At 39.2% G+C, this 144179-nt stretch overlaps 1 protein-coding gene across 17 annotated transcripts; it reads left to right on the top strand.

Annotated features, from left to right (window-relative positions):
• Nucleotides 1-33719: 33719 nt before the first annotated feature.
• Nucleotides 33720-137757, top strand: chl1b (cell adhesion molecule L1-like b). 17 transcript variants are annotated; one of them, XM_077198056.1, is made up of 30 exons: nt 85062-85290; nt 103915-104109; nt 105618-105635; nt 106486-106594; nt 108689-108879; nt 109417-109539; nt 110749-110919; nt 111206-111250; nt 111674-111785; nt 112484-112668; nt 113343-113474; nt 113796-113939; nt 114867-114978; nt 116659-116825; nt 116912-117071; nt 117154-117278; nt 117668-117769; nt 118197-118394; nt 118604-118674; nt 120264-120486; nt 122723-122838; nt 123028-123232; nt 124229-124351; nt 128588-128764; nt 129994-130023; nt 132735-132842; nt 133582-133743; nt 134109-134240; nt 135338-135410; nt 136492-137757. In XM_077198056.1, the coding sequence occupies exons 2-30, from the start codon at nt 104016-104018 to the stop codon at nt 136691-136693; spliced, it is 3810 nt and encodes a 1269-aa protein (XP_077054171.1). In that variant the 5' UTR covers nt 85062-85290; nt 103915-104015; the 3' UTR covers nt 136694-137757. The 17 variants fall into 17 exon arrangements, with proteins under 17 accessions (XP_077054186.1, XP_077054182.1, XP_077054188.1 ...); XM_077198063.1 differs by lacking the exons at nt 85062-85290; nt 111206-111250; nt 129994-130023 and adding exons at nt 33797-34001; nt 135524-135580; XM_077198062.1 differs by lacking the exons at nt 105618-105635; nt 129994-130023 and adding an exon at nt 135524-135580 and having other exon boundaries at nt 85050-85290.
• Nucleotides 137758-144179: the final 6422 nt, after the last annotated feature.

The raw sequence follows: 144179 nt of genomic DNA, 5'->3' as shown, positions 1-144179 counted from the left end.
CTGGCTCATGTTTATAATATCCTGTTTACATCCTAGAATATAGATATTCAGAATAAGACTTCTGACATAGGCTTTGGTCTATAAATCTCTGTGACTCAGACATCTAAAGTTGATCGTATCACAAGTAGACAATGCTAAATACAAGTGTAAATGGGGTCAAAAATGTTTTGAGATTGTCAACTTTCAACTACTTCCAGAGGTAGTCAAATTACATTTGACCGGATTGCTTTCTTAGTGCTTTCATGTGGTCAAAAGCATTCAAACAGCCACAAAAGACCACCTACTCTCTGCCTACTGACTTAATGCATAAACATTATGGGGAAGTGCGCTATCCAGTTGTGATTTAAACTTTGTCAGCTGAAGACCCAAGCTTGGTTTGAAGATGAAAAACGTACCAAGCACAATGTTTTCTCATCATTCCTGATTTCTAAAACACACTCACAGCGTTCAGCGTGGTCTACAAAAGCTAATGAATCTTAATAACCAGTCTGACTCTCTAACCATTAGGCCATGACTGCCCCAGTATTATATATTATAGACTTTTATTATTATATTTATACTTATAATATACAAGACTTCACAAAGAATGAGTGAAAACACAGGGATACAGGTGGAAGTATTCAAACATAATAAGTCCAGGCAATGGGTTATGGGCAAATGCTTTATGCAGTCGGATGTTATACAATAGTTACAACATCCTCCAGCAGCTAACTCAGCCAATGCTAACCAGCCAAACCTTGACCCCCTCCTAATTCAAAGAAATTCGCACTTGTTGGATCACATGATCAGTATGCATCATCAGGACCTGACACATCTTCCATTACCAGTAAAAGATTGGATGCAAATATGCTGAGCAGATAACCGCACATCAAAATCCTCAAAGGAGATGTGACATCGTGCTCCTTAAACCTATAACCATTGTGACATCAAAAGCAAGCTGCTTAGGAAGATCAGAGAGGGTATACGATTCGGGAAGTTGAAGTGGAATTGCAATCCATATCCACAGAAATACTTCTATATGAAAAATCCAGCACTTGACAAGCAGCTACAGTATGTATGTGTATATGACTGTGAGTGTGGATAGGTGGGTGTACTGATACTACAATGAAAGACAGGATTTTGATACAATCCTTGTTCTTATGAATCTTCTCCACATTTGGTTAAAACATTATGGTGCCCTGTGGTATGCTATCAGTCACTTATTTATTTTTTTAACTTAAGTCTCACTCTCAGTTAGTTTGATTAGAGTCTGGTTTGGTTAGGAAGTTGTGAATGTGTGCAGTCTTAAATTAAAATCAAGGTTTGAGTTCTTGATGATACTGTATTTCAGAGAACAAGGACACACTGGGGCAGAGGCACAGCAGCCGTTTTACTTCTTTCTGATTTAATTGTTGTGCACATACTGAAAGACATTTGTGAAGTCTTAGGTGACAGGCGTTTGATGGAAAGGCCATAACATCAGCAGCGTTCGCATTTCATTAATCATTCCATGTAGTTTCTTGCAATCAGGGAACATCGTGTGTAGAACACTGTGAAGAATTTCTATTAGGACACAGAAAAGTGCAAGGAAATATTTGCAGTATATTGGAGTAGATTTAAACATTTAGAATTTTTTATTTTGTATTTATCATTTGTCAAAAAAAGAAGCTTGCTGAATAAGATTTCATGCTCTAGATGTTAAGACCGATTCCAGGCAGTGTGCAGGTCACAATTTAACCTCCTAAAAAAATTACATATTTTTATATTTTATTTTATATAACTTTTGCATAATGAAAAAGTCCTATTATTTGATTTTTTTTCATTGTGACATCATTTTAGGACATTTTCCCCTCAATTATCTTTACTGTAATTCAAAATATGGAATCTTATTCTTACTATAGTAGAATAAAATGATTAATATATACATTTGAAATAATTCTGCATCATAAACACATTTGGTGTACTGCATTTTTATATTATAATTTAATTGATTAAAAAATGATGTAAAATAACTATTACATTAATGAAAATCATCATTGAAAACAAATATTGAGAAATGATGGCATACATGTTGGCAACTATTTGTCCTTAAAATAACACAAAATGGCAAAAAAAGTGTCTGTCCTAATAGTAGATTACCTATCTATTTTGTTTGTTTTTGTATATATATATATATATATATATATATATATATATATATATATATATAAAACTAATTATAAATAACTGATTTTGAAACTTATTGTAGTGTGACATATTTTGTTAAAGCAAAATATGATGATCTTCACCTTCTCCTCCTTCTCCTTCTTCATCATCTTCATTCCTTGACAGGTTTGGCGATATTCACTCTACATTGACAGATTTCCACAGACATACATCATGTATTCCAGACATCATGGCTAAAACCAGACTACAAGTTTAGCAACTTTTCTGACAATAATGTTCAGCATTATAGAGGTGGTGGCCCTCAATATCCAGAGAAGATGAACAATGAAAAGCCCGTCTCTGGGTTCAAACGAGAGGGAAGCGTGATTCATTATGCAGTTGAGAGTGGAGTTGTACAGCTGTTGAACATCACCCAGGACAGACAGAAGTGCCACCAAATTAATTTGAAATCCGCCCTCTATTATGAATGAGGGCCAGGTGTTTCTCATTAAAAGTTGGCGCACTGTCAGGAACACTTCACACTCACATGTGTGGTCACACACACACATAAAGTACACTCTTTGGTGGGTGTTAAATTATACACTATATAAACTGGTAGCAGATTTTAAAACTGCCAGACGATTGTGTGTGATTTTGCTATTCTTAGGGTATAAAATGTCTGAAAATCTATAACCCTGCTGCTCAGAAAAAATGCTGAAAACGTGTATTTTAGGGTTGTGACTGGTCTAGTAAATAACCTATAACTAGATTTTACTTTTCTTTTGTTTCTTTTTTTAAGGAAATGTGAGTGTTGAAGAAATATGTCTATATTCACTGCCATGATGCTAGGGTTTTGCTATGTAGTTTCTTAGGTGTTTTGGTAGTTGGTTACTGACTCAAAAGAGACCCTATAGGCAGGTCCACAACTTGTGTACACTCTGCTTATTACACACACAGGGATGCGCAGCAGCACACACACATGGCAAATATTAAAAATAAAAGGATTACAATGTAAAACATTGGGAGATGAGACTCTGGTTGGTTTATTTCACGTTACGCCTAAAACACTCAATACTAGTTACGGGCCCATTACTCATTAAAGGTGCCTTGTGTAATATCCGCAAAAAAAAAATCAATTCATACTCCACATTCCATACCAGATGGGGTAGTCTACCTCCAGAAAGTGAATTTATCTTCTCTAGAGTAACAAACGAGAAACAGCATAGTCTCTATGCTCCGCCATTACCTTCACAACGACCCTAGAGCCATAGCAGAAGCCGAGCTAACTAACTCCAGAGGAACGTTGGTTGATGTCAAGTGATTTTTAAATGACATCTTCAAGATACTCCCCTTCACCAGTGAATGTTCATATTCGTTTTGTTCATATTACATTTTTATTGTTAGTTTGAATTACATTAATTTGACAGACAGCATTCGCTGCTGTTGACCAAGCTAGCGCCATTCAGAGCTGCCAACTCTCACGAATTCACAGTCACCGATTCTGTCAATGTTATTACGCAATTCAAACAAAAAATACCATTTTGGCGCTTGTAAATGTTAACGTTACACGACAGATCCCTAGCGCATGTGAACCGATCATCTCTACTAGCTAATAGTAAAAACACACGAACACTGTTGAAAGGTACAGTATGCAACAACTTAACAAAATGTATTCCTCATACATAATACCGACCAATCATTTTTTTAATCAGCGTGCAGAGCTTGTCAATAACATAGCTTGAGAACAAATATGTCAGATTTAGTTACCTCAGGAAAGCAATTTAGTAAACATAATATAGCTCACGTAGTTCTCATTACACCTTGCAATGTAGCCATCGCTAACTTTAGAACTTATATCGAACAGCCTTCGATACATTTCTATGTTATAACTTCCCGAAAAAAACTAAACAAACTTATAAAACAAACTTCTAGCGAAATACTAACAGCATCTTACTTACCAATCCAAAAGAAATGTTGCAAGTTCGGAGTCGAACCTCATTTCTTTCATTTCCATTAGTTGTTTCCAACGATGGAAAGCAGTGCCAATGTTAACTCTGGTTCTACTCCTTTTTCGATCTGATTTTATTTGAGATCCCGAGCGTGTTTTTTTCCCTGCAGCGGGTGGTTGTGTTAAGGGTCTCTTGCCAAGGGCTTCAGCCATTCTTCCGCTCTCTTCCCTGAACTGAACTGTAGTAGTGGGGTGTACTTTCCACATGATTGACATCAGGTTCAAGTACGCCCACAAGCCGTGCGACTTATTCGTGTATTGCAGTTTGGCTGGTGGTTATGTTGCCCGCATACCACCTCCCATGGGCGAAACTGGTATTATGACATCTGTCGGGCCAGGGCTAGTAATTTAGCATGCAAATTCAGGTTGATATCTCTGCAACACTATAACTTTTCATTTTTTTAATGACATCATCGCCCTTATTTCTTCTCATTCTTTTGATCCGTGTAACTCATTTTTTGTATAATTTTAACTCAATTCTGACACATGGCACCTTTAAGAGAATAGGGATAACCCTTTTAGACCATGCGCTGGGTGCGCCGACTATTTTTCCCGTCGTTAAACTAGCAAAAGTGGATTAGGACCACTTGGATTCGGACTAAGTGCAATTGCGCCCTGCGCTTTAGACCATGCTCAGATCATTAAAATAAGGCCCAAAGAGTTGAGAAATATGTGGCAGGCCTTGTGACATCAGACTAATAAATCTGCTGCTGTCTGTCATTTAAAGATAATCAAAGAACAAAAGAAAAAGAGAAAATCTTTCTCTTGACTGAATAACATTTGTAGGTTTAATAAGGATTAATCTATATTTCATTTATTTATGCAGTGAAGACTCTGAAGTGTTTGATAACTTAATTAAATGTCCGTGTCCTACCTGTTAGACCTAAAATCTTAAAGCACTGTTTACAAGGTTACATGGGTGATGAACAACGAAAACAATAACGTTGTGTGCATTTTGACAGGGCAAGTAGAAATATGAACTGTTCTGACTGGGCCAATAGAAAAAAAAAATAGTCCTGAAATATTGAAAGGCAGGTAAATGTGACATTATTATAAAGGGTTTATGTGAAGATTGTTTTAAGTTCACTTAAATTAAAAGTTGTTCATTTTTTAAAAGCCTAATAAATGTTAAATTTGTATAGCTTTCAATTATACTGTAATGCTGTTCAGCTATACTGTAAGGGCTATAATTAATGTCAAAAATTTTGTATATAGAGATATATACTATTTATATACTATTTTATATAGAGACCTCATCAGCAGTATTGGTATCGGTGATATTGGCCTTTTTTCATTAAAAGATGCCATTAAACAAATATTTATAATATAGGCTTCTGTCTTTGTTGCTTTTACATTCATTTGGATATTAAATGTGAAATTATTACTATATAAAAATATATAAAAACTATTAAGTGTGCGATTAATTAGTTGATTTCAATCGACAGTACTATTTAAATATATTTAAAAAGTATATTTTTTATAATCTGATATCATATTTCTCAATATTGCTGTTTTTTAAATACATTTTTTTAAGTTATCAAATAAATGTATAGCCTTGGTGATGGTAAGAGCTTTTGTGTATGTATATAATGTTAAAATTATATAATAAAAAACTTTCACTCAAAAAAACACTTTCACATCAGTGATCAGTTGAGCCATTTGTTTCCAAACAGTCACTTGTGCTAGAAATGTGCTGATCTCTCCATCTGGTGTCCTAGACAAGCACCCTTAGCGGCCTGCCCAGTGCCAAAGCACCCGGTCTCACCCGGACTCCTGCTTCATGAGTTGATCTTGGGTGCCAATGTGACCTGATCCTTAATCAGTGCCAGGTGTTTCTGCCAAGAGAAAGGGTTGAAAATAACCCTACAATTCATCATGGGATATAGCCAGCTGGCTGAGTGCATATATGTGTGAGTAGAGAATGCATGTGGTATGCAATGGATTATTCAAAAGGACCAAGGGGCTTCCAGCTTCAGATGAAAGTAACCATCACATACAGTATAATTTATTATATTAATTTTGTTACTTTTTTTTACATGCTGAAAAAAAGTAACTACTTTTTAGTGACCATTCAGCAGTATTAAATCTGCACCTCCATGCCTGTGATTATCACATCGAGGATTTGTTGACTAATAATCTGATCAGAAGGTGAGGTACTATTAAAGGTGCAATGTGTAAAAAATTTGAGTATCTATTAACAGAAATGCAATATGACATCCATAACTATGTGTTCAGTGGTGTATAAAGAACGTACTTAATAAACCGTAATGTTTTTATTACCTTAGAATGAGGCATTTATATCTACATAGGCGCGGGAATCCCCTTCTATGAAGGTCGACATATTGTGACGTCATGTTTCTACCGTAGCCGACAGCGAACAAACAGCGCTACAGAGCGCGTTTCGTCAATACCTTGAAAGAGAAGCCGCAGAAAGCTAGAAGCTAGCCATAAACACCGTGAGTAATGACTTTTCCCTTGTCAGTGGTGTAAAATATGTAGTTGGATGGATTCATGTAACTTAATTCTTCTCCCTCGCTGTGTTATGGCTTTGCTATGTGGGGATAAATATGCTGGTTACGTTCGTGAGACAGCTGATTAACACTCTTGTCATTGACCGTAAAACAGTTAAGTTACAGGAATCACCAACCCGTCGATCTTGGAAGCATTTTAAGTCGATCGAGTTTCCAAAATCAGAGAAAAAAAGCCTATTGTGTGTAGTAAATGGTGTCTAGGGGATGCGGAGGCACGCGCGCTGTTACAATCACGTTATTTTTGCCGCAGGCAGCTTTGGGCTCATGCGGACGCGTCGAGTTTAAACAAGGCTTAACGCTTTAACCAGCTCAGCCACAGTAACAGCTCATATTAGCCAGCTAAACTTTTACTACCCTGTTAGAAAAAATATATAGTTGCATATAGTTTCATGTGGTTCTTCTCCCTCGCTGTATTATGGGTTTTCTATGTGGGGAGAAATGTGCTGGTTACGTTCGTGAGACAATCAACTAATTACTATTATTATATTACGTATTAAGACCCTTGATCCTCACCTGACTATGGCTTTGTAAACTTTATCCATGATGTGGTTTATAATGGACTGTGGTACAGAAACTTGATATTTCAGTATGTTCATATACATATTAACATACTATTATTACACCTTCTTTATTGTATAATATTATTTAATATTTATATAGATAGTCAGAATAGCACGATTGTGAGTGTGATATTGCTTTTAAACAAAAGTAACTTGCACAATATTGCCAGTCACCTTGTCTATTTTTGCTGCACCAACATAATTATTTCCAGATAAAAATCAAATCAGGGTCACATTGGAGTATACGGTGTATATATACTCACATTTATTGGGTAAATGGCAACAGAGTACACATCGAATTAAATTGGAAAATTAATTTTCATTGGACTAAAAATACCCAAAGATGAGAATTTCCTACTTATTTCAGAAGTCCATCACAAGCAACTTCTATTCAAATAGCATTATATAAAGTTTTCCCTTTTTGTAGACGTCTTGAATGACACATTTTGTTGTTGTACCGGTAAATATCTTGACAGTGTTGGATTCAGTTGAAAAAAAAATTGTCCTGGTGGCAATTATTGCCACTCAAGTTCATTAATAGTGCTCCGAAAATGTCCACATCTCTGAAAAGTGATGGCAGACCAATTATTATACAAAAGCATTATACATAAGCAATCCATCTATTCAGGTGACACACATTTCATTTTTTTTTAAATCACAACAATGTTTTTCTTCTCACACAGGTCTAGGCTTGTTTAAGTGAAATAAGTCTTTGGTGGTTGGTGGCAAACTGTTATTATTCTCTACTGAAGTGGTGAAACAGCTGCTAAATCATTTCCACAGCACTGTGGGTGGATAGAAGCCAGATTTGATTGAGTGAGGCTGCAACCTACACCGGTCTCCAAACATTGTCATAAGATAACATGAGGTGACGGTAAACCCTTAATAAAAGAATATTAAGGGATGTGACTCCCTCCTACATTTCAGATTAGATTGATACACACACTGCAATTTTACTTCACAGATTTAATTTTCTGCATGTGGCATCACAAACCCATTGGTGTAGGAAAATTCCTCTTTCCATCTTTAGCAAAGAATATCGCTCAGAAGTTATTTCTTTGTAGCTCAGGAATGTTAATGAAATTTTGTTTCATTAAAGGTGCAGTAAGCAATTTCTGAGAAACCCTGTTGATATTTGAAATTGATACTTAAAATGTTACTTTTGTTATTAGGATAAATGTTTTTTTTAGAGATTATAGAGATCTCACTGCTTTCATGTGGGTTTTAACCATAGACAAACGTGAGACTATGTGTATTATGATGCATTATTATTCTGCCTAAAAATTATTATCATGCAGTAACTTACAACATTTGCTCTGACCGCGTGTATGAGACAATGATTCATGCGCATACATGTCAGTCAGTGCGGCATCGCACATCAAGTCCGTAGAGAGCTTTATTCAGTCCATTTTAAATTCTGATAGATATTACCTAAGAAGTTCAAGTAATGCGCTAGAAATCCACGCTCATTTAAGGTACGGAGAGAAAGAAAACAATGGCTACGCCCTTGATTATGCAGCACTAATATAATTTAAACAGATGAGTTATAAAAAAATTCACCCCCCTCACAGTTGTCATGAAGGGCAAAATGAGCTATATAGAGCAAAAAAACTTTAGACACCAGGCTGTAGACATATTTTTTTCTGCTGTAAAGTTGGGCTTTTTAACATGGGGGAGATACAGATTTGATTCACTTTTGCTACCAGCCTCAAGCGGCCAGTCGATGAATTGCAGTTTAATTCACTTCCGTGTTGGTTTCAAGAGAGAGACAGGGAGGTTGCCGCTTGGTTTCAACACTCAGCACTGTTTTGTTCATAGTTGTCATGGCTACGGTGTTAGTGATGACTTTAATGTCTGCAGGTTTTCAGCTCTGGCAAAGTTTAAATCCCTATTTTCCCGATGTTTTCTTGAATAGTTCAAAGCCCCACTGATGATCTGCGGAGCATGTCATGTATGTCACTTGTCTTTCTTATGACTCGCGTTAATTATGTTACATGAGTCATTTCTCAATTACACCAGGTTCAGAAAATTACTTGTTTAACAGTCAACCTCAGTGTACCTTGCCTGAGTCTAGGAAAATCTTCAAACAATCCGCAGCATCAGTAAGCAATACTGCTCACATGTAAGACCTTGCTTCTGCTTCCTATATTCTCTTTGTGTTTTTAGACTGCAGCTGCAGTAGCTTGAGACTGAACTCTGGAAATGAACATCAGTGGGTTCACCTGAGATTTTTTGCGATTAAAGTGCAGTTAAAGGAATAGTTTGGCAAAAACTAAAAAGTATGTCATTTATTCACCCCTCATGCCATTCCAAACCCGTATGACTTTTTATTTTAGTTTTTTTTTTAAATTTTTTACTTATTCACTATCCCCTATATGTCACAATATACACTTACTGACCAATGCAAACATCTAATCAGCAAATCACATGGCAGCAACTCATTTTATTTAGGCATGCAGACATGATCAAGATTATCTGCTGAAGTACAAACTGAGCATCATAATATGGAAGAAAGGTGATTTAAGTGACTTTGAACGTGGCATGGTTGTTGGTGCCAGCCGGGCTTGTCTGAGTATTTCAGAAACCATTGATCTACTGGGATTTTCATGCATAACCATCACTAGGGTTTTCAGAGAATGGTCCGAAAAAGGAAAAAAATATTCAGTGAGCGGCAGTTCTGTGGGTAAAAATTTCCTTGTTCATGCCATAGGTCAGAGGTGAATGGTTCAAGCTGATGTAAATGCAACAGCAACTCTAAGCACTTGTTACAACCGAGGTCTGCAGAAGAGCATCTCTGAATGCACGACATGTCGAAGAATCTTGAAGCAGAAGGGCTACAGCAGCAGAAGATCATGTCGGGTGCCACTCCTGTCAGATAAGAACAGGAAACAGAGGCAACAGTTTGCACAGGCTCATTAAAATTAAACAACAGAATATTGGAAAACATAGCCTCGTCTGAGGAGTCTCGATTTCTGCTGCGACATTTAGATGATAGGGTCAGAATTTGGCGTAAACAACAAAGCATGATCCATGCTGCCTTGTATCAACGGTTTAGGCTGGTGGTGGTGGTGGTGTAATGGTGTGGGGGATGTTTTCTTGGTACACTTTGGGCCCCTTAGTACCAATTGAGCATCATTTAAACGCCACAGCCTACCTGAGTATTGTTGCTCACCATGTCCATCCATTTATGACCACAGTGTACCCATCTTCTGATGGCTACTTCCAGCATGAGAACGCATCATGTAACAGACCGCCAAAATGAATCAATCACCTTTGCAAATTAAGAAAGAAAAAGTCTTAGTTCACCATTAATCATATACAGGAAGCTTTGAACCTTTCAATGAAAAAGTCTTTAAACACTAATACTCAAATGTAATATGTCTGCATTATGATTGATGACTACTTGAGGAACATCTGCTATCAAAGCAGCTTGTATAGAACCGTGTGAGTGACTCTTGTGTGGCTGTTTTCCTTTTCAATAATGGCTGATACTGCAGCATAGCACCCTAGATCTGTGAGCCGGCACCGGTCTCTTCACTCAGCTCTAAGAAGGAACATCAGACTATTTAAAGCTCTCAACCAGCCAGTGAAGCACCCTTCAAACCAGCAGTGCTCCCTAACAGGACGCAGGTGCAGTATGACTGTACTGGAAAAGCCAATTAACAGGGTAGTCTGCTTCAAGAGACGTTCGAATGATAAAATTACTGGATGATCACAACAAACCATGGCCATATTTGATTCTGAGGCCCTTGACCTCTGCCAAAACTCAATATAGAAAATTAAAGGACCTTATTGTGGTGCATATATAGAGTATTGTTGCACAGAAGCACTTTGCAAAGAAGCCTAAATGCTCTTAATATGAGACTACAGTTAGCTAACTTTTTTTTCTTGCTGTTTTTGTTCTATATTAAGGGCCTTATGTGAGGAAACAATGTAAACCCTTCTATATTGTTCTCTTGGCATCTAAGCATCTAAATGAAAAAGGCTGAAAAACGCCAGTTAAGTGGAATGATGTGTTATTCATTGCAGTCTCTGATGTACTATATGTCTCTCAAATTTCCATTTGTATTGCTTGATATTAAATGCTATAAAGCATAAGCAGGATGCAGTATAGCGATACATTTTCAAGTTCTAATAACATTTTGTTAAAATTCCCATTAAGCTATGAAAACAATAGTACTAGTTCTGTGAATGTTCAAAATGTCCAGTTTTTTAAATGCTTTGAAAACTTTATTCCTGGTTATAAAGGTACTACGTATGTTAAGGAAACATTAAATTTTATCATTTAACAAACATTATGGGAACATTACATGTTCTCCAAACATTCTCTAACTAACATTTAAAAAATGAAACAATCCATGAACAACGAACAAATAATGTTTTTTTGCTAACGTTTTGAGTAGATTATAACTTTGCATGAATGTTCTATTAACGTTACTAGAATAATGTGTGTTCATAACTTTGAGAGAACCCTGCCAGAGCATTAAAGTTCTCTGTTAGCTAGAAACCAAGTGCCTTTCCTCCAAACGTGCATTCTCTCATAACTTCTTGTTATTAATCTATGATTCTATCCCGTGTTTTCTTTTTTTTTTCTTTTCTTTTTTGTGTGTGTGTTTTTTTGCAGGGCTGCATGTGAATAAAGCAGTCTTAAAGGGATAGTTCACCCACAAATGAAAATTAGTACATGATTTACTCACCCTGAAGCCATCCTAGGTGTATATGACATTCTTCTTTTAGACAAATACAATCAGAGTCCATCATAGCGCATCCATCCATTTTCATTTTTGGGTGAACTATCCCTTTAAGGCTACTCCCAGGAACCAGAAGGCTCCAGGTGAGAGAATGGAGGCGGCACAGAAAGTGGCACCACTTGACAAGCTTGTGGTATGTATTTATTTAGCTGATTACAGGCCCTATAAATGTACCTAATGGGTCTTAATAAACCAGCCTTAAACTTGCGGTCAATATTGGTTTTATTTTGATCAATAATCAGTCGATGCATATCAGTGGCCATTGGCAGCAAATGTTTTTATTACCTAGTTTCATGTCAGGTCATTTTGATCACAAATAAGATCTGAGCTGCATCTTGATCGACAGTATATTGATCTATAAATCAAATGTAATGTCTCGCACAAAATTGAGACAAATTGTTGTTTATTCTGTGTGTTTTATTTTTTATTTTTGTATAAGCTTTCATTCAAACAGTCTGCTAAATTAGTGACAGTTAGTGGGATATTTGTAGTTTTATGTTAATTTATATTTATTTTATAGAAATGTAACCTTACTGATGGAGTGTAAAATTTCAGCATGTTCTTTTTTTTCATACGTCGCACAGTATACATATTGTATACAGTAGCAAATATAAGAGTATGGTAATATGCTGTTCTGAGTAGCCATTGTCTTGAGGTCAAACTCTTCTGCTCTCCGTTCCAGAGATTTAAAATAAATTGCAACCAAAACGCCCCCCAGATTCTGATATGTATTTATTGATATGCAGTAGCCTTATATGCTGTATATTATTTATCTATTTTTGCTACTTCTCTCATACATGCCCTCATCCTACTTCTACACATCTATATATCCTATCCTTTCTCTCTCCGTTTTCCATTCAGTCAGCGTCGGCCTGGTCTTAATTGCATCAGCGTCGTCACAAACAAACCAGGTTCCTTACATACACAATGTCCTCAAGATCTAGATCCAGGGATAGTTCATCCAAAAATGAAACTCACCCTCATGGAATTCCAAACCTCTATGACTTTCTTTCATCTGTGAAAAAAAAATAATAACAACAACAAAAAGAAAACATTGGAACCTATTGACATTTTTTGTATAAACAGAAAAGACATTTCTCAAAATATCTTATTTTGAAGTCAGATATACAGATTTGTCAGTATACAGATTTGAAATGACATTAGGGTGACTAATGATAGCATATTATTTTTTGGCTGAAGTTGGCTAGTTGTGCTTAATTTAATGTGTTATTTAATTTAATTTTCATCGCAAAGAAACATTGCATTTTTGCACTAATTGCATAAATTATAACTTTCAATACATGGCCATGAAAGTCATCATATGCAGTTATAGTGCAAAAATGCAATGTTTCTTTGAAATGAAATGAGGCATTTATATAGCGCTTTACTATGTACTACTTTACAGCCAAAGCGTTTTACAATCATATCAGGCATCTCTCCTCAACCACCACCATGCTTTAGCATGCTCAAAGCAACAGATTCTGAAATGCTTATGACTGACAAGGTCGCTTATGGTGACCTTGGCTTGCATTCACCTCATAGCGATTGGCTGCCCTCTGGCATTTTTCGCCTCTCATTTGCATTAGGTTCAGCGTTTCTCAACTTTTGCGTTTGCTCTACTCCATCAATCCTACGCTTCCCTGCACAAGCCCGCCGCTGATCTCCTATGGAGAGTGAATCGGAAAAACCCTCGCCTTGTAGGATCACAAAATAACTGCATCCTCTTTTGTTAGACCCCCCTGGACATTCGCAACCTCTTGGACACTTTTTGATTTTTTCCACTCGTTTTGGTTCGTTTTTTTGTGACTTTTGATGCATCTCCCTTAATCCCACAGTTTCTGTCTTCAACTCCCGACACTCGCTTCTACTTTTATCTTTATGTCCTCGCTGCAGCCAATAAACTAAAACTCTAGGGGGGTCGTAGCAAGAGAAGGATTGAGTGTCATACAGTATAAAAATGGAAATAACAAAGTTTTACTCAAACTTTTGTCAGTGTTGATAATTAATGTCAAAACAGTGCAGTGGTATGGGGCACCAGTGGCTTCATTTTGAGCCTGACATGGTCGCAGTGCGCCAGAAGGCTTCAGAGCTTCAAGGGCTGCAGAAGAGACATATTCCAGCAGAATGCACCGCCAGGCCCTGCCACTGCCCCTCTAATGAGGAGAGGGACTGTCAACAGTCGCTTCTCTTGCTCCCTAGCCAAGCCTCACTCCCTGATTCGTTCTGTTTCCTTCTCGCTCCCCATGGGATCCCAATTCCCCGTAGGCCTTGCCTGCCATTCACACTGACTTCACAGATTAATCAAATGCCCTCTGAACTACCCTCAAATGCACTCTCATTTTCACCCTGTTCAAAACAAGACCAATTTTGAACCCATTACTGTTGTAACTGGCATCATGGATGGTCTTTTTAGGACTGTTAAAGTGGGCCAAGATGCATTCTCAGCATGGCCATTTTCCATGAGGAGGCAAATGAATATTACAACATAAGAAATCAAAAAGCATTTAAACCATTTCTTTTTCCAAAGTAAAACTGTCTAACAGCAACAGATACCGTTTTAGAGGGAGTTATAGCATCTCTTTTCACACCATGTTTATTCATTGTCTGTTTTCTCCCGAGGTTTTTTTTCTTCATTTTGTCACCTGATGGAGTTTGGGTCCCTTGCCACTGTCGCCTTTTGCTTACTTAGTTGGGGACACTTAATATTCAATAATATTATTGATTTAATGGCACTGACACTATTGGATGAGAACTGAACTGAGTGGATGATGACTCTGTTTTCTGCTGAACTGCTTTATAAATGATATTAACACATTTAATAATTGATGATCTTCAGAATGGAACTCAACAAAATCAACAATGAATCAACTTCAGCTGAACAATGGCACTATTTCTCTTAGAGCTGCTGAAACATCCGAAATGAACTGTTTGCATCATTGAAACATTTTCCTGTTATCACTGTAAAGCTGCTTTGAAACAACCTGTATTGTCTTGTATAACGCATTATATAAATTAAGGTTAAATTGACTATTTTCTTTATTTTAGCTCATTACGTTTATAGAGGTCCTGAATCGTGACATAGACTGCAAAATACAGTCATGTGAGAGGAGGCAGATCCTGCATGTCACTTTTATTGGCTATTTACTGTGTCCGTGTGATATTGCCCAACTATGATGGTTAAAATTCACTCCACAAATCAGCCTGAATGAACATTTTCTTGGTTAATCTGTATAAAAATCAAATGGAGTATGAATTCACATTGGGCTTATTTTGATATTTCCTGTATAAAATGTCAATGGGGTCCAAAACAACATTTAGTGGGCAAATGACAGGGGGCAAAGTGGGCCAAAATTATTAGTGGGCAAATTACATCTTTTAACTCTGTTTTTCATAGAGGAAAGAAATATGAGTCAAAATCTGAAGTAAATGTAAGGGGTAAAAAAAAATCCTTCATCGGAAAATTAAACAACATTTTTTCAAACTTGATAATTGCCTTAATCTTTTAACCAACTGAGAAGATAGTGATCAAACTATATTTTATAACAATCGCCTGTAAAGTGTTATTGAAGTTTATTTCGTGGCTTAAAATGTTATTCGGAGACTGACATGATTAGTTTGTAAAAAATGTAACACTCAGCTGTCGCCCAAAAAAAATCAAGTTCATTTCTTTACCAGAAAAGGAGTGGTTTTGATGCACAAAGTTTTTATTAGTTTTTATTATTGTCTCTTATAATAACAAACATATTGTATTTAAACCCATGAAAATGTAGATCCTGTTGTAAATAATAGTAAAAAAAAAAAAAAATCACTTTGTAAAGCTGTTCCATTATTCCCCCTTAGCAGATTTTGACTCATACAGATAAACAACTTTAAACAACTTGACGGGCAGTAGATGATGGCAGAATTGTCATTTTGTCATTTTTTGGCGAACTGTCCCTTTAAAAGTTTGTGACATTGCAAAGCTGTTGAAACAACATTGGTTCCACTAAAACAACATAGTGTGGTGTTTTATGTGCAAAAATCCAATAAAAAGCTAATAGAAATTTTCAAAAACATGGAACAATCGTAGTTTGAAAAAAAAAAAAATAATACATATTTAATTAGTCTTGACAAGTAAATTTTTTTTAAGTAAAATTGATTTTTAAAATTAGATACTCATTAAGAGTAGGATTTTATGCAGTGTAGATGAGGACAATACCATTCTGTATGTGCTTAATGAACTAATGAAATATTTTCCCTCAAGAACAATGGCTTCTAAATTTGGCAAATTGCTAGCAGATGGTGCTTGGCATGAGACTACCCAAACGTTGACAGGTGGTATCATTGGTATTTGATAGGGAGATGGCCTCTTCCATATTTCCTACTTTTTCTAAATTACCAGTGACATCAAATGTGTTACTAGATCTAACAGCATGCTTGCCATAAATGTTCAAAAAAGGGGGTTGTGGAGGTTGTCTAACTATGAAGGGCGAAAATTAGGCCACATGCTGTGTAAAAGTGCTTCAGTGGTCAGTGCACCAAATGGCTACTTTTATGTATGAGTGTGACCTGCAGCATGTTTTTGCATATTTTGAGGTCCAAAGTTGATTTTATAGATAAATAAACAGCGCAAGTCATTCCAAGATAGAAGATTAACAACAAGGTTTCTTTAACAACATTTTCTTGTTAAAGATCTGCCTCTATGAGCAACAGCTACATTAAGAGATTGCCTGTAATGTAATTAATAAGCAATTACATATTCAATTAATTATTTGAAATGTGAAAAGGCTCATATGTATCTAAGAGCCCATGATAATGCTAAAGAGCTGTGGCTAGAGTCCACAAGTAATGACCTTTTATTTATTTTATTTTTTTGCTGGTGAGGAGCTCTAGTTAAAATCAACTGCAGCCAAAGCAATGCATTGCAGTGTAAACCCATGCTGGGTCTCATTGGTGTGACAGAACCCATGCTGAAGTAATTAAGGACAGGGTCTTTGCTGAAGGGCACAATAAACAGTCCTCTAGAGACCAAATGCAGCACGATTAAGGCAGTAGGCCATTGCTTCTCCTGAGAACCCCTTGCTGACACACACACAAATGGGTCTTAATTATAAATTTAAGAACAAAAAGGGGTAGTGAGTATGGTGAGGTACCCTATTAGCAAGGGGACATTGAAAGTCAATGGATGTATAATGTGTGATTTAAGTAATCCATGGTTGATCATTGGCATGTTTAATTATTTATTTGATCGATTGTTTCTAAATGTACTTTTTAAGTATATCATATATTTGTATAAGTTTAAAGCTTTGAATTGGTCAAACGTGCACTTTAACTATAGTCCTTGAGCATGAAAGTGTTAATAGTGTACTGGTGTGTGATAAAATACTAATGTATTTGGGCTAGTGATTCTCCATGCATATAATTAGCCCATATGGCCTCTATGATGTGTGTTAAAAAAAAATACAAATATTCAGGAAGCTCATGGCACTTTACTTTTTCCAACAATAGGGGGCGTCATATATTTAAAAATGCTTTCAAGTTTGTGAAAATGCAATTCGGACCAGCTTTATTAGTACTAGACAGAGGAGGGCAGCACATGCCTACTTTTAACACAGAGGCTGAATTCAGAATGGCATATATAAATGTATTTATTCTAAATGCTGGTTTCAGACAAGCTTCTAATGATCTAGAACAAATACAAATCAGCTTTACAGATAACCTGGAAAATATTTAATGAATACTACGCTTATTTTTCACTAAAAGATCATTATAATTTGAATATAACAATGTAATTAGTACATCTATTTATTAATTTATTCCTTTAAACCACTTCATTAGACAATTTATATTCTTTCAACCAACTGCCGAACCACAGACACGGGATTGAGGAAAATCATCACAAAAGGAAGGATTTATTAATAATAATAATAATAATATGAATTTTTATTATAATCAATATTGTTATTAAGCGAGGAAATGTCATATATCCTGTTTTGCTGGCATGCTAATATAATAATAATAATAATAATAATAATAATAATAATAATAATAATAATAATAATAATAACTACAATAATAATAATATTGTAGGCTAGAATTAATACATCTATTTTACTGCAAATATTAATAATAATACATTATTGTTATTATTATTATTATTATCCATACTAAAGTATTGCTGTATTACGAAACAAAACTCATTACTATTAGGCTACTTGCCGCCATGCAGACGTTCCAGTAACATCTGTTCAATTGCAAACATCTGTTCAGTTGAGCTTCCATCTCATTACTGACTTGTTGCTGTTGCAATGAACTATGAGCAATGAACAATGCAGAGACTGAAACAAAACAAGCATGAACTTCGGCAGTTGGTTGAAAGCATGAACTTACATAACAGTTCTGCATGGTCCACAGTATTCGGAATATGCAGAAAAGCAGTCAAAAACACTCTTTTTTTGTTTGAAAGAGGATCCTCTCTAGGGCATAGTTTATTCATCAGTTAGCTTAGACCTCCATGTCCGTCACATACAGACATGCGTTCACACAAACACAAACGCACACACACTACACAGGCAGAAACCTGATTAGAGGGAAATGTGATTCCACTGTTTGGTGTGACTGACAGTGTCAGAGAGCGAGGGTCTCGTCTCAGGATGATATCATCACAGTGCTGCTTTATTTGTCTTGATGAGGAGGAAATGCCACGTCTCCTCTGCTCTCGGGGGCAAGCTGATGTCATCAGACGTCTGCCTATCTCTGCAGCTGCCACAACACAAGCCACACTTAGCTCAAATCTCATCATGATGTAGTTTGTCAGTCAGACCAACATATTATATAGAGGTAGAATTTGCTCCATGCTCGTTTACTTTCCTGTCCATGATTTAAACCTACGATAAAGTGTTTGCTTATAGCTGCATACATGAAATGTTATACAAATACAGTCCTAGCAAAACGGACAGCATTTATCAGTGTGCTAGCATCCATATAGCGCATACTTATATCGAAAATAAACTGTATTGTGAAGCTCATCCTGCACCAATTGTAAATATAAATTGACAATTATTCTTGTAAGCCTAATGGCAAAGCTAAATTCTCAGCAGCTCCACTTACTCCACTGTTTAGTGTCACATAATCCATCAGAAATCATTCTACTATGCTGAAGAAACATTTTTTATATGTAAATAATTTTTTAATATATATTATAGATTTGTTAAATAACAATGTAAAATCCATGGCAACCATTCACAACACTTCGTGATATCGACTTATGCTCTTCACATTTTCTTCAGAACTTTTCTTGCGATAATGCATTCAACATTACTAGAATGTGAACATTTATCTTCAGTTTCTTTACTAAGTGTTTGCGGATAATGGATCCACGATTAGGATGTTGTTTAATGTTGTGCTGTAATGCACATGCTGTGCTGTTTTGATGTGAAAGTAGTTGTGAGACGAAGTGTCTGGCTTCCGTGCCGCTGCCAGGCTTTTTGCGAAGAGGCACATGCAAATTTCACGCAACACTGCCTGGCTTTGTGTGCGCGAGCAGACATCTTTGAGCTCAAGGGGCAGGGCACTTTCTCCACCCTGACAGATTTATCAGTCGCCCTTTTGTGTGCTTGTTGTACTCCGGTGTGGATCCTTACGCTGAAACCTGAAATAAACACATAAAGTAATATATAAGAGCTTTGAAAGGCCCCCCGAATCTAAAGACCCCTCCAGAGTGGCATGGTGCAGATGCATATGGTTTGCATGTGATTATAAAGGGAATGCACTATAAAAACAAAGCAGTTGATGAATGTTTTAAAAGCAAGGGCTTTGCTGAAAAATAAATCCTATATTCATCACCCTCTCAACCGAATAGTACGCAGGCTCTAATGATATGCGCTTGGATAGCTAATGAACTTCCTGCGTGCCACCTAGATTGCATTTCTATAGCAACCGCTGTGCAGTCCTTGGCAGTAGCTGGGGGAAGAGGATACAAAAAAGAGGAAGTGGAAGAAGATGAAGAACTTCACATCCCCTCTTCAAGACCTCTAAACGAAGATTAAGTTTTTCTTTTAGCCCAACTTTGAATTTAATTTACTTTGATGTAGTCTTGTGTACTAATCTCCCATTTATCCACAGGCATCAGGCTACTGCTAAGCGTTAGCCATGAGAGCCGGCAAAAGTGGAACAGTAATGCTTATTATTCGTGGTCGTTGCTAATGCAAGGATCACTATTACTTTTGATCATCAGGGTTTTCAAAGACCCCTAACCCTAACGTATTAAACTTTGGTGCATAACTCATTCTGCAAAGTTGGATACCTCCAATTGTGTAAATGTTTGAGGACAGATCTACTATTACTTCTGCTATAGCTAAATGGTTGGATTTATATTTTTCTCCTGGTGGATGGGTGAATAGAATGGGTGAAACATCACTTGAAGGAAGGACCCAAATATACCAAAGTTCCCTTTCAAGGGAACTCGAGCTGCGTTGAGACGCGGTGGGAACGCTCTGCGTGATTGCGTCGTGAAGCACGTGTATAATCAGTCCAATGGAAGAGCGAGACGTCATAGGCGGTGACGTCATAGACTAGGAAGCTATAAAGCACACCAGAAAACAGACCGCGACAGCTTCTGTTGCCTTCAGCAAGCGATTTGTGTATTCTGTCCTTGTCATATTTATTGTTGTCTGTCAAGTTGCAATATATATATATATTATGGCAAAAGAGAGCAAGCAGCTTTTGTGTTGTTCCCTGCCCACGTTATATCACGGGTGGGGACACACACATCAGCTTTTTGATACTATTTGGGAGTGGAGCATGCCACAGTCAGTTCTCGAGGGGGCTGACTGTGAGCATTGCGAGAAACTGTCCGTGAGGACGCTCCGCTCCCGCCGGGCGTTCTTCGTGGAGGACGGTTCGGTTCGCGCTCCCCGCGCGGGTCCCGCTGTTGCCGATGCACGGCGGCGACTCGCATTTTGGGGTTCGCAAACGGATCTGACAGCGGGGGTTGGGACGGGCTCCGCCCTATCTCAGCTTTCACCTGCCAGATCCAGTGCTGGCGATTTCCAGTTCCGAGGAATTGGTATCGTTGGTGTTTTGTTTAGAAAAAGAGAACAAAACAAATAAAGATATTAAGAAAAGGCAGATGTTTGAGTTTTCAATAAATGAATAAATAAGTCAGCTCATAACTCTGTTGAATAAAGAGGAGCTTTAAAAGGAGGTTTATCTAGTGCTGTTGCTAGTTAAATATTTTCTGGCCAGCTGAACTTTATGAGAGTGAAAATAAGGAGTTTATTAGATTAAATAAATCTAAAAACAGAAAAACTCTGTATCTCAGCCTCCTCGTCGGGGACTGCCGTTTTTCCCTATCTCGACACCACACTGAGGTGTCAAGATCGTGGAATAAGTCGGTTTCTATTTTATGTGTTTAATGCCCTACGTCTAACTATAGTAATGCTATGGGTATTAAGTATCATGGTATGACAGTGCCTCGGGTTAAAGAGACGCTTGCTAGCTTTCTCTCTCCCGAGTCGGCGTCATAATTTTTAACCCCGACGTTACCCACCAGCCATCTAAATAAAAATTTTTATTAGGCAACGCTGGTGGGTAAATTATAAAGACATGGATGAATGTGAGGTTGTCAGCACTGACGCTATTCGAGAATTGCGTCGTGCAAAAACAGATAAACTATACTGGGGAGGGACGGTTTCGAGAAATCGTTTCTCCTCTGCGTCCTCTGGGTGGCGACTCTCTGAGGAGGGTCGCACACGGCCAGTTCGGTTGTTTTCCTGCTGGTGGCCACGGACTGATATATATATATATATATATATATATATATATATATATATATATATATATATATATATACGTTTTTCTGATTTAAAAGTAAAGAAAAATAAGATAAAATTATATCTGTTCTTCTGGATGCTCCGCTTTCAAAAAACTAAGAATAAACCGTTCAGCGGCGTTCCATAGGTTTCTTCCTCACCAATCTATGTTCCTGAGACTGCTGGGCGGAGCAGTCTCAGTCTACTAAGCTCCTCGCAGCACAGCGAGCATCGCCATTTGGGCTCCTCCACAATCAAAGGGGACTTAGGTGGCGGTAGCAGTCTAGCCAGTTAGAGATATGCAAGATCTGAGGACTATTTTATCTCTAAAAAAGCTTGGACAATAGGAAGCCCTGATGCCGAGGCTATCAGGCTTCTAAAGGGTGGTCCCCTCCGGGGTAGGGATGGTTTTTGAGAAAATCGTTTCTCCTCGGCGCCCTCTGGGGTGCGACTCTCTGAGGAGGGTCGCAGCGCTGCAAGTTCGGTTTTCCTGCCGGTTTGCCGTTCAGGACACCAAGGTGTCAGTGTCCCCAAACGATCCTCCGAGGGGGGTCGTAGAGCAGTCAGTTCGGTTTCCCTGCCGGTTCGCCGTTTCAGGGTGCCGAGGTGCCTGCTTTTTCCAATGATCCTCCGAGGAGGGTCATTGGAACTAACTTATTTAAAGGGAGGCAAGATCTGAGGACTGTCATCTCTAATAAAGCTTCTGAGGGCTCCTCCGGGGCAGGGATGGTTTTGAGAAATCGTTTCTCCTCGGCGCCCTCTGGGGTGCGACTCTCTGAGGAGGGTCGCAGCGCTGCCAGTTCGGTTGTTCCCTGCCGGTTCGCCGTTCAGGGCACCGAGGTGTCAGCGTCCCCATACGATCCTCCGAGGAGGATCGTAGAACGGTCAGTTCGGTTGTTCCCTGCCAGTTCGCCGCTTCAGGGCACCGTACTGACTGTTCAACCAAATCCAGAGGCCAGTCTTGAGAGACTGGTTCCCCTAGTAGAATTTCTGGCAGCGTGGAAACTACTGCCACATATTTCTCGGTGGGTCCTGCACACTATAGAAAAGGGTTCAGAATTCGGTTCTTGTCCGCCCAGATTTCTAGGGGTCCTCCCCACTGTGGTGGACCCCGAGCAGGCTTTGGTTATGGAGCAGGAAGTACTGACACTTCTGCAAAAGGAGCTGTAGAAGGGGTTCCTCCTCCCGGCAGACAGTCAGGGTTTTACTGCCATTACTTCATTGTTCCGAAAGAGGATGAGGGGTTGCGTCCTACTCTAGACCTGCGTCAATTAAACAGCATATTATGCTTACGCTAAATATGATTGTGTCACAGATTCAGTCCGAGGACTGGTTTGTCACAATAGACTTAAAGGACGCTTACTTATCTATCCATCCTCATCACAGGAGGTTCCTGAGGTTTGCTTTCAGGGGCGAAGCATACCAGTATCGGGTTCTTCCATTCGGCCTAGGTTATCACCCCACACCTTTTACAATATGCGGGGATGCAGCTCTGGCTCCTCTGAGATTCCAGGGCATTCGCGTATTAAATTATATCGACGATTGGTTGATTTTTAGCTCAGTCCGAGCTTTTGGCAGTTCAACATCGAGATGTCGTTCTGTCCCACATAAGGAGGTTGGGGTTGCGGCTCAACACCAAAAAGAGTGTACTCCTCCCAGCTCAGAGGACCACTTTCTAGGTGTATTATGGGATTCGACAACAATGCAAGCACGTCTGTCTCCTGCACGTATTTCTGCGATTCTCACAGCCGTAAAGAATGTAAAACTAGGTCAGTCACTCACTGGAAACAGTCTCTGAGACTGTTGGGGCTCATGGTAGTTGCGTCTAACGTAGTTACTTTTGGCCTTCTGTACATGAGACCCCTGCAGTGGTGGCTCGGGACCAAGGGGTTTTCTCCGAGGGGAAATCCGTTTTCGCATGATCAAGGTCACGCGGCTATGCCTTCGTGCCTCGGTCATGTGGAAGAAGCCTTGGTTTCTCGCCCAGGGCCCAGTGCTGGGTGCTTCGTGTCGACGCGTCACGCTATCGACGGATGCTTCCCTCACAGGATGGGGGGCGGTCATGAGTGGCCGCTCGGTGAACGGTCTTTGGCTGGGGCTCATGGCAGTTGCGTCCAACGTAGTTACTTTTGGCCTTCTGTACATGAGACCCCTGCAGTGGTGGCTCGGGACCAAGGGGTTTTCTCCGAGGGGAAATCCGTTTTCGCATGATCAAGGTCACGCGGCTATGCCTTCGTGCCTCGGTCATGTGGAAGAACCTTGGTTCCTCGCCCAGGCCCAGTGTTGGGGGCTTCTTGTCGACGCATAATGCTATCGACGGATGTTTCCCTCACAAGTCGGGGGAAATCATGAGTGGTTGGTCGGCGAAGGGTCCGGACAACACACTGATGGTCTCGTATATCAGAGCAGATATCCTGTTGAGGCAGGGGCTGTGGCCCGGGGAATGGAGACTTCACCCCGAGGTGGTGGAGCTTCTTAGGGAGAACTTCGGTCAAACTACAAGTCGACCTTTCGCATCGCTTGTACAATGCATTGCCCTTGTGTTTCTCCCTCACGCATCCAGCTCCGCTTGGACTGGATGTAATGTAATAGGTGTGGTTGCCACTACACCTATACGCTTTTCCCGATATCTTTGCTCCTGGGAGCTCTGGAGTTGTGGATACTGTGGGCTCGGCCTCTGAGGGGGCCCAGCTCATAGATTCAGGTTTCTCGACCGAGGTCGTGGAGACCATACTCCAGTCTAGAGCTCCCTCCACGAGAAGACTAATATGCTGTTCTCTGCCTGGTGCAGAGAACGCCTTCTGAATCTCGTTTCTGCCCTTTTGGTACAGTACTTGATTTCTGTAATGAATGTTTCTTTGCTGGGCTATCTCTGAGGAGAGATCCTTAATTTCGTCTTCTCCGTGCTACATGAGGCTGAGGCCTGCACGTACTTGGATTTGCACCTGGTTGGTGGTAGTATTTCTTCACCCCAGATCGGGTTGTATTTCTAGGTCCCTACTAAATGTGCGGGTCATTTGTGCTCCAGGCCTTCTGTCCTCCACCTTTAATACCCCAGATCAGGAAAATCTTAAATCTGTTATGCCCTGTCCGGGCTTTGGATGCTTAGGTCCACAGAGCTGCTCAGTGGCGTTTATCAGAACAATTATTTGTCTGCTTCGGGTAACCTAAGATAGGTTGCCCTGCATCTAAACAGATAATGAGCAAGTGGGTAGTTGAGGCTATCTCACTTGCTTATGAAGCGGCCGGACAGCGTTCACCTGTGGCTGTTCAGGCCCATTCTACTAGGAGTATGGCTGCTTCTAGACTTTAATTTCGGGTGTTTCCCTTCAGGATATTTGTAATGCGGCAGGCTGGTCCTCACCTCATACATTTGTCAGATTTTATGACCTACACCTCTCCACTCCCGGGGCTAGGTTGCTTGCTTCTAGTGTGCGCAAGGACTTCACACAGAACGGGCATTTGTCTTATGGCGTAGTGGGTATGGGGTTCCCACCGCGTCTCAACGCAGCTCGAGTTCCCTTGAAAGGGAACGTCTCAGGTTACGTATGTAACCCTGGTTCCCTGAGAGGGAAACGAGACGCTGCGTTCTCCCGCCATACTTCCTGCATGCCCTGATCGAATTGCTTCAGGCTTTTTCAGAAGCTGTCGCGGTCTGTTTTCTGGTGTGCTTTATAGCTTCCTGGTCTATGACGTCACCGCCTATGACGTCTCGCTCTTCCATTGGACTGATTATACACGTGCTTCACAACGCAATCACGCAGAGCGTTCCCACCGCGTCTCAACGCAGCGTCTCGTTCCCTCTCAGGGAACCAGGGTTACATACGTAACCTGAGACGTTCTATGTCAAGTAAACACAGTTTGAACTGTGGTGATAAAAAAAAAAATGCTGATTTGGTGCTCAAATCAGCATTTAGAATGATTTCTTGAGGATTATGTGACACTGAAGACTGGAGTTATGGCTGCTGAAAATTCAGCTTTGTTACCATAGGAATAAATTACATTTTAAAATATATGTAATCAGGAAACAGGTATATTAAATTGTTCAGAAAGGAAATTACACATTCTATACAGAGCCCTTAAAGGGACATGGGACATGTAATTTGAGGTTATCAGTGAGCCGCTATCAATAAGCAGGGAATTAAGAATCGTTTTTGAATGTGTGCTCGCTTTTGACTTTCGCTATAGAATTCGCGATCATGTATACTCTGTGTTTAGGGAGCTGCGGTATGACTACACATTTTTCAAGATAAGATATTTGTCGAAGCTCAGGATCTGTTGCACACAAAAAATCCATATTCCTGTCTGTCATCTCTCCATCTTCACGTGAGAAGTTACTGTATTTTTTAACTGTAAGTAAAGTACTGTATCAAATAAATTAATTGGTGAGCATAAGAGACTTCTTTCGAAACTTAAAATCTTAACAACCCCACACTTTTGAATGGTATAGTGTGCATCATGTAGTTTTTTTTTTTTTTTTTGCTTTGTGGTTTCCATAGACACTCACAAAGAGAGAGAGACCTATCAGATCTTCTGTCTGGGTGCAGAAACAGTGGCGGCCATTGTGTAAAGAAAAAAACAGGAAGGGAGAGAGAGAAAAGTGTGGGGGTGGGGGGATGCGTGAGTCCATTGACTCTGACATGTGGGTGTCATATGTTCTCGTCGGAAACAAATGTCATTATATCACCATCTGACCAATCCCATTTCCCATAAGGATGACCGTTCCCTGATTCACACACTGATCTGTGGGTTCTATTCTTCACATATACCAGTGTCTTGTCTTTATATGAACCAGTCATTTTGTAGATGTAGAAATGTAGAGTAGTATTTCATGATATTTTACGCCTCACCAATCCGCTTGAGTTGCAAAGCATACTGGGACTGCATGTCCAAGCACTTGCTGATAAGACCTGCCATATCACTTAAAACCCATTAAAATATAACTAGTTGCATGTCACTTTATAAATGTCAGGAAATTCTTATGAGACGCTACAGCGTACGCCACAGGCTATATCTGATGGCTGTCTGTCACCGAGTGTAAATGACTCAGGTGCAAAATACAGAGAGAGAGATGACTGGTGACTGCAGGCGACAGAAAATTGGGTGAAAACACCAGGTCAGACTTCAGTGCTTGTCACTCAATTGAGACGCTGAATTCTCTTGTTATTTTCTGTGTACTATAAAAGACAGAACATAATAGGAGAGAATAACCTTCTCTGTTTTTCCATCTGTATTTCACTGTCACTACTACTTGGTTTTGTTTGTGACTAACAGTGTTATTTTAGTATTTATATACTATCATAGTGCATTTTAATTTTAATTTTTGTATTTTTTTAGATCTTAATTTTAGTCATTTTGTTATGTGCTTTTTGTTATGTGGGTGTTAAGATGTTCTGGGTGGTTGCTTACTGTAAAAGAAAAAGCCTACTCCAAGTCTTTATAATATTCTGGTGCGCTGATATGTCACAAGCCACTCCTTTAGTGTTAATTTAGGGGATTTTTCTGTCCCATGTTTTTTTATTGTGAAACAAGTTTCTACATTAGCAATCAGATAGAGAATAAATTAGAGCGAAAATCTTAAATCTCCTTAGACTTAACGGGGGATCTGAGTCGAAATATATCAGAGACTTACGCTCAGTTACATCAAAGCAACCACATAACAACATACTAAAAACATTTAGAACACCACAGGAATTGCATGGTAACAACCTAGCAACCATTCTTAACACCCTAACGTTATGGTGCTGTGTTTTACATGGGCAAGTACTAACATTTTCTTAAGAAATCAGCCTTTTTTGTGATTTCCTCCCTTTCGCATCATCAGCGATCACCACCCCCAAACTAAACCCGTAAACCATCGGTCTCACCTTTAATATCCAATTACAAATCACTGCGTGGGCATAACATGTAGAGACAATATACTGGGGACCATTCTTATTGATTTTTGTCTCTTTTCTTTAATTAGCTGTGCAGATTAAACTGTGATTCCATCTGCCCCGTGGTCTAACCGTATTGATTGCATGTACTTTCCCCTAAAACAATGCCCTCCATATATTCATACATTTTCCCCTCTCCCAAGCCCTCAGCTTACTAAATGCTATGATTCTGTCTGATAGGTTGAGCGAGCTCTCGACTGAGATGTGGCAAAATCTCATCCCTCGGGAAAAAAAAATCTATTACCATGTTTTGAGTCACCAGTGGGATTTAGGGGCCAAACAGCAAAATTGTTGTGTTTTCTCATCTCTGAATTTCATCAGGGGAATTGAGCAAACATGTCAATGAAATGCCTGAGGGGCCGTGTTGAATTTTTGATGAAGCGAGACCTCTTTTGAAGAATAGCAACAGCATCCCAGTGTTCATTTGCTGTGGTTACATTCACCCAACAATAAGTTCAGATGTACAAGATCAATCTGGGAGGTTTTCCTTTTTCGAAGCATGTAGCCTCTTTTCTGTTCCGCCAACATCAGATATGGAGATGCAAGCCTCTCTTCGGCGCATCAGGGTAAGAAATGAAAGTCATTATTTGCATGAACACACTGTCATTGTGCAGCAATCATCCACTGAGAAATGTAATTATGCCACGTTTAATTCTCGCAGAGCGGCGGTGGAGAGCACAGGAGACAACTTCAAATGTTATGCTTGCATGAGCTGTAAAGAAAAATTCTTTGCATTATATTATACAGCAGGAGTACTTTTATACAACTTATCAAAGTCATATTTTCTGAGACATTTTCCATCTCTCAAGATGCCCGCCTTATCCTCTTCATTGCTTTATTACCATTTAATGATTCTTTGAAAGCATATAATTAAGTTCTTCATCAACACCATGGATCTCTCCAGGGTCTGCACATTCTTTGTCCACTATGGAATTGGAAAATGCCTTTCCACGTTGCTATCCGCACATTTTAATTACATGCTCGCCACCATTTATGGCCTCTGCTTCAGCTCAATGATGAGCTCGCCCAATAGGAATCGGGCTGACAAAATCCACACCTTCATTGACATTTGCTTGGGTTTCGGAGGGGCGAGGATAACAGGAAGCAGCATATGAAATCGTGATAAAGGTATTATGTGGTTATTAAGAAAACCTCTAGTCAATGGCTCGCCACATGAGAATCCCATAATCTGGTTGTAATCAGATGAGTATGCTGGAGCAAAAGGACATTACATGCTGTTTCAACAGGAAGATAATGTGAGATTATTATGTGTAATAAAAATGGTCTTATTGGTGTGTAAACTTTTATTTTCATTAAACATGGACATATACTTTGAGGTAGAATGTTTGACAGTATGTGTATTTCTTAAAGATAAAAATAGAAAATGGTTTAATTTTTTTGTCTCTACAGGTAATGGAAGATTTAAAATCAGCCCAGGAAACCAACATGCTTTAAGCCTAACGAATCAAAAATCCACTGTTGATGTACCACATACTCAGAGGGAATGAGAGAAAGAGACCTAGGTCTACTTAAAACCCTTCAGAGGTTCCTGCAGTAATAGCGGATGAAGACAACAGACTAATCCCTTTAGGAAATAAGTGCTGCCGATTAAGAGGCAAAGATAATATGTTAATTATATTTGGAAAAAACATAACATTCAATCCTGTGTTTTTGGATTATTGGATTTATAGAGACTGGAGATCTATCTGTCTGTCTGTCTGTCTGTGTGTATGTATTTATATGTGTGCATGTTAAAGGTAATAAGTACCAAACAGTAATGACATTAACTCTGTACTGTATCTCGAAAAAGAGCACACTTGAAATTAATAATAATTAATTGCAAAACTTCAATCACTCAATCACAATTAAAACTACTTAAATCATTGCTTTAGTATTTAATAAGATTAATGAATTTAGCTTTTATTTAGAATAAATCATTCTAAAATATGTTTAGCCAAGGTTAAATCTGAATCTCTAGTTTGTTTGTTTGCTGGATTTAGGGATTTACTCCCTTGTTAAAAGTAAATGGTTTTGGTTCCCATACACACAAAAAAAAAAAAAAAAAATATATATATATATATCTATATATATATATATATATAAATATAATTGCCTTCTACCTCCAGGGGCAAAAATATATAACCATCTTTAAAGTCCAGCATTTTCTTTACCTCACAAGGAAATTCATATACGCTCAGCAGACCGCAAACAGGCTGCATATTTATTTCCACATCATTTATTCTCATTACACAGTCCTCGGGATGTCAATGGAGTCATTTCTGCTCCATTGATACACCAGTGCGTGAGAGAGTGAGGGAGAAAGAGAGAGAGTCAAGATAAAAGGTATTATTGTATTCAGGTTGAACTGGTGAACTCTGACACTTTTGAAAGAGGTTGTAACTAGTTGCTAACCAAATTATGCTATTCATTCCTCCATTTGTCACTGGTAAACTGAAGAAGTGTCACTGTCTCTGGAGAAAAACAATTAATGTTTTAATATATTTTTTTTAACTATATTTTATATTTTTGATCAAAAAAAAATGTATGTTTCAGGACTAGGTGAAACAATCCCCTCTTTAAGACCTGAGGTATGAATGGTGACGATGCATCCATCGGAGTGGTTTCCTCTCTGTGGTGATGACAGGTCTGAGGTATGAGTGGTGACGATGCATCCATCGGAGTGGTTTCCTCTCTGTGGTGGTGACAGGTCTGAGGTTTTAGTGGTGACAATGCATCCATTGGAGTGATATCCTCACTGTGGTGGTGGCTGAGTGGGATGAGAATGTTTTTTTTAAGCTTCATTGGGGTCATCAGGTGGGCACCCTCCTTCTCTGGTGTTTCAATGATAGGCCCACGACACCTCCAGAGGGCTCATCGGCAGCACCTGGCGTAAGTGGGTACTAATTCCTTAAGCAGCATGATGGTGGCCTTGCCCACGAAGCCTCTGCAGCCGACTTCCACTGGACAAACCTTGGATTTCCATCCGCGTTGCTCAGCATCAGCTGCCAACTCTGTGTGCTTAAAGGGGAAATGAAACGTCCATATTTTGGCACTGGTAGTAGCTACATATATTATAAAAATCACCTTGCCTAAAGTTTTATTTTTAAAAATTGTTAAAACCACAGATATGACAACATTATTTTTGTAATTTCTAGCTAGATATCTATCTAGTGAGTCGCCATTTTGGAGTGACGTCACATCCTACATAACGTGGTTGGTTGGTTCCGTTGTTGAGTGAAGAGAGTGAAGTGCTCCTGGACCATACTGAATACGCACTTGATTTGAAATGGAGAAAGAAGAACTTGAAAGACCTGTTGTGTCAAGTGTGAGTGTGTCCCATTGTTTATGCATTTGAGCCAATACGGCGTGGGAACCGAGGTGTGTGTGAGTGTGTGTGTGTGTATACATATGTATGTATATATATGATATTAAGTATTTTAATATGAAAAAAATGCAGGTTATCTCCTCTACACACCCAGTGATATTCACACAGCAATCAAGCTTAGCTAAAAAAATCCTACTGAGATACTGTTACCAATCTGTATCCAGCTGAGCAACATGTTCTGCTACACTACCCATAACTCAGTGCAACTCCCCTAACCTTTTAGTCATCACATGTCTGATACTCATCACTATAGATTGGTGTAGTGCAAGCACTTTCCTGCCCCTGCAGTAGACACTTAGATGTGACAGGTGTCCGCCGGCTGACGATAAATCAATTTGGATTTAAGAGAGCACCTACTGAGAAGCAGTGGGCCTCATAAAAAGATCCAATTACATTTCGTGCTGGGTGAATCTATGATTTTGTAAGCCTCTCAATTAGATTAGATCGGCCCAAATTAGATTAGTTTGGATTTTCGCTGGTCATTTGCTGTCTTTGAGGGGATCCACTAGAATGAGTTTACCAGTTTAGCAGGTATGAATGTCCTCTGTTAATTCTGATGTGTTGGCTATAATAAATAAACTCAACTAAATGGGTTCAAAATGATAACTAGGAGTCTAACTGACAAAATCTGTCCACACTAGCGACGGCAAGGTAAACTTTAAGGGTATGGGCTGTGGCTTACATATATATATATATATATATATGTATGTATATACACTCACCTAAAGGATTATTAGGAACACCATATTAATACTGTGTTTGACCCCCTTTCGCCTTCAGAACTGCTTTAAGTCTACGTGGCATTGATTCAACAAGGTGCTGAAAGCATTCTTTAGAAATTTTGGCCCATATTGATAGGATAGCATCTTGCAGTTGATGGAGATTTGTGGGATGCACACCCAGGGCACGAAGCTCCCTTTTCACCACATCCCAAAGATGCTCTATTGGGTTGAGATCTGGTGACTGTGGGGGCAATTTTAGTACAGTGAACTCATTGTCATGTTCAATAAACCAATTGGAAATTATTTGAGCTTTGTGACATGGTACATTATCCTGCTGGAAGTAGCCATCAGAGGATGGGTACATGGTGGTCATAAAGGGATGGACATGGTCAGAAACAATGCTCAGGTAGGCCGTGGCATTTAAGCGATGCCCAATTGGCACTAAGGGACCTAAGGTGTGCCAAGGTATTGTGCCAAGAAAACATCCCCCACACCATTACACCATCACCACCAGCAGTGGTAACAAGGCATGATGGATCCATGTTCTCACTCTGTTTATGCCAAATTCTTATCAGACCAGGCAACATTTTTCCAGTCTTCAACTGTCCAATTTTGGTGAGCTCTTGCAAATTGTAGCCACTTTTTCCTATTTGTAGTGGAGATGAGTGGGGTCTTCTGCTGTTGTAGCCCATCCGCCTCAAGGTTGTGAATGTTGTGGCTTCACAAATGCTTTGCTGCATACCTCGGTTGTAACGAGTTGTTATTTCCAGTCAAAGTTGCTCTTCTATCAGCTTGAATCAGTCGGCCCATTCTCCTCTGACCTCTAGCATCAACAAGGTATTTTCGCCCACAGGACTGCCGCATACTGGATGTTTTTCCCTTTTCACACCATTCTTTGTAAACCCTAGAAATGGTTGTGCTTAGAAAATCCCAGTAACTGAGCTGATTGTGAAATACTCAGACCGGCCCGTCTGGCACAAATAACCATGCCATGCTCAAAATTGCCACCAGGACCACACCCCTAAATGCATTGAAGCAACTGCCATGTGATTGGTTGATTAGATAATTGCATTCACGAAATTGAACAGGTGTTCCTAATAATCCTTTAGGTGAGTGTATATACAGTATATATACAGTATATATACACCATTTATTTCCATTTATTTCCAAACCAAGTGTGATCTCTAAATTCATATATAACATAAGTATATAATATATAGTTATACTATATTAAAATGTAATTGGCTACATTATACTTATTATTTATTATGCAAAACTGTAAGTGTGCTTGTGCTATCTTTCTAAATAAGTGCATTTGATTTGATATTTTATGTAATGCAAATTTAATTTAGCTTTTTAATTGTCCTTTTTTTGGGGCTTCCTTCACTGTAAACGAGCTCAAATCTATGGTCACTATTTACCATATTAGCACACTGGCCTATATTTCCATGACAATGTATTGCCTGTAAATGTTAGAACACACTATACATAAGCCAGAAGCCACCAATTGTGCTGCTGTCTAAGGTGCTGAAAACACAGCAGGGGCCAGATATTTTACCCAAGTCCTCAGCATTAACATAACACTATTTTGACTCAGCTGGTTTAAGCTGGTCTCCCAGCTGGGTCAAGCTGGTCTAGCTGGTTTCCCACTCTGAAAAGTGCTCCAAACGCCTCTAAACCAGCCACCCAGCTCAGACCACAAAACCAGCTTGGTTTGAACATCCTGTTTGTTTGACTTTTTTAAGGGAACATACAACATTTGAAGTCATGTTTTATGGCCATTTGATTTAATAAAAATATATATTTATAATATATTCGAACTATAACAAATTAAACACAAAAATGATGAAAGGGGTACATTATACAGCGATTCAGTACCCTACAAATACCCCTAAGACCTCTGAGAAATTCATAGTCACCGATTGGCATATTGTTAGTGAGTAGAGTCCGTAGAGTCACTGTCATTGAGGAAGGGGGTGTGTTAACCCAGTCACGATGTAGCGAAGTTGTGGAGGGTTTTCTCGGTTGCCATGGATTTCTAAAAGCTATTGACTGCGTTCAGCCTTTCACTGAATGTATTTGTTAGAGAAACGCACCACTGAAGGAAAATCATCATCACTCGAGACATTCTGGTGTAGCGCGCTGACTATCAGCTCGAGCTCTGCAATCTTCGCCCATAAACTACAGCTAAAGGTAGGCAATTTTTTTTTTTTTGGAAAGTAGAGGTTTTGTTCTCGCTATATCATTAGATACTCGTGTTTTAAGACTTTGAAAGCCTCGTATCAGATGTATGAGAGTTATTCTAAAGCGTTCTCTGCTTTTGCGCATCCGACAGGTGAAATCAAAGCCGGTTATTTCAAATGACTATGTAGCGTGCTTGTAGACTCCAGCTGTAATAGGAAACCCTGCAGTTCGTTTATTACTGTTGGTTTGCTACGGCTATTGAGGATGTTTAGATTATTGAAATATTAATTGAGACTGTCAACCTTTCAGTTTAGGCATTAGCCTATTGTCAAAAGTGCATCATATTTCGAGATGGATTTAAGTGGTTGCATGTATTGTGCTATTGTCTTTTTGCTTAAGCCATATAGATGTATACTAATGAGTAAGCTGTTAGATTTGCAACTTTCTTCTCTTGGTTTGTAGCATAATTGTGTATCAGTAGCACACTGGGGTGCAGATGCTTACAGTACAGATAGCCTATGTGGTACTTTCATGGCACTTGTGGTGCTTGAAGAATATTGTGCCTATGAAAAGCATGCCCTTGGTAGCCCTTGACATCCTTACCACCAACATTAGACTTGAAGATATGCTAATTTTCCTCTACAGGATTGATCTCTTGTGTTTTTTTGGAGTGCTTGCTCTTGGGTTCTCATTGAACCCCAGGCTGTATGGTCTTAAAAATAAAGGTTTCAGTTTGAAGAAAAAAAGGTTGTAGAGCAAGCCAGTGTGGTGCAGGTAAATAACACAGCATACTTTCTATTTTCTGTAGTTGTTTAGAACACATATATGCACTGCAGTGGCATGTGGTCTTTCGAAACAAGGAGGAAAGTCCCTTTTGTAAATTCATGTTTCACTTCCATTTGATGGTGAAATGATTTCCAGGTTAATTGCATATGGAACCATATTTATATTAGTATGTTATATTATAAATAATGACCTTACATAGAAGTGGATGTAATTTTAGGGTCATTTTGATTTGAACGTGGCCAAAATTAAAGATGCCGGTAAGTTGTTAACTTTGTAGTTAGTTTGTTCATTTTTACCAGTTTGACACATTCTTGCACACATTTTTTGAACATCTTGTTGACAGAGTGATTAATAACCAAGCTAATCATAGTCTCACGTGACGTTTCACTTGTATCTTTAAACTATAACTAGTGCTGACACTATTGTACAGTGTTAATTCATTAAAAAATACATTTTCACATTGATCCCATATTTACTAATATTTTGTTTTGTATTTGTTGTCAATTATTTTCTCATCTGATTCTTTTTGAGAAGGCAGTCACGTTTAAGAAATAAATCCTAAAATACTGGTATTTTCAAGAACCTAGGAACTAGTACGCTGATCGAAAGAACCTAAACCTGATATAACATCAAAAACCATTGTAGAACCTTGATTTTTGAAGTTTAGTTGTACAAATCCCTTTGACATAAGATGTAAGCTCTGTGAACTCTTTAAGCAGGCTCTTCAATGTAAAACATATTGAATGCAGCTCTCACAGTCAAATTTTGATGTGATTATCAAGCATTGCCGTCTATTATGAAAATCAGATTCTTTCTAAATCTGTATCATGACAGCAAGATAAGTTACTCTACTCTACTGTAAGGAAAACAATTAAAGTCGCATTAGAGACAGAAGGCAGCCTTGTGTGCTTTGAGATTTCACGAGTGAATTCAGTACCATGAATTAGGACAATGATTGGTTTCTTCTCCGGTCCACAATAAAGAGTGTGGAAAAGCCAGATAAGAAATGAGTTGGATGTTCCTCCACTGAGACAGTGGGTGTGATTTGCTTCTAATGAGCGGTGGCAGAGGAGTGAATATTGTGTTCATCTGAGCTTGTGAGAACACTGTAGTTAGCTGGTTTTCTATTAGATATTTTTTAAATCCCACTACCAGAAACAAAAGGGCTCATTTGTTTCATATTCAAATCTTGTTTATGTAAGATATCCAGTAGGGCTAGCTATCATCATCATTATTATGCAACAGATAATCTGATAAGGTTGGGTAGGTCACACATTTGTGTGTTTGTTTCCTGGACAATTTAACTGCAACAGTGTTTGTACCTAGTTATTACCCAGTTACAATAAGTACATAGTTGTCACGGTTTGTAGTAGGAATGAACACGATGACGATGATGAAGGGTCAGACGTATTTTAATATAACTCTCAGGTAAACAGGAACAGGATATTTTCTACAAAACGTTAAATGAGGCAAGTCAAACCGAACAGAAACAGAGAGAACTTAAATACTAGTGATAACGTGTGAACACAGCTTAACTTAATGACTAATCGATAAATAACCATGACAATAAACTAAGGGAAAGGGTGCAAACTGAAATCAAAGTCCAAACGGTGTATTTGTGTGAGAATAGAATGTTCATGCAAAACAGTACTGTAAAATAATGTGCTACCTACTGTACATTTCAATTAACTTTTTATTAACACAGTTCAATGTTTCAGAGCTCATAAGAAGTTCTAATTGACATTGTCAACCTCTTAAAATTATGGGTTTTAGATGTTTCTCTTTGAGTTTGATGAACAAGTACTAAAATACCCATTTACGTCAAATTTGAATGGAAAATGGATTAAATGATCAACTGTTGTTCATGTTTATGTTGATGTTTGTGTCTTGTCTGAGTTCAAATTAGGACTCCTTCATGGAATGAAGGCTATGTATTTGCCAAATTTGGCAAATTGAGGCCACTGTGAGGAAATCTAGGGCAAATTCCTCTCACCACACAGAAATAGAACACTGCAAGTGGACAATGCAGCCCGGCACCATTACAATGAGAGGTATTCTGTGCCTATCAGATGCCTGCCACCCAATAAAACTATTTTCTTTATGTAAGGATCAAATACTGCCGCTTGTTGAAAAGAGGAGTGCTGTTCTATAAGCATTCAGATTTGAGTTTAACTGGAGGGTGATTAAATGTGAAAGAGGACCTGAGGCATATCTATAAGGACTGGAATAATATAATAATAATATAATATAACACCTTAGCAACCACCCACAACTCCCTAGATTTGTGTTAGCAGGTTTTGCGGTCAAGCACCAAATATCTGTTTTTTTTTATACTCTTTGAAGACCACTTAAAATTGATGTGTGTTAAGACCTTTTTCTTATTCATACTATACTTAATTCAAAGGTTGCAAAAACAATTCAGATTTCATTTTGTGTGCGAGATAACCTCTGTGGCGAGCGCAGTGCTAACTGATTTTCACTGTGGATACGAACCATCACTGGCAGAGATGAAACCTACAGTGAGGCCTCTCATCTCCAAGTGTGATGCCATATTCACTCAGACATACAAATTCAATTGAGGAACACCTGCGCCCTAAGCTAAAAAAATGTGCTGCATCTCGCTTTTCATTTTCATGCGAGCTTAATGTAAGCGCAAAGTTTTCTAAAGCAGAACGACACTAAATAAATAAATAAATGAATGAATGAGGGTGGCATGTCTGAAAAGAAGCACAGATACAGTATGATGTGAATTCGAGTGAATAGGAATTTGATTGTGTGTATAGGAGGAAAAGTTATTCAGACTGAGCTTTTTAGTCTGGTTTGCAAATGCAACATTACTGGAAATGTCACAAAGTTGACATTTGCAAACGTTGCAAACTTATTTGGTTTGGTAACAAACACTATCAGTTGTAAACCATTTTTTCTCAAGAATTAAGTTGCAAAGGGTCAATTGTTTAATCCAAAAATGAACATTCTGTCATTACTTACCCTCATGTTGCTCCAATAAACCTGCATGACTGACTTTCTTCTGTAAAACATAAAATCATAAATTCCAGAATTTTCACATTGCTCTTTTCTATACTTTAAGTGGACATATAGTTGACTCCGAAAAAAGTACAACTGTTTGTTTTCATTGCCTTGAAATCAGCTGCAATGCATCCTCTTGACACACAAAGTTTGAATATGTGTATTCATGAATGAGATTTAAGAGAAGTTAAGCTTTATTTATACAGCGCTTTTTAAAACCATGTTTACAAAGTGATTTACAGAAAGCAGTCATACAATAATATAAACAGTAACAATTTTTTTTTTTTTTTTTTGTGCCTTTTTATGATTGACAGCCCCTGAACACTGCTTTCATATTGCTTTCAAATTTTGCTTTTCACAAAGTGCAACAATTTTTTGTGAACTCCTTAAATATTTGTAACACCTTGGACCTATGCTATAATTAAGCCGTTGAATAAATGTATCTCATTCTAGAAGTTACGATGTAAGCTTCTGTTGTCAGTGTGATGCATACATTGCTCACAGTGAGACTTGAAACCACTTGAAGTGAGGCTTGAAGCCACTATCTCTGAGATCCACTTATTTTATTTTTTATTAAACTATTTTCTCTGAAGGAAAGGGCAGCGACTGTGTTTGTGTGTTGCCTATTCTGTGGTTTTGAATGTGGGTGTGAATGAGATCAATTTTGTCTGTTGAGCATTGGGGGAGGGGAGTATCGGGTAGCCGTAGTAAAGATGCTGTGATTATTGTGATGGAGGATCTCCCACATACCTTATTTAACAGGCTGGTTGTCATTGGAGTTGCTCAGTCACCATCACTTGCTCCAAAAGGAGAATTAATATAATGAGGTAATACTAAAGGACAAACCAGAGGAGGTCAATCTTATCAGACATGTTCAGGGTTCCCTTTATCCATTCTTTTTCCAAGAGGCAAACAGAATGCATCAAAAACACCAGGATGGTACATTTTGCAAATGCCTAAGGCAGTAGGAAAGCACAGTTTCTGTACGATTCATCCAGCATTAGATGCTGTTTGATCATTCAATGTGTCTTTTTTGGATCCTGAAGCACTGGATCGTTAGTTAATAATCTTTTATCATTCAGAAAAAGTAGCCTTTGGCTGTTTGTTTGTGGTAATATAATCTCTGGCATGCACAAACTGTATTTCAGAGAGGTAGAGAAACACTGTTCCTTTTTAGTTTGGTAGGTCCTTTTTAGTAAAATAGATGCTGTTTAAAAAAAAAACTACTTTCATTTTAAACATAAATGGCAACCAAATATTTATTTATTTACTTACATGTCTGTCTGTCTGTCTGTCTATCTATCTTCTTTCTGGTTATTGAGTGCCCATTATTCACTAGTATCCACACAATTCTGGATAAATTCTCCCTGAATATATATTTTTCTCTTAAGATCCTATTTCATTCAGACATTTGACTTTATATCAGACTTAATATCTCACAATGCAACTTTATTTATTGTAATTGCAATCATTTCTATCTCCCAATGACCTTTTAGCCCATAGTGTAATTAACATGACTTTCTTATTTTAAACTTTTAATATTTTATATATTTTACTCTGAGGCAGAAACTGACCATACTGTGCCTGGCAACAATATAAAAAACATCCAATTTGACGAGGGGGAGACAAAACCTTGATGGTAACTTTAATAACGTCATACCTTTGTATCATTATTCATGTGTAGCCTAACATAATCAAATTTGTTTATATATAGGAAATTAAGATATCAGCATCTTTTTAGTATTACATCACAGGCTTTGAGGCAAAATAACGCCAGAAGTAACATTCCCTGCAGGTTGCCCATCCCCCAGCATGCCTGTGGTCATAGTCTGATTAATGGTCCTATCTCTTTCACAAATCTCCACTTCCATCGTTGCACTTTAAATCTTATTCATGAGAATGGACGTATCAGTTAAACAACAGGAGATACGCTTTTGAAATTTTCAAGACGTATATCCTACTGCACTGCAGGGTGCCGCATTAAAAAATCATGCTCGTATATGTCCCATAACATGGTGTGAAATATAGCATGCTCATGATATCTATGATATAATGTTTCCTGTGATAGTGATATAAAATACGAAGCATGTGACACTGATGGAATTTATACGAGCCATTATTCAAATCAGCAATAACCAAGCTGTGAAGGCAGTGGATCAGGATTATACAAATAAAGACAAAAAAAAAATGATGAATGGGCTTGGACTGCTTATGGAATAGCGACATCTTTGTCTCTGGGGTTCTCATAAGGGAGGTTGTGTTTCAGGGTATGTGCAAGCTTGGAAAGGCACCGCAAAGATGGAGTGGAGGGAAAGAAAGGATGCTAGAAAGAAAGGATGAAGGAGGATAGATGTGACAGCCATGGGGACCTAAAAGTTCGTGGCAGTGAAAAGGCTTATTGTGTCCAGGGACGTGATATGAAACATGTAGTGGTTTGCTTTTAGGCCAATCTGTCCCTCTCGCTATGTAAACAAGGATGTACCAGTCACAGAACCTGCAAGAAGACCTATATAGAAGAAAAATTTAGCTGTTACGTTAACAAGGTCCTTTATTAATTTTAACAGGATTGTTCGCTCAAATATTTACATTCTGTCAAGTCCTTCATAACCTGTGTAATTTTTTTCTTCTGTGGAACACAAATGGAGATGTACTGTTGCACTACTAATTATTTGAGCATTTAACATAACTTCACCTTGAACTATGTATTTATGGGAGCTAAACTAAATGACACTGCCATGCATGTCAGGTTTCAATCAGTTTCATTCAAAATAATTTTGTCAATTGTTAAAGTTTGTTGTAAGTATTTGTATTGCCCCTTATACATTTTCGGTAACACTTTACTTGAAGCCTTTATATGATGTATTATACAAGTATTTTTCAGTGCACAACTTATGCCTGGTAATGCTCCCTATAATGTACTGTATTGATTGCATTAGTCTCATTAATAAGTGTGACCACAGTTAAAATAAATGCAAATCTATTCACTGTTACATCACTGTTCAGAAATTATATTACATTAAAACACATGACAAACAACCAATTTCAGAAGTAACAAGGAATCTGCTAGGAATCTTTTAAACAGGCATAATGAATACCTTTATGAAACATTATACAGGCTTCAAGTAAAAGTCTTTTGCTTAATGCCTACATTTTTGCATTTGGCAGACGTTTTATTGCATCCAAGGTACACATTTGATCAGTTATTGCTTTACCTGGGAATCGAACCCTTGAATTCGTTGGTGCCATGCTGTTTGAGCTACAAGAAGGAATATACTAATCATTGTATTATTTAGGTACTGTATTTCAGTAGAAATGTAATTCATTAGTTACATGAGATAAAATAACAACAAGCAACCTATTTTAAGAAAGCCCTTATGAATGGCTGGTGCAAAATGGACAAAAAAAGCACCATAAAAGCAGTTAATACAACTCAGAATCTATATTATTTTCTAAAGCCAAATGATAGCCTTTAAGTATATAAAAAAGCAATTATTGACTGAATCGTGTACTATTCACTATAACTGCTCATGCTGCTCTTTTCATATTCTGTTTTACTCCTTTTGTATCCTACTGAAAAAAGAAAGTCATACAGGTTTGGAACGACATCAGGGTGAGTAAATAATGATCACATTTTCATATTTTAAACAAATTATCCCTTTAGCATGAGTTTTAACATCAACAGAAGGGTCAAAACGTTAAATAATTTAAGCAACTTCTTTTGAGTCATTAACTTGCTTTATTGTCTGAGTTCAACCTTCATGCCAAAGCTAAGGACTTCAGCTTGTCTTGCATCACGTTGTAAATCAGTCCTAATGGGTATGAACTCCATATGTGCACACATAAACAAAAACAAAACCAGCAGGTGCAGTCCCCATGTGAATGAGGCCATTTCTGCCTTCTCTAATGCCCACTTCCATTTGTTTAGCATGCATACGCACAACGGTCTTAACAGCCTCTCTATACAGTATATCCAACACGGAAACCATGTCTATCAGAATGACAGAGTGTGAGACCCATATATAACAGGCCCATCGGGACCCATTACATTGTAGGTGCTATAAGGATACACACAAGTGGGAGAAAAAACCCCCACTTCACATACTGCAAATATATGTGCATGCCCTGCATAGAGAGAAGATGTTTACTGGCTGAGAGCGGTAAAACGCCATTAGCCGGGCATCAGAGGGTTGATGAGCATTGATTAGAAAAGAAGCATAGAGGGCATAATAAATGGCTTGCAAAATGAACTTCACTCTCTGTCAGTCTCTCTATGTGCACTTAAACCTTTAAGACACAGTTGCAAAGAAAAGCATCTTTAGGTAATTACATTCAGCCTTTTATACTTGAAGTGTTGCACAAATCTCAACATATGGCCAAAGTTTGTGCGGAAATGTAATTGGATTTATCCCAACTCAAATCGAATTAGCTGGTTCAATTATCTAAATAATTACATTTGAGTCATTCACTCATTGTAGATGTGAAAAGAACTTGCATCAGTCTTCAAAACAATGTGTAACTAACTACTGCTTCCTTACATTCAAATATGTAAAACAATTCTGCATTCTGTTTTTTTATCTCAATTCAAATTCATTTCATCATTTAGGAATTCAAAAGGCATTCTTAATGTGATCGATTTCTCTGGACATTTACTGTGTTACTCCTGGTTTGCGGAAGAATAAGGCCATCTTTGTGTCTGTCTTTGGCACTGCGTGTGCACCTAATCATGCTTAGGGCCAGAAGCACAGCGATATTCAAGATCTCAATGTTCACATCCTGCAGGAAAAGCAACTGTTGTACCAGAACGCTGCCAAACCTATAATTCAACACTTCAAAATCCATGTCCCTTCCTGACCCCGCTGAGAGCCCATAGCCCTGTGACCTCATTAGATTTTCTTCTGCAGGTCCCAGGGAAATCTGTTCAATTCAAGCCAGATTCTAATTTGTTCAATTTATCTTTGTATTTAGAGAGAATACAGATGTGCTGTTAGTTCCCATAAGGGTGATTGGTCACTGATTTGGGAAGCGTTGGGAAATGAGGAAACTAGGAAACTGTATTCTTGGATAACAAGCTTTTGCATTCAGTTAATTGTAATGAAAATGCTATTATTACTTTAGTTCTACACCCCATTCCTGAATAGCTCTACTGGAACATGCTGCTAGCTTGATTTCAACACACAAACTGATATACTTGTATATTTTGAATGCTCTTGGGCAAAAGCATCTGCAAAGTGCATAAATGTAAATCTCAGAAGTTTAAACCTGTTGCATTAACGTTATTGCAAATTCAGACCTCTGGTGTTGCATTTGATTTGACTTTATTTGAAAGATCTATTTACTGCGGTTAGTGACAATTGCTGCATGGCAGATTTAGAAACATAAACTACCAGAAAATAGCATAAGTGATGGAAATTTCAATTTCATTGTTTTAACTAATTACAGACAGGCAGGTTGCATTAGCGGAGTGTTTGCGTAGCTCAAACAAAGTCTACTGATGCAAGATGTTCACATTTTACATAACTGTGCAGTTGCTAACGTTGCAGTAGTGCTTACAAACGATACAAATAGAGACAATGATTTGTAAGCAGAACAATTATATACCTCTGCTTTTTTACTTCGAAATTCAATTTTGTTTGCAAAGCCTCATAAGAAAAAAAACATGCTTTGGTAAATTAATTATGAGATAAAAATGAATAATTATGATAAAAACAAAGATAAAAAGTTGTATGTGGCAAAAAAATAGTATGACATAATTGACACAATTAGTAATTATGAATTTTTCCCCTTATAATTATCACTTATTATGTCATCATTTTGCCTTTTTATGTCACAATTACAACTTAGTATGTCATAATAATGATTTACCAAAGCAGTTTTTCCCCCTTATGTGGTGGAAACAGGCATAATAATGTTGTGCTTGGCTCATATCTTGAATATTTACAGTACATGCACCATTTTACTTTTATGTAGTTCTTTTGTAAACATGACTTTGAAGTACATTTGCTCCAAATGTGAAAACTTTGAAGGTTTAAAAAAAAAACTGATTTCATTTAGTTTACACATTCTATGTAAGTTGTAAATCTCAAGACACTTAAATCTGTTTATGCTCAAGACATGTTAAAACATATAAAAACAGTTCACGGTTACATTTTATGTTACATCTCCTGGGAAATAATTAACCTGCTTTGTAATTAATAAAATAGACACAATGGTAATGAAATCAAAAGGAAATTAGATGTTTCAGAATAGTTACTTAAAAACAGAAACTAAGCTCTTCACATGCTGATTGCCAAGTCTTGTTTGTTGTTGTGTTGTTTGCTAGTAGGCTAGCAGTTTCTACTTGTATTCAAGCTCATTAGTAAAGTTGTTATACTGTATACTGTATGTGTGAACAGCCCTTAATAGTCAGATTTACATGTGAATGAGCATCTTTGTATGGTTGTTTTAAGAAACATACAGTATATGAGACTAATTTGGTCATCACTTTCAGACCAAGAGAAGCACGGAATGACGAAAATAAGAGTTCTTATTTGGATTCACTGGTTGGCTGTCCTTGACAAAAGAATTTCAAGCAAAGCATCTCATAATTAGCCCTAATTAGTACATACTGATCATTTATTGCCATTCTGCAATTTATCTTTTTTTATAATTCAGCTCTGAAGTCTACCTATTACCTGTGTCTCGAGCAGGTTTCTGCGCTCTGCTAATTATCTAGCTGGGAAAACAAGCGTGAATGCGTCACTGTCAGCGCCGAAGCTCCACAGAGACCTGCTGTTATATGACTCACCTCAAATATGGCTGCCAAAGTGGTTTCACTTCTTTGTCAATCATTGTACCGGCTGACATGGATGAAAAGAGACACGAACAAAGCAGTTTTGCACACTCCTTTTTTGCTAATGATGTTTGAGGAGAATGGCTATGTTAGCTTTCAGCACAGTCTTTTTCTATATGTCCGTGTGTCTACATGCACAGAGAGGTTTTGTGTAAATGCTAAATGCCTATGACAGCATAACAATAACCGTTAGGCGTTTCGTCAACATCATTTGCATAGATTGTTCAGATCAAAAAAAGGGCTTTTGTGTCACTGACAAGCATTATTATAACCGTCTATTTATATATTTAAAACATAGTTGTTTGTTTTATTTATTTTTTTCCATAATTACAAACTGACTCCTGCATTGCTTAGCCTGTTGTAAAGTGTACATTTCAAATGGTTGGCAAAGGTTATCTGAACCCGCCCTCATTTAGAAATGTCACAGATCCAGAACTGTCAACAAACCCAGTGGTAAATTGCACGATGCAGGTGTTTCTCCTACACCCGAGGTCTGTTAAATGCGACCCTTGTGGTGATCTGGCAGCATGTGGTGGTAATTGGACGGCGGGGCTGTCCATCATACAAATGGGGTCGAGAATCAAAAAAGCCCTGCCTACATTTTCACAGGCCATCAGCTATGATTGACACGTTGAGCTCTGCTGTGCTAGAACAGCCCTGAGCCGTTTGTATCTGATTCATTACATCCACTAACTAAATCTTTCAAGACTGCTGTGTTTGTAGTTGTTTTCGCTACTCTTTAATGTATTATTTTCCATTGACTGCAGCTAAGCCGGTTACTATGGGCAACCTGTGTCACATGGGACCCTTGATAGAACTACTAGCGTGTGAGGTGCCTGTGGCGTAAATACGCCGTTTCTCCACTCGTGCACACAACAGAAGGAGAGGAACACCATTTCATCTGGCTAGTACCATGAGACAGAATTCATGCAGTGTATTGTTTTAATAAGCAATTATTTATCCTTTCAACACTAGTGATAAAAGCTGCATCCAATTTGCTGAGATTTTTTAAACAAAAATGAAAATTCTTTCATCTTATATTTACCCTCATGTTGTTCCTAACCTGATGACTTTCATGTACGCTAATAGGGAAAATTATGCACTGTAAAAAACTATTTTTTCGAAGTTGTAGATAAAACAAAGATTATTGAAGTACATTTTACTTAAATACTATTTTTTAGTCTTTCTACAATTTCAAGTTTTTTTTTTTTTAACAGTGTGGAAACTGTGCTGGTCACTCATTTCCAAGTATATAAAATAAGGACCGGAGCCTTTCAGCTTAAAAAAAAGATGCAAAATCTCCATGAAAGTAGTTAATATGACATGTGCGCTATTTTCCAAGTCTTCTGAAGTCATAGATCTGTGATAGACTGACGGAAATTTGCATCGTTATTCACTGAAAATCTTCCCTTCTACTGTAGCTGTTAACCTATGCGATCGGATCATCAAGTCATTAAGAACTAGTAACAAGATCAGACAGGTTCCTGAATGAATCATGCAAACTGAATCATTTTATGAATTGGATCAGTGATTCGACATTGCTACTTTTCTCATGAACAATCCAAGAAGAGAAATTTTAATCTTTAACCTTTTAATCTCACGGATACAGCAGATTAAGACTATATGGATTAATTTTATGAAACATTTGCATCACAGTGACGTGATATTATGTGATACACAGTGATGTTTGCATTTATATTAAGCCTTTAGCACCCATAGTGAAAAGAAAGAAAGGACTGGAAGTTGAAGGAGTAAGGAGAATAAGGGCACATACTCATATTCATCTCCCACTGATCTATATCTAATCTCATTATCATTGTACAACGGCACCCTAGATAATGTCACTTTTGTTTGACAACGATAGAAAAACAATCCCACTCCCATGTCCCTTTCCCGCCACCTGTGGCATGGGAGGGTTTGAGCTCTGGTGTGCCAGCTCATCCATTAAAACTCACATTCCACTTAGTCTTTTATGCCATCTTATAAAGGGCACTCGGGGAAGCTCTTCTCCATTCAATCCCAAGTGCTCAGCATTCCTCTCACTTGACATGAACATCCTTTGCTGGACCCAAATGGCCTTTTATTTGAATTGTGTCTTCAAACAGAAGCTACACTGTTTCGATCTTGTTAGTAACTTTCTCAACCAGCCTAATTTGGAATAGATGTACTTCTACTTGCTTTCCATCAGAGGCGATATTTTCCACAAAAAAAAAAAAAAAAATTATCATTGAAAACCCATTTTCCTGCAGCAATCCGACATATTTCCAGGTAGAAATGTTATATTATTATATTAAAAAAGAAAGAAAGAAAGATAAATAGCCAGAAAAGACTATTGTTTTGTTTTAGAGCTACATTGTTACTTTTTTTTTTTAAGATAGAGCAATAACTAATTTTCCATTCACATGATGTTATATGTATAAGTTTAGGCATTTAGCATACAAATGCTGGATGGAAAAAATATGTATACAATATTGCAAAATTTACATGAAATTATTTTATAACAATTTTATTCTGTCATAATAATAATAATAATAATAATAATAACTTTATTCTTATAGCGCCTTTAAAGCAGCTTCTCAAGGCGCTTTACATAATAAAACAAGCAAATTTAAAATACAACACTCAGAGGAAAAATAAAATAAAATAAAAGTCAAGTAAAAGCTAACCTAAAAAAATGCGTTTTCAATAAAGATTTGAAATTACTTAAAGACTGTGTATCTCTAATATTTGGAGGGAAGACGTGCATATGCTACGATAGAAACACATTTACAGAATAAATTCCCAGATGTGTATCAGAAAGGTCATTTGATTGAAAAATTCTGGATGTATTAGAAAGATATTGATTTTGTAATATCAGTTTTTTTTTATTATTCAATTTGCAGCTTGGATATTTATTATTTAATAAAACGTACAGAGTAAGTCTAGTAATGTGTATTTAGAAAGACAATTCTGAGTTCGTGTTGAGCTATGAATATCAACTTGTTTGCAAGGTGTGAAATCATATAGTATATGATTTATGAGCTTATGATATTCTATTCATAACTACCGTACCAATCTATTAATAATGTAGAATGATACATTATGCATTATCTTAACATAGTTATTGTATTGGCTATAACTGCAGTGTAAATAATAAAATAGCCTTGGCGTTGGACATTGCTGTGAGTAATTTAGCATTAGCAGTGGAGTCACGTCACCAAATTGCTTTTGTGCTGTGAAGTGTGGATGACATACAGTGAGCTTAACCACACCTAGCAGTGAATGCTAACGACAGACTTCACCTTCACTAGACCGATGAACACAAATATCATCCGTTCGCAGTGCGAAACCACAGTTTTTAGGATACAACAGCTTAAGCAGATTAGCATAGCGGCACCTTGCACATCGGTGTAAAGACCTTATTTTTTAGGTTATCGTTCAATCCTTAATGCATTACCACCATGCTTGTCGACATATTAACCCCACTTCACATATTATCACATACACAGTTTCATCTCAGTTGGTTCAGTTTTAAAACTGCAGGAGATGTGGCATTGCAAATGGATTTGTCTCATCTACTACTGTTCAGAACAAAGTAAATAGGAGTGTGTCAAAAGTGGTAAGATATGATTTTATTTCATGTATTGGTGAACATACGTATTTGTCCACTTGGTCTTGTCCACCCTAAACAGACCGTAAAGGGGGGGGGGGGGGGGGGGATAACGGTTTGAAAGAGCGGTGACTACCTGGCGTTATCAATGGAAAACAGCTGGTGTGAGGAGATACGCTGGGAATTCATAAAGGTTCCGAGCTTGGCAAGATGATTGCTCTCCACACTGCCAGAAATGAAACCCCTCCTCCCTTGTATTTTTTATTTATTTATATATAGACATGTAATAATAAAGGGCCTGTAAAGGAAATGGAATTTGAGAATGCTGCTGGCAAGATCTGAATGATTTTGGAAAACAATCTTATCTTTAGGGAAAATAATGAAAATAACACATTCTGAGAACAGATGTTCTCAAGAACTGCTCCTTATTAATTACCTGCTTCATACAATGCCCCACCTTGATTTTTAGGTTGAAAGTTTTTCTGCACATTGTCATTAATTAAAAGGCCATATTCAGGAGATCTTTATGCATCAGCTAATAAACACTGAGTGAGTGAAAAATTAACTGGTCTGATCGATTATCTATTTGAAAATGGGAAGAATACTTAATCATGAAAAGTGCACCAGTGACCACAGGGATGAAATCTGTCTCATATGGCACAAATACTAGATCACAATCAATACTAGCTGAACACGTAGTCAAAGACGAACAGAGACAGCGAATAATGCATCCGATGGATGCTGCATCATATGCAGGGACAGTTTCCTGTTTCCTTGGATGTTTGAGTCTTGAATTAAGACAGGCAGCACAATCAGCAACCTTCCTCGCCAAAGTGGGGGTATGCAATCCCAGGGCTACCACGAAGTAGAAACTCTGCAGCCATCATCATTAAAACGCCACCAAGGCCCAGAAACCCTATTGCGTCCTTTCTGCAAGCACTGCAGTTTTATCTGGCTCATTTGAGACCGAGAAGACCATAGCACTATGAATTATCAGCCATGGGATGCTCCTTCGCTAGCTCTTTGTGGTATCCAGAAACAACCACATGAAGGAAGCATGCAGCAGTTTTTGCCCATTCTCCTCAACCCTACCACCTGTCAGCCATCTAATAGGGGTTTTAGTCTTCATTTGTCTTCATTTGTGGGGAGAGTGGATGGTTTTGTTTACCGTTCAAAATATTACGCGTTTGGACCAGGGAGGAGGGGTGGCCAATGTAGGCTGTGTTTGAGCGGGGGGAAGGGCGCTTTCGCAAGACTCCTACACTCTTTTTTTCCCCCAGACTCCTAATTACTCAGAAACATTCTTCCATCGTCTCATAGTCAGTGATGACAACGGTTCAGAATTGAAGATCCTGCATGCCCACAAATGGCATTAACATGTAGATACAAAAATGCTATGTGCATTTATCATGCTGTCGGCAACACTATTGAAAATGGAGTGAGTCAATACGCAAGATGACAATACGCATTAATCAACTCCATTTACCATAGTAAAAATACAAAGTTTATATTATATCAAAATATTAGTAATATGACTCCCATTGGAGTTGCTCATTTGCAGAGTGTATTCCCACCAAAGATCCCACTAAAGTTTTGCATTGGTTTTATTTGACTGCAATCCAGTAGTTCATTAGTCACCAGTTCTTCCCTCCCCCATTCAATTGAAACCCACACAATCAATGAGAGGTTGATTTAACACTTGCAGCTCCAGAAACCATGAGAGAGCTTTGGCCTGTCCCGCACTTAGTAATGCGATTGATTGTTACTCTTAGTTTAGCCACTGCTGTCTGGTACGGTTGATCGATTCAAGCAGCCATAGTGCTGTATAGTGAGTGGGTCAGATATTGAGAGGGAAAAGGCAACCTATTAAACAAATTAAAAGTGCTCATATGGATCTCTTCCTTAGCATCTGAAGTATTGAATAAACTCTTTATTTTGGCCCATTTCGATCAGCACAAGTATTCTTCATCAAATGCTTTGATAAGGTACATTGGAGAGTTAAAGTTAACATTTCCACTTGCACACATTCCTTTGGTACATTTCCTGTCTTAGGTCATAATAGATTTTTTTTATTGAATAGATGTTCCTTTAAAACCCTTAAAACCCAGGTGCAGTAGTCACTATGAAAAACTATAGGAAACTGTCAATTTTAGGAACATTTTTATTTTCCAAATAAAGTGACGGTATACTCTGCAAAATATATATTCTTGTTTGAAGTTGTAGTATATATGTGTGTGTCGTAAAATAGTTATACTTTCCCTTACTGTACTTTTTAAATTGTATAAACCAGTTAAAACATAAGTTAAAAAATCTGGCATTGCAGAGCAGTACTGTCACAGATCACAGATGAAGGAAGATACTAAGACTGAATATAGTTCACAAAGAGTTTACTGTTGCCAAACATGCAGACAAGCATGACATTCAACAATAACCGACAAAGGATAGAACAGAATGGAGTATAAATACACAAGGTGAATGAGGGAAATAAACAGGCACAGGTGGAGGAAGATTAAACTAATTAGGACCAACAAGAACAGGTGGAGACAGAACGAACATAATCGTTACAAGTACAAAATACAAAGTTTAATACTAAATATTAAATATAAAGTATATTATACTGTAGATACAATCTCATCTAGTTTATTTTATTAAAAACTAGATTTTTCTTAGAATTTTCACATTTCATGTAAGTGTTTGAGAATTTGTAAAAAAATAAATAAATAAGGAAATACTATAAAATATTAAATATTATAAAATATTAATTTAAAAGTGTTTGGTACATATATTGGTAAAATGTGAAGGTTATGTATAAGAAATACCAAATTTACGTATCAAAAGTGGTGGCAAGCATTCTATGAGTTTTGTGGTACAAAATGCTGATACATACAGTATTATAATGACAAACGAGATTTCCATCTACCCTGATCTGTATACCACACAGTTCTAAAGACTCTTAAGTAGTTAGTTTCCCACTACTTAAGAAATTAAAGTTTTATGCTAATCAATGCACAAAATAAATGCACACTAAGTGCACTGTGAGAATTTGCATTCTACCAAACCAAGTACTTTCTGAGCCACTTAAAAAGCAGTGGTCAAAACCCACTTCAAAATGAGCCTGAATCCCTTATACATTTTAGTTGGATACCCATTTGTTACCAGTTCATGTGATACAATATAAATAAGTCTGTGTCTGTGCCTGAAACAGTTAACTGAAGCAATGAGGCATCAATTATGATTAGCCTGTGGCTGCTGATTGTCACTAATCAATATTTTTTTTTTCTAATCAATAAGCAGCTTTGCCATGCAGAACAAGGCCTGACACTGTGCCAGTAATGGCATTCTCTCCTTTGATACGTGACCCCTCAGTGTGTGATCGTATCAGAGACATAATGCCTTTCTGTGGTTTCGCTTCATTGGTGCTTCTGTCTTCTATCAACAAAGGGTCATTGCTCATTTGTCTCTGTCCTTTCTCTGTGTTGTCTCTCATTTCTCATATCATTCTCCTTCAGGACATAAGTTTGCTTGGAAAATGTATAACCCGGTGGTGGATACTTGAATAGGATACTTGCATTTGCATCTGTTCATTGTAAGTGGACAGATCAGATATTCCCTGTCAATGTGAGTCATACGTCATTGAAAAATTGATGGAATAATCGAATGACGTCACCTGACATCACTACTCTTTTCGATGGCGCAATCAAGGACAAAGACTCAACCTGATGTTTTGCTGACCTTTAAAGATAGTGTGGAAAGCAAAAGCTTGCATTATCATTTTATCTATGTCCATTGCAAATCACGCCATTTTTTATTCCTTTTCAAACTAAGCTTTTCCATGTCAGTAAGCCTACCTTGGGTTGTTTCGGCAAGTGTATAGTGTAAATGCAGATATGAGTCCCTTTTAGAAGATGTAAGCTAGTCGTCAAAAAATGGGATATAGTCAACAAATCAGAATTGGGCATCAAGACCTGCACTTTAAATGCAGTATAGAGAATGGAATATTTACTCACATTCATGCCGTTCCAAACCCATATGAAATTAAGTTGGGCTTGATGGATAGATGGATATATTTTTGACTGAAATATATCTTTAAAATGCAACAAGAATTTGCTCACGTTTTACTTAACCAACATGCTGATTAAAACAGAGCCAACTGTGCTTAAAAAAAGATGTCACCTTAAGGTTAAATCTCTATTTTCCTTTTTCAATACACCTGTCAGATTTGATTGGTTAACAGCTGGGTTTGGGAGATATTAAAACCTGAATGCAGCATCCTCCAAAGAGAGAGTTTCCATCTATCCTTTAAAAGGCTCAGCTCTGGCACAATAAATCTGCTAGACCTCTGAATCACTCTGTAATCTTCTTATCTAAAGGGCAGGGTCCCTACCCTGTCAGCAGTTAAAGATGGACCATTTCCAGAATCACATGGGTCCTCTCTCAGGTTTTTTGATGATTGAATAACTAGTCTGCAGTCATTCCAATCAATTGTATCTATCCCACTAACCTCATGTTAAATCTGAGATCATGATGAGAATCAAAGCATCCTCACAAATGTAAATTCAGGTGGATCTTCAAACTTCCATGCCATTATCACTTTGGTTACTAAGGTGCGGCATAAATTATGCATGTTTTGTGGGTGAAACAACAAAGCAGATTTGCTGACTTGAACTTTTGGATGTTGTCGGATGAAAGCTGTGGGCGATATAGGGTGTGACGCTGCCCTCAACTGAACAAACTGTCCTGCTGTGTTACACAGCGTGGGTTTGCATCCCGGGTCAATAGCAACCACCATTAGTGCAAAAAGCAGTCGAACGGGATGTCTGCCTTGTCTCTTACAGAGCTCTTAACAGATATTGGGATCAAATCCATTCAAAACTACACTGTGGTGGTGGGGCACGTTTTATTCCGTGTGAAAGTGGAATATAATGGGGAAGTGTACCGTGTCATCTGAGTGGATGGGTTTATTCATCAGCATGGAAATGACATCATGTGTGACTTTCTAAAAAGAGCTGTGCCTTTTCAAGCCTGACATACTGGAAATAATGTATATTGTAGATTGTTTTTTTGTAGAATGTTAAGTTCACTGACTGCAACTGACTTCAATTTAAATTGCTGATAAAGTATACAAGCAGCAACGATTTTGATAGATTTTGCCTGTGTAACTAAAACGGCTTGTGTGTTATGGGTTATGCCAGGGTGTTGCTATGTGGATGGATACTAAGGTGTATTCTCAGCCTGATCTCACAGCAATTCGTACGAATTTTACGAGGTGGCTAATTCGTACGAATTCATACAACCTCACTCGTACAAATTAGTAAGATTTTTGCTAAATCGTACATATTTTACGAGTTGCCCAATTCGTATGAATTTGTACAAATGACCTACCCCTGACCCCACCCCTAAACCTACCCATCACGTGGGTTCAGACAAATCGTAAAAATTCGTACGAGTGTGGTTGTATTCATACGAATTAGCCACTTTTTAATGACTCATATTCTTAACATGTTGCAAATGGTTGTTCGATGGTTTGTTACTGGTTCCTATTAAGTATCATTGTGTGTTGTGAAATACTTGTGTTGTGAAGTCAGTACAGTTGTAGATTTTTATTATAAAATTATTCTATTCTTGTGTATCATGTTCTGTTGATTGATTCTTGATACAGTATGGTAATGTTAGGTATAAGCATTAAAGGAGTCATAACCTGTAATTTTCACTTTTCCACGAGAATCAATGTATATTATGATTGCCTAACGATTATACATAGGCCGGGAAGCCAATATTCAAAAGTGAAGCGTTTGTTTACCCAAGGGTTCGTAAACCAGCCCACGTGCACGCGCACTCAAATACGAGATTTTAATTTCTCCCCCGACTTGACGTCAAGACGGGGCAGGATATACCATTTATGGACACCGCAGACATATGCTGCAGGAAGCCCGCACTGCCCCTCTCCCCCTCATATTCAGTCAAGAAAAATGCAGAAATGTAGTGCACACGTGAGTTGCTCTGTGGTTGACTGCCAGAATCAACATTCAAATGTGTTTTCTCTACCAAAAACGGACCAAACTACCAGGGACCAGTGGATGAAATTCATTTTTAATGACGCTGTTCCAACAACCCTATCAACTGGCTCAACGTTAGGTGTCTGCGCTAAACATTTTACACAGGAATCCTTTACAAATTTGGGGCAATATCAGGCAAAGTTGGCCACGAAGCTACGTTTGGAAAAAGGTGCCATTCCAACAATCAGGGACTTGAAATTGAAACGGTAAGACTGTGTTTTTATTACTCTACTGTGTGTAACAAACAGCAGCTAACTACTAATGCGGCTATTGTATGTAACGTTAGCTTCGAGGTAAACACGGGGAACGGACTCTACGAATGCTAGCCACATCTTTCCACTTTGTTTTACACTACAGTAGGTGTTTTAGCAAATGAGCCACTTCACTGGACATTAGTAATTAGTAATTTAGTAATTAGTAATTTAAAATCTGATACATTGTAATTATGAAGAAAATGATACAGCTATTATTTCATATAATTGTATATTATATAACAATGACAACATATCATTGTATTGATTTTTTATATAATATATAAGGATAGATACATAAAACAAACAGTCAAGTAATAATAAACATAAAGAAAAACATCACGTTACATGTCTGAAGATGAAAAATATTGAATGTCTAAAAAACCACAACGTGAAACAAGGCAAAAACAACACATGATAGCAAACGTTGATCTCTTTAACCACTGTAAGCTGATAAAAAAAAGTAGACTACATCTCCGTTAATGTAATCTACATTAAATAAAAGGTAAACTTACGTGGGAGAAAATAGCAACAAACGTTTTAGCTCGTTACTTATGTTAATGTACTCTATGTCTCAGTCAAAATGATTGTCTTTACCATTCAGAGACATTTGATGTAGACGTCCTTCCATTGACTCTATATCTTCCGTATCCAGCTCTGGTTCAGAGTCTGGCTCAAACATATATGGTTGAATTCCGTAGGTCGCGGCCAGGTCGGGTTCATTCACAACTTCGCCATGATGTCATTTTGGAATGATATGCTGAAGTTACCTGCGGTGTCAAGCCCCCTCCTTCCTGCCACCAATCAACGCGCCCCTCATTTGCATTATTAAAATGACTGTCCACAACAGCCAAAATATCGCATCAGATCTCGCGAGACAATAATGCATTCAGAAATAAGGGTCAAAGGAGCTGTGTGTTTATTTTTTCCCACTTTTCTTTTTTAGAAGGGCCTGAAAGACTATAATAGAGCGTGGGTATCCAAGGTAATATTAGGTTATGACTCCTTTAAAAATTCCTATGAGCCTTTTTCCTAAACTCACCAGGGACAATGCATATCCTTAGCTTTCTGTTCTAACAAGCACTTTAACTACCATTAAAGTGGAATTTAAAATACTGTCACCTTATGAACCCCAAAGCTATTTCTATGAAGAGCGAGATGAAAAGGCCTGACATTTGCATTCACATAAACAGCCAGGAAGTGTTTGTCCTTTTCGCTTGCGATTTTCCCCATATAATTTTAAGATAAAGCCGCCGTTTCTAGGACACGTCAAGCGACCTGCCAGAGAACTTAATTGACTGATGAACTAATGGGGAAAGTAGAAAAAACGCGGTCCCTAATTTACTACCTGACTTTAATAGTATCAACGAGGCAAACATTCATCAATTGTCAGACTTATCATCCTCATAATCCTGACTTCTGATTATGAGCAAGAATCTATAAACCATTTTAGGCTTAACAGAGTCTTTCACTGAGGAACAGGAGGAACAAATACTTTCATTCAGCGCCTTCCAAAATGCAAATTCCCCTGGCTCTTAACATCTTTTCTTTCTTTTTTTTTATTGGGGTTCCCATGTCACAATATGGCCTCAGTGGGTCTTGCATGTGGTGCCTCAGTCCTGTGGTAAACATGAATGTGTTTTCAGGGTGAAAACAAGACGGTTGGTTTCCTGTGGGGGTGAGAGGTCTGGTGACATTATTCACTTTGACAAAGCTGAAACTTTATTCATGCTACAGCAGATATAGGCACTTTTTTAGTTATTGTAGTGATACATTTATTATAATTTTTAGGATGTGACTTTTTGTGGTAAATAGCTCAGACAGCAAGCCATGTTTTTTTTTAACAAATCATACTTGAAAAGGGTGCTTTTTTAGGATGTAGGTGACTATTTTTCCTAAATCATTCCACAAATTTATAACCAGAATAATTTAACTCCTGATGAAACAGTGGAACAAGTGAAACAGAAACTTCAGTGTGGACGTGAACAATATCTGGTGGCTCAGTCATATTCAGGTAGCCCCGTACCTCATTTTCTCTGACTTTTGAAAACCATGCAATCAGAACAAGTGCACTTGACGAGAGCTTAACATTCAGTCACGAAATGGAAAGTCAAAGTAATTATGTCCTTATCTGGGCCTCTTCAAACCAAAACTTCCTCTTCCTTGAAAGGCAGATGTGACTTTAGGATCACAGCCTGACTCTGCTCATTTCTGCTGCCCCAGATTAACTTTTGCCCCTTCCAGCACTTCGTTGAAATGAGCTTAGCAAGTTTCTACATAACTTGATATTCTAAGTGCTAAATGCAAGAGCAAAATCTAATTTCCTAAAATATAAAAGGTTGGAACTCTGATACTAGACTTCAAAGCTCTCTGTCTGACAGTCCTGTGCGCTGCGGTTGCCCTCCAGAGAACATGACTACATAATTTTAATATATGAGTGTGCAGTCCCACACTCTAGATCAGGGCTTCTGAACCTTCGATATCAGCTGAACTCCTGTGATCGCAATGATTTACTTGAAGTTAGTCCTGAGATTTTAAGTCATGTTAACTTTCTCAATACATTTTGCAACCATCTTTGCATGTCCGCTTATGAAATACAGTACAGTAATCTATTTTGATAGGTTTAATATTGTTAACAATTGTAATATTATTAATGCATTTTTATTAAATTAGAAAATAATATATTTTTATTTCATTAAACTTAATTTTAAAGCCTCACAGGGACTTCTACCATGATATTGCTATGCATTTGTGTGCATATGCCATTTTTTGTTCATTTTTACCAATGCATTTTTTTTTTCTTTTCATTGTGCCATTAGGTTCCATTTAAGTGAAACAGTTCTTCTGAAACAACAACAATGAAAATCTGACATCATTGGCAAACACTCATGGGGAGCTGTCTTCTGCGCTTACATGTTGTGTGCATTTCATCTGTCATACACTGGGAAAAAAAGCATGCCAGTCAATTGTAGAATACTAATGTGAAATATTCCAAGCAGGATATTTCCTTCTTCCAAATGTCTTTTATTCAATGAACTGAAGTACTCAAAGCTTTCTTTTAGCATAAATTTTAATGTGTCAACGAGGGACCTAACCTATTTTTTTCCTTTTCAATTCACTCAAGAGGGCAAACATATTTTGTGAGGTATTTTGCATTGTTTGATGATGCTGTTTTAACTTGGAAGCAACTGGGTGTGTCTACTCAAGCATAAGAGCGTCTGGTGGTTTCAAAGAGCCTTAAATCAAGTAAACAATTCTCCACACACTTTTCTGCTGACTTTATCATCAGGCTACAACAATACACGTTTTTCTGTTTTCCTCCATAGACCAACACGTTACTCATGTCTTGCAACATCTGTTCAGTTCTTGCCGCTCTTATATTTATTTTGTGTATGGCTTTCATCTTTGAAGTCTTTTGTCGGAGGGTACACAATGAGTACTTTAGAGAATGCTGGGTAGATGATTGCTCAGCTGTACAGTCCTAATACATGTCCTTAAAGTCACAGAGAGACATGTTACAAAGCAATGTTCATCCCTCTTTTTTATTTTTTGATACAACTTTGAATCCTGAACATTTTAACTTTGAATCCTGAACATTCCTTTTATGCTTATAAGTTGATTTGATTGTTTTTGTTTTGTATAATATTGACACAGGAAGCCATTTATACAAATTACATTTCTGTGTTAATGACATGTAGGTGTAACATCCTATGATAACGTTCATTTCCTAATCAAGTAAAATAGAGTACATAGTATTCGGATCAGATTTCAAATAAGATTAATCAACCCAGTGTATTGTTCGTCTAGAAACAGACTTATTGCAAGGACACAATGTCCTTCAAACCAATTACACAAAGACTCTCTAAAATGCCATTCATTAGCTTCCATTCAAAGCACATGCTAATTGCAACTGAGATAACCCTTCTTCGCACTTTAACCTTCTGACCAGCATTCATCGAATTCGTTCAGCACTCCTTAATTCAATCCACACTTCGGCTGAGGCTGCTGACGTCATCAAGAAGGGTAATATATTTAGGCTACACTATCAGTGTTTTAACATCTGCTCTCCAAATGACATTGTATCCAAGAGCTGGAGGTCTCATGTTAGTGAAGATAGGATATGGCTTAAACTCAATGTGTTGGCACCAAGCTATAGCCTTAGGCTGAACAATGACAGAACATTCTGAATGGATTCCAGTGAATGCACCCCTATTTGATATTGTCCTCATTTTGGCCGGTAATATCCATGAATTATACAGTGGGTAATGTGTTGCCACTATGAGACAGGTTAGAGAGAGAGCTTGTTATTTGAAGGTTTAGAAATAAGATTTATTGTCAGACTGGTATTGAATTATTAATAAAATGAAAAGTAGATTTAATAATAATTGCATGCATATTAATGCATTCAAAAAGGATATAAAATGATCAGACTGTGCCCCATTCATAAAAACAGTAAAGCCCTATAAGGAACGTTTTTTTTAATATATATAAATAAACTAATTGACAGTCTTTATTAATTATACACATAATCATTTTGTATTAAATTCATTAGCTCATAATAATAATAACACTATATATAAATAAATAAATAAATATATATATATATATATATATATTGTGTGTGTACATTTTTATATAACTGTACATGTATTTACATTTACATAAATTACATGTAAACATTATTATATATACAAGTCGTGTTGGGTTTATCAGTGGGTTTCATGGCACATATTCAAAGCACATGACCTTCTGTAACATACGCATCCAGACAACAGACCTCACATCTATGTAAAATAAATAAATAAATAAATAAATAAATACAGAGAAATCATAGCTGTCTTATACGCTAACAATTATAATTCAAGCATCGGTTAGATAACCAATCCTGTCCAAATTGGGCTTTGGACTTAAATTCAAGGTCCTTTAAAGATGTCAAACCAGGATATCATGCGGTGAGGGACACTCTTAGTTAAAGAGCCGTAAAATGTTGGAGATTTCCCAGTAGCTCTTTCAATAGCTCTGCGTGTACACAGGGATATCTCCACACCACAACAAACTCCCACCCATGCTCTGCCAAACACAAAGCTAAACTATTCACTTTCCAGACGCAGCCTTTGATATGAGTTTGACAAAGACGCCTCTGTAAAAGCCTTCCTTTCACTGGGCTCTTTAACGCTGTGGCTCTCCTTTCAAGCATCCCGAAAGATAACTTTCAATGTTCTTGAGCGATACAGCCTATGTGTCATCTGTGAGAGTGGCCCGCAGGCCGCCAATGAGAAACTCTAAAGCCTCTTACATATGTTGAGCTTGGAGATTACTTTACATTATTTAAAATCATCAGGGTGGATAAGACTAAGATGTTGAGATTTGCAGAATAAGCTGTGTAAGAACGCAATCTCTTTTTTATCACACAATGTGGAGAAGATACGGTTTCGAATTTTACACTCAAGCTGTTTTAGGGTCATATAATATACCAGCTAGGATGATTTTTTTTGGGGGGAGTAGGAGGAACTCAGCATGTGGACCATAAAACTACATGATACCTTACCCTCTGAAATGGCTTAAGTGGACAATTACAAAGTTATATGTCTATGTCCCAGAGTGCTTGTAAGGAAACCTGCACTTTTGGCCCAGGGGGTTCACAAATACCAGATGTGCACTGCAGGTGCTGCTATATTTTCAATCATGACTTCTCATATGTATCTGCAGCGTAAAACATAGATGGCTCGGTTACCAAAAGCATTTGAGAATATCTAAAAGTATAACCTGTTATGAATGTTCTAATGTGTATTTGCATTAGGTGAATCTCAAGAGAAACATTACTATACAGTACAAATATCGAAAATTACATTACATGTCTTAAAGCATTATGGACTTAATTTTAGTACCATGGTACTTAGTAAATTCATAGTAAAATTAAGTTTCTTCTGCTAAATTATTATAATTTTACGTCAGCAAATGTGATACAGTGTTGGTTTAAGGCAAAACACTGCAGGCAAAACTCCACTTCAGTAACACATACATACACCAAATGCCTCGTGCTTTTTTTCTGATTTATGGAGTGATAAAAAAGAGATATCCAAAATCCACTTTGTAAAAACATTTCACTCTAATGTCAACAAAATGAAACAAAAATTTTGCAATTGGGTTTATCCAATGTTTAGATTTATCTTCTGTCAAAGATATGCAAATTAGGACATATTTAGGACATATAGATAATGCATTGCTTATTTAAACATAACATAACATTCCAAAAACTTGTAATAACAACCAATTGACTTAAAGTAACACCAGGTAACTTTTGCTCTCGGGCTCCCCCTACAGTTGGGAAACAGTATTGTGCTCTACTACAGTCGTAAACTCTGTCATCGTGCATTTGTTGACAACCATGATAGCCCTGAACACTGTAGGAGGTCACATGCAGGTGTTCTGCTTGCGTCGCGTGTGAAATGTCTTCATCCCAGGTACAGTGGCATATATTTCAGCATGTCATAGGAATATAATTTCATGGGTTATATTTTTTTTCTAACGATAAATGATCGCGATGATCATGTTTACAAGCCAGTGTCATTATAGTAGCCTAGTCTATTGGTTACCGTTTTACTGAATCTATATGATACTTCAATGCAATGTTTGAGTGGTAGATAATAACCATATATCGTCAATATTATAATATCAAGCTACCAAAAATAAATCTGCAAATTTTACAAATCGATTTGCATTATAGCTTGAGGCAAGACAAATAATCATTACCTGATTCATGAAGATAAACGGAGGATAAGATAGCTTCCGTAACATAGTCAGGCAGACCAAAAAACACCCCAGACTACGGGGTGTCATTGGTTGTTGCGTTAAATGTTACCCAGATACAATAGTGCTATCTTCTGATTGGCTAACAACACCAGACGAACAACACCAGAGGAGACGCGCTTGAATTCATGCCTCTTCCACAGTGAGAGCGGCGCGGCCAGAGTTTTGGGCGCTGCGGCATATTAAATATATTACAAATAGTTTTTCAGCGTGAGAAATACAATGTGTGGCGGGAGAGCGTGACAAAAGACCGAAATGAGTGACTGTCACGCTCAATGCGTGACACTTGACAGCCCTGCGATTTTAAGGAAGTGGGGGTGGTGGTGGAAGTGACGTATATGCCGTAAAGCAGTCGAGTTTTGTAGTTCTCTTTGTTCGCCGGTTACTACCCGAAACCCGAAGTTTAAAAGTACGATTAAAAACGCTACAGACCCCGTCAGGCTATGGCAGACGTGTCATTCAACCTATTGTAAGACGATGTACCATCACAAGAGACTTGGAAATATATTATGAAGGTTGAAAAGTTACCTGGTGTTACTTTAAGGTACTATGATTAAACAACTAGGGAAAGTATGATGATATCTATTATTTGATTTTTTTTTTTTACTTTATTTACTTGTAGTGTCTTGTCTTAAAGGTGCAGTAAGTGATTTCCGAGAAACGGTGTTGAAAGTGGATCGGACCGAGCACCTCAACACACTGGTAGCCAATCAGCACTAGACGGACGTGTCCACACATGATGAGGGAGAAGAGAGAGTGAGCAAGAGGGAGATTTGAAGAAAGACTGTAGAAAGAGAGATGGCTGAGAGACATTACAAAATAGAAAAGCTTAAAGGAATATTACTGGAAAAAGAAGTGGTATGATCAGGCAAGAGCTTTTGGACCTGCGTTAAAGGGGTCATATAATGCCATTTTTGTACAAGTGAATATGAATCTTTAGGATCTAAATGAAAACTTTGTAATATACTTTTATTAAAAATTCTCATTAGTATTTTAAGAAAACACTAATTTTACCTGCTCAAAAACAGCTCTGTTTTCAGCACGCCGTTTCAGTGCATATGCCTTTAAATGATAATGAGCTTGCTGACTCCGCCCCTCTGTTCTGTGGGGTGTTTTTGACACAACGCACGCGGAGTGTTGCCTTGACAACAGTTGATGGTATATTTTGGCGAAAGAATGGCAGCGGGAGTCTCTGAGGACACATCTGTAGTGTTGCCATACCAATTTGAACCGGAGTCGGACCCGGAACAAGATGACGGCCCCGAAGAAGTTCGACCATTAAGGCTCGAACAGGACGTTTCTGAATGGTTGGTTAACGTAATGTCACTTTAATCTATTTTTGTATGTACTGTTACTTCTTAATCAGTAACATACAAGTAAACCAGGTATAACTTAGTGTTAGCACGTTAACTGTAACACCTGCATACACAGTTTTTAATAACACAATAACCATAACGCGTTGTTCATTATAAACGTGGGATTATGAATTATATTGAGAACGTCATAACGTTACATAGAATACATGCCGTAATGTACCCTGAGTGTAAACATTAGCCGCATTCATCGTGAAGCGTGCAAGCGATTTGCAAAGATTAATATGTATCGTAAAAGGTTAATAAACGTTATAACTTACCCACTTCTTCAGGAGGTGCAGCAGGAACACGAACAGTTGGTACCGATTCCTTTTTCAGGAGCAGCTTCTTAGCAAAACCAGCTTTATACTGACCCTCGTTTAAAAAGCAGTCTGGTGAGAAATGATTCGCGCGAACATGAGCGCATTTACGTTTGTCATGGGTAATATTCCCATTGTAAACAAAAGTCAGCCACTGCGTTTTCGGCGGTTCAAATTTAGGAATATCAAAATGATTTGTGTGTTTGTTATTGCAGCCAAGAACAGAACAATACAATCGCTTAGACGCCATTCTGCTCGAGTGTATCAACAATGACGGACTACGATGACAGCTCGCTCAGGGTGGGGCTGTGTTGAAACACTGCTGTCAATCAACATCCGTGGGAGGGGCGTCATGCGCCGTGTGACGTCACACAGTGAAACGCCTCGATTTGAGACAGGGGAATACATATAAGGAGATTAAAACAAAAACACTGGATGGATTTTTATCATTATATGATGGTTGTGTACAGGCACTGCCAACACACATTGCAGTACAATCAACTTGTAAAAGTGCATGTACCATTATATGACCCCTTTAATATTAGGCTACGTTCACACACTGCAGGCAAAAGTGGCCCAAATTCAATTTTTATTACCCATATACAACTCAGATGAAAACAGCACAAACTGCATGGAATCTGATCTTTTCAATTCTGATTTGGGCAACTTCCACATGTGGTCCTAAATCTGATACAGGTTAGATGTTCTAAACAAGCAAAACTTAAGGAAAAACTGTACAAGAAAAACATTGATCTCTTTCTCCTCATCCTCATCTGCAGCCTCCTTATTGCCCTGTACACAAATTGGCTGGCTTCCGCGGCACATCAACTTATAAATGAACGCGTAAACGCTGACTTAAGTAACGCTGTGTTTACTTCTGTATGACTGCATGCTGCTCGCCGTCTTTGTTACCATTCTTTTGTGCATGCGAATCAGTTCAGGACCGTCACCAGTTCACACTCAAATCTTATATTGGCCACGTTTAAAAGATAATGTGAAAAGCCAAACTAAAAAATTATCAGATCTGAGCAATAAATCGGAATTGAGCAGTTTTGCATGTCATTGTTTGTCTGGAGCTGGTGTGCTACTGCTGACTAACAAAGAAGCCTTGCTTGTACTGTATATACTCTTGTGTACTGTATGTTCACTGTTTGTTCTTCATTGTCATTCATTTGTCTTCTTCACTTTATTTTTCATGAAGCATTATTTTGCTTTGCTTCAGCTATGATAAAGAGACATCCACTCTTGCCTCGCTTGTTTGTGTGTTTTGGGGGCGGAGTAATGAAGAAAATGGCGTGTTTATTTGGGTTGACTTCAGATATCAACAGTGTTTCTCAGAAATCGCTTACTGCACCTTTAAGCCAGTAAGAACATTTTCTTAAAGGGCCAGTCACATTTACAGTGATCTGCAGTGACCAGAAGCGATTTTCATTTCATTTCAATTGCAGTGTTGAGTGACAGCGATGTTTGTCAATGCAGTGTAAAATTTCTGTAAATGTGAGCATGATATAAGGAAGCCGTCAAGGTCACTTATACCACACATAAACATAGTCTTGTTGTTCTCTTGACTAGTACATCTTTAAAATCACCTCTGTTTCTCAGTTCTTAAATTTCCTCTAAAAGTTTCTAAAATGAGTGTGACTAGTCATTAGATTCTGTTGCTTTCAGTGTAACTGATTGATTTAATGAATCTCAGGATGTCAGTAGGTAAATTTGCATAGTAATGCAGTTTTCTAATACATCTTATAAATATCTGCCTGTGGCTTCTTTGTTAATTGGCTTTGGGAAGAAGAAAAAATTGCACCTTGCTGGGAAAGACGAGACTGTGTCTTTCCCACAATTGATTGTACCTGGGGCTAAGAAATACTGGAATTTTCATTTTTATCATTGCCCCTGGCACTTTCGGAGAATTCCTAATTATACTTTTATAATTTAATTTAATTATCTCTTTCCTTTATCCTATATTCATAACCTATGTCATATGGTATGTATCCTACCATTTAATTTTCTCATAATTAGAGCGAATTTTCTCAAGCATTCTCTATAAAAAGAAAGATCAAATGCTTTGAGGGAAGTTTACCTTTTTCTCCACACTTTTCCTGCATGGACAGACTAAAGAACACTTGTGCATTCCAGAGCCATACACCACTGTGACCCAAATGTCAATGCAACACCTTGCTTTTCTTGAGACCTCCACCTCATCAGGAGAAACTTGCTCATGCGGAGCTGATCCCTGATACATTATCCACCGCAGGATTAAAGCAGTATTACAACATGCCCTTCCATTCCCCTACTGCAACCCCCCGGCCTCAAAAGACGGACCGCTGCTTCCCCTCTCCTTAAAAGGCATTAGCTAGATGCTTTGCATTATCATGAGCCTACTAACTGCTGTGTTTTATCTTATTAAGGCAAGAGGAAGTGAAGGATTGATATGGAAGCCTCCCAGAAACATGCATCTCACTTGTGAATCTGATTTTACAGGAACCGGGGTGTCTGTAGAAGTAGTATGGATTCCACCTGGAGTGCTTTATGATAGAATTTTTATGTGATGATGGTCAGTGAAGCACTTTGCCTGCAGAATTACTATTGACCAGGGTTTTTTTTATTTTTTTTGCAAACTTGAAAACCAGCCCTTCAAGCTTTTTGTTCATGCACAGGAGGTTTAGTCGGGGATAGGTTGCCATGTATACCCATTCGTTTGAAAGAGACTCAGAGGTTATTTTAATGAATTTGTCTTCGCAGTTTTGTGTTTGTGTTTCATTCAGACGGCTTGAGTACACATTCAGAGTACTTCAGGATGGCAGACCCTCTCCATTGTGGAAGTTGACCCAGGGGGAAATAGTTTATTGATTTCTGGGGTAACATGATTAAAATGGGTTTCAGGAAGACCCCGACTTGTCAACTAGATGAGAGACTTGGGGCAATAAAGAGAGCCGCAAAGGAACTGCCCATCAGATAGGACATTACTGACCATTTTTTTCTTTTCCTTTAAAGATGCATTGTAAGAAAGTGGCAATACAAGTGTACAAACAATATATGGCTGATATTAAAAATAAAAAATAAAAATTCACTAAATAATAATTTATGATAAAATTGATAATTTTATATAATAAATGTTTTTTTTTCATTATAAAATGTAATGTAGGCACTGAAACATTATAATTAAATGTCAATTTTAAATCTTCTAAATATCTCATTAAAAGGTGTTACTAAATCATTATTTCAATTATTTAAGTGCTTTAACGATGACAACGGTAATCTAAATGGTAAAAAAAACATGCAGAAATGAGCATGCACAGTTAAATTCCCAATATCGGACAATATATAAACAATATTGACTGATACAGATAAATTTAAAAATCACTAAAATCAGCTGGTTTAGTACCCTTATTTCATTCAGCCCTAACTAACTACACTGAAAAAAAATGGTGTAGGATTTCATTTAATACTGTCATATGTTCTCAGTTTTTTTCCCTGGACTTGTGTTACTTCCTGCCCTGTGTGCCATTTTTGAGATTTTTTTTAGTTCTCTTACGAGAGTATCTCTCGTACTGCGTAATATCTTTCGCTATGGGGAAAACCTCTTTTCCACGAGATATTGAAGCCAAAAATTATAATTAATTTTGAATTAATGTAAAACGCTGTCCGGCAGCATGCAGACAAAGGCAAGACGGCTCGGGCGCCTATTGGCTGCCCTGCGGCAACAGTGCAGCCTATCGAGAGAGGCCCTGCGTGATGTGATACCCAATGGGTGCGCTTCGCGCCCATTTCGTCACGTCCCGCCAGAATAGGCGTGGCCTTGGCCTATAAATACGCTCGACAGCCTGATACAAACTGATTTTCATCTCTTCAGCGAAGCACTACTGCATCGCTGGATCCGGAGTGAGAAGCCGCGCCGTTGACAGAAAGCCATCTACGTGACGAGCCTTCGAGCCTGAAGCTGCTGGCCTTCACCTCGCCGCCTTAAGCCGCCGTACCTGCTACGCTTTCCGGCGTTTATATCCTTTCACAGCTAAGAGTGTGTATTCACACTCACAATATCACTATATATCTCTCTCTCACCTGAAAGAGCTGCGTCTTTTTAAAGATGCAAAGATCCTAAAGATCCGATCCACACTCAGCGACGGGGACCGTCATCTGCGCTTCCTGCCTGGGTGAGGATAACGCGGCTCTCGCTGACGGCGAATGCCCTCATTACGAGCTGATGCCCATGGTGACTCTGAGGACTTGCCTGGCATCCTTCTCAGAGCCTGCTCTTCCGCCCACTGTAGTGCCGCGCCGTAAAAGCGCCGTACTCAGCAGGTCCCCGAGCCTTCTCCAGCCTGTGAAAGCTCGCCGGTTCGCCCGCCAGCTTCACCAGCTTCACTCGAGTCGCTCGCTACGGACAACGGCCGCCGCGCGTCGCCGCTTCCGCCGTTATTGATGACGAGAGAGCTGCATCTGTAGAGAAGACCAGCTGCTCAATCCTGGCGTCGGACAGTGAGGATTTGGGGGAGCTCTGTGGACCTCCCCCCTCTGCCCGCGAGTCGTCAGGGAAACTGGCCAGCATAAAAACCGTGGCGCGGCTAGGTTTCTTTACGTTACAAGAAAGCTACCCCGCCCCCCCGTGGACATGCGTCAATGGCGAAATGAGGAAAGAGTGTGTTTTGATCCCACCGAGGCCGGACCAATCTCCATTTCTCAAACATTTCTCAGCTCCTCGTAGTCTGAGCGGCTGAAAATGTCGATATTGCAGCAATGAGCCTGTTGTATAACACGCACGCCTGCAAACAAACGCCAACACACACACAAAACTGTGATGACGCTCTCTTATCTGGACGAGAGACCCGTGTTCGATCCCAGCTCTCTCAGCAGATAAAAAAAAATAAAAATAAAATAAAAAGTCTCGCCGCGGCCAGACTTACACCGAACTTTCGCTCGTTCAGTTCCAGAAAAAAATACTGTTCCAGTGTATTTTGCAGTAAACAAGCCGGTACCATGGCCCGCTTGCCTGCACACAAATGGAAAAAGTCGTCAGGGAAACGGGCCAGCATAAAAACTGTGGCGCGGCTAGGTTTCTTTACGTTACAAGAAAGCTACCCCGCCCCCCGTGGACATGCGTCAATGGCGAAATCAGGAAAGAGTGTGTTTTTGTCCCGCTGAGGCCGGACCAATCTCCATTTATCAAACGTTTCTCAGCTCCTCGTTGTCTGAGTGGCTGAAAATGTCGATATTGCAGCAATGAGCCTGTTGTATAACACGCACGCCTGCAAACAAACGCCAACACACACACAAAACTGTGATGACGCTCTCTTATCTGGACGAGAGACCCGTGTTCGATCCCAGCTCTCGCAGCAGATAAAAAAAATAAAAATAAAATAAAAAGTCTCGCCGCGGCCAGACTTACACCGAACCTTCGCACGTTCAGTTCCAGAAAATGCGACTGTTCCAGTGTATTTTGCAGTAAACAAGCCGGTACCATGGCCCGCTTGCCTGCACACAAATGCCGTTTCCACGGCGACCCAGAAAAATCAAATAAGCAGTGTATTTTCTGGTATTCCGGCCACAGCCGATGGTGTATGAGTGTAATAAAAATGCCCACAGCCCAGTGTTCTACACACAAACACAGTCCGCCACAGTGCAGGGCTCGCACAAATGAGGTCGACTCATGTCAATTGTGCATTAAATGTAGTGAATGTGCCCACAAACCAGTGCCCACAAACACTACACACTGCATGTACCACGGTTTCTGTAAAACGAAACCAACACACATACAGTCAGCTAAGACCCACATTGTTTAAGTCTCGCCGCGGCCAGACTCCACCGAAACTTCTCACTCGTTCAGTTCCAAACAATGTGACTGTTCCAGTGTATTTCGCAGTAAACAAGCCAGTACCCCAGCCCGCTTGCCTGAACACAAACGCCATTTTTACGGCGACCCAGATAAATCCCAAAAAAGAGTGTATTTTCTGGTATTCCGGCCACGGCCAATGGTGTTATGAGTGTTGTAAGAATGCCCACGTCTCAGTGCCCATTCCCACACACAGACACAGCCCGCCACAGTTCAGGGCTAGCACAAATAAAATCGACTTATGTCGATTGTAAAAAAATAAATAAATAAATTGTAGTGAATGTGCCCACGACACAGTGCCCACAAACACTACACGATACGTGTCCCTCGGTTTCTGTAAAAACGAAACCGACACACATTCAGTCAGCACAAGCAGATGGTGTTTTCAGTGCAGTGAGTGTGCCCGCTGTCCCGCGCCCACATTCCCTCACAGACACGCTCAACCCCATGGGGTTTGTCTCGCTCGCTCTCTCTCCACAATCTGTCATAGAGAATTCGAGCTCAACCAGGCTGCCCGCCGTGATCGGCGCGCCTTCCGCCTCGCACACTGTAAACACAGTATTTATGTCTCAGCACACCGAAGCTCTGCGGTTTTCATTCTATCTCTAGCTATTCACGCAGAGGCGTGGGCAAAGCTTCCCGGGGTATCAGAATGGGTGTTGAACACTATAAAAAGAGGCTATTCGCTACAGTTCGCTCGACATCCCCGCCGTTACACAGCGCGAGTCGAAACCACGGTAAACAATGAAGTATCTCATCTACTTCGAGCCGAAATAGCGAAACTGCTGAGCAAAGGGGCCATAGAACCTTTATCTCAGAGCGAAGGGGGGCTATACAGCAGATATTTTCTGGTACCGAAAAAAGACGGGGGTCTCAGACCCATTCTAGATCTGCGACAGCTGAACAAACTGCTTATGAAGCGCCAGTTCAGAATGCTGACAACCAGGAAAATCCTCGCGCAAGTGCGCCAGGGAGACTGGTTTATGTCAATAGATCTGAAAGACGCCTTTTTCCAAAAACAAATAGCGTCACGTCACAGGCGATTCTTGAAATTTGCCTTCGAGGGCCAGGCATATCAATACACAGTCCTACCGTTCGGCCTATCCCTAGCACCCCGTACATTTACGAAGTGCATGGACGTGGCCCTCGCACCCCTGAGACTTCAGGGCATGCGAGTTTTGAACTACTTGGACGATTGGCTGATTCTAGCTCGATCACATTCAGAGCTCATAGAACACAGAACCACATTACTCGAGCATCTCGGGAATCTGGGTCTCACAGACAAATTGGGCGAAGAGTTCGCTGTTTCTCAGCCAGAAAATCTCTTTTCCAGGAACAGTGCGGGGCTCGCTGTCTATGACAGCACATCTGTAGCCGGAGCGCGAACTGGACATTCAGCGCGCCGCGAAATCCTTCCGCTGCGGCTCTATAGTCCCCCTCAAAAGGTTTCAGAAAATGCTGGGCCCCATGGCCTCGGCATCTTCAGTACTTCTGCTGGGCCTGCTTCGCATACGCCCACTGGAGTTATGGCTGAAAGCGCGAGTTCCACCCCGGGCATGGACCTCTGGTCTGTTTCGCCTCAGGGTCGACATGAAATGCGTTTCGGCTCTGGAACCTTGGAAAATAGCCGACTGGTGTCAGTTAGGCGTGAGTCTGGGGACTCCCTCGAGTGTGACGGTGGTGTCCACGGACGCCTCCACCTGGGGATGGGAAGCGCTGCTCGAGGGCAGACCGTTCTTTGGCCAGTGGTCAGAACGGGAAAAGCTCCTACACATAAACTGTCTGGAAATGCTGGCAGTCGACAACGCGCTACTGTGCGTTTGTCCCCAGATAAAAGGCCGCCACGTCTTAGTCCGGTCGGACAACATGTCAGTGGTGGCATACATAAATCGCCAGGGTGGCGTCAGGTCCTGAAACCTTTACAGGCTGATGGAACGCCTCCTGGTCTGGGCTCAGCACAACCTGCTTTCACTGAAAGCAGCGCATGTGCCTGGTCGCCTGAATCTGGGACCAGACCGTCTGTCCAGAAACAATGTCCCAACAGGGGAATGGTCGCTGCTCCGGCAGACGATCCAACTGCTGTGGGAGACATTCGGCAGAACGCAGGTGGACTTGTTCGCGTCCCAAGAAAACGCTCACTGTCCGAACTTTTTCTCCAAGAGCAGGGATGCGCTGGCCCACGTATGGCCCCGCTACCCCCACTATGCTTTTCCCCCCGTCTCGCACCTGCCCCAAGTGCTGGAACGAATCAGGGACAACGGATGCCCAGTGCTGCTCGTGGCTCCGCTCTGGACGAACCAGAATTGGTTCCCAGTCCTGATGCGGCTGACCAGCACTGGCCTGTGGCCGATACAGGTGAGGAGAGACCTCCTCTCTCAGGCAAAGGGCTCGATTTGGCATCCTCGCCCGGATTTATGGTCCCTACATGCATGGGCCATCAACGGGTACCCACTAATCTCCCAGAGGGAGTGTTAAACACAATCACGCAGGCTAGAGCCCCGTCTACTAGAAGGCTTTATTCCTCAAAGTGGTCGGTGTTCTCTGCCTGGTGTCAAGCTCAGGGCTTTTCACCCGCAGACTGTGGGGTTACGGAAGTGCTTTCCTTCCTTCAGGAGCTGCTAGATAAGGGCAGAACCCCATCCATGCTCAAAGTATATGTGGCGGCCATAGCGGTGTTTGCAAAACCGACGTCTGGTCGTGTGATTCCTCAGGAGAGCTCGGAGGCTGAATCCTCCCGCCATGAAAGGTGCCCCATTCGAGCCAATCCATTTGTCAGACATGAAACATCTGTCTCTCAAAACGGTATTCCTTATGGCTCTCGCTTCAGTGAAGCGCATAGGGGACTTGCAAGCGTTTTCAGTAAGCGCGTCATGCATGGAGTTTGGGCCTAATGACTCAAAAGTCATACTCAAACCAAAGCATGGGTACGTGCCCAAATCCCTCAACACACCTATCAGGTTTCCAGGTTATTTCCCTATGCGCCCTTTTCATGATGAGGAAGAGGATGCGAGTCCCCTCTGCCCTGTCAGGGCACTGAGAGCTTATGTGTCCCGCTTGTCTGTCTTCAGACAGACTGAGCAGCTCTTCGTTTTGTTTGGCGGACGCTCCAAGGGACTGGCCACATCAAAACAGAGCCTATCCAGATGGATAGTCGATGCCATAGCGCTGGCTTACACTTCTAAGGGCCTGCAGTGTCCTTTGGGTGTCAGAGCGCACTCCACGAGGGGCGTGGCCTCGTTCTGGGCGTGGTCTAACGGGATTTCCTTGCAAGATATCTGTATGGCGGCAGGCTGGGCCTCGCCGTCTACATTTATAAGGTTTTATAACCTAGAGGTTCCCGCCTTACAGGCCAAGCTGCTGTCGGTCTAGAATTCAGTTCCATCTGCCCCGCTGCGCCGGCACAGAATGCTGAGTTCCCTTTCGAGGGAACTCGGACTGCGTCAAATGACACTTTGGGTGAACGCCCCTCAGCGTAGCAGAAGTAGAAGTAGGAATGAAACTAAGCCAATCTCTGATTGGTGTTGCGTCATGACGTAATGTGTGACGGCATACAAGCGGAAGCTATAAAGGACGCCGGCACACATGAGATGTCAGCTTTCTGTTCTTCAGCAAGCGCTCTCTGTTGTTGTATGTCTTATTTGGTGTTGTCTGTCAGTTACACAAGCACATATATATATTATCTATCATGGCGAGTGCGAGTTTCAGACGTTGTGTGCATCCCTGCCCTCGCTATATTACGGGTGGGGACACACATCGTTTGTGTGTGCATTGTTTGGGAATGTAGCATGCGCAGGCAGCTCTCGAGTGGGCTGCTTGCGAGGATTGTGAAGCTTTATCGATCCGTGTGCTGCGTTCCCGCCTGCCATTTTTTAAAGAGGATGGCCAGGCTCGCGAGCCCCGTGGTGCGGGACCCGCGCCCGCCGAGGCGGCGCGGCGACGCTCTTCATGGGGCTCGCAGATGGATCTGACAGGGGATCCTGAGACTGCCGAGGCACATTCTCAGGATCCCCCTGCCAGTTCCGAGGTTCTCCCGCCTCGCGCGGAAGCCCGCTCCGCGGCTTCTTCCGAGCGATTGGAGAACCCGTTGTTCGAGCTTTCTGTTTCCGAGGAAGCAGACGTGCTCAACATCGAAGGCGGGGCTTTTGGGGATGACTCGCCACCCCATGTCCCCGCATATGAGGAGCTGGTGGAGGTTGTTTCTCATGCAGTGGCCAAATTAAATCTTAGTTGGCCACATGAAAGATAGGAAGCGCCAGTGAAAAGCAAGTTGGACGAGCGCTTCCTGCAGCACAGAGAACAGCCTCGTCACCGGGGTTTGCCGGTCTTCCCTGATTTACACAACTCGTTGGAACAGACCAGACTCTTCTCGCGTGTCCAATCCCCCAATATTAAATTATAGTAACATCATGGGGGCGCGAGAGAACGGCTATGGGACGATGCCTTCGGTGGAACAACCTTTGGCCACTTATTTATCTCCTGAGTCGGCATCTTCCCTAAAAACCCCGGTGTTGCCCACTAAGCCCTGCAGAGATACATCTTCCTTATAAGCCGCAGGGCTTATATGGCTGCGGGTCGGGCTGGTGCAAGTTTGCATACCATGGCAGTTCTCCAAGCGTACCAGGCCGACCTTCTAAGGGATATTGATGAGGGCGAGGGACCAACTCCCGATGATATCACGGAGTTGAGGAAGGCTGCAGATCTGTCTCTCCGAGTCACCAAAGAAACGGCCCGCGCTATCGGCCGTTCCATGGCGGCAATGGTGTTCTCGGAGAGACATTTATGGTTGAACTTATCGGGCATCAATGAGAAACACCGTCGTCGACAGGTTTCAGGAGACGAAAAAGCAGTCTGCAGCCTTCAGACAATACCTTCCTCGCCGCTCAAAACCGAAGAAGCCTACCCCCAGTGGGCAGCCGCAGCCTGCCACCAGCTCCTCTGCCTACAGACAGGCGCAAAAGGAGAGCGTTGTGTCTAGAGCCCCTCCTCAAGGAGCCTGAGGGCCATCCTGCAGGCTTAAAAAGCTTCATCCAAGAGGTCCTAGCCAGCCTATGTCCTCTGCGGGTAGCCCCACCCGTCGCCTCCTCCGCGGAGCCCGCAGGAAATTGATGTCGACTTCCCGCCGCCAAGTGCGCTTCGGGACGCATCGGTTTCCAGCGAACGCGCGCTGCACTGTCCGCCCCACAGGCTTCCGGCCAGGCAGCAATCGCGTCCGCCCACCGAGAATCGTTTTCGGTTGAACCCTGATGGAGATGGGCTTCAGGGGGTCGAGAACGAATCCCGATTGGTACCCGAAACCAGGCTCGAGAGCCTGGTTACATTGGTAAAATATTTCGATGCATGGAAAAATCTCACAAATATTTCGCCTTGGGCCCTGCGCACTATTCAAAAGGGGTACAGGCTACAGTTCGGTTTACGCCCACCAAGGTTCAACGGGGTGGTCTGGACTGCAGTCGACCCAGTGCAGGGTCGGGTATTGGAACAAGAAGTAAACTCCCTGCTGGTAAAGGAGGCTATAGAACGTATTCCTCCACCGGACAGGGAGTCCGGGTTTTACAGCCGCTACTTTATAGTTCACAAAAAGGATGGGGGGTTGCGTCCAATGTTAGATCTCAGACACTTAAATCGTTCTCTGAGGCGATTCAGGTTCAAGATGCTCACTATTCCCATCATCGTGAGTCAAATTCAATCCGAGGATTGGTTTGTCACGATAGATCTAAAGGACGCATAATTACACATATCCATCCTTCCATCTCACAGGAAGTTCCTGAGGTTCGCTTTCGGGGGCGAAGCGTACCAATATGAAGCTCTAGCACCCCTGAGGCTCTAGCACCCCTTAGGCTCCAGGGCATCAGGGTACTCAATTATATCGAGGACTGGCTGATTCTGGCCCAGTCACAAGAGCTGGCGGTTCGTCATCGAGATATCGTCCTCACCCACATTCAAAGCCTGGGGTTGAGACTCAAAACGAAAAAGAGCGTGTTGACACCAGCCCAGAGAACCACGTTTCTGCGAGTGGTGTGGGACTCGGTCACAATGCGGGCACGATTGTCTCCTGCACGAATCGAGTCCACTCTGGCCACAGTGTCCAGGATAGAGCTAGGCCAAGCCATTACTGTGAAACATTGAGTAGATGACACATGAGGGCTCTCCAGTTGTGGTTGAAAACCAAGGGGTTCTCCCCGAGGGGGGAGCCGTTCCGCATGATCAGGGTTACGTGCAGATGCCTTCGTTCCCTAACTATGTGGAAAAAAGCTTGGTTTCTGTCCCAAGGTCCAGTATTGGGAGCGTCATGTCGCCGGAAAACCGTTTCGACAGACGCCTCCCTCACGGGCTGGGGCGCGGTCATGGACGGCCGCTTTACGACAGGCCTATGGCAGGACCATCATTCCTCCTGGCACATAAACTGCCTGGAGATATTGGTGGTGTTCCGAGCTCTGAGGAGCTTCCTGACAGACCTCAAAGGTCATCCTGTCCTTGTGAGGTCAGACAATATGTCGGTAGTGGCCTATTTAAACCATCAGCGGGGGCTGAGGTCTCGCCCTCTATGCAGACTGGCGCATCAGATCCTCCTGTGGTCCCAGGGGAAACTGTTATCTCTAAGAGCAACCTACATCCCAGGGAGTCAAAATCAGGGAGCAGACATCCTGTCGAGACAGGGGCTGAGGCCCGGGGAATGGAGACTCCACCCCGAGGTGGTCGCGACGGGATCAGTCTACTGCTGGTAGCCCCGTTGTGGCCGGCCCGAGTATGATTCTCAGACATTGTATCGCTCCTAGACGGCCCTCCGTGGGAGATTCCCCTCAGGAGGGACCTGCTGACACAGGCAGAGGGCTCAATATTTCACCCTCGGCCCGAGCTATGGAAGTTGTGGGTCTGGCCCCTGAGGGTGCACAGTACCTAGAGGCCGGCCTATCAGCTGGAGTAGTGGAGACCATACTCAGCTCTAGAGCTCCCTCCACGAGGAAACTGTACAGCTTAAAGTGGAATGTCTTTACCAATTGGTGTAGAGAGCGTGAGGTGGATCCAGTTAACTTCCCAGTGGCTTCCGTTCTGGAGTTCCTCCAAGATCGCTTTTCAGCTGGTCTTACCCCGTCCACACTCAAGGTGTACGTGGCTGCCATTGCGGCTTTCCATGCTCCTCTGGGTGATGGGCCTCTGGGGAGACAGCAGTTGGTCGTACGTTTCCTCCGTGGGGCTTGGAGGATGAGACCTGCGGCTCGTACCAGGGTTCCCACATGGGACGTGAGAGTGGTTCTCCAAGGGCTGGCCGAGGCCCCCTTCGAACCACTGGAGTTGGCTGAGGCCAGGAACCTTTCCCTGAAGGTGTTTTTTCTGTTGGCCATTACTTCTCTGAGGAGGGTAGGAGATCTCCAGGCGCTCTCTATATCTAACGGGTGCCTGGAGTTTGCTCCAGGCGACATTAAAGCCATCCTACATCCTAGGCCGGGCTATTTGCCTAAGGTTCCATCTAATGCGGCACGGCCTACGGTTCTGCAGACTTTTCATCCTCCACCTCACGTGACGGTGGATGAAGAGAGACTTCACAGCTCTGCCCTGTCAGAGCTCTAAAAATTTACATTCAGAGGTCCTCTTCATGGCGGAAGTCAGACCAGTTGCTGTTGTGTTTTGGGTCGCCAAAGAAGGGTCTTCCGCTTCCAAACAGACCATCAGCAACTGGATTGTCCATGCTATTTCCTTGGCCTACCAGGTGCGCAATCTGCCTTCACCTTTGGCTGTGAGAGCTCATTCAACCAGAGGCATGGCGTCCTCTAGAGCCCTCTTCTCGGGGGCCCCAATCCAAGAGGTCTGCAATGCAGCAGGATGGGCCAGCCCCCACACCTTTATTAGGTTTTACAGTCTGGACATCCCGTCTACGCCTGGCACTCTCGTGCTCTCGTCCTAAGTGTGCCTGTGACCAGCTTCACACTAGGACAGGCAGGGCGCGTTGTGGCATAGTGGGTACTCGTTCCCCCAAAGTGTCATTCGACGCAGTCCGAGTTCCCTCGAAAGGGAATGTCTTCCGGTTACGACTGTAACCCTTTTTCCCTAAAAAAGGGAACGAGGACTGCGTCCCTCCGCCATGCCTTCCCCTGCCTGGGAGCGCTTGCTTCATCACAGAAGCTGACATCTCATGTGTGCCGGCGTCCTTTATAGCTTCCGCTTGTATGCCGTCACACATTACGTCATGACGCAACACCAATCAGAGATTGGCTTAGTTTCATTCATACTTCAGAGGCGCTACGCTGAGGGGCGTTCCCCCAAAGTGTCATTCGACGCAGTCCTCGATCCCTTTCTCAGGGAACAAGGCTTACAGTCGTAACCTGCGGACGTTTTGCTTGTGCATCGCTCACTGATCGATAGAACAGCTCCATGGGTGTTGAATAACCCCTACTTATACCCAGTTCAGGCTGAACACTGACTTTGGTGTCGGATCCCAGTATGCACGGCGTGTTGCATTGTGTTCCCCATAGCGTAAGATATTACGCAGTACGAGAGATACTCTCGTAAGAGAACATACTCGGTTACTAACGTAACCTCGGTTCTCTCTAGAGAGGGAATGAGTACTGCGTATCTTGCCGTGCATACAACAGCGCTGGTTCGCTTCAGTGATGAAAACCAGTTGCATCAGCCTGTCGAGCGTATTTATAGGCCAAGGCCATGCCTAATCTGGCGGGATGTGATGAAATGGGCACGAAGCGCCCCCATTGGGTATCACGTCACGCAGGGCCTCTCTCGATAGGCTGCTGCTGTTGCCGCAGGGCAGCTAATAGGCACGCGAGCCGTCTTGCCTATGTCTGCATGCTGCCGCACAGCGTTTTACATTAATTCAAAATTAAGGACAATTTTTGGCTTCAATATCTTGTGGAAAAGAAATTTTCCCCATAGCGTAAGATATTATGCAGTACTCGTTCCCTCTCTAGAGAGAACCGAGGTTACGTTAGTAACCGAGTACGTTTTACAACAAGCTGTAGTTTGTAATTACAGCTTCTAATATAGCAGTTTTCTGAGTGTTCATACTTGTACTACGTGATCGCTGTGCCACCATTCATTTAGGCGTTGATAGTGTTTTCACAGAAACACATAATTCCTGGTCCGGGGACGTGAACAGCTCCAAATACAACGTGTTGTGTTGTCATCTCGAGACTACTGTACAATTTTCATATGAATTTCTTCTACATATTATATGAAAAAGTGTTTTTAAATCATTCAATTACTGAGTCTTAAAGGTATAGCGGAGGATTTTCTTTTTCCGGCTGGGTAGCCTATACTATTGGTCCACCTAAGTGTCAATCATTCTGGTGATATGTTTACGTAAAGCCGTTGAATGTGCTCGTCCCTAGTTTTCGCTTTTTGCGGATGCGCACTTCATGTCTATTATGTGTGATGAGATACGGTTTGAGCCATTCCTTTGAAAATGGCAGAGGGTCGAAAGAGAAAAAATGTATACGAAGTGTATGGTAAGAAGAGAAAGGCCGCATAATATAGAAACAAGACCAGAGTGATTTTGGGTGAATATTTCACACGCTGGCGTGCGCTAAAAGCACAGGTTGGGCTTCCCACTGATGCCGCAGTCGCGAAGATTCTACTAGACAGGTAAAGTTTGTCATGCTATTTGGAGAAATCCATTTAAAATCACTTCTAGTAAAAGTTAATGTAAGCTATGATTAGCGATGCTAGCCCTAGCACAAGTCATGCACCGCGTAGACACGGTAAACATCTCAATTTGTCTAAAGTAGCCTTATGACCAAATGGTAAATGGTATCACGCTGAAATATTCTAAAACCTTGTGTGTTCATTTTCGATAATTACAATGTGTTCACCATAGTATTTATTACACAAATGCAACAAGCTACTTCTCCATTGCATATCATGTCTTGAGTCCTCGGTCACTCAATCGATCAGTATAATAAGTAAATAAAACACGGAAGGGCAATTGACATTTTGTCTTGCGTGAATTTTTTTGAGTTAGTTTATAATTTAATAGGCGTTACCTCTCGGGAGCAAATAGAGTGTTGCGCATGTGCATTTTTAAAAAATTTGGAGAGGGCGGGACTTCTCTAAAATTCGGAAAGATCCTCCGCTATACCTTTAAATGATGACAAAAGTAATCTAAATGTGAAAATGGGGGGAAATGAGCATGCAGTTAAATTCCCAACATTGGCTAATATATAAAAAAATTGAACGATACAGATATATTTAAAAATCACAAATATCGGTTGATGTAATACCCATATAATATCGTTCATCTCTAACTACACTGAAAAAAAAGGTTTCATTTGAAACAATTTTCACTCAGATATTGCTAGTAAATTTTGCAAATAATAACAAAGGAACACATTGAATTAAACCTGAAATTTTTAAGTAGAAAGTCTAAAATAGTATTTTCTGTAAAGTACTCAAAAATCAGGTTTATTTAGAACTTTGAAAGGAAGGGAAAAATTCACGGTAGTATATTTTGTTTATGCGCTAAATCCACACCACTAGGCAGTATAAAGTTAGCAAAACATAAGACAGTTTTACAAGTTAACTTCTTTGACACCCAGCAAAGGATGTTTGTTTAATTGACATATGTTTGCACAAGGTCTTAGGTGGGGCGGTTAATCAGGAAGAATGATCACATGGTCATTGATGCCAGCCAGTGATTGCAGAAAGTGCCATCTGTGAATAAGACTGCCAGAAAGGAGTCTGAGCTCCCTCAACCTCTCCCTCAACCTCTCTCTCTCTCTCTCTCTCTCTCTCTCTCTCAGGTTGAGTTATGTTAACCATATGGCACTCTAAGCCTCACTTTAACACACTTAAGTTAATTCCATTTTGAACATGAGCATGGGTTTCAGCTGATAGCTTTCTCAACAGCTGTGTTGAACATGCTATATTTTCATCTCGGCACACTTGTAGATTGTATAATGTATGCATACAGTAAATTGTGTCCTGTATATTGCTGCTTCTTTAATCTTGCGTCTGGAAACAATTTAGCTGCTATTAAAATGGCAAGGCTAAGGGGAATTGCATATAAACACAGGCAATCAAGACAATGGGTTTTTTATTAGAATGACATATGGTGGTAGAGTTCATGGAGCACTACACATCAGATAAAAGATAATTATGACATGTTTGAAAGAGTTCACAAGGAGGTACTTGGCGGCAAACCAAATGAACTTCTGGAGCTCTGGAGCAAATCTACCTGATAAATTATTTGAGTAAATTGACCTTACTCAAAATAAATACTTAGGGAAGCATTTTATACCACTCCATGGGGGGCCATTGATCAATGTTGTTTGATTTCAGTGACACGATCAATGGTAAGAGCATGTCAAACAAGCTAATTCATGCTAACTTCTTTTTTCTTTTTTTTTTGCACCAGCAGCTGCTGTTTTACTCTACAGACTAGCTTAAGAATTAAAATAGATCAGAGAAGCAATGAAAACTTACAAAGTGTGAAAATAAATGAAAATATGTAAATAAAGATCAAATTAGACAAACTAATTAGATGATATTCCAAATAATTTTTAACGAAAAGCCCCCAAATGAAGATTATTCAAACACAATACATAACTGTGATAATACAAAGTAAGTAATAGTAAATCATACAAAAACACACATATAAAGCCCTTAAATATATCAGTTTCACAACGAGTCATGAAAGAGTATGCATAAAGCACCAGAAAAAGCACCAGAAAAGAAGTATCGTTCAAATGATAAAAGTAACATATTCTGGCGGTTCTGTAGGTCTGGAAAGAGTTCAGTTCAGTAATCATTGCACGCTGGATTAGCGTTCAGTCAGCAGGAGACCATCCTTACTCGGTCTGGTGAACTGGGTTCGTCCTGCCCCTGACCTAGCACATGTTGTACAGCGGTCTTTATGCCTCAGCCTATATCACCAGCTCTGAGACACTCTAAATGCTGCTGCATATATCATCCTGACATGCTGGAGGGCATTGATCAGGGCCCAGGTGAGCTCATTGTGTAGGTTGTCAGCATTGCTTGAAGGTTAGAGGGGGGTTATTTCCTATAGAGGAATGCACCTGTGCTTCACTGTTCTATGCCCTTCACTGTTTTGTGGTTTTTGTAGGTTGTGCATTTCTCCTCAGTCAGTCTGTACAGTTATGGTCATGGGGAAGTGTTACATCTATCCTCGGACAAGGTTTGGACATATTTTTCAGCCTTTTGGCAACGTTCAGCAAATATCAAAATAGGTTATTTTTTTAAATAGAGGAACTGTAATTTCACAACATAAATTAATTAATAAATTATAACTAAATAGAAAGAAAGAAAGAAAGAAAGAAAGACTGTACAAATCTAATCAATGCATGTTTTCCCACACTAATAGATGGCAAATGCCACTTCCGTTAACAATTTAAAAATAATGAAACAAATCATTGAATCCGAGTTTTGAATTGATTCATTCGAACGGACACTTGACAAAAGCGTAACCCTTGAACTTGATGTACAACGCCCTTTTATCACGGATGGATGCGCTTTGATGGACTTCCAAAAAAATATACCCATTGACTCCGATTATAAAGCTTGGAATAGCCAAGACATTTTTTAATATAACTCTTGATTGTATTCATCTGAAAGAAGAATGTCATACACCTAGGAGGGCTTCAGGGTGAGTAAATCATGAGCTAATTTTCATTTTTGGGTGAACTATTTTAAGGTGTTGATACAAGGTGATGATACACCGGGCAACTTTTTTGAGCAATGTTGTCGGGAAATGTTGCAGAGCGATGTTGCATGGGCGCTTTCCCATTGAGAATGGGCAACAAATTTCTATCTGGATTCTTTAGATCGGTCGTGGGCCCTGTGTCTCACCTGGTTGCCCATTGCCCAGCAACATTGCTCAAAAAGTTTCCCCGTGTATCATCACCTTAACTATGTATTGTACGGGCATTGAGCTATGCAATCATATTTTCTTTGTTTGCTTCTAAATGGTCTCGAATGAAACATTTGAATATAGTCATTGTTATTTGTTACTACAGGCATGTTAATTCCAACACAATATTGTTTTGTTTTACTCATTTACATAAGAGATATTATTCAGTCATATATAGCTTATTCAACTACCAAGCAACAAAACAAACAGAACAGAACAAGAGGGTGTAGAAAATGATAATGACAGATCAAACAACCTCAACTGAATCCTCCAAAGTGGAAAAGCGAGAGAGCAGTTTCCGGCTGAACAGTGAATGAAATCGAGGAGCGGAGGAAAGAGAAAAAGAAAGAATTGATGTGATCCCCTAGGCAGTGCCCAAAACAATGTCAGGTTTGTTTCGGCCTGGTTGCGTGAAGACTAAGCTTGGTGGAACTGGCAGCTTGCCCTCCCGTTCACTCTCTTCCCTCTCTCCCGCCACTCCATTCCAACCCTGTTGCTTTCAGGAGGAAGCATTCCTATGAAGTTCATCAGCCCTCTTTCTGTTTGTGCGGCCATAATGGCAGCTTCATCCTCCGAGTACTTAAAAAGGACATGCTGGGTACTGGAAGGGCCCGTCAGTTCAGCGTCGGCACAGTGGCGCTTTGAGTGTTCTCTCTGTCTGGCAATCTGCTCACGCTATCAAACAACCCTCTCTTCCTGCCAAAACCTTCCTCTGTCCCTCCTTCAACCAGTAAAGGGGGCATTTAAAGGGTCTTGTTCACATTACCGCCCAAGTTCAGATGAATGCCCTCTTTGCACAACAGCTTAGCCTCAATAGTAGATGTTATATTTGTTCACTGTACTTGTTAATACAAACATAACTGCTATTGTGCCTACTTAGTATTTAACTCATCCCTATTTATGCTATGACTGATTGAATGATTACTTTGCTGATTGATGATTAAGCAACCACCTGGCACCCACCCTAGCAACCACTTAGTAATGCACTAGCAACCACGCAAAACACCATGGCAACCCCATAGCAACATTCTAAAACTACTCAGTACACTTGAGCAATAGAATGCAACAGTTCTTATGTAGCTTTTCAAGAATTTCACAGTTAAAACCAATTATTTTAAAAACAAATTGATGAAATAATACAGGCTGATGGCTTCAACAAAAGCACATAATATTACACATAATATTACACAATATTGCAGCTCGCAGTAGACCATTCTTTAAAGTTTTCATTAAAAATGTATTTCCTTATGGAAAAAAATGCATGGGATTAGAAAATGTGAACACTACAAAATGATAATTTCCTCAGTTAGTCAAATGTCATTCCAAGCACATTAAACAGGAAACGGGAAATGGTTTTGGCTTAACGAAAGCACAATTTAGTGAAAAATTTTCCTGTATGGAAGCAGATCAAAACATCTTTCAGACACCAAGCTATAATTTTACATAGAAGAATATGTGAAAGTCCATCATGCATTTCAGGCAGTCCCGAGCCATGTAATGGGTAGGAGTCACAGATAATGAAATTAATGGTACATTCAAACAGTGAACACATGAACAAATCCATTTTAATGTAATTTTAATTAGGAGTGTGTATGTCACCTGTACGTTTAATATTGTTTCCTTTAATTGGTGGCACATTGTATGATCTCACCTCACACGGAAAGCACTTGACAGATGAAAGGCATCATTTCCTGGAAACCCGAAAGACTAATTATTCCTTTACCAATATGGGCACTCTTCCATTTGGCAGATACGTCAGCGGCACCTACATCAGCATATTTGAAGCAAACATGTCAACCCTTCCCGATTTCAAACTCTCCCCACCCATTCGCCCATTTCCACATCATACATCAAGGCGAGCCCGTTCCACCCTCAGCATTGTGTGAGAGGGGTGGGGCTTTTGTGTTTAGAGAGTGTGACTATGTCCAGCCCTGTGCTATTTGCTCTGTCGGCAAATCACATGGTCCCCAGGGGTTTAGTCCTATATGTGACGTACAGATGAACTGTTGCTGTCAATCAGGTGGATTCAAGTCAGAGGTTAAGTCAGAGGTTATCAAAAAATGTTGGTCCATGGTGACCGATTTTTTTGGTTTCAGAAATCAGACAAACAGTTGACAGTAGCCATTATCTTCCATAGTATTTTTTCCATGCTTTCTTTTGATATATGGCATGTTCAGATATGCATACAACTAAATAATCTGGGGCCCATGAAACTTTTGTGAAAATGATCAAAAACGCTGCCGGTGGCTGGCAACTTTTTTTCTTTTTTTTAAACACTGGTGGGAAAAGAGTTAAGCATATAAATAGTATTTGCTATTTAACTGCTATTGTTCAAAACTGATTATATATTTATTATAGTGGAAAGTGCACAGTCTGAATCATATCGTAACCTATAACACTTTAAACACAAGATAATACATATTTTGTTTATCCTACAAATAAAATTATGCTGTCATTAACATTTTTTTTATGTAAAATAAATATGATACAGTGTATAGAAATTCATGTTGTTCCAAAACTGTATGACTTTATTTCTTCTTTGGAACACAAAATAAGACATTTTAAACAACATTGGACTACATTGACTGAATTGTTGAACTAACAATTGGGTGAAACATTTTCTTTCAAAAGATGTTGCTAAAATGCTGCTGCTTTTCTCAGATTTGAACATAGTTCTCTTAAAGGATGTGTATAGTAGTTTTTGATAAAGAAATCATCACTTTTGCGGTTGTTCATGTTTATGGTTAGGGATTTGAAAACAAAACATATATAATAGATTTTCTTTTGTATTTACCGTGGTGGACGATAAAACGACAGAAAAAACCCATAAACTTACATGTAGACCACTATATCATATTTGTGGGTGGGCTTTTGATCACCCTGTACAACCTAGCAGCACGCTAGCAACCATGTAACAACACACTGAAAAACACTTTGAACACCTTAGCAACTGCATAGCAACGCCCTTGCAATCACCCAGAACATCAGCTACTCTTGCACCAGCTAGCACTGCTCACATTGTCTTGTAAAAATGTAAAAACATAGTTGCAGCTTTTTTTTTTCTTTTTAATACGAAATAGTACTTAACTAAGCTCCAAATGAACCCCTATTTAACCATAGTGGCAGTGTTACAAAAGGCAAAACATGGATCTTGACATCTATGGCACAAAACATAAACAAGTCTCCCCATGCCTCAGTGCTTTAAATGCAACTTCTTCCATCCAGAATTCCTTCACTTTCATTCATTCTCTCTCACCCTCTCTCTCCTTCTTTGTACACTCCATGTGAAAAGCGCTCAGATCTGGCTTTGTGGGAGTGATTGTCACTCGTTTAATGAGCTTCTTTGCCAGACGAAAGGCTTTGGCAACATATGTCTCCCCAGCGCCTCTCTCGCTCTGCACTGTTCCATGCGCTAGTGGCGGGGTTCTCTCTCTCCCACGTCTGCTGTGGTAGAGGTTTCTCTGGATTTCCTCAGCACTCTCTGTTTTTCACGCCTGTGGGATTAAACTGAGCAGAAGAGGAAGGGTTCTTCTGTCTTTCTGAGGACGAGCGGACAAGAATGAAGCAGATTCCTGTGAGTATTTAGGCTTCGGTTTGATGGATTTGTCTGAGCTTGATATAAAAGCAACCCGGGCGAGGGAATTACTACTGCTGCTACTGTAGTGGTGTGTGCTGTGACCCTTGCACGTGTGTAATAGAAAGCCTTTGGAGGGACAGTGAAGCAGTGTGTGATATGCAAAATCAGCTTCTTTTCATCCAGTGCTTATACAGGATTTAATATTTAGTGCTACATTTTCCTTTCTTCTTTTTTTCAACTTTTTTTTCTTGCATGTTTCTCTGAGTAATGTCCATGTCAGAGTGATTTTAATTTTTAATTGGCGTTCATATTAATGTTTTGGCTTATTAACTCACATGTTCTGTTCTGCTACCATTTTGGGGGAAATATACTTTACAATGAGAAAGGTAAAGTGCTACAGGATTTTTAATTCCTTTTTCTCAATCTCATAAGAATTGATTAAAAACTAATTTCTGACTTGATAACTTTCTTCAAATGTATTATGTTTGAGGTCTTAGAGAGACCCTATTCTGTATATAAATAATGAGAAAAATGCAATGATTTTTCAAATGCTTCTTTAAGATAAACTGTTATAATTTTGATCCCAAATTTCACCTCCAATAAAAACAGTGGTACATTTCTGAAAAGTCCATGTCAACATTGTGGTACAGCAGAGGGTTAAAGCTTTGATAATATCTCAAAATCAGGTTTCATTTAGGTCTGAGAATTTCCATAATTCAAGTATTTGAGGAGAAAATAAGCAGTTAAGTTCTAAATTACTTTTAATAAATAATGTTTCAGTTGTTAATAATGTTAATGTTTTATAAGGTTAGTTATTTAGAATGAGAGATGATGCTGAAATGGTTTATTTGCTCTGTAACTTAATGCATAATTATTGGGATTTTTCTATGGATCTTAATTACCTCCTCCATGAGGTCATGAAAGTGTATCCAGTAAGCAACGTTTTAGTATTTTGCAGCTTTTTTGTCTGAAGAGAAATATATCTGAATAGAAACTGCTCTGGAAATATCCCTCTAGAACTTTGTGTCGTGTTTTGTTTCGTAAGACAGTGATAAAAAGGCCAGTGGTTTATCTGAGCATTGAAATAACGACGAAATCCAGAATGTTTTGATGCTTCCGAGTTCCGACAGAACTGTCAAATAGCTTATTTTAAACAAGATTATCCAGATGTTAAGGAACAAGTTGTAACGTGTTCTAAATTAGTAGCTCATATGAATCACTTTCTACACACCACAAAAGTCAATGGACACAGGTGTGCTGTTGTTTGGAAGATATACAGAGGGAAATTAGTGCAGTATTTACTATATGACAAAGACAGGATATTTCTTTGCCTTAGGAATAAAATATTCTGCCTACCAGAGGAAAAAAGTAAATTCGCTTTAGATTTGTCAGGGGAAGGAGATAATCTTGGGCACAAGTTCCATTTATCTTGTCTGGCTACAGCCAAGTTTCATCCTGGGAGATTGCCAACATCCGTCAGATCTGAATGAACGTAGCCAGGGCTCTTGCTGTGTCAGTTCCCACAAAATAACACTCCTGTCCCCCTGGTGTGCCTGTTTCCAATCCCCTCTACTTCAGGCCACTCAACACGAATAACAGCCTAATATGATCGCTGTCCAGGGCATGCAGAACTCCACTCATCTCAAAGACAACAAAGAAAGAGGGTAATGAAAAAAACTATTATAAAAGCCGAGACACAAAAGGGAATTTCTCACTCAGCCAGGTCTTCCTCACATGTACGTGAAATGGCACATGTAGGGACATTTTTACGCTCTCTCTCTCTCTCTCTCTCTCTCTCTCTCTCTCTCTCTCTCTCTCTCTCTCTCTCTCTCTCTCTCTCTCTCTGTCGCTCCCCCTCCTCCCTACTTGACAGCACATCTATGATTGCAGAGCTCTTGAACGATCTCTTTCATTCTTCACAGCCGTCTTCTGTGACCTTAGCCGTACGGACAATTTGTTCCTTTCGTGCTCTCAGATTTGGCTTTTTGCAGTTGGGACCAACAACACATCTCTTGAACATTGCGTTCTGGTCAGGAACTTGTTTTTAAATTGCTGAAGTTGTGAAATTTTGACCAGCAATGCAAGGCTTCTCTCCTTTTGGTGTGTGGATCCGATGCATCATAGTTCCCTTTCAGTCAATAACGTCAGACGTAGTCGACGGTCGACTGAATTGGGATTTTGCTAGAGAGCCTATCCTCTTCGAGTACTATTGAATGAGCCAATGTAATTGGCGTGCGTGATTCGCATCACACACTCCGCCCCGGCGGCGCGGGTATAAATACGGAAGTGGATGCACGCACTAGTTGCCTTTCGCTTCGGAGCCGTTCGTTTGATGTCTCTGAGATTGCTGTTGTCTACAACGAGTGAGAGTGTCGGTGTTCTTCAGGAAGACTCTCCCAGTGCTGGTGTTCTACAGCGCGAGTGCAGCGGTGATCGCGAGCTTTGAGCTCTCAACTGCTTTTTTAACAGCAACAAATTTCTAAATGTTTGTGTGTGTTGATGGCTGTTTAGAGGGCGGAAAAGTGAGTGCTTCACTGTTTCAGTTCTCTGTTCAGTGTTGCCGCGGTCATTCCCCTGTGTGCTCCGGCACTGGTGACGGTCCTATTTTCTGAAAGAGCAACACGGGTGCGTTTGCGTCTTTTTCAAGATGTCATTCCGCCGGTGCGTTTCTGGGTGCGGTCGTTCCCTGTCTCTCTCTGATGGTCACAACTGTTGTGTCACGTGTTTGGGCTTACAGCACGCTGAGACAGCTTTTTGTGGACAGCTTATGTTTTCACTGTGGGAAGATGATTGTCGCAGTGTTGAGGGCGAGACTCGCCTTCGTTCGCGGAGAGCGAGTCCCCATTACCATGCCCCACCTTCGGGTGCTGTGTGGGATGGGTGACCGGAGGATAGTGTTGGATGTCCCGCCCGGTAACCGTTCCCTGTGGGCTCCTCACTCCTCCCTTCCCCTGCAACCACTGGAGCCTCCTGTGTTGTCTGCTGGTCCATCTGTAATGGGTGGGGCAGCGGTTTCACTCGGGGCTCCCCTGGAGGACAGGACGCCGATTGCAGCATCGGAGGGTGAGCTGACTTCTAGAGATGATGACTCGGCTGCATTGTCTCCCTCCGGGAGTTCAATGTTGCCCGAGCCGGATCCAGAATCATCAGCTATGCTGAAAAGGGCCGCCGAGGCTGCCGGGCTCGAGTGGAACCTCCACCGTGTCCCGTTCAGTCTCGGTTGGAATCTGGAGTTTGGTATCTTGGGGCGGGCCGCGCTGGTTTTCAGCTCGCCGCCCCAGTGCCTTTCTTTCCCGAAATGCATGGAGAGCTTATCAGGTGGTGAACAGCATCTTTCTCTGCCAGAAACTGCCTGAATAGCTTTTCCCCCTCATTACCCTTGATGGAGGAACGGTGAAGGGTTGCGAGGTGTCCCTCCATTGGAGCGGTCTGTCGACACAGGTGCACCTGTGTCCGGCGGCCGCTGCCTTTTGGGGGGATCCTCGTCTCCCCCCTAAGGCCTGTGAGTTTTCGTCCGTTCCGACGGGCAGAGCTTACAAAGCCTGTGGGCAAGCCGCTTCCTCTTGCGTGCCATGGCATTGCTGCAGGCTAGGGCACCCATGGCATGCACGAGGGTAATCCAGACCGTGCGCTCATAGGTGAGCACCGCACTGCATCCGACCTCACCCTCCTGGGCATGAGTGTCGTAGCGTGCGTGATCGGTCCGGCGATGTCCACCTTGGTGGTCCAGTAGCGCCTTCGTTGGCTCAGCCTGGTTGGTATGGCGGATGCGGACAAGGTTCGGTTCCTGGTCTCCCCAATTTCCCAGGTTGGGCTGGTCGGTGACGCGGTGGAGAACTGCATCCAACAGTTCTCTGCCTCTCAAGCGCAGACGGAGGTCATCCGACACATCCTGCCCCGGTGGCCAGCTGCTGCCTCCACCCGCCGCCGGTGGCAGCTCCTCCGCCTGCTCGTCGCCGTGGGCGTTCCCCGGCCGCCGCTCCTGCTGGCCCTCCGCAGCAGCCTCCACCCAGGCCTCAGCATGGAGCCGGCCGCAGTAGAGACGCCCAGCCCACTCCTGGCGCTACCAAGCCAGGTGGCAAGCGACAGCGAAAGCATTCCGGAGCGGGCCGCCCAGGAATGGATGAGATGCTTTTGGAGTGGCACGGTCACTCCCTCCCCCCGGGTGAAGGCCGGGTGGAGCCTTTGTTTGTGTGTGTGTCTGTTCCGCCGCTGGCTCCCTAAAAAAAAAAAAAAAAAGCGGTACCCACACTTTAAAGAGAGAGCAATTTCATCTGATCCTGGGTCCCAAGAGGGCCAGTCTGGCGGGTGTGACCCTGTATAGCCTTACACCCCTCAGCTCCCCCTTGGTCACCAGCAGGCAGCTTGGTGCGTTCGAGGACCCGGTCATCCGCCTTCACGAGCGCCCCCTGCCGCTTGTGGGGACAGGTAAGTGTTGCACAGCACACTAACACCACTCTCTCTACTTTGCTGCCCCACCTCAGGCTCGGCTACCCCGCTCAAGTCAGTGATAGTCATCACATTAGGTGTTGAGCAGACGTGCTCCTGAAAATTCAGTGATATTCATCACACCGAGTGTTGAGCAGTGCTCCTGACTTGTGCGTGCTTATCTTATCCTGCCGGTGAAGGATTTGATATAGCCGCTCCTCCAGCCGGTACGAAGGCCAGTTGTAAACTCGTTCTTCGTGCTACTAGGTGGTGGGTCGTGACCATCTTGGCCCAAGATTGGTCTGCAGCTCCGACCTGTAAGACATGTGCTTAAAAACAGATCCTTCCGCACCGCAGGCCATCCTGTGGGTTGCGTGTAAGGGTGGAGTATCAGTACAGTGTCCTTCCCTTCGAGTGCTCCAGAGCCCGTTGGGTCTTCAGGTCAACTGGAAGAGAGTAATCTCGCCCACGGGCTGAGTATATCTTTTTCAGTTTTGGAGGTGGACTCGGTCTAACACGTCTCTCCAATGAGAATGTGTTCAGCTGGTGTTTGAAGTGAGAAAGGGTCCCACTGAAAGAACTTTCAGAGGCTCCTGGGGTATATGGTAGTTGCAGCCATTTGCTTCCTCCATATGTGACCGCTTCAGCGCTAGCTTCATGATCGAGTCCCGAGGTGACCGTGGCAGAGCAGCTCACCCTGTGTGACTATAGTTCATCCCCGTCTGCTGCCAAACCCTCTTCAACAGAGGGGCCATGTACAAAGGGCGTGTTTTAACGGGGGCCTGGGCGACCCTCGACTACACGGGCATTCGTGCCTCGAGTTGTTAGACATTGCGACCGTTGCGCAAGCTTCCCTTGCATGTCACAACTCACCCGTCACCTCCTCCTTGGAGTCAGAAGCTTCTGAGGACGCTTTGTTCCACTCTTCCCACTCTACTCAATCGTGCCGCCATTGAGCCTCACAACAGTTATAGCCAGGGCAAGTGGAGACTCCATCCCCTGGGTCCAGCTGGGTCATGACTATTCCGGGGCCGCTAAGTTGCCCCTCCGGTTTCGTCTTCCTGCCAGTGTTTGTACAAACCGAGCGGACTACCCTTGGACAAACACTGGCTCTCAGCTGCCCCAGGGGCCCGCAGAAATGCGTTTAACCCCAGTGAGCCTTCTAAAAGCGACTGCGACTCATGGTCGCCTTGCGCCTGCTCAAGTCAGTGAATTCATCACACTTCATGTTGAGCAGAAATGCTCCTGAAACTCAGTGAAGTTCATCGCACTCAGGTGTTGAGCAGCAATGCTCCTGTAGCTCAGTGAGTTCATCACACTCAGGTGTTGAGCAGAAATGCTCCTGTAGCTCAGTGAATTCGTCACACGCAGTGCTGAGCAGAAATGCTCCTGGTGCTCAGTGAAGTTCTTCGCACTCAAGGGTTGAGCAGAAATGCTCCTGAAGCTCAGTGAGTTTATCACACTCAGGTGTTGAGCAGGAATGCTCCTGAAGCTCAGTGAACTTATCACACTCAAGTGCTGAGCAGAAAATGCTCAGGAAAGCCCAGTGATCTTCTCATGTTGTGTTGAGCAATGCTCCTGTCTTTTTGCGCCCGTCGCTTGCACCTACGTGCCAAGTCAGGAGAGGAACAGGTCTTCATAGTTGCCCCTTATTGGCCCAACTAGACCTGGTTCCCATCGACAGCCTTCCTGACTTCCCCTGAAAACTCTTTCAGGGACGGGGCACGATGGCACACGCGTTCTTCCCCCGGAGATTCCGGGCGGTCTTACATCTGAACGCGGAGGTTCAGGTGGCTATCACAGGGACATGGGATAGTTACCATCACTTCTGCGAGCACCCCCTAGAAATGGGTAGCGTGCTTACGCCTTTAGAAGTGGAACCTAGTCGTTGAGTGCATCTTCTCTCCAGAGGAGATCCTGAAAGCTTTCGATCACTTCAGTGCTCTCTTTCCTGCAAAATGGGTTGGAGTAGGCTGTTTTCCTTCACCCTCAAAATGATGTTGCCTCGGTGTTTAAACGACGCTCATCGTGTTGCAGAAGTGTGCAGACGCACGTTCTGATCGTCAGGTTCCTGAGGAGCAAGGTCTTGTAAATCCTTGCGTCCCTCTTTATCCTCTTGGGCCTTGTCCCTGGTGCGACTGCACTGCAGAGACCGCCCCTGAGCCACTGCAGGCAGTGAGTTAAAAATTCTGTTATATCAGTTCTCCTGCTCACATGGTCTCTACTAGAGGGTAGGGACTTGCTCGCTTTCGGTCAACGTATTGAGGCAGATCCAGCCCTAGCTTCTCTGTCCGTTCGCTTGGACGTGTACAGAATGCAAGCCATAGACCTCAGACCAGCTCTACAAATATCTGTTGGAACTCAGCAGAGAGGGAAGGCTGTTTCCATGCAAAGTTGCACTTAGTGCTTGCCTTCATTTCGGTAAAAATCCGGGATGCAACATGTCCACTTAGGTGTTGAGCTCCTCTATGATGAGTGTAAAGTGCTCCGCCTGGGCGTTGACGATATGCTTTGCTAAACAGATTCTAGAGTTGGGGGCTGGACGACACCTAGTTGAACCGCTGCTTCCCGTGGGCTCCCTTCTCATGAAGCCAGTTTCACCGTGAGCCCGGTTCAAGTGTCGGCTTGCTGCGCCATTCCCCTCCTATGTACTGGATACGTGTGCATTTCTACTCCAGTTGAGTTCCCTTAAAATTGAACCCTGTTGAGTTCCTCCACACCCCTCCGACGTCGGACGTGCGGAACGTCTGGTGTTAGGCCTACCACTCGTAAGCAGTGTGGAACCTGTGTTAGGCTGGGTCCATATGTTGCGGTCCCTACGGCGACCCCATATGTGTATTCTTCCACGATGCGGCTCCCTGCGGCGAGCCCGTGTCTTCCCTCGGCAGAGTCTCTCTGCCGTCACTGTCCGGTGTGTCCCCCCCGTCTTAGGCTGTCAACTAGTGCATGCATCCACTTCCGTATTTATACCCGCGCCGCGGGGGCGGAGTGTGTGATGCGAATCACGCACGCCAATTACATTAGCTCGTTCAATAGTACTCGAAGAGGATAAGCTCTCTAGCGAGATCCCAATTCAGTCGACCGTCGACTACGTCCTCTGTTCCCTCCTTCAGGGAACGGTGGGTTGCATACGCAACCAGGACGTTCCGTTTGTTTGGTTGGGAGAAATGCAACCTGGCCTAATTTGCGGAAGCGAATAGCTATTGAGTATAATGCATTTCTCATTTAAGCTTTTTCGATTGAAACTGCCCTGCTTCTTCTTCAAATATTTGCTTCTTTTTCACCCATCTTACAGCAAGGAGAAGCGAGTGCAAAGCTGTATGTTTTGGTTCAGTTGTAAAACCAAAGAGGCAAGAACATGAATAAAACAGGGAAGATGTTACCTTCTCCTAAGTCATTACTTATTTATTTACAGCAGTAAACAGTTGCCAGTGGGACTTGAGTAGATGACGTGACATGTGAGTCAAATACTACAATGTGAAGAGGGAGGGAAACTGATTCAAGGAGAGTAGTGATGAGAAGGACTTTGATCCATCCAAGTAACTCTTTTTAATTTGGTCATTGAAATATTCATTAATTCTACAGGCTAAATCAATATGCCAGTAGGTTGTGACAAGTGGCTGTCTTTTGTGTGTTATTACTGTGCGTTCACACCAGACGCGAATTGAGCGTCAAGTTCTCGCATGCCGCGTCTAGTTATACGCGTGTACACTTTAAATCCATTCGCGCGTCAAGAGCGAAATTGACGCACGTAAAAAACAAAAGCTTGAAGCTAAATTTACGTGCGTCACGCGTGTCGGAGGCGAAATCTGTTGGCGGCCAACTTTTTACAAGACGGCTAATGTTGATCGAGCATTCATCGAGAGAGTCACAGCTCTTTATTTGCTCTGGAGAGCAGAACAGCGGCGTAGGGATAATCGTCGCCGTATTTGGGTCCACCAGACCCTTCGGAGGTGAACCCAGTTTGACGAGTTTCACCATTTGCTCCAGGAGCTGGGCCTGGATGACGGCTGCTTTCAGCGGTACTTCCGCCTGTCCCGCGACCAGTTTGATGACCTGTTGTCCCGCATCGGAGCAAGGATCACCCTCGCCCTCACCCACCTAATCTGTAATTTATTTTTGCTTTGATGATAAATGGAGCCAGCTAGGCTACTAGAAAAGTGATTAAACTGTCCTGTGATTTTTTCCCTCACACAACACTGTCCAGACACAAACTATGTTCTTGCACTAAATTATGTTGGTTCTCTTTACATTAGAATAATAATAATGTTTCATATAATCTAGATTAGATATGGAATAAATAGCATACAAAATGAATGTCTCATATATTAAAATCAAGTTTTTATGTGATAAAATATTTACTTCACCATGTGTCACCAGCAAGATGGCTCCTGATTGGTTAACGCGGCGCGAATTGACGCAGAAGTTCCGACTTTTCAACTCGGGCGGCAGACGCGAATTCGCGTCAAACGCGTGAATGCACAAAAAGCACTAAATAAATAATTTGCGCGTAACACGGCAGACGCTTCATTCGCGCGAACTTGACGCGCGAATTAGGCGAATTTGCGTCTACTGCGCGGGCTCTACGGCTCATTCGCGCCGCAGGAATTTTTTAACGCGCGTAACGCATCTTTGCATTGACTTAACATTGAAATCACCCGCGCTAGACGCTCTATTCGCGTCCGGTGTGAACGCACCATTAGTGAGTCATTGAATCATATACTTTTTTATGAATGTTTAAATAAAGTTTTGATAATGTAATGTGCTTAGGCCATTTTAATTGTGTTTATCATTATCATTTAAGTCAGCGTTTGGTGTAAAAATGCTCCTTCAAAATCAACTCAGGTGCTGACTTGAATGAACAACTCCCTGCAGATCCTTCATTCAGTTCATTTTTGAACACACTTATTCAGTTCATTAACAAACGAAAAATCAAGTGACCCTTGTTTGGTGTTCATTTGGTTGGGGTGGGTAACCAATGAAATTAACCTTCATAACTAACATTTGAACTCTATTTGGTAATGCTATAGTCTTTAAAGGCAGGAAAACAGTCACTCGTTTGAAAAGTTCATCCAGTAGACGTCAACTTACTAGAAAAGTTAAGAAAACAACATTAATTCTACAGATACACATTATATAGACCATTATTTCTGAAAAGCAGACATGAGTTATTTTTTTCCATCTCTCATCTGTCCCTTGGTTTTTCACCTGGTGTATATTTTTGCACGACAAGAACATTTATGAGAGGAAGTGAGACCTTTTCCACTAGGGAACCCACTCCATAAAATCCAAGAAAAGCATGTAACAGGTTGATGATCAGGAACTGGTCAAGGTTTGATGGGACTTTTTAAATAAATTGCACTGTTGACCAGGGACACGTTAATCTCTGTCAGAGCAGTTCGCAGGGGTCACAAGGTCATTTGCCATCCCTCCAATGGGGACTTAAGGTTAGGAGCTCTTTTCATTGATTATAGTTCGCTCGGTTTCTTTTCTCATCTTTTTTCACTGTTCTTCCTCTATTGCTGCTTCATAATCCATCTGTACGTCACAGTCAATACGCCTGCACGTCATTCTACGTTTTCCTCATCCACTCTGCCACTCCATCAAAAAACAATCTCTCCACTTCTCCGTGCAGCAAGTTCATGATCCACGCCCACGCCATCCATCGCCCCCATCCATCTACATTTTGTCTCCTTCATTCACTCCCACATGCCTCTCCCATCCCCTGTCAACGACAGAGACGGTTTATGACTTCAGCTTCCCACTATCTTATTCCATAGCTGTCTTCCACCAGCCCACATATTTTCTATTCTTGACCAAAATCTTGCTTTCTCCCTTTAAGCGCAGAGTATCACTACATTCCTTGCTTGTCCCCCTGTCCCATCCCATCCTATCCCTGCCTCAACGCTTTGTTCAGGCTGCTGTATTATTGATGGGCTGGTAATTGAACCGTTCAGTCTCTGGCATGCATGTTAAAACAGACTGAAGCAGAGTCAAATCTCAGTTAGCCATAGTTATTATTTAATATCACTTCAACTTCTTAATCTCATTTAGTATTCTGCTTTGCCCGAACTAAAGTTTTAATTATGTATATGTTGTGTAGCTGATGGCTATTGAAGGTGTTATTTATTCATTATTTATGGTGATTTTAACAGTTTAGCGGTGTATTACAGTGTTAGTATTGTGACTTGTAGTAACGATCATAAAGGGCTTGAATAGTCAAGTTCTCCATTTCCAGATGATTTAAAGGGTTAGTTCACCCAAAAATGAAAATTATGTCAATAATTACTCACCCTCATGTTGTTCCAACCCCGTAAGACTTTTGATCATCTTCGGAACCCAAATTAAGATATTTTTGATGAAAACAATCTGAGAGCTGTCTAACTCCCTCATAGGCTGCTAGGTAATTTCATCTGCTGGCCCAGAAAGTTATTAAAGACATCGTTACAATAGTCCACGTGACTACAGTGGGTCAACCTTAAGTTTATTAAGCGACTAGAATACTTAATGTTCCTCTAGGAGATTAAAGCTACAATATGTAGTTTTTTTTTTTTTTTTTGCTAACCTCTTACAATAACAAAGGCATAGATCGATGACGCAGTGAATAAGCGGAATCATGGAACTTGCTGTCATGCTGATGGTTGACTGTGGTATGAAGCAGGGCGCGATTGCTAATGAGAGACAGATATCAGCGCCAACCGCGAGTCCCGCGGATATAAAGGAATGAGGACATTTCATTCTACCGAACTACTAAGTGCTGAATTAATTCTCAAACTGGTCAGTTTATTTGACAAAATAAACTTGTGAGGTAAAGCAGCGATGTTTAACTTGGTCTAGCATTACAATATCATAATAAACAGCATTTGAGTGTGTTGAAAGTTATGTTATTCTATGTCTTAGTTCGTTGGCTATATGAGACTAGCAGTAAGCTAGATCAACATTAGAATAACATACTGATCATATTCTAACATTTCATCATGTTGAGCTATATAACATTGGTTTGTTTTATGAACGTTTGTTCCCCTGTCTAATAAAGTACATGCAAGAGCGGCATCCCTGTCAAGTCGAGGTTTGCCGCAAAGCTCTCGGCATCTCGATAACGCCATGCCGATATTGATCCTCATTTTATTTCTCCTTTGGTCCCAAAGTCTGCTTGCCATGATCCATTATATTTGAACGAAACAACAACAGCGTGCCGCTAAATATTACGCAGTTGTCCACATCGGTCACCATGGTTACTATGGCAGTACAAGTGGAAACCATAGTTGGAAACCAGGGATAACGCGGATATTACGTCATTGACAGGCGACAAGTGACAAGGGACAGGCACTATGTAAAATTGTGAATTTCTCTGAATATACAAATTCTTGGAAACATTTAGGATAATGTAAGTACACAACTGAAAGAAATATATAACACTGTTCAAGTGGTTTTTGGATATATTGATACAAAATTCTTACATAGTGTACCTTTAATGAGATTTTTTTAAAAAAATGTTTTTGTTTGCTGGTTTATTTTTATCCTAAGAAAAAGACACCAGTAATCTCATATGCCTCATATTTCATGTCACATATACTGTATCTGAGAGATCTCAACAATCTTCTAAGATTGATTTTCAAATTAATAGCCATGTTTATTTTATTTCTCTATACTCTTACTATATGTAAACAATTGTTTCATTTGTGTCAATACATTAGGAGAAAAATCGGAATAAAAGTTTTAATTTACATCTTGCTGAATAAAAGTATTAATGTCCTTTTTTCAAAAATATTAAGCAACAAAAACTATTATTAATAAATGTTTCTTGAGCAGCAGACCAGCATATTAGAATGATTTATGACAGATCATATAACACTAAAATAATGGCTTCTGAAAATTGCATGAAAAGTGTTTCATATAATATGCTTTTGCTGCTGAAAGTATGTAGCTTTAATGTAACAACTGTAACCTTTTTCGTGTTTGTTCACTGTAATCAAGCTAAACAAGAGATTAAAGTAACTAAATGGATTAAACACTCTGATTAGAGCACAAAATGAGAAAATTGTTCTAATTGCTCTTTAGTCCTAGTAATTTCACACATTTCTTAACTGTGTGAAAGAGATTACATCAGAATCTGGGTTTTATCCAAAGGTTTGAGAAGGATACACAGCCATCAAGACTGTTCAATCAGAATATATTAATCAAGTTTGACAAGACAGGGTTGGAGCTAATCCCATTAGTGGCCTGAACAGTGTGCACACTAAGTTTTTATACTGAAAGACACTTAAATGCTGAGTGTGTGCTGAATAGCAGATATCCGTCTACTTATTGACAATGCTGTGGTATTGAGACCATCTGAAGTAGAATTACTGTAAACAGGCAGCTTTGCTAGCATTCACTCTTTCCTTGCCAGTTATTAAGAGTGCCAACATGCACTCTTAAAGGGGTGGCTCAACTTCATTTACACACCTTCATGTCGTTTCAAACCTGTTTTCATTTTGGAACTATGGAATCTTGTTTCTGCCACTGAATAAAATTAAAAGGGTAATTGCGTGATATACAGAATTCTCGCATTTGTGAGAAACAAGCTTCCATATGGAACACAAAAGATGTGTTCTAAAAATGTCTCACAATGAAAGTCAATCATCAAAAGTCAACCTTCTTCAAAATATCTTATTTTGTGTTTCACAGAAGTCATGCAGGTTTGGAACATCTCTTAAAGAGAAAGCGCTGTTTAAGAAAATCTTTTTTTTTATCAATACAATATTTTCTATTATATATTGCTATCTCTTTTAATTTGTAATTAGATGAATGGGCAAAACCATTAAATGTACAATATTTGGTGATAAATATCCAATATAGTAAATGATACATAAGAAATAAAAATTTTATTAAAAAAAAAACACTGATATTGGTAAACAACAGGTATTGCACGGATAAATTGTGTATCCCTACATGTGGGCATTAAGTATTTCTGTTTGGTTATTTATTAAATGTGGCCGGTAATAATCAGACAAATGGCGATGGCGGTGACTGATCCTGTTGTGTGAGGAATAGACGGGATTGTTTTTCCTCGTAGCCAAGTACTCACACCATGCCTCCCTTCTACTGCCAGTTTGCTTCCTATTTTTCTGCTGTCCTTATTTACACTTATCCACCATGCTAAATGAGTCTTCACGGTGGGCGAGGCGAGTGCGAGAGGGGCAGGTTGTCATCAGTCAGTTGGGGAGAAAAGCTTTCTCTTGATTTTTCTCTGCCCAGTCTCTACCTTCTCCTCCTTCTCTGGCTCTTGCTCTAGACCGCTTTGCCCAGGCAGTGCCAGGTCAGAGTTCACACGGACCTTCCCACGCTGGGCAGCTTTTACCCCTTGCCAGTATCATTAGACTGAGATGTGGGGATTAAGAACAGGCTGTGGTTGTTAAGAAAGTCCCACTTCTGTTTACAGGGTATTTCTTAGGTGGGCTGTATGGGGATGAGCTTTATTAGCTTGAATGTTGCAGATTAAACTGTTTAGAGGAACATCCTTTAGTTGCTACATTGTCTTCCTGACATTTACTGACAAATCCACTTACGAGTGAACAGAGTTGGTTTATCTGACCCATGCTGATCTATTTGATATGTTATTGCCCCTAAACTGTAGCCTTCCACTGTGTGTTAGAACTGCTCAAACACTTCATGATTTTAAATCTAAACTAAAAAATTTTTTTTTCCTAGTTGTTTTCCTTGGCTTTTTAATGTATTATAGAGATTAGCTTAATCTTTTTTTATTTGTTTTGAAAGTTGTTCAATGTTTATCAATGTAAAGCCCTTTGGTCAAACTAACTTTGCTCTAGAAATAAATTTGACATTGACATTGTAACTGCCAGATATCAATTATTTTATAAATAAAATCCGCTTTCACAGGCCTTTATGCCATCTGGCTTGAATATTCCTATTAAGACTCTTTTGTTGACAAGAGCCTCAGTATGCTTTGTGATATACAATGCTAGGGAGTGTTTAAGCGAAGGAAAGCAACTAACTTAGCTGTATTTTTCAGTAGTGTGAGACTTACATTGTTTTAAAATTACAAAATTGCTGCTTTTCCAATACTTTTTTCCAGTGAGTTGCAGTGTTGCATCTTTCATATGTAGTGTTGGAAAGTCGGATTCATGTTGCAAAGGATCAGATTCATGAATTGTTTCATACTAAATGACTCACTCTCTCAAATATGTCGTTTTGTAAAGTATGGATTTATTCTAGTGAATCTGTTCATACTAAAGAAGTCTCTATCATACATAGGTTGCAGTGATTTGAATTCACAATGACTCTATCTTTCTTACATATGTTGCCATGGGAAGACTACTAAAAACAAACTGAAAATCAAACTCTTCCCACATGTTGCATTTGAAAGTCTGTATCATTCTAGTGAATTGGTTCATTATAAAGGACTGTCTCTCTCATATTGTGTGATGTAAAGTCACAAGATTAAATCTAGTGAATTGCTTTAATCAAATGGTTCATGTAAATGAACGGATTAACAAAAAATCAAGTCCAAGTGCACAATATCAGATCTTGTCTATAGCAGAATATTAAACAAAAAGTAAAATTCTGCTGTTCACTTATTTTTGTTTTCTTTATAGTTATGTAAATTAGGGTGTTTACTAGGTTTTTATTTGGATATAGATACACACATATATATATATATATATATATATATATTTTTTTTTTTTTTTTTTTAAGTTAGATGTTGTCATTCTAATTAAGTTTTTCATTCATTCAAAAAACGTCACTGCTAATGTGCCAGAAAAACTGATCAAGTTGTAATTTATATCATGAACTCCTGATATTGATTACAAATAGTGTTGTCATGTTGGGCTGGTCAGGTTGCTATATGATATGAGAAAATACTTACTCAAATACAAATACTGCACCTTTAAATTGGGCTGATGGAACTAGTGCAGTAGTAAAAATCCAGGACATGTTGTATTGGATCAGGAAGGTAAACATATGCCAAAGTAACGTGCCAAACTGTCCAATTAGCTTAACACTTTACATTTTGATTTTAATCTGCCTACTAAAGCTAGTCGCCATCTGTGGGAGCAGTCTCAGGGCAAGCGGTAGAGCCTCAGGCATTGTCTTTGGGTCCAAGAAACACATCCAAACCCGACAGACCGTAGCCACAGACCTGTCATTATGACAGTCAAGGGGTGTAGTAACCCATCCTCTATAGTGACATTATAGAGGTCATCTCAGGGGTCGCCATAACCAGCACTAAATCACAAAAGCTTCCTGGCAGAGTTAATACTATTATGAAGAAATGCAGGCATGTGGAGCAGAGTTCAAGCCTATCAGAAAACAAGAGCCCCCACTGAGGAATGAAGGAAATCGACTCATTCACACAGTGGTCAATTATTCAATTGCTTCTCCGCTTACTGGTGTTTGACCTCTGTGTTTCCTATCGGATTTGTTAAGCAGAGGAGAAGATTAAGGGGAGGATGGGCTTCAGGGGTCTGGCTGAAAAAGGAAGTGATTGAAGCAGCTGGTGGGGTTAAAATGGGGCAGTGAAGTGTGGTTATCACTCATGACTGGCCCCAAAAGCTGAAATAAAGAGAACACAAACATAAACCGACCAAATCCCTCTTTCGACTTTAATTAGAGGCCTGAATAAATTACTTTATATGGTTAAAAAAAGAGTCATCCCTGGCTTTCTGTGAAAATATAGCTCCTGAAGGGGTGGAAATGACTGATAAAGTTGTATTTTGTGAGCTTCGTGCCTCCCTTTTTATTTTCTCTCGCTGTATCTGCCCTCCTTCCTGATATTCTTTTGTTCTCAGAGTTAAGCACTGATCCATTTTATTGTGTGTTTAACTAATTCAAGTAAAAAAAGGAAGTGACCTAATAAGCTCAGGGACCGGCCTACATGAAAACGACTATTGAGGATCAGTGAGACACTGTTGTACAATTTGTATAGGTGTACAGCCATTGAGATTTTATCCAAAGTGACTTAAATACTTTCCAAAATAACAGGCACAGTAATGTATACTGTATCACAATCATGGGACAGAGTGTATCACATACAATACTTGTATCGTGCACAGCTGGCAGAAATTATTTTACAATATTAAATGAAAATCTATAATATATGAAAAAAAGTTAATTTCTATTAAGTCTACACTGTATTTTTATTTTTTATTTGTCAGTAGAATAAAATAAATTGTGATTAATCTCATAATATATTTTTTACTATATTGATTAATTTACTTTTTTGTACATAATCTGCAAATGGTATGGATATTATTTGTCTTTATTTTGCCCTGCATTGTTGTTTAAATAATGAATTTATTAATTATGTAAATGTTTTGTTTACTTTTTGTACATAATCTTCTACTGATAAGACTATTATTCATCATTTGTAACACATTCCCTGTTTTTTAGATTGCCCTAAATGTTTTATTTTAAAGGTTCCTAATTTTGTTTTGGAGGTGTCCTTTGATAGATTTACATGAATCAAAAAAGACAAAAGCATATAATGTTTTCATAATATACGTTGCAGCATCACGATTTCTCAAAGAGTCTGAAAACGGTTTGTCTGAAGATTCAGTCTCTCTAAACGCCTCCTTCCATGAGCCTACTCTGCTCTGATTGGTCAGATGGCTCTTGTATTTGTTGTATTTGGTCTACCTATTACAGCGCATGTCAAAAACAATACGCACATTACCATATCTGAATATGAACATCTCCTGAGGTTTCCTCATCGCTTAATACACAGTAATAAGAACTGTAATGATGCTGTCAGTTTTTTATCATAGCCAGTGTGAGTCGTCATCCTTTGGATGTGCATGCAAAGTGGATTCACAGCGCTGTAAACAGCATGTCAACATGTTGACAACCCAAACCAAACTCTTCCAGGCCTCAGCTACAACTACAGTGTTTGAGCGCGGGTCACAGTAGACCTTATTCACTGGCAACCAATGAAGACCATAGGCTGGCATTATGCAAATGTGTTACATTGTTACGTAGGTATTACTAACGACTCGGCAGTTTAGAATCAATTATTTCTTTTAGGAGACAATTTTATTGGTGGCGCACTTTGAATTTTAAAATATTGCAGACCTTTTACATTCACAAACAGCTATATTATATGCTACATGAAAGGTAGTATTCAAAAAAGCACAATACTGGCACTTTACTAAAATAAAAATAAATAAAAATAATTTAAATCCATTTTCCAGAATCGCAGATTTTTCTACCTAACTCAGTGTTGATTCTGTCTGACCTTACTTTTAGGTGTTGTAGGCCAACAGGCACCATGAACAACTGCAACTGATCTCTGTAATACTCTTCATTGTATTGCTGGTTTTACAGTACATAGCTGATTCCCAGTACGTCATGGAAGGTGACCTCCATTAGAGTTACCCCGATCAACTGCAGCATTTTATTGCACCGCTGTTATGAATCTGAAGGGAAAATGGGCGTAAACTCCATTTGTCTCTGGCCAGATGTCTTGCTGGCGCCAGATTCCAAAAGGTTAAATCAACTACTGATCCCTTACCACACATGACATCACAAGAGAGTGTGATTTTAATGGCAGAATACATGACATTTAACTCAAAGTTCATCCACTTAGTTATAACAAAGCGTTGTATTTCTAGATGCATATTAGGCACATCTGCAAGCTTTGTGATTTACCAGCCGTGTGGTTCTGCTCTCTCTACTGCATCCAGATAATCAAAATGTGTCACTGATACAGTGCCATGAATTCATAATTCAGAATAATTTCAGAAACAGCTGCTGTGAATTACCATAACTGCAGGGGAGCTCCGTTTATTTTATTTCTTTGTTTCATTTTTCGAATTCTGCGTTACGAAGGGGAAGAGGAAGAAAAAATGTGCCTGTCACACATACACCGCCAAACAATTTACAGAAATACAATTCATGTCTCCAGGGACTCGGTGATAGAGAGCTTTAATATGGAGATTCCTCTCACAGCATTTCAAGTAAATACAAGTTGGGATAGACATTGACGCAAGTTACTCAGCAGGAGACATGCGGAATATGCAAGTCTTTGTGTCTGTGCAGGTGACAGGGTTGTTTTTGTATGTGATGTTGTGGGTCGACGTAAGCATATGGTTGTTCAGGAGTCTGTGTATTTTTTATACACTTATGGGTGTGCGTCTGTTCTTGTTTGAAGCTGAATTCTGGGTGCCAGTAAGAACTGTGTTGTGTTTTGTGCAGGTATCAAGACCCCAGCCTGTGTTGGAGTGAGATGCACTGACTCCTGGACAACTGCAGCATTCCCTATCGTCTTCTGCTCACCTCCGAGGCTGTGGCCAGTCATGCGGCTATTACGGAAAATCCTCCTCCTTTTGGGCGCTTGCCTTAATATGAGCTGCAGGTATCAAACTAATGCCCTGGATATTCCACTTGATGGTAAGCTGAATAAATGACTATTAAATAAAAGTTTTGATTTAGTATTTTTCTTGTAATATTTCTTATTCCAGTTTATATATTTGATCATATTTTTGGTGCTTTTTCAGTTTAGTCGTTTGCCATGTGCACAATTTAGCCAGTTTTTCATGCTCTCTAGAAGAACAATCAGTTATGGAAGAATGTTTTCAACGCAGATTTAAAAAAAAAATCAAAAGGAAATTGCCACTTTATTTCTTCATTTCAACTTTTTCATAATTGCAACTTCAAAATACCTTATTGCAGCTTCATATCCCACAATTGAGACTTTCAAATATGCTATTTCATACACAACAATTATGACTTCATATTCATATTATTTGTGGCTTTCTATATCACATTTTCGACTTTATTTCTCACAAATGCAACCTCATATTTCACAAATGCAACTATACCACAAATTAAACTTTCTGTTTCAAAATTCCAAATTCATATCTCCACAATTATAAATACAGCAATTACAACTTCATATTCATATCGATTGTGACTTTCTAAATCACATTTTCACATTTATTCGACCTCATATCTCCCAAATGCAACTTCATATTTATATAATTTGTGACTTTTTATATTCAATTTATTTTTTTGCAACTCCACATTTCACAACTGTAACTTCATATTGCGACTTCATTTCTCATTTTTGCAACTTTATTTTAATAATTGTAATTGGATATTACACAATTGTGATATCACTATTAAAGATTCATATTTTAAAAAATCTCCTTTATATCTCAGAAATATGACAGCACATCTCACAGCTGATTTCATATTACACGTGTCTGTGTAACTCAATTACTTTTTTCTTATAGAGCAATTACGACTTATTATTCACATATTCATATCAATTGTGACTTTCTAATCACATTTTGACTATATTTTTCACAAATATGACTTCATGTCGTACAAATGTGACTGTCGGTTGCAACTTTACATTTCACAAACGTGACTTCATATCACAATTGCAACTTAATTTATCATAGTTTTGAGTTTATATCTCGTAATTTCTTTTTCTATCAGAGCATGTGATGTGACATTTTATTAATTTAACTATTGACAATGTTTTTTTTTTTTTTTTTTTTTTACTCTGGGAGGAAAACATGCTTCCATAGTGAGCACACTGTTCTTACAACAAATCTTTTTGAAACTGGGTGTTTGTATGCAGGTTCACACAAGCTGAGAGCAGGTATAATTTATTGCTGGGGCTGTTTCCATGGAAACCAGATAAGAGTGTATTTTGTTGATGTTAAATTATTCACAAGATATCTTTAGGGCATGAAAGATATCTTAGGGGAACACAACACTGTTCTTGAGTTTTTTTCTTTTCTACTTTTATTTAGTCAGTCATGGACCTGGATGTAATTGTTGACAATTCATTCATTTGTTAGAAGTTCAACAGAAGTCATATTTATGGTTCTAACAAATCCCTGCACATTTGTTTCTCTGTGTTCTCCTTTCTGCGGTGGATTTGCTAGTTTTAGCACGCATGAACAGTAAGTTTCAATGCCAAACCATTCATAGAACTAGATAACGTTCATCCACAGAGGCCACTATCATCCATCAAACATCAGATTTATTTAGAAAATCCTGCAGAAAGGCAGAGATGTGCTCTTTTGTTGGGGACATTTACAACAGTATCAGATAGTGATATCATGGTACCTCATAATTACCATATTCATGCTCCATGATGGTACATTGTATTTAAAGAATACCATGGTACTACCATGGTACATGGTCAGTATTTTTTTTCTCAAAATCATATAAAAAAAGCCATAATACCATTGTGCTTTTTTGTGAATTTAGTTCATTTTCATAGACAGAAACTAATGGTGTAGAAATTTTAACGAGAAAGTTTACTCTAATCAAAGCTTTTAGACGATTTTTACAGTATTTTTCAGTGCATAATGGAAAAACTCCAACAATCGAGCCAGCAAACCATTTTACATTTGTCATATTGAAACCCATACCGCCATTCCATCATGATTCTAGTCGTGCATGTCCAATTTTTCACTCAAACTGCATTAGCCATTAGTTTCTTCCTGTTCTAAACCACAAACAAACTCTCATTGACATTATTTGACCAGATCATTTGCCATTGCCTGATAACAACTCACGCTTTGCCACTCAATCAATGATTCAATATCTAATTATGTTCTCCAACAAACATTTTGTTTACCTTTAGTTTTGAATGCATTGATCAAACAGCCGACCTGATTGTGGAAAATCATTACGATTGAACCAAAGCCATTTCGCATCACCATTTGGTGCACGCAGGTTGCATGCTGCCATTTTTCCTCCACAGTTTACTGAGCATTTTTACTTTCTGGCTGTTTCTTTATCTAGTGGAGCAGCTTCCCACAATTACAGAGCAGTCTCCTGCTTCTATGATCGCCTTCCCTTTCGAAGAGAGCTTCCCCGTGAAGTGTGAGGCCACAGGAAACCCTGGACCAGAGTAAGCCATATACACTACACTAGCGTTCAAAAGTTTGGGCTCAGTGAGATTATTTAAATGTTTTTGAAAGACGTCTCGGTAACGCTTTAGAATAATGGTCCGTCATTAATAGTATACAGGAAGTATTGCAGGACAAATGATTAGGACTACATTAACACTTCAGCTACTACTATTAACTACTATGGAAACAGCTTAACTACTCTGTAAGTAAAATTAAATTTAGGACTGAGATCAATAATCAATAATTTCTGAATGAGATAAGCCTCATTTAAAACTATCAACTAACTGACAAATTTAAAAGATTACCAATTAATTACTAATCACAGGTTGCATTTATTTGATAAAAAAATATATCTTCGTATATACTAATCGAAATATAATTTTGATTTAAAATAACTGTTTTCTAATTTAATTTTAAAAAAATTAATTTATTCATGTGATGGCAAAGCTGAATTTTCAGCATCATTACTCCAGTTTCCAGTGTCAAATGATCCTTTAAAAATCATTCTAATATGCTGAAATGGTACACAAGAAACATTTAGGCCTACTAGTACTATCGCAATTAAAAATGGTTGTGCTGCCTAATATTTTTTTGTGCAAACTTTTAATAAATTTTTGATAAATAGAAAGTTAAAAAGAATATAATTTATTTTTAAATATAAATCTTCTGTAAAATTATAAATGTCTTTACTGTCACTTTTAGTCAGTTGAATATGTTATTGCTTGGGGGAAAAAAAATATATTTAAACAAAGTGAACTGTGAACAGTCAGTGCCTTACCTTAGGGAGACCAGAGAAAGTTTGGATGTTCATTTTTAGGTTTGATTATAAAAATGTAATTAATTGATTACAGAAGTTAATAATTGTTCCAAACTGATCAAATTGGATCAGATTAAATCATGAGATAAAGAATCGTATGGTATTTTATAAAACGGTTAGTTCCAATCCTTGATTCTGATTGGTCAATAGTTGTGTTTTATTCATGATAAAATTACCACTTCACCCAACGGTTCTATGTAACACAACACCCCCTAGCAACCACTCTTTGCAACTTAAACATATGTTTCATCTCATTGATATTGTTAATTGAAGCTAGTGTAGGCTATTGTGAGAGATCGAGTAAGCGAGAGTACCTGCATTTACAGCAGACATAGCATTTTCCTTCAGGTCAGTCCCATATTTATAATAAAAATAAAATCTGTTTGAATGTCCGCTGCGATATCTTGTCCTTTTAACAGTTAACGTTAAGGGGTTTTCCCGTGCCCTAGTCATTTGTCAGTTGCGTCTTGCTTTTCCGTGTTCACAAGTTTGAGTCCTTTCAATATAAAAGTCTTCACTAACTGACTCACTCATAAAGACAATATTTGCCGCAAAATAATTTATGTAACTTCTGTTGCTTTTTACGGGCAGGGACTATTTTTTTCCAGCAGAAGGAAGGTTTTTTGTGATTTTACTTCATAAAAGTTGCATAGTTACATATTTTTTGGCTTTAATATTTGTATTGTGTGTTAACCGTTTTATAAAAGCAGTAAGGTATTTGCGTACCTATGACCTTCAGCCTTGACTTATTCACGATACAGCACAGCCTCTCCTACCTTATTGCTTACATATGGAATCTTAATAACCAAATCTTCAGCTTGAAGTCATGTTATCATTTGTCTTCCTCTACTAATCGCTTGCTTGTGCTAGTTTTGCATTTAAAACTAGACCAAAGATGGAGGGAACGACCTTCAGGAACGACCGCAAGAGCATCATCATGTTGCTCACGTGCTGGTTGATCAACATCACCAGCTATTTTTGCTGGAGGAACAGTGCAGCTGTGCCAGATCAGCACCAAACCAGCATGGACATTCAGCAGGGTAGCTAGATTATGGGTAGAACAGCTCACGATATACGCAACAGCAACATCAGAAACACCCCACTGGCATTTCAAAGCACGTTTCAAAGGCTCGTCTGAGTAATTGATGTCATTTCAAATTTGATAAACTGAATGTGGAAATCGTCTTTGCATCCTTGTGTTGTTTTCATATTTCAAAGGATGCACACTGAGCGGTGTAATTTCATTTAATCACTCATCTTCTCTGTTTTTTTTCAGATTCAGGTGGACAAAGAATGGTCAAGACTTTGATCCGTATCAGGACCCCAGATTGATAACATTAGATGATTCCGGAACATTCACCATTCCCAATAATGGAAATCTCACAGAATTCCAGGGAAATTATCGCTGCTTTGCGACCAACAAGTTAGGAACGGCCATGTCGGAAGAGATTGAATTCATTGTTCCCAGTGAGTAATGCACAACTTTGTGCTGTATGCTCTGTAACGACTCTTTCGGAATGATTTAGAGATCGCTGTCCAATGAAACAACCTCTCTGGTTCATAGTAGGATATCCATTTCACTTGCCCGCTACAAACCCTGGAGCTTTTCTTTCCCTTTCATCACAGTGCATTATGGACCATGAGGAGAGGGCTGATGAAAAATGAGTTTTCTTCTTTCTCTCCATCATTTTTTTTTTTTGATGTAACATTTCTCATTGTGTTCTGAAATACACCACATAAATCTCCAAAGATGTAACCAGGGCAAAGAGTCATCAGTTACCAAACAAGACCGGTTTTCAATCACTCATTCAGCTGGCACATTCAGTTTCAGCAGCAGAATGATTTGTTATTTGCTGGATTTTGAACTAAATTTGGGAAATTGAAATGAATAATCTCTGTCCAGGAATGCATTAGGGAAAGCCTGTCTTATACTGCCACCTAATGGTAATTTCATTATTAAAATGGTATGTTAATTGGGTTAATTTAGCTTGTTATTCTCTGCAGATGTTCCAAAGTTCCCTAAAGAGATCATTGATCCGATTGAGGTTATGGAAGGTCAGTCAGTCATTCTGGAGTGCAACCCACCTAAAGGAATTCCCCCACTGCAAATCTACTGGATGACAATAGGTAAGTTCTGGTTATTTGGGTTAAATTACTCTAAGGCACATCCACATTTGGCCTAAGGTGCATTCAGTAATATTGCGTAGTTAAAATTAATGGCTGTAAATGATGCTACTTTACCTTTAAAGAAGTATTTATAAATAATTTTATATTATTAATGTAATTATAAAAAAGTGATATATTTAAAATGTATATTTTAATAATATAATATTTAAATAATGTATTACTTTTGGACAAACAAAGAAAATTAATAGTGGAAAATCTAATAATCTTAAAAATGACATCACTACATATACTATTACTAAAAAAAATTGTAATCATATTACGTAGTTGTGCTTGGAGTCAATTGTTTTATTTGTGAAGAGGCAATGAAACATGCCAAATTGTGTTCATAATTTTTAATAGACAAAATTTATGAACATCTTAATAACTGATTAATTATGTTGTAGTCAGTGTATGCTGAATCATGTGAGCTTTTTATTTTCCTATGCATCAAATATCTTTGTCAGATAAATACCTTAAAGGTAGGGCAACATATTTATGAGAGGTTAGCAAGCTAGCTTTAAAAGCACAAAATCTCACCCTCCCTTCAGAGCGTCTCCAAAGCCAGTCCTCCTTCAAAACACATGAAAGCACATAACATTACAATAATAATCAACATACATGAACAACTTAAATAGCACTGTATCACATGACTGCTGCAGATTCATTTCGGTGTTGATAGTGTTGCCATTGAAATGCATCAATTAGAGTCAGGAACCGCTCCGAGTATAACATTATGGGTTATGGTAATTATGGTGTGAACTCAGCATAAGCTTATTGTTTTGGTTCAGGAAGAACTGTCCACAGATGAGATATATACATATAAATACATTTAGATCAGGTAACTTAGTGATTGCTATCAGGATGTGAAGACACTTTCAGCCAGCATTTAAAAAAAAAATTCTGGAACATATCACCTACCCTGCCTTTAACCAAGTTTAGTGTTTTGTTCTTCCCTCATATTTCAAATATATTAAAAAAAAAAAAAATCAAAAACATTTTCCTCAAATTTTGAACTTGTAGGGTAATTAACAACAAATATCCCGTCCGGACGCCACTTCTGGCCACTACTGTATTTATGTTTATTAAAGCAATCATATTATTACTATAATATCATTCTTGTGTTTTGAGCCTCATTCAATTATTTTTCTCCTTTCTTTTTAAACATCACAGGTCTACAGCACATCGAGCAGGACGAAAGAGTATCAGTGGGTCTGAATGGGAACCTGTACTTCTCAAACGCCATTGAGACTGACAGCCGCAGAGACTACTGCTGCTTTGCTGCGTTCCCGCGCATACGAACCATCGTCCAGAAAACTGCCATGTCCGTCGTGGTCAAAAACAGTACGTTAAAATACTCATTTTCAAGAGTTTGATTACATAACGTGGTCATTTCTTTACACGGCCAGCTTTGGTTTTATACATGCCGGCCATGTGCATCTAATATACATCTCCAGTGTCTCATGTAGTCAATCTCCAAGCGCTTGCTGGACCTCAGCAAATCAGCTTGGTAGATATTGGTACTTCCTGTGATGACTTGTTGGTGTATTTCATGTCCATGTTATCTATTGTTTTAGTTGTTTTTGCATTGCCACACATATTTTTATTTGTCTCCATTTCTTCATCCAAGACAAGTTAATGAAGGACTCAGTCTCTGGTAGCGGCAGAGGTTATGGTGAGTGACATTCATTAGAGATGCTACATGGGCGTAGAGCTGCTGCTTTGTTTTTAATTAGTTTTGATTAATTATCTCATTCCATGTCACATCATACTTGCTTACTCTTTAGCCTACATTTGCAAATCTCAAAGGTTTTCTCTGAACAACTGATGGAAATAATTCATAGGATCATTCATAACTTATTCTCTGTTCTGGATCACAAGTGTATTACTTTTTGTATGTTAAAATACTTAATTGAATAATTCATTAATGTAAAACAGTTGAAGTTATGTTTGGTGATACTATGCTGCAGAAATTAAAGGATTTAAATAAATTATTATATTATATTATATTATATTATATTATATTATATTATATTATATTATATTATATTATATTATATTATATTATATTATATTATATCTTTTTATTGTTATAAAGCAAACTCTCTGTTGGAGAGGAAGCCCCGTCTACTGATGCCCACAGGATTGGAGTCACATGCATATCTGGTGAAAGGCGAAGATCTTCAGTTGGAGTGCATTGCAGAGGGGTTGTAAGTGTCATTGTCTAATTCGCATTATTCAGTTGAATTGTAAATCTAATTCAGGAGCATGGCATTTGTTCCAATAATACCACTTGAAATGCATTTAAAATCTAGTCGGAATGCTTAAATGTAGATTATTTTAATAATAATAATAAAAAAAGTTATTAAGAGCATTTAGATGGATACATCAAAAATAAAGCTATACTAATATACATTATTAAATAGTCTATTTGATCATGCAAACATTATATATATATATATATATATATATATATATATAGTATTTTGCCCAGTATACATAAATAGAATGTTTGTTTTAAGTTGTCTGGTCTTTAATACAATCTGAAAAAATGCTAGCTCAAAAACGTGTTTATACATCGTTCACAGATTTTTTGGACATGTTTTACTTGTACATTCGTCTAACATTTTTAAAATGTTTTTACTTGATTCACAATGTTCAGAGAACATTCAAAAGTTACTGTATGTTCCCATAAATGAAACATTCCCATTCCCTTTTCTCTAATGTGTACATAACCAAGAAACAAAATATTTTAAAAACTGGATGTTTTGAACATTCAGAGAAAGTTCAGAAGTAACATTTTCATAACTTAATAGAAACATTAGCATAACGTTCATAGAACTTATTTTTGTTTGCTGGGTAGACTATGAAAATTATTGCTAGCTCATCACTACAATCTGTCTTTCAGCCCCACACCAACGGTGGAGTGGGTTAAAATAGGCTTCCACAAGCTTCCAGAAAGGGTTGTGGTGGAGAGTCATGGGAAGTTGCTCACCATAGAGATGGTAAATGAGGAGGACGATGGGAAATATATGTGCAGAGCCAAAAATCCCCATGGAGAGGTTGTGCATAATTTTTATGTTACAGTAGAGGGTGAGTCACATTATTTAATCTCAATGATCTCATAATATAACCACAGTAAATATGCCAGTGTGGCTTTATAAATGGTTTCATATCATGTATGGATTTAAAGTCACTAGTGGTAAAAGTTCGCCATCTTCTGTCCAAAGATAAGAAGTGCTTGGAGGACTGTTTCAGGACAACTATAAAAAGAGTCTTACTATAATGCTCATTGCTAAATTACTATACACATTCTAAGGATAAAATGTCCCTTTTTAGAATATTTATGCTATCATTACAGATTACTGTTTATAGTTGAGTATTTTTAATAAGTCTATATTTTTTCTTTTTATGTATTTTAATCATGTATAGTGTCTGTTTTTTCAATACTCTGAACTTAGTTGCCATATTGAATAAAAATGGCACAGATAAAAATTAGGCTGTGAGGGACAGATATTTCATTAATAGTGTCTATTTTCAAGCAGCAAGCAAGGTCAGGGCACACACACACACACACACACACACACACACACACACACACACACACACACACACACACCATCTTCACCTTTAACAGCTATTTGTGTTCAAACAACAATGAATATTAGAAAATATCTGAGTGCTGACTGCTGCAATTGACTAATCAAAATCATGTCATGTGTGTATAATACATTGTTTTACATGACTCGATTCTCTTGCATGAACAGAGCCTCCTGCGTTTGAGATTGAACCTCAAAGCCAGTTAGGGACGATTGGAGCTGATGTGGTGATCAAGTGTGTCGTGAAAGGAAATCCTCAACCTAGTGTTGCATGGAGAGTCAACGGCCGACCATTGAGCGGTAAACATTTATAATTTCTGTCTCAAATTACGCATCAACTATCCATTAACAATATCAATTCTGATTATATTGGCCTACTGACTTGGTGATTTTGACAGATTGGATTATAATATAATCACCAAAGTGGTGATTATAACTTTATTAATGACCTGTCAAGCATCGTATGATGTAACAATGTGTGTTAATGAAAATTATAATTAATGTTAATGGGTGTAACTGCATTGCAAATATTTAATCTATTTACGTCATTTTCAAGTAATGATTTCCATATATCATGTTACAGTTTAAAACAAAACATTTGACCCACATTTTCTATTTCAGAGGTCCCAGCATTCAACAGGAAAATCTTGAAAGATGGCACCATTTCCATCCACAACGCAAACCCAGAAAACAGCGCTGTTTACCAGTGTGAGGCCGCAAACAGACACGGCACCATCCTAGCCAATGCCAACATCATGATTATGAGTAAGCAAACTGTACACAGCTGTGCAGTACTGAATGGATCTTCATTCTAATTAAATATGATGTCTTCGCATTTTGATAAGAACTATAATCTTATATTGTGTACAGACCTCCACTGGAGCAGGGGTGAAATCTCATTTCGTGGTGGGGTAGGGTGGGGTGGGGTGTTGTGGGGGACCTCAAGCCCCGCCTATGACTATTTCTGATTCCATATGTCAGGCTTTAGTTTACAGTATTCAATGCAGTTCAGTGTACAGCAAAAAATCATGGACAAGCATGGACTCTCCACCCTTTTAAGACAGACCAATCCAGAAATTATGGGAAATTCGTGGTTTCATTCAGTTTTGGCCAAAAATCACATAAAACGACCATGGTTTTGCCTGGCCGTGAGCAAGCATCTGTTTTTTTGTTGGTGTGGACAGGCCCATAAGCCGAGCTGTGATATGGACGGGTTTGTTCAGAGAGCGGAAGGTCCTCATGATTGCACAGAGGCTTTAGGGTGGAGCTGTTCTGTCGGTTCTGATCTCCAGACACACTCTCCCTCTGGCAGCCAGACGCTTTTATGTGCGAACAATTTCGCCTTCCTCCATTCATATTCAGTTGCTCTAACCAACGCAAAACCATGTGTTGCTTTCATCTGAGAGATAAAATAAGCTGCTAAGGATCCTTACTTTAAGAAAAAAAAAAATAAGAAAAGGAAAAAATGAAATTAAATAAAGAAGAAAAATATAAATCTCAATTCTCTCTCTATAACCCTGCAAACCCGCTTACCTCCCCTGATAGAACAGGAAGCTGCTTTTCCAAGGACAAGGACTTTTTTTTTTTTTACTTATCTGATAACAACGTGCATCACAAGACGAGAGATAAAGAGACTAATCCAATCGTGTTTTGTCGTGTTTAATGGTGCAATGCTGATAACTCTCTCCCCAGACATCCAGCCCCTGATCTTAACAGAAAATAATCTGCAATATATGGCAGTGGAGGGGAAAGGTGTGGTCATGCACTGTAAGGTCTTCAGCTCACCAACCGCCAGCATTACGTGGTGAGTAGAGCCTGCTGTAGTGGAAGTATTTGTACAGGCCAGCAGAGGGCAGTACAGCTCTGGAGGGTTACCACTGCAGTAATAGAGTGCATTTTGTGTGGTTTTGCGCTGGTGAAGCAGTTTACTCAAAGGTTTGGGCCCCAGGCTGTGTTTAGCACGGTGATAATGAGGTAAACTACTCATGTGGATCTGTAAGTGTGCTACTGTTAAGTTAAAGCAATAACAGCACAATTGTTGACTGAGGTGACTCATAAGAGAAAGCAAAGTGGAATTTCCAGCAGCCATTACTTCAATCTTCGGTGTCACACAATCCTTCAAAAATCATTCTGATAAGCTGATTTGGTGCTCGAGATACATTTCCTTATTATTATCAATGTTGAACCCAGTTGTGCTGCTTAATATATATATATATATATATATATATATATATAAAACTTGATGCTTTCAGGATTATTTGATGAATAGAAAGTCAAAAAGTGCAGCATTTATTTGGAATTAAAATCTTTTTTAAACAGTATTAATGTCTTTACTATCACTAATGCACTTTTTTCAGCAATTTTCAGAAAGATGAGATTCATGTGAAAGCATGGACAACTAATTAATTAGGTATTCTTGACAGGAAACTGACAGGAATCTGTCAATTTCAGGATTCTCTTTTATTCACTTTAATTAAAAAAGTATTTAATTTGCTAATCTATGACATTTCTCTTCAAACTATGTTGCGTTCAAAATATCTTGGATATCAATATCAAATATCAAAATATCTTATTTAACAAAATTGCTAAATAATGTCCTTTACTTATAAATAATTGCAAATAGTGTCCTTGATTTTTAAATGTCATTACACCACTCAACATAACTTAAAGGGTTAGTTCACCCAAAAATGAAATTTCTGTCATTAATTACTCACCCTTGTGTCTTTCCAAACATGTAAGACCTTCATTCATCTTCGGAGCACAAATGAAGATATTTTTTGATGAAATCCGAGAGGTATCTGACCCCCCTTTAGGCAGCAACGTCATTGCGACTTTCAAGGCCCAGAAAGGTAGTAAAGACATCGTTAAAATAGTCCATGTAACTACATTGGTTCAACCGTAATGTTATGAAGCGACGAGAATACTGTTTGTGAGCAAAAAAAAAAAAAAATAACAAAAAAAAAACGTTGCTGCCAATGACTGGTTCAGAAACCTCTCGGATTTCATAAAAAAATATCTTAATTTGTGTTCCAAAGATGAACGAAGATCTTACGGGTTTGGAATGACACGAGGGTGAGTAATTAATTACAGAAATTTCATTTTTGGGTGAATAACCCTTTAACAACTTAACACTATGATTACATGTCCATAACATGACAAGTATGACAAAGCATAAACTTCAATTTCAAGTTTTTTTTTTCTTTTTTCAGTGAAAGCATTATAATGTAAGTTCATTCAAAGTGAAATTTAAGTACAGTTAAATTTAATGGTGATTAATTGGGACATGCACATTTTCAAAATAATATTAATGTTCTATTTTAAAAGTTCTGTACCTTATACACTAAACAGTTGATACATCTATCAAATAATGTGGCTAAGTTCTGCATCCTATGACTCATATTTTTAATAAAGTAATGAGAATACCATTATGCACACAATTGGGACTGTTTCCTGAGAATGACCCAGTTGGTGTATGGTTACACAGGAGTAAAGCTGACAGTGCCAATGCAGTGGAAGGAGAAAGGTTTTCTGTTCATAAGAATGGTTCGCTGGAGATCCACAACGTGATGAAAGAGGACATGGGGGAGTATTCTTGTTTCGCTCAAAATAGCGAAGGCAAAGTTGCCATTGCTGCAACACTTGAAGTCAAAGGTAAGAGAAATGGTTTTGTAGATCCAGAAAATTAACCAATTCAGTACATCCCCATAATCCAAAATTACTTTTGTTTTCTTTGTCAGATCCCACCAGAATAGTCGATCCTCCACGTGATTTGAGGGTTTTGGTTGGAACCACTATCCAGTTTTCATGCCAGGCAGAGTCCGATCCTTCCTTCGGTGATGACTTTGAGATCTTCTGGGAAAAAGATGGTATGACCCTCAACGGCAGCGAGAACTCACGGTGAGACAGACAACAGAATGTCATTATTTTACAATAGTGAATGTCAGAGCTGTCTAATCAGTGTCTTCGCTGGTGTCTATAGATATATCCTTGACGATGGAGTGCTTGAGATCATTAATGTGAGTTTTGGAGACCAGGGCTTATACGTCTGTGTGGCCAGAACACCGGTTGACCAAGACATGGGGGTTGCGCAGCTTTCAGTTGTGGGTGAGTTATGTGCTTTTAGTCTTTACAGTTTAGGAAAGTAGAGATAGACACAAGGTTTGAGGACTGAAATTGGTTCAGCACACGGCACAGGGGGGATTTGGCTACCAGCTGTGCCACGACTGGAATTATATCTTTAATAAGACAGCACCACATAGTATTTGTTCAAATGAACTAGCTGGAGACACGACCTGGCATGTTTGAAACCAGCTGGAGTCATTTTCCAGGCACACCCTCCCTCTTCTCCCTATCATTTCCTTCTTTTCTTCTACTGCCCCTAAAATGTCTATAAAAAATCAACAAAAAAGCAACAATATCATGTAATAAATCTGATTGAAATCGAGATGCTTAATCGATTGACAGCCCTAAATAAAATGTGTTGTTTTCTTTAGATGTTCCTGATCCACCAGAGGATGTGATCCTGTCTGAACATAATGGGAGAAGTGTGAAAGTGCAGTGGATTCCAGGAGATGACCATAACAGCTCAATTACTGGTAACATGTTTTTAACACCCATATTGCTCATACTTTATACCACTATTTGGGATACACTGTGTAAGGCTACTCATCGAATTGTCATGCAGATTAGTATTTAGTTTGTTTGGTCAGTTTACCTCATGTAAATGACTCCACATATGCAAATTACACTACCGATAGTGTACACTATTTTTTAAATGTTTTTGTCTCTTATGCTCACCAAGGCTACTTGTATTGAAACATGTACTTGTTACATCAAGGGGCTGTTTTCTACCTGATTTAACCTTTACAAACAATTTTCATTGGTGTTACCTAATGTAGTCATGTTAAGTCAATTTAAAACCAGTTAATTTAGATTTTTCAACATGTACTGTACATATTTAAGGTTTGAAAAAGTATGTTTTGTGGTCTATGTGCTGACCGTTCTAATTTTAAACTTGTGCAGAGTTTGTTATAGAGTTTGAGGAAAGCCAACACGAGCCGGGCAGCTGGAGAGAGATTACGAGAATACCTGGAAACCATCATTCCGCTCTGCTGAAGCTTCATGGACATGTGGACTACCGTTTTAGAGTCTCCGCCATCAATGAGGTCGGAAGAGGTTTGCCAAGCCAGGCCACTGAAAGATACAAAACTCCAGCATCAGGTATCTATAAGCTCTCTTGCTGTTTCTCCTAACCACGTCACCTCCACAGACAACTTCATTCCCCACTGAACTTTAAAATATCCCAACTTGTGAGATAATTGATTTTCCCTGTCGTTTAAGCTCCAGTCTATAAAGTGCATATTTCACAGGCCATTTTTACACTAACAATTTCACCTCCAACAAAATCCATATTTCTGCTCTTTCCAAAGCACCTGACAAGAACCCAGAAAATATCAAGATCGAAGGTCATTTGCCACATGAAATGGATATCAACTGGGAGGTACGATGCTAAATGTTTAATTCCAATAGTCTTCAAGAATATCTAAGGTTCAAAGCACTGGAAGGGCTGCACAGATAAAGAAGTGCTCTCAAATACAGAATTTCATTTAGTTCTCAAAGCGGGAGAGCAAACTAACAGTGTCAGTTTTTAGTTTCCAATTATCGATAAGCGTATTCCCCGAGATGGGGGTTTTTGCATAGAAAAACACGGCTATCTCCATCGCCGTGCTGTTGGGAAAGTTACAAAGCCCTGCAGAAATGGATCTCTCTGGACACACGTTCCCATCAAAAGGAGCCCAGAGTGAGTCTTTGATTAAAAAGTAAAAGGAGCGGGATGCATAAATTCTGATTTTCACATAAAGGTGAATGTCTTTCACGGTTTCTGGGCTATTATTCTGCCGTCTTTTCATGCTAATACACCTGTACTTTTGTAGAATTATGAGGATTTTCATTGTTAATGGTGGACTTTAATGAGTACTTGCATTTTATTCGGTCTTTTGCTGTAGGACGATTGTAAAAGGAACGTTAACTGATGTACCTCGGAGCTGTTAAAAAAAGTCAATTGTTACATTGTTTGACATCAAGATAAATTGCTAACAATGAACAAGGTCTATCAGCCGTTTATCAGAAAAATATACCCTCATGGGAAAAAGGGTTAATACAGTTAATGGATTGTATAATTATAACTATAAAACAGTCCCCACAAATGGTTGTACAGCGAAAAATGCAACAAAATATATATACACTACCGTTCAAAAGTCTGATTTTTTTTTTTTCAGTAAGGATGCATTAAACTGATTGAAAGTGACACTAAATACATAAATTATTTTATTTTAAGACGTTTCCTCAAAAATAGTAAGCTGCACAACAGTTTGAAAACATTGATAATAAGAAATGTTTCTTGAGCACAAAATCAGTATAATAGAAAGATTTCTGAAGGATCATGTGACACTGAAGATTGGAGTAATGATGCTGAAAACTCAGCTTTGCATCACAGGAATAAATTGCCTTTTAAAATATATTACAATAGACAACAGTTATTTTAAATAGTAATAATATTTCATAATATTATTGATTTGACTGTATTTCTGATCAAATAAATGCAGCCTTGGTGAGCAGAAGAGACTTTCTAAAACATTTTAAAAATACTGACCCCAAACAGTTGAACAGTAGTGCAAAGTATATAAAATTTCTCATCAGAATTCTAAACGTTCAGGTTATTTCAAAATCATAACTAAGAAAAAAAAAAGCATGAATATACAGTTCTATTCGGGGATGTCTAGCTAAATTGCTAATAACCACCTTCAAATGCTCAGTATATCAACTCAGACTAATTCAAAAAGAAAAGTTCTCACTTAGTCCTGGAAGGAGTGTAAAAGTTAGCCGTTCTGATTGTTAAGGTTGATTTCAGCCAATGTTTGCCTATTTTTGTGTGGAATACGGTCATATGGTCAGCGAGCGAAAGTTCGATTAGCTCGCCCTCTCAGGCTGAGACAATATAAACAGCAAGTGTTTGAGCAACTAAATGCTATTTCCTTTGATTTACTGTTTCCCGTCAGCTAACTTAGCTCTTTCGTACTCTTGTCACAGCCACTGTCACCTATTGAACACAACGGGCCTGGTCTGGAGTACAAAGTAAGCTACAGAAGACAAGGCAGCGGAGAGGACTGGATGGAGCACATTGTGAAGAGACATTCGTTTGTGGTTAAAAACACCCCGACGTTTGTCCTTTACGAGATCAAAATTCAAACCAAGAACCACGCGGGCTGGGGTCCGGACCCCAAAATAATAACAGCATACTCAGGAGAGGATTGTAAGTAGGAGCAACCGCCATTGTGTCTGAGCTGTGGAGATGAGTGTGCATTCAAATAAGCCAATACCATTGACATTTCATTCACTGTCAAAGCATTGTGCATGTTTACCTTTGAGAATGTACGAAGAAGTTGAAGAATTTGAAAGACAAATCTTATTTTTTTTCTAACCTTTTCTTTGTCTGTAAGGGTCTTGTTACATTGCAGATGCCTGTAAATGGAAAAACCCACCCCCCCTCTAGAAAAAGTGCAGTACATGTGTGACGAGAATATCAACACACCTAGAGGGCAAAGAATGCTGATGAAATACTGTCTTGCCTTTACACAATATCCAAACGGCAGCTCTGATATGCCGATTTGTTTTGCCTTATTGAGGATATTAAATTGCACAAGGGGGAACGATTTGCTCACTCTGAGTCTTTGTAGACTAACAAATGAAATGTTATCATGGCTATGAGCTATTTACATTTGCGACTATAATTATTCTCTTGCCTTCAGTTTTCTTTTGGAGTTGCCCTCCCGATGTTATCTCAGGTTACTACGTCTCTGTGCAATACGCTAGGTTTAGTCCCCTTTTTGCTCTCTTTCCCTCTTTCTTATTTCTGTCTTATCTTAGCACATGTTTGGCAGTGTTGGGGAGCAACTGCTTTCAACTCACCAAATGAAAATAAGCAAATTAATGCTAAATCGCTGTTTTTGCACATGCAGATTTCAAGCTGAGCAACCTGAAGTAATAAAAGCACGTAGTGAATCAGTTCATATGGATGGTTCATGTAAATGACGATATTTTAAAAACGAGTTACCTGTTGGAATCCCTGCATGGCGGAGTTTTGTCTTTCTAGATTCCTTAATGATTCCATTAAGGATTCTTTTAATACTTTCAAGGAAAAAATTATTGGGGGGGGGGGGGGGTAATCATAATTAATGACTTAAAATTATTCAATAATATAAGCCTGTTCATAAGATTTTTGGAATTGTACTTGTACATTGATTACGCTTTTGATTCACTAAAATGAACCAGTTTATTTGAGTCATTAATTCATTCAGGAAACTGTACACCAACTGCTGACTTTTTGAGCTGCATGTTTCTGATTCACACAAAAAAAGCTTATAAGAGTAATTTGTTGTGTAATTGGACAATACTGTATGCTGACTTGTTTCATGCTGCAGATTCAGGAACAGAGTTAGACTACAGGAAACGCAGTCAGAATGTTTTATTAAAACAGTATGATTTTATTTGATTAACATTATTTTTTATGAAAACAACATAAATGTATTCTCTACATTGTTTAAATGTCGAATGTACATTTTACTTGCAGGAACATTCAGATTCATATGAAAAATATTATACATTTTTCATGCTGCAATGTTTCATCAATATGTGTGCATATTCAAGTTTATCAACAAAATTCAGCTCCAAGAGTGTGTATGAGATATGGGAAAGAGACTACATATATTTTACAAAATTATTTTAGAAACAAGTCTAGCTCAAAGATTTTAAAAAAAACAGTCATGTGTAACATCATGTGTAAAACCTTATTTGATACCAGGGTCAAAATGGACCAGAATGCAAAATCTGTAACATATTTACTTTAATGGTTATATATAACTGTTTACAAGCACTGTTAATGTTACAGTGTGTAAAAAGGATCTAATTCATGGGTCCTAACCATAATAGTTATTTATTTATAAAATATTGCTTCCATCAATATAGTTAGCTAAATTTATAGTTAGCTAACCTTTTCTAAAGAGTTGCTTAATTAAAGTTGAACTATTTTAATTTATCAGTAGCTTAGCTTGGCAAAGTACAGTTTCAACATTGTTTCCCCAACACTGGTGTTTACCAGGATTTATTCCATTATAATCAAATCCCTTCTCATTAGCGAGTGTCATATATGGTGTCTGTGCTGAGTGTGGTTTATATAGATTACTTTAATGATAGATTGTGTATGGTAAATACGTGTTATGTAGGCAATTTTGGAATGTGTTTGATAACGAAATGTAGTTACAAAGCATAAAAACAATATTATAGTCCATAACTCCATGTAAACAACTATTACTCCCACCACAGTTTTTCCCATGATTACCCACAAAATTACACCACATTTCTTGGTCCTTATTTCGTGGGTATAGCTAAATCTAATTCACTGACATTATTTTGATGTAGGAACAGTGTCATTTGAAGGCAGCTATATAGAGCTATTTGTAATATTTCGTTTGCATGTTATTCGTCCATAGTCCCCTCAGCAGCTCCTGAGCATGTAGCCGTAGAAGTGATGAACAACACCATGGTGGAGGTCAGATGGGACCATGTTCACAAGGACAAACTCCATGGACATCTGGGGGGCTACAGGGTAATTCCGCACCAATGTGTCTTTTGCTTTTTAGCCACGGTCTAAATGACCCCTTTTTGTGACCTTGAAGCTCCTCTTGTGTCCCAGCAAGCTGTCAGAGCCTATCCACATGTATTAATCCGTGATGTTTTTGACTCATCAGCTGTCCCTTAACTATCTACAGACTAATCTATCTTCATGTGCTTACAGGTAAGCTGGTGGAGGCTTCGTAGTCTGCTGGACTCAAAGAAAACACACGGCGACAAACACACGGCGACGTTCTCAGGCGAGAGGAACCATGCGGTAGTCACAGGGCTTGTGCCTTTCTCAGAATACAGCCTCATTGTCATGGCCTTCAACAGTAGAGGAAACGGGCCTGGCAGTCGTTCGGTCAGCTTCAAAACCCCTGAGGGAGGTGAGTGAGGAGAAGATGTGGGAATACTTGAGCTAAACATAATAAACTTGGTTCTGTGAGTGATAAATAAGATGGAAATAGTTGGTTTACCCAAAAATTGCTTTTGTTCTAGTTTTTCATGTGACCGTTCATGTCACAGCAAGTTTAAATATTTGGAAATGAAAATGAGATGTAAGACCTTTGATACAGGGGAAGATGTCTTTCACGGAAGAAAGAAAGTCACAAAGTTTTGGAACAAATGAATGAATAACACTGCCTTGCATCATATTTGCTGAATGAAATCCAGTACTTGTTTCTTTTTGGGGGGTGCTGATTCCAAAAACAGTGCCTGTTTTGCTATAGAATGTCACTTGCTCACAAAATATGATGTTTTATATGATTTTTGCTTTTGACAACTATTTGTAAGGTGAAGAAGTCTTGCATCATCCCTTAATCCCCAGAAGAACTGGCACAAATACATGATCTTCCTCTGAGCCAATTTTCACATGTACAATATTACGTTATTTTTTGCCTAATCATGATTTCAAGGTTATAATTATGGCCAGTGAGAGGAGAAAATGCAAAAATGACCTAGATGTTTTCTGTTACATCTGTGGGTGTTTTACTACATAAAAAAAACTGTAACATATAGTTTTTGTGGAAAAAGCTTATTTATTTATAAACTTGTGTTTATGTAAAGTTCGTTAACATATTTGTCGACTCCTTTGCAATTAATACACATTGAAACAATGTCAAATAAACTTTTGAGTTTTGTTATGTTAATAAATGCATTAAAGCTGATATATATAATTATTAAAAAAAAAAAATTTTAAACTGTACTTGATGGAAAGTTTTTTTATGATACTTTTGAACTTCATTTAATCATTTAATTAGGTAATATTAGGCCTTTTGCCATTATGAAGGGCTGTGTAATGACCATGTGTGTGTGAAATGTTCCTTTAAATAATTAAAATAATCTGTCAACTGTGTCAACTTTCTTTCTTCCTCTACTTTCAGTACCTGGTCAAGCAGCTGCTTTCAGTGTTTCAAACGTCCAGAAAAACAAGCTCACCTTGACCTGGTCTCCTCCAGTTGACGCAAATGGAGTCCTAATCGGCTACATCCTCCAATATCAGCTAAGTATGTGAACATTGCATTTCCATTTTATGCATAACCCTTGCTACATCTTTCTGTAAGGGTTATGTGCATGGGGTTTGAGAAAACAGCTTTCCTGATATGCATTTCTGTCGTGGCCCATGACAAAGCAGCATTACTGTTTATTATAGTGATTTTACAGTAAAACCACAAACCACTGGATTTGCACTGATTTGGTTTCGTGTCTCTTAAAGGGCCAGGCTACAGAATGTACATTTTTATGGCACAGAGAGCATTAAAAAAGCTATTGCCCCTGTGTCAACATGTTCCCCATGATGCAGATTTGGATTTGGACACATAAAAACAGCAAAGTGTTATTTTATGGTTCACGTCTCATTACATCGAGTGATGCCTACGTCTCACCACTAGGAGATATTGTTGTGCCACCTACCTTAGGGTTGGCAGCTGCATCTTATATTCAACAGACACTTCATTATTATGACTGTATAGGACCTCAATAAGACACAGTTGTATTTGCTAAATGATTAATGGAAAACAATTACTTTGACTTGTTTAAGTTGCCTCACTCAATTTGCTTATTTTTATTATACAGGTCCTGTTATACTGAATTGAATGCACACTAGTGAATTGAACAGCTATTTACTGCATGCCTTTAGAGTATGCTTTTAATTAAGATTTACAGTGAATAAGACCACTGATTACGTAGCGGGTTAACAATCCACCTCTTATTAATATTTAAGTGATGCACTATAGGGAAACGGGAAACATTGTGAAGCATATCTTTAAATATCAAGAGGTATTTTTCAGGATTCAGGGTGTAGATTTTGATATTCAAAGTTTAATTGTAAGGTTAAGCATAATTGTAGTCGACCACATAAAACAAAACCAATCAGAAGCCTCACTAACAGAAGCAAGCGTCATTGCAGAAGGTAAAAGCAGCCAAGCCTTGTTAATATTAAGGCTGCTACACTAAGAAATTATTTATAATTATTTTTTTTTATTAGTGTTTTTGACTTGTTTCCCAGTTAAAATATCTGAAAATCCTTGAAACAAGAAATATGCTTGAAAATATCATTCGCATAAGATATTAAGACTTGTTTTCAAAGATTGTATCTTGAATATAAGTATATTTTGTCTTAGTATTGCACTGGCAGATTTGTTTACTTTGTTTAACCTGAAAATAAAAATGAAAAGTAAAAAGAATTGGAAAAGTATTTTTTAATGGAAAAATTTAACAGAAAACTTGCGAAGAATCGTCTTTCTTTTTTTTATGTCTACTTAATGTCTACTTTTCAGCAAACCAGTCAGACTACTGGGTGAATGACCACAGCTAATTGATATTCACGAGCAAAGCAAATAGGTTTTAGATTGTGCTATCCCCACTTTTAAGATTGTTTCTACACCAATAGGAAAAATGTTTTTAAAATAAATTCCCCTTTTTCTTTTAAGAAATAGAAGTTATGCCCCTTGTCTATCAAACGTATTTTGTCAGCCAAACGATTCTGACCTAAAATATTTACTCCCTGATATTTTAACGCATTCTCATCCTTTGGCGTCATATGTGACGCCATATGACAAAACGGCGAAATACTACGCACATGGCACCCTTTATCGTCAATATAACACGCACTGTGATGGGTAGGTTTAGGTGTGGGGTAGGGTCTGCGTCTCATATTCACGCTAAAGGATGCCAGTCAACTTTATGACGCCTTGGGTTCGCGTGTTATATTCACGCTAAAGGGTGCCATGTGCGTAGTATTTCGCCGTTTTGTCATATGGCGTCACATATGCCGCCAAAGGATGAGAACGGGCTCGATATTTCGAAGTTAATATTTAATTGATTTAAAGGAATAGTTCACCCAAAAAGTAAAATTATGTCATCATTTACTCACCCTTATGTTGTTCCAAACCTGTATGAGTTTCTTTCTTCTGTTGAACTAAAAAGAAGATATTTTAAAGAATGTTGGTAATCAGACAGATGATGGAAGCCATCGACTTCCATAGTAGGAAAAAAAATACTATGTAAGTCATTTGCTACTGTCAACTGTCTGGTTACAATATAATGTTGTTTGTAACAACTTAAGGGTGAGTTAATGATGACAGAATCTTCATTTTTGGGGGAACTATCCCTTTAACACATTGAACATGTCTTTCCCATGAACTCTGCACTACCTATATGCTAAGATTGTCTTGACCAGGGTTTCCAAAACTGGGGTTTGCGAACCCCTTGCCTGGTCGATCATGGCACGTAGGTAGTGCAGAGCTCATGGAAAAGAAATGTATGACCCGGTATACCATCCTGACACCCTTCTTCGCACTGATCCTACACTGTTCTACATGCATTATATCACAGTATAACACCAGGCTGGGCACGCACACCGCTCAACACGCAACCAGATCCCAGCAGGAAGGATGACGGAGCTGATTATGATGCGTACAGTCTGGAAGGTCTCGTCTGCTAATTGTGTTTGATGCTGTGGCTGATCATTGAGGCCAAGTGTCAGGTTGCGTATTAAAAGAAGGAACATTTTCATCAGGAGAGCTTGCTAGAACCACTGTGTTTCCCTTTGAAGTGGGCTCATTGAAGTCTCCTTGAAGAAAGTGGCGTGTAAAATGCTGGCGAGAGAGCACACAGCTGTACCCATCGAATGGAAAATAGCAACTGGGATTAAAGAGCCACTGCACAGATGGCCCGCAGCCAGATCCAACTACGCTGAAATCACACATTGTGAAAACTTGCACATTGTGAATTACTTATGGAGGATTCAGAACTAGTGTTTTTTTTATTATTTATGTTTATTTGGCAGAGAATTATTAGGAAGAAATAAAGAATCAAAGCATGTTGCAGGGCAGACTCAAACCTGTTTAAGCTGCATAAGCACAATATCTCAATAACACATGCACATGAAATGATGTTTTACTCTGTAGTACTCAATTTGGTATCCAAGTCCTGACGGATACTGTCATTGGTATGTCTGTGCATGACCTGCGAATAACGCTTGTCCCTTGCTGTGATGCAAGTGCGTGAAAGGTCAAATGCAGTTCTTGCCAATGTTATTAAAGCAAAGACAATTGGTTGTCATGAGTGAACGCAAAAAATAATACTACTAATAAAAAATCTGGTTTGTGTCCAAATGTGTGTCTAATATATACAATCAAACAACAATACTGCCAAGAAAAATCTTTTCATTTATTTCTTTGTTTCCTATTGCTGACTGTTTACCAATAATTGCTTGGTTTTTTATATGTACAGTATTTATATTTAACTTTAATAATAAAGGAGTTTGTTCCGTAGCATATCAGTTGCAGTTGAATTTTGTGCAGAAGCTCAGAACTGTTTTTTAAGACAATATTCAAATATTCAATACAACTATTTATTTATAACCTATATTGTGAAATCAAAAAATGAATATGACATCCAATAGCCGTAACATGCAGTCCGTGCAATAACACATCCAAACATCATAAGTGGCATTGTGATACTTTTTTATCATACGACAAGACATAGTATTGTGACAACCTTGTTGTGATCCACTACAGAAATGCAGGTATTGTGACAATCCTAGTGCAGGCTGTCAGTCTGTGTCAGTAGAAAAGAAAAAGAAAAGAGTTGAATTTGACCTCTGGCTGACTAAACACATCTGACATTTCAATGACCTTCCTGCTACCAGTCCAGCTGAGCGACCAACCATAACATATGATGAACACATGTCTCTTTGCTGCATATCTTTCTTTCTCGTTTATAATCTGTGTGCATTCTAATATGTGACCCTGGATCACAAAACCAGTCTTAAGTCGCACGGGTATATTTGTGGGAATAGCCAACAATACATTGTGTGGGTGAAAATTATAAATTTATATTTTATGACAAAAAATCATTAGGATATTAAGTAAAGATCATCTTCCATGAAGATATTTTGTACATTTCCTACCGTATATGTATAAAACATTTATTTTTGTGAGTGAATGCAGCACAATCGCGAACATAAATTGACAACTTTAAAGGTGATTTTCTCACCCTCAGATTCCAGATTTTCAAGTAGTTGTATCTCGGGCCAAATATTGTCCTATCCTAACAAACCATACAACAATGGAAAGCTTATTTAATCAGATTTCATGTGATGTATAAATCTCAATTTCAAAGAAATGACCCATGACTGGTTTTGTCATCCAGGGTCACATATGTGGAGCTATATGACTTGTTTAGAAATACACCATGCTTTGCACTGACGGTATGCTCTGTTTCCGTTTCCTGTTTAGTAAATGACACAGAGGAACTAGGTCCTCTGATGACCCTCAACATCTCTACCGATAGCAATAAGCAGCACCTCCAGGACCTGGAAGCACTGAGCAAATACAAGTTTTACCTAAGGTGTTGTACGCGGGTGGGCTGCGGACCAGCTGCCAGTGAGGAGCGCACCACTGTCCCTGAAGCAAGTGAGTACGGGGTAGCAGCTGCTCTGGGGTGGGGTCGTCTCCGGGGAGTCAGCCTGTGGCATTCCAAAGGACAGGGAATCTGGCTCTCTGACATGGATGACCAAGTTGCTGTTGTTATGGGCATCGACCCGGCGAATGCAGGGGACATTATTTCGACCTCCCATCTCACCAAGCTTTTCATATGCCCATCTAAGCATTTCTTTATAGCTAAACAATATCATAACAGTGTGCGACTGGGCTGCATTCATCACTGTCTTGGAAGACCAAGCGCTTATTGATTTGAGGGTAAAAGCTCGCTGCAAAAAGGAAGAAGAAATAATATGTTGCCTTTGGGGATGGAAATGTTGGATTGTTATTAGTACAGACGTAGACATAAGTTGGTAATGAACATCCAAAAATATATTAAAAGAAAAAACCACACAAGTGTGAATTTACAGCACATTTATCATGATTTATGGTTCACGGCGACATACTTATCATCGACAGTTAGCGGATTGTTTATAAAGTGCTGTTTATTTCCGTTACACTGAGGGTTCATATAGGAAGTTGTATTTAGGGAAGAAATATGATCGAGATGAAAATCCCAAGGCATAATACCAATATTCAGAAGAGTAATAGAACAGTCAAGAAAACAAATGACTGCTCTGATGTGAGGAGAGATATCTTTATGTGTCAGTGGGAAACAACCGCATACAGTAGACTTAAACATGACCAGCATACATCAAGAAAATCTGTTGATTTCAAATACAGATAGTCAAAATCTGTTTAATTTAAGCACAGCTGGGTGTATGAGAATTATAATGTTTTATTTTAAAAAGTATTTCCATGTGTTTCCATGGCAATACCGTGTTTTTGACCACAAGCGTAGTGAAATTATTGTATTATTTAATATATCTTGGTTTCCATGCTCAAACCATGGTGTACTGTACATGAATATGACATCAATTCCATGGTATTTCCATCTGATACCATCTCTGCAACATCGCCATACAAATAAGACTTTCCAAACCCTTTTGTAATACTTTCATATTTCTAGTGTGACATTTAAAAGTATGGCATCATATTTTTAAATACTTTTCTTCGTTTTTTTCGCTTTTAATGCTTTGGTAACAGGCACTGCTGTCTTACAAACAAGCTGTCTTATGAACTAAAGTTGCTGTTATCTCAGTGTCTTTCTGTCGTCCTTGCAATATGTCTTTTTCATTGCTTTATTGCTTTTGTTTTGCCAGCTTCAACAGATGTGGCCTCTTTCAACATCAGTATGAAGTATTCTGTTTTCTTTAGCACTAGAAATAGCTAGCACACTAGACTAGAGGATAAATCTATCTTGAAAATGCATGTGTTCATAACGAGATAATCATTTCATTTTCGTCTTTTTTTTTTTTTTTTTTTTTTGCCCTGTCCTTGTGTAAGCCTTCCATAGATGTGAGGTCTTCCATAGATGGTTGCAAAAATTTGATCAATCTCACTAGTAACCTGTCATCTGCTCTATGTTGGTAGATTAAACTAATTGGTTTATTCCATTTAATCCAGTTTAATCCAATCAAAATATTCCTTGCATAATACTATGGTTCAGCTAACCCAGACTATTTATATTTTGCATTGAGCATCTTCCTATTTAGTACATCACAGGCCTAACTCTCTCGTAGAAACATCACATCAGTTCAAACCGTTTAAAATACTGTCTTTTTTCCAGGAAAATCCGGCTCACGATTTCCTCCAAGAAAAAACACTGTTTCCCCTGTGGCTAATGCTACTCTTTCTTCTATAGGTACTAAACCACACAACAGCAAGTCTGAAAGAACAAATGAGGAACAGATTGGGCTTTTTTATGCTGACAGTCTACAAATATTCAGTTTTGTAATAATGGAAACACATTTGTTCAAAGGTTTGGGGTTTTTAAGATTTTTTTAAATGTTTTGTGAAAGAAGCCTCATACAGGATCACCGATTTCTTTTTCAAAAATACAGTAAAAACAGTAATATTGTGAAACATTATTACAATAAAAATGGGTGCATTTACATGATACCATTTTCAACTAAAAGCTGAAAGTTTTTGAAATCGATACCATTATCGTCTCTGTGTAAACTAGCCTACACTCTAAAAAATGCTGGGTTGTTTTAACCAAAATTTGGGTTAAATAAGGACAAACCCGGCTGTTCGGTTACATTTCTTAAATAAAAGATTTGGGTTCATCCATATTTGGCCCAAATTTGGGTTAAAACAACCCTGCATTTATTAGAGTGCAGAAAACAAACAAAAGAAAACATCTGTACTTATTATCAATGTTGAAAAACAGTGTTCTTTGGTGAATAGAAAGTTCAGAAGAACATCATTTATTTCAAAAAAAAATTTTTTGTAACAATGCAAAAGTCTTTACTGTCTCTTTTGATCAATGTAATGCTTGCTGAATACCGGTAATTGTATTTTGCTAAAAAAAAAAAATCTACGGACCCCCAACAATAGTGTACTGCACAGTCGAAGTCTGATTTATCGGGGGTTATCGGGGGACTGAGGAACAGTGCTGATGTTGCACAGAAGTGTCTGCTAAGTGGATAAGAGGAAGCCGTTTAAATTCAGCACCACAAAAGTGGCTTTCGGGAGCAGCCTTGCGGGGCACGTGAGCCGCAAGCTTTCGCTCCCTCCCGCTGTGCCGGCAGATGCGGTCTGACAAACCTCCAGCTAGCTCGCTCAATATTTATGGCGCCATTTCTGTGTCAAGCAAAGGTGTCACACCGCACACCGATGATTAACGCAATTTCTACAATAACAGGGTGGATGGAAGCGCATCACGATTAGAGGATGTCATTTGAGCATGCGGCGATGGGCAGGATAGACACGGTCCTTCAGTGCAGATGGATTCCTGAAAAGAGCCTGAGAATAAATGTGTTCCATTTGCATGTTTTGTCCAAAGGGAGAGGTGTTGGGTGATTGAGATGTGTGGTAATGAGTTTTGACAGCAGACAACAGTCTGCCTAATTGCTACACCTGAAGGTGATGAAAACACAAGTTATCTGTGATTGATATAGCTCCGGTGGCATGCCGTGTAGGTAGCAATTGTCAAAGTCCAATACTTTTGGCTTCCTGAATAGAAACGGTTCAGATGTTTCTGCGGCACTCAGAACTAGGTGACTACGTAATTATTACTCAGTGACACTGTCTAGAATTATCTCTTATAATTCCATCTTATTTCGCCCAGTGTAACGAGCACATCATTATTTCAGGCCGTTAATTAGTCATTTAATTACAGACGACTCGCAGCTATGTTTCTGATGGAAATTAAACCACACTCCATTCCACCATCTGAAGATCCGCCATTTGTTTGTGACATCCCATCACGTTAATTTCCTCATGCCATGTCCCATCCAGCCGTGACTCTCGGGTTTCCAGCGACAAGTAATTAGTCTGACCACAATGAAAGTAAAAGTCACTCTGCGACGTAACAAAGTCCCAGCCAATATACAAACATTTAATGTTTAATGCTGCGTTCACATGACAAAATTACAGTAATTACGAGAGTAGCAAATAAACATTCTCATGTTTGTCAAACTGGTAATTACTTGAATTTTGTATGAGCACTCCAACTTTTCTTACTTCACCGGTGATGTCATTCACTACTAAAATGAATGTATTTAAAAGGTTGTGGAAAAAAAAGTTTACATACAAAAATAGCTTTCATAATTTCTATCTTCATAGCATCATGTCTGGTTAGGACAATGTTACTGTGATACTGTTTACATTTTCAGTTCACTGCGCCTTGACAGTGCATCCCATATTTAAAAATATGGCAATGCTAATAAGCAGCATTTCATTGAAGTAATGTCTGGCGAAGTTAATTTATTACAGTGAATATAAAGAAAATAAAGAAGCGCTCTTTCTCCTTTCTCCCAAGTCTAACAGTATCTAACAAGCAACCCTTCCCTTGTGTCATTTACAGTACTAACCCTCTGTCATTTCTCTCTTCTCTCAGCTGTGTTGAATATTAGCACCTCAGTTAGTCACAACTTTGCAAATATCAGCTGGATTCCTGGCACAGAACAGACGGAGTCAGAGTTATATGTTGCCTTTATGAACAACCGTAAGCCTTTCTTACTGTTCTTCATCCTAGTTCTTGTAAATTATACCTCAAAGTTCAGTATTATTTATCACTCTTGTCTAAATTCTCCATATAACAGTTTTTGGTTTAGTCAAAGTAAAAAAAAGTAAAAAAATAAATAAAAAAAAGTTCATTAGTGATTTGTGTAGCCTTTAGATTATTGTCATAGATTTATAAGTAGATGTATAGATTTGAGTGCTGTCAAATCGATTATTCATGATTAACCGCATGCATCTAACAAAAAAGTTTGTTTATATAATATATGTGCATGTATATATATATATATATATACACACACACACACACATATATATATATATATATATATATATGTTGTGTGTGTGTGTGTCTGTGTGTGTGTGTTGCACAAATATATTATTTAAAAAAACTTTTATGTTAGATGCTATTAATTGCGATTAATCGATTTGACAGCACTAATAGATGTATATCTATACAGTATATTCATAGTTGCAACTGAATATCAATAATTTATATTATATATGAACATATATCATAATTATTAGGGCTGTCAATTAATGCCAGTTACTGATTTTGATAAAATTAACATCTACCTGTAGGTTACATTTTTAATTGCGTTTTTTTAAAGAATTATTGAATTATGGTTATTAGAAGCCCTAATAATTGTTAACTGTTTTGTCTATATATAGGCAGTAGAGATTTGTAGCATACTAACACCACTTCACCTATGCACGTCTTGTAGGTGAAGGTAACTGGAAGATATCCGATGCGCTAAACTCTTCTAAGACTTTCCACATCATTGAAGGGCTTGAACCTGGGACTGAGTACACAGTGCGTCTTATGACTAAAAGCTGGGTTGATAATTCTAGTATTTTTGAAGACGTTATCAAGACCAGGGCCAAAGGTGAGGAGAAAATAGTCTCCGAGATGACAGAAATGCAAAACAAATCGTCTTTTGTCTCTTCCTTTCTCATCTCATCAAGAGTGCAAGCAACATCCTGTGATAAAATTTTCATGAGTGGTGTATGCCATGTCCATCCCAGAGCATGTGTTCTGTGGACTTGATAAAAGTAATTATGTTTTATCAGCCTCCTCCATTGATCAATTAGACATGCAGTCTGGCAGTTTAATATTTATATCAGCACATTTTTCCATTCTAGAGTTTGCCTGGTGTCTCTCATTTAGTGTCGGATGTTCTCAACATTCAATGAAGTGTCCTCATTAAGTATCAAATTATGGTTTGGTAAGTGAATGTTTTGTCTCCCACAGGTCTGGCCAGTATTCATGGAGGCATCTCCAACCAGGGTTGGTTCATCGGGCTCATGTGCGCAATAGCTCTGCTCACTCTCACGGTGCTCATAGCCTGCTTTGTGAACCGAAACAAAGGAGGAAAGTACTCAGGTATTCTCCGACATAATGAAACTAATCAGTTGCTGTAGAATATTGCAGTTCTTTTGTGAATGTGAACAGAATCTTTTAAAAAGCTGTCAGATAACACAAGAAAACCCTAACAAATGTCTGAACTCGCTGGAGATTTTCTTTTAAGAATGAAAAAGCCTTAAGGTTTAACAAGAAATAAAAACACATTGTAAGTAAGAAGGAAAAACAATGTATTTCAAATTTACACTTCGATTATCACAGTAGCACATGAAAAGTACATTTATATTTAGAACATTTTGCACATTCTCGTTGGGGGCTGCAAATTGGGTTTGATTCAAGGTGCCAGCCAATAGCATTGTATTCTAATTGGATCTCTTAAACCACTGTAACCTCTACAACTGATAGTTTTCTAATTACTTTACAGAAACAGCATGAGTCAAATCTGTTCATTTACATGTGTTAATATGAATGTTCAGATGTGCTTCCTGATGATGTATAATAATCGTAAATATACCTATATATATACCTATATATATGCTATATTTTCAATTTATTTATTTATTTGTTCAGATTTTTTTTTAATACATACATATTGATTATTAAGTGACTATGAGCTTTTGTAAAATATACTATTTACCTTTTATTAATTACTATATACTAACTTTAAAATGTTTGGGGTCAGTAAGATTTGTATTTTAAAAAATAATAATACTTTATTCAGAAATACTTAAATCGATCAAAAGTGACAGTAAAGACAATTATACTTACAACATAAACACAGTGGTGTTTTCATGTTTAATGGAGACTTTTCATAAACACAGTGATTTTTATACTGTAACTCTATTCGATCCCATTGCGCTTACCAGACCACTGAACCTACCCATACTGAAAACTTTCTGAATTTTCAAAAATCTTCACTTAGTATGGCCTATAAGCTGTTTTCCTCATGGGGACCAAAAAAATGTTTTGTCCCCATAATGTAGGGTTTACCAGGACCTCACTCACACACACACAATATATATCTTATTAAAATATTGTTTTAATAGAAATATTAATAGAAATATTAACAATGTTTGTTAGTCTCACTAAAGTAAGGATGCTCTCCTGTGTTTATTCAGTGAAAGAGAAAGAAGACCTGCACCCCGATTTGGAGTCCCAGGGTATAAATGATGATACCTTCTGTGAATACAGGTATTTCAAACCACCACCAGGATTTACTACTCACAGCTCACATAGTGGCAGAATGACGGCAACCTCTGACACTGTTTCCTTGTAATTTGTGCATTTTTTCTTTGGTTTGAAAGCCAGCACCAAACCAGCCTGAGCTCTGGACGTGCAGCAAGCTAAAGTAACCACCACACGTATGTGCTAAACAATAACAACAAAACCAATGTTGTTCACACATCAATGCCATTGATGTGTTCCTGTTTCACGTGTTGCTTTGTGAGTAGCTAGTACACATGTAGCACGTTAGAAACAATGGCTTCACTGTAAATGTGAAAATGAGGTTATATTGAGATCGAGCGAACAAAAGATTGGCCGATAGGATGATGGTAAACAATCCGGTTTAGTTGAAAGACACGTATCTTCGGGCCAGCAATAAATGCGTTTCTTGTTTCATTAATCATTTGGTAATGCAATTTAAAACAATCTCTTCGAGAACAGTGTTTGTAGTGACAATTGTAAATCTGAAATATTTTGACATGTTTATGATAAATGAGGTTGAACTCTAGATGTGCCCGACTCAGTGTCTTACATTCCACTATTTGAAACACTTGCTTGTTTCATTCAGACATCCAACTGTGTGAATGCATGAGCTTCACAGTTTGAGTGAAGTTAAGGCATGCTTAAACTCACCCATCCTCACACACGTTTTGATATTTCTATCATATTTTTAAAACAGTATTGTTTTTAGTTAGAATGCACATACAGTACATGTATGAATTGTCTATTTCTTATGAACTACTTTGATGATATTTTATGACACTTTTTTGTACCATTTTGGAGATTGACAGTCATGGTCGCTATTACGTTTATAGAAAGAGTTCTATAAAGATTATTAAAAAATAAATGATTGCATTTCATAAAAGAAAATTGGAAATAAACCAAATGGGTTTGGAACGGCGTGTGAGTACGGACATAATGACAGAATATGATTTGTGTGAATGTGAACCCATGAATTATGTAGCTCCTCAAAATCTAGCATTAGACCAACCAAATTTAACAAGGACAAAAACAGCCAAACTCAGTTCTATTTCCCTGTCTTACACAGCGATAATGATGAGAAACCACTGAAAAGCAGCCAGCATTCGTTGAATGGTGACTTGAAAGGGGGAGACAGTGGAGACAGCATGGTGGAATACGGCGACGAGGACACGCACTTCAACGAGGACGGCTCTTTTATCGGAGAATACTCTGGACGCAAGGAGAGGGTCTCCATGGAAATCAAGGGAAACAATCAGAGCACAGCGTAAAGGACCACGGACAATTTATTTGTTGGACAAGCTCTCACAAAAGGTCAGTCAAAAGGAAGAGGAAGGAAAAAGGCACGGCATAACGGCACCCGAAGGACATTTTTAAAATTAATGTGCTATTGTCAAACTCTCAGTCATACATAATTTTACAAGGCTTAGTTTGTTTTGTGTGCTGTAACTGATCAATCATGCCAGTTGTGTATACTTTTGTGGGGTGTTTTTGTATTAAATCTTTGCAAATCATTGGTGACCATGGAGATGCCGGAAGGTTTGCTTTTTTTTGTAAATGCAACCTCTCTAAGAAGATAAAAACTGTTTACTTTGTGTCATCATGTAGCCAAGCAAGTTTTGTGTCAGGGTATGAACATATTATTTTTATTTCGAGGCAAATATTGTTGATATTTTATATTTCAGACACTGTTTACTGTGCATTCATTAAATGTGGGTTATTATGTGTGTGAAGGAGTTGTTGCTTAAATAATCATAATTTCCAAAAAGCATAAGGCAACATAAGGGTTGACTCACAATTAGACTCACATGCTTTGTTGAACATTTTGCATTGAACTGATTATAATTAACGGTTCGGGCTATATTAACAAGCTGCATAGCCACAATTAGTACCACATAAACCCTACAGTGAGTCTGCTGCTGTTAACCTGCTAGCCATATTTCACTATATTATCAAATAAGCTCATACTCAATGTTCATACGTTTAAAAAAAACCCGCCTCTTCTGCCTTAGAATGACCTTGATGTTCTGGTAAGTATGATGTAACAAATTACATTATCATTGAATTCCGTGATGCAAGGTTGAAATTCCAAAATCCCGCATTGGCATTAAATCCAGTGAAATAGTTTTATTCATAAACGAACAATTCAGAAACAAAATAATATCTCCAGAAAACGCAGTTGTGTTCATGCTTATGTATGTTTTTTTGGAATGTCTCCACATCGAGTCAAAACCAGATACTGTACAATGTTTCTGTAAATTCTGTTTGCATGTTTAAGGATGTTGAATGAGGTTTGTGTGCAGATTTGACATTAAATTGTATCATTTTTTCTTCATCCTGGGTTTGCTGAATGCAGCATCGTGGCTTTTTTGATTTTTGAACCTTCAATGCTGATTAATGCCTAAATGCACACATCCTTTTGTGGTGTTTTTATGAATGTGCAGGAAACATTTGACAAGCTTTCATTTTCGAGGCCCATTGCTGGATTGTAAAAGCTGACTTTAAAAAACACTGGAGTTAACACTGCAAAAAGTATTGGATACTGCTGGCAGAGTCTATAAAAAGATATATCGTGAGTAAAGATCTATAAAATAGTACATCTGTCTGAGAGCTACGCACCATAGATTCCGCTATATTTCTGGAATATGGTTATACCAAGCATATCAGACATTGTGCTCAATAAGCTTTCATCCCAGAGGAAATCTATGTATTTGGCTGTAAGAACACGGATGCTCTCTGTCAGAGAAATAACCTCAGTGAAAGTGGTGGAGCAGTTGGAAATGAGAATAAGAATAAAGGGGTCAGCCACTCTAAAAGAAAGAGCGTTATGATGTGTTCAGCATATACTGATACGGCATCTAACAGCAACACGGACATATCAATAATGCAACATTTTTACTGAGTGGGCAGCCTGAGGATACAGCAGATGAATGACGGACGGACGGATAGATAGATAGGCAGACAGACGGACGGACGGACGGACAGACGGACGGACGGATAGATAGATAGGCAGACCGGACGGACGGACGGACGGACGGACGGACGGACAGATAGATAGATAGATAGATAGATAGATAGATAGATAGATAGATAGATAGATAGATAGATAGATAGATAGATAGATAGATAGATAGATAGATAGATAGATAGATAGATAGATAGATTGATTGATTGATTGATTGATTGATTGATTGATTGATTGATTGATTGATTGATAGACAGACAGACATTTGAAAGAATGATTTCAGCGCTGCAAGTTTGCAGCAAATGAATTGGTCTCCCAGTCTGAGCTGTCAGCTATTCACTTTAGATGAAAGCTTCATTCATCAACATTTTGCCTCACCATTTTGTGAAGCAACGTCAGCCAAGTAAAGCATTGTTAGCAATTTTTATTTTTAGCTATTTTAAAAAGTTTTAAAGGTATACTCAGTGTTTTGTTTTGTTTTTTACTGAGATAAGAGAGCAGTATTTAGAGGGTAAAATGATCTCATGATGGATACCTGAGCTGACCTGCTCCATTATAGAAGAGAACTGCTTTTATTAGGCTACCGTTATGACTGCAGATTAGTGCACCTTTAAAGTCCCTGTAAAGGCAATTCAAAAAAAAAAATCTAAACACTTTATAAATGTTAGAAATGTATTGCTAAAACATATTACAAAGACTGTGAACAGCGAAGTATTGATTGTGGAGTTAGACCGTTAAACAGCTTTTCACCATTGCTGTGTTCCGGATTTTACTGTCAGTAGCCTACTATTAGTTACTACAGCCTACAGTTTGCTATGCCTTCGTCACGGAAATGCGAATGCAATCACGTCAAGAAGAGGTGGATTAATTTTGTGAAGAGCCACCTTGATGGAGAGCTAACTGGATCACTGCCAAACCTTTTTTTTATCATTCAAATTTGGCTGGGTGGGTGATAACACATTTGTCTGTAGTGTGACAAACACATACTTAATTTTGACTTTACAGGGACTTTAACTTGAATGTTAAATTTACAGCAGAGGACATGTCAAACACTGAGTCAACTGTTTGTAAAAACTGTGAAGTATAGCATTAGCATTTTATTTTCCTTATCCAACCCTTAGCTTGCATGGGACTTATGCTTTAGCTTTACAGTACACACCAGGAGATCTGCATCCTGACAATCTCTTTATACAATATATCTATGATTCACATTTCACAATCCTCAAATTCTCACATTTTCTATGTGAACTGAATTTCATTACTGCTATCTTTAAAATGATGTAAACAGAATTATAATTGCTCTGTCCCCTGTAAGCATTTATTTAGCTTTTGGAAATCATAATGCATCCTGCAATGCCTACATTTTCCATAATGAGGTTTGCATCGCATAGAGAAACATTAAATTAAGCTTCTGCAGCCTCCTGTCAAAAGCCATCTCGTTTTCAACAATTAGGAGTCTAGCTAGCAGTGTGACCTAGAGATGCTGAAATATTTGTGTATTTAATTAATTTCTTTTTCTTGCATGTAGCTAGAGACTGACCTCAAGTGAAGATGGGGCCACAGCGCTATGCTCACACAGACAGTGTATTGATTGGAATTTCAGTAGTCTCTGTCTTCATTACTTGCTGAAGCTTAGCAATGCAAATTTCCATTTTGCTTCAAAATGTGATACCTAAAATAAAAACAAAAGCTTCAAGTTAATGACGAATATGGTTAAAATTGGAATGTGGTACCATTGAAGCCTGTGTAGCTAGCATAGTGGTAGTTTTATACTTTACATAATTTTTCTCGTTGCTTAAGTTAAGTTACATTTACACCAAATTTACACTTAATACATGCCTGAAATAGTTTAAAATATAATTTTACTTGTTTATTACCTTAAATGGTCCTCTAAGGGGAAAAAAAAGTCCAATACAATGTACAAAACAATAAACCTAGCAGCAAAATGGCAACAATTAATCAAGATATCCTCATTGCAGCCTGTATCGCGATGATGTACTGGATTAAATCCAATATGTATTTGATGCAAGATTATTTTCAAACCCATCCAAGTTATTGCACACAAACATAAGGAGTAGTGAACACACACCCGGAGCAGTGTGCAGCCATTTTTGCTGTGGCACCCAGGGAGCGATTGGGGGTTAGGTGCCTTGCTCAAGTGCACCAAAGTCATTTCTGAGCAATTATAGTGCAATTATTGATAATCAAACCTACAACCTACAGGTTACCAGTCTGCCTCTCTAACCATTAGGCCATGACTCCCCCTAAAATGCATATTTACCAATCCAAGAATGTCATGTGTTGTTATCTTGAAATTATGGTCATTACGACATGTTGTGCAGTAGTCATGTGGTACAAGTCGGGAGTACTACAAAAATTCTCGTTGTACGAGTTCTACGAGGACGTAAATGCTTTTTACAAGTTATAATCTCAGAATTATGACATGGCGTGAACGCACCTACAAGCAAAAATATATTCCTATTTAAGTGCCTGGATATCACCAGCAAAATTTTGGTTACCAAAAACTTACCAAACAATGGTAAGTTTGACCACACCTTTAGAATCGAAAAGTCTGATGTCGCTGATAATCGTGACTATTTGATTCATATAGGTTCTGTAGGGAGCAGACAGCAACTAATGCTTTTTTTTTCAGAACATGTGGCATTGCTGACACATACCAGACCCTCGTGATGAGGTGAGAACTAATTCAACGACAGTAGTGTAGAGCTGAAGATCCGCCTGGAGCAGGTTGAACTTCTTGAGCTGTCTCAGAGAATACAACCTTTTTATTTATGGAGACACTGTTAGTTTTCCGTTTGAGGTTCTGAGTAATAATAGCTCCAAGAAACCTTAAAGTCTCAACTGTGGTGCCAGTTTTGGTGTTTGAGACCATCAAAGTGAGGCTCCTGAGACCTTCTGAAGTCTATGATCACCTATAATGTTTTCGTAGCACTGATTTTCACCTGGACACCTGATGTTCTTCCACCTTTCTTTATATCCCGATGTATTACAGTTGATTATAAGGCCAGTTAGAGTGATTATGATTATTTGTGATTGTTTCAGCATAAAAATTAGAGAGTACATTTTAACCATGCTACCTGAATATGCTAATTAATATGCTGACAGCTGATTAAAAAGTCCTCAGATTATGGAAGACGAATGCAATGTAGATTAGTAGTGCTCTCATTTTGGTTGTGTATGTATATTTTCATTAATCTGACCAGTGCCTATGCCTCATAATGATGAACCTGTATCTGCTTTGGTGCATGGCATACAAATAAACACCCATGTTTATTTGACAAATGACTTGACTACAAGACTAGCAAATTATTTTATTACATTGCTTTCAAAAAGAACAGAGAGAGCATATAGCTTTATATATCCACATCTTTCCAATATTTCCCTTCGTTGATTCACGAAGGATACTGAATGAAAAGTAGTCAGGCTCTGATGCATACCTCGCTGCCTCGACGGAGGGAGAAGGGCAAGCCCGGTAAAATACCATTACTCAGATAAATAGAGCTAATTGAGCAAATCAGGTCTTGGCTTTATTGAACAATAAATCAGATACCAAACCCCTCCTTCCCTGATCCCCCCTCCCCGCGAATGAGTAATTTAGAGACCAGTACTGCCTGCGACTACTTAATTCCTGCAATTAAGGTGTGTGCCCAGTCAAAGTATTATACTGTATATATCTATATATATATATATATATATATATATATATATAATTTTTTTTTTTTTTTTTTTTTTTTTTTTTTTTTTTTTTTACTGAGCTCACCGCAATGCTTATATATATAGTGAACCAAGAAATGTTTATGAATGTTTCTTAAATAAACCTAACATTTAATTCAGTACTGAAAAGTTAAAAAAGTGCTAAAAAAAATTTAATGTATAATTTATTCGTGTGCAATGTATTTTTTGTTCATCCTTTTCTAAATGTCATTGTGAATCAATAATTAATTAAAATCTGAATAGATTAATTTAAATAGATCAATTAATTTAAATTTAAATAGATTATTATATATATGGGCTCTAACAGCGTGAAGACTTGTATTTTTCCCTGTCTGCTGCAAGCATTTGTTACATAGAGTAATCAGTCACATGGAATTAACGGCTCAGGTGATTTGCTCTAGACATATTGTTTCCTGAATTGAGCACTGAGCAGCCCTGAAGCAACTATATCAGGTCACATGATTCAAGGACTGTATACGCCAGCTGAACAACTGCCATTGATCTAAATAGCTCTCTCCAGGACTAACTTGTTCAGAAAAGCATATTAAAGTCGACATGAAACGGAAATTGCGATAGTCTTTTTTTCCCCCTATCGTGACGTATCTACGAGTGAAACGGCTTCTCGAACAAGAAACAAATTTGAAAATGATGTTGTCCTTAGGGAATTGATTGGATGGTTATGTTTTGTTATTGCTGTGATGTCATGTGATTGACAGGTTGTTGCGGCCAAAAAGGACACTAAACGCTAAAGTGGCAAACCTGGAAAAATGTGAGGGATGACCAGTAATTTTCACTGACTAAACACTGATGAAAAAAATATATTTCTGATTGGTCATCCTCAATTTACATCACATCTCTAGGTTGACAATATTGATATTGCTGGCTGGTTTCCAAGTTTAACTCATACCACTGTTCAAAACTTGAACATTTCAGAAATGTTTTATCCTTCCCTCTCTTTCTCTCCTCATATCTCATCACTTACCAAATCTGCACCTCTTTTCCACCTCCGGAATATTGCTTGTTTAAGTCACCAAGACTGTTTAATGCTCTCTTTTTTAGCTTACCCACCACAACACTAAATAAGCTCCAATATATTCAGAACTCCGCAGCTAGGGTCCTCACACATACAAAGAAATCCTCCCACATTACTCCTGTTTTACGCAGATAACATTGGCTTAACCGTTCATATATGCAATACAAGGCACTTTTCATCACATTCTAAGCCCTCCATGGTCTCGCCCCGCCCATGAACACTTTTAAACCATTATGTATTCAAAATAATTACCTTCAATTAATTGACAACCCGTAACTTTGTGCAGTGCGTGTTGAGCCTAATCTTTTCTAAAAATGTGTATTCAGAGTCAGCGATACATCAGCAATACAGTAATGTCCTATCTGATCAGGTGAGTTGGAAACATTTAGCCTTATAATGCTGTTTTATGTTTTTGAACTTAACAAACTTTCATGTCAACGTTGGAATGGCTTCGGATGTTGAGGCCAATTTAGATTAGGTGGATTGTTTTCATGTATTTCACATTGTCACGTAGTGCTTATTAACTAATATTAAATGATTAAAATTACACCATGCACATATAGGCTACTCAAAGTTAGCGGCGTGTTATATATGATATACGTTGAGCACGTGACGCGTGTCACCATGTACCAGTGTATCGTCATTGTCAGAATGCTAAAGGGATAGTTCACCCAAAAAATACATTTTTGTCATCATTTACCGTACTCACCCTCATGTTGTTTCAAACCTCAATGAGTTTCTTTCTTCTGCTGGTTACTTACATTCTATAGAATATCTTTTTTTTTTTTTTTATTCAACAGAAGAAAGAAACTCATACAGGTTTGGAGCAACTTGAGGTTGAGTAAATTATGAACTATCCCTTTAAATCAATGTATTTAGAAATTATTTTTTCGAAGTGTTTTATATGGCGTTATATGCATCTCCGTTTATGGTACTGTCTAACTGTGTCACTAACTGTACATAAACAAGAACCTCTGAAGCATTAAACTTATATTTACGATATAATATTTACAACATGAAGGCA

This window comes from Siphateles boraxobius, unplaced genomic scaffold (genome assembly GCF_051911475.1).
Source record: "Siphateles boraxobius isolate OS27281-9 unplaced genomic scaffold, OSU_SipBor_1 41, whole genome shotgun sequence".
Classification (NCBI taxonomy): domain Eukaryota; kingdom Metazoa; phylum Chordata; class Actinopteri; order Cypriniformes; family Leuciscidae; genus Siphateles; species Siphateles boraxobius.
Note: the sequence above shows the minus strand (reverse complement) of the source record. Positions and strands in the feature narration are given on the sequence as shown.

What these genes read in the sequence shown, in the direction of transcription:
- chl1b (XM_077198056.1), top strand. Translation starts at nt 104,016, where the DNA reads ATGCGGCTATTACGGAAAATCCTCCTCCTTTTGGGCGCTTGCCTTAAT. An exon ending in CCATAACAGCTCAATTACTG is followed by an intron (nt 117,770 to 118,196) that starts GTAACATGTTTT and finishes AAACTTGTGCAG; the next exon opens with AGTTTGTTATAGAGTTTGAG. An exon ending in AAATGGATATCAACTGGGAG is followed by an intron (nt 118,675 to 120,263) that starts GTACGATGCTAA and finishes CTCTTGTCACAG; the next exon opens with CCACTGTCACCTATTGAACA.